Source organism: Akebia trifoliata, chromosome 13 (genome assembly GCF_017979445.1).
Source record: "Akebia trifoliata isolate Shusen 1 chromosome 13, ASM1797944v1, whole genome shotgun sequence".
Classification (NCBI taxonomy): Eukaryota; Viridiplantae; Streptophyta; class Magnoliopsida; order Ranunculales; family Lardizabalaceae; genus Akebia; species Akebia trifoliata.
This window is the reverse complement of record NC_141387.1, coordinates 12,317,441-12,461,619: the sequence shown is the minus strand read 5'-3', so window position 1 is coordinate 12,461,619 and position 144,179 is coordinate 12,317,441. Positions and strand designations below refer to the sequence as shown.

The window sequence follows — 144,179 nt, the reverse complement described above, 5'->3', positions numbered from 1 at the left end:
TTTATTTTGATGGCCCAAACTAATAAAACTTTTTATAAGGATTGAAATAGTTTCTCAAAAGGGAGAAAAGTTGACATTGGAAATTTGATTTGCAATCTAATTGAGTTTTCAAATACGACGGTTTAAGTGGTTTCCGTATTGACTGGAGAAGATATCTCTTTAATTCTATGATGGATCAAATTAAGGGGTGGATTTTTATTTAAGTGGAGTCGTCCCCACCTTACACACAATCGACGAATATTCTCTCTAAAAATCCCTATCTAAAGGATCCTGTAGAAGTGTGGGTAGTGCACTACTATTTTTTTCCCAGATTTGATCTTCACCATTAAAAAATAAGATTTATTGGAGCCATAAAGGATTCGAGTTCAGGCTTATATCTGAATCCTAGTTGCTAGATTTATCTTTGTTGATCTTATTTCGAACTTCATTAAAGGTATGTGATTTAAACTCATTAATATTTCGATTATTTGCATCGATTGTTAAGTGTGAAAATTTAAGATCATTGTTCTATATAGGGTAAAATATTCAACAATTGGTATCAGAGCCACATTGTAACTCTTGCATTTAACTTTTGATTCAATCTCTGATGAAAATAAATCAATTTTCGTTTCACCATTAGAGGGTTTTAGAAATCATTTTCGATTTTAGTTTTGATATTGATTTCTTTATAAAACTCATTGAGGTTTTTTGTTTTGTATTGCTGGTAGTCGGAGATGAGATCATCAATCTCATCTCCATAGATTTCCACCTTGGCCACCTGTCGTTGAACCCGTGGTAACCTCATAGTGGCGTCGATTTTATCATGCTCTAAGTTTTCTTCTTAAATATATATAGTAAGGTGACTTGGAGAAGATGGAGTTTATTCTTTAGACTAAAATTTGATTGACTATATGGTTATTGTTTCTTCTTTAAACTATTCATTGAAAGAATAGGGTCGGACCCAATCCATGGACTGGACCATTTATTGACCCGATCCACTAACTCATTTGAACTCGGTCAAATTGATTTAACTCGACATCTTAACTAGGTTTACTCAGCTGTGTTGGTTACCTTATTTATGTCACTATTCACAGCATATGTAATTTTAATGTTAAGGCTTGCTTATTCAAATACATGAGAATTTATTTTTGATTCAATTTCCATTTAACTTTTCTTAAGGAAATGTTTGTTTACAAAATGCATTAATTTTTGTTAAGGGACCGTTTGATTAAAAAATTAAAGAACTTATTTATTTATTTTTATTGAGATAAAATGCTTATTCGTACCTTGGACTATAATTGAACTTTGGGAGTCGTTTTAAGTTAGATTGAGGCCAATAACTATTACACTCAAATTAGAATTGCACGGTTGCATGTTAGAACTATTAGGTCAAAGTATCTTGACTACTTACATAAAGGAATTACTCTCAAGTTTCCGACTTTATTACAAGGTCGATTAGCCCATGAGCAGTTGATTCGAAGATGTTTTCGAGACCCATTGTTCTAAGTGTGTTTCAAGTCCATTAGAACACATTAAGTTGCTGAATCTTCTTGAAGTTTTACATGTATTGAAATGATTTAGTATGTTTATTCGTTCATGTTAGGTGAGATTATTAGTAGGAGTTGTTTGTAGACTTATTGGGTAACCATTGTTACTTACCCTTTACTTCATATTTTTTTAGCTTCAAAGCTTATAGTCGAATAGATAGTTGTAGAGCCGTAGAGCGAGGATCATTTGGTGGGTCATATCGACGATCAGAATCCGTTACTCGGTGAACATTGAGACTACTTCCATTAGGAGTTTGTTCATCCCATGAGGTGCATATAGTTTTTAGATTGAGTGATATGTCCATGTTAGTAAGAGGGTAAATTTTTGTAATCCTGTATATTTCACTCCTTGTGTACTCTAATCTAACTCTTTGATATTCGTAATTTACCATCTTCCGTATCTTATATATTTTGGTACATTGTTATATATAAGATTTGTTGGATATTGACTTATTAGATTTTTCGAGTTCCGTGGAATGTTAACATAAACGGAGGAAACCATGTCTAGACTTTGAGGTTTGACCTTGGGATTTGTGTTAGTATTTGGCGGGGCATCACAGATGGTATCAGAGCATAGTATTAGATCCATATGAGATACAAATCTGCTATGTTTTAGAGAATGGGCTGATATCACAGACATTAGAGATAACCATAGAGTATCACTAGGAATCCGATATCTGAGCTCATTAGTAATTCTGTATTGGGATTGCGAGCTCTTCTATGTCTAGAAGTCCATAGAGCTTGGTATGCCTAAGATAAGATTCTAGGTTCATTCTGTCAATAATGAAAATTGTATTCATTATTAAATTCCTAGTTATAATAGTAGTTAATGCTTCCATAATAATGATGTTGGCGTGACTCTGAGAAGTGTCTTTCTTATGATAAATAATAGATTACTGAACTTACAGATTAGGAAAGATGCAAGGAAATAAAGGTGCAACTGGACCTGTGTTGATTCAAATTGGTAAGGAGGATTTACCTGGGTATAGTAAACTTACTAAAATAGAATGGTTGATAAAAGCAGTCTCTGAGTTATCCTAGAGTCCAGCTCGCATGGAAATAAGACAATCGAAGATGTTTGAGGCTTAAATGATCATGGTGAGTCAATTGACAAAAAGATTAGAAAGGATAAAAGAAAATAAAGGATAGAAGGAAATAAAGGTGCAACTGGACCTGTGTCGAGTCAAATTGGTAAGGAGAATCTACCTAGGTATAGTAAACTTACTAAAATAGAACGGTTGATAGAAGCAGTCTGTGAGTTATCTTAGAGTCTGGCTCACATAGAAATGAGACAATCGGAGATGTTTGAGGCTTAAATGATCATGGTGGGTCAACTGGCAAAAAAATTAAAAATGATAGAAGAAAAGCTCGACCACCATCTTGAGGATAAATCCTAAAAAGAACAAAGAGTAAATATCTCACCACATGGAGGACTATGAGAAGAAATAGGGATAGTACAATTATCGCCTCAAAGCTTGGTAGAAAAAAGGTAGTTAGGACCCAATAAGAGGTAAACAATTACGAAACTAGCAAAGTTGCAGGAAAAACAATCATATATAAGAAGCGAAACTATAGAAATACCTGCTCAAGAGATGGAAGAATTCAGCATATGCTACTATATCAATCGAAAGAAAAAGTAGTGAAATGCTATGAATGTGGTAAGTTGGGACATAAAGGAGAGCAATGTTCAAGTCGACGACAACAGATTAAAAATGTGTGGCTTAAAAAGATGTTAGATGGGCTAATTCAAGGAACAATAAGGCCATCAAATCTTAACAAGGTTGATAACATACATATACCACCGCAAATCGATCAAACTAGCTATCAAAAATGAGAGGGAATGGAATTACAGATGTTTAAGGGACAAATCAGTCAACCCTAGATCTCTCTTCCTTCCAGATCAGACCCGGCCTAGAGGTCGATGTATTTGAGGCCAATCACCCCTGGATCAGTGTACTCATAGTATAGAGCTACTCTACTACCGAGTTGTAGAGTTTTCCCATTATCTAGTTATAGAACAATTAGAGTACCAATGATGCCATCAGGGCCAAGAGAACCAACGTAGCAGGTCCAGAGATTACAGGCTCCAATATCAACTACCCACTTCACAGAAACTTACGAAAATAAGATCATTGACATATTACACGTGTGGTTAGGTGGGACATATCAGGAGAGAGTGCCCTCTATCACAATCGCAAGCAGGGGTTGTGACCCAAGAAAAAATACCTGTCTCCGACGAAGTTTTGGAAGGTACGATTTCTAATTATAATGTTAGAAATTAGAGTTTTATTCAATACTGATTCTTTTAGATCATATACTTCTGATAAGATTTTGCACACTTACTAGAACTAGAAATTATCGAGATGGGTCGAGTAATAAAACTATCTACACCATTGTCAAAAAGTTGTTGAGTACTATAGGGCAAAAAATATTGATGAGATAAACACAGTAAGGTAGGGTAGAAAGGAGTATTATGAGTGGAAATGTGTGTTATGGGGATGAGTGTATTTATCACATGATAATAATATGGTGTTGAGTTTGTGTGAGTAAAGGCTAAATGTATTTGTTGGTAAATGATGTTCAGAATGATATCTTGCGAAGAAAGAATGAGGTTCTTGAAAGATTAAGTAGGAACCTACAGAATATAGGTGTGCAATCTAAAATTGAAATTTTTGTATGTGACAAAAATGAATGAGTATTTGGAAGTAAACTTGATGTGTGATAGATGTGTTTCATTAAGAGAGGTAAGAAATAAATTTATGAATAGTGGAGCATGTTAGATCTGATGATTGTATAAGTTAAAAATATTGTGAAAAAGATAGAATTACAGTAGGTAAGTGTTAGATAGAGAAAGTAATTTTGAAAGTAAGGTAGGTATGAAAGGGGGTGGATAGTAACATGTGTTTTGTTAATTAATGGTATGTTTTAGGTGTTAGAAGGATTGAAGAGTGTGAGAAAATGAGGACTATTTGTAAAGTTAGTAATGTGGCTATATAGCATGTGAAAGTACGTGCAATAATTGATATTATATATGATTAAGTTGAATAACTGATGAAATTTGAAAAAAGATAGCGTACAATTTTGAAAAAGCATGTAGTATGCAAAAGAAAAGAGACTTAGTAGAGTATAAGTTAGGAAGTAGGTTAATGTAAGATACGAAAAAGAATAATTATGTGACAATGTTGCTTTAATGGTGACTTAATGGAATTGTGAGAAAATAGATGAAGAAGGTAAGATAGCAATATTGCTTATGAGTTGAAATTCACGAAAGATAGTTGTGAGATTTGTAAAGATTAATTATGGTAATATCAGTATTTGATGATAAGTGAAAATATGTGTGATTTGGGCAAGATAAAATTTCATGAATAATGATTAATTGATATTACAATGATTTTTAAATAGTAATTAGTCAATGCTATGATTTTAGGAGTAGAGAAAGAAAGTGTGTGGCTTGTAACTTATGAAACCGTTTGAAGTAGTTAAACGGAGAGGCCCAGCGGCTTATAGATTGATTCTACCACCGCAAGTCGAATAGATTCACGACATGTCTCACGTGTCCATGCTAAGAAGTATTTACCAGACCCTTCACACGTGGTTAATTTGCGAAATAATTTATTTGATGTAGGATTTACCCTATTGGTTAAGGTTTTAAATCATGAAGATTATGACAAAGGTCTTGACAAGATATCACGGTAAACAGAACATGGAATATTGAGTCGAAGGTAGAGATATCAGTATATGGGGAATAAAGGTTTTAATACGGTTTGTGAAGTCAGTGTTAGTGAATTCTTGTATTACAGTAGTAGTGTGTTTGTAGTAAGACTGTGTATTGAAGAGTAAGTTTCATTGTAAGTATGAGTACGCATAATAAACGATGTAATTGGTGGGAAAAGCAAAGATAAATGATAGAGAAGATATGAAATGATTGGTGAAAGCGCCCTCGATCCGCGGGGTGCGCGGATCCGCTTTTGACCCTTGAGGTTTGGGAGTCACCACTTAGTTATTATGGTCTAGGAACCAAACTGACTCTAAAACGGATAAACACTAATCTACCACATAAAATCTGAATCCGGGGACTATGTTACGGGGTTGGAAGGTGTTAGGCACCAACCCCGCCCGGCCAATGCCGGTCTCTACTTATTCCAAATATAACTACATCGCTAATGACAAAACCTAGATTAAAAAATAATGAAAAACCTTACCTTCGATATGCAAAAGTACTATTCCCTCAGATCTGGTGAAAACAACTCCTTGTACCATACTCCTTACTTTGTTCTGTCTTCGGATCTGATTTCTGATCTCCGAGGCAAGGTATCTCCTTCTTCGATCTGGATGCTTTGAATTTTTTGTGGATTTTTGGGGTGTTTTGAAAGGTTTCTAGGTATTTTTTAGGCTAAAATTGGAGTAGGGGTGTTAGGGAAGGAGTTGGGACTCCAAAATTAGGATTTTGGGGAGGTTGTGGAGGTTTCTTCACCTACTTTTACTAGGATTTTTTCTTTGATACGAAAATAGGGTGTGGAGACTCTTATTTATAAAGTTTTTAGAAGCATTAGGGTTTGATTAGGGTTTCTTTTAGAGTTTTAATTAGGGTTTTGACTTTGGTCTCATGAGATGGACTTAGTCTTTAGGGCTTTGACTTAGGGTTTTGACTTTAGTCTTATCAGATTGACTTGATTAGTTTAGATTAGGATTTTGATTTAGGATTTTGACCTTAGTCTTATGAGATTGACTTGATTAGTTTAAATTAGGGTTTTGATTTAGGGTTTTGACTTTAGTCTTATGAGATTGACTTTAATACTTGACTCTAGTCTTACTTAATTGACTTTAATTTTGACTTTAGTCTTATTTGATTGACTTTAATATCTTGACTTTAGTCTTGCTTGATTGACTTTAAATTTTTGGAGAACCCCCCTCTATTATATCTTTGATTCTTTGGACCCCCAAATGGAGGGGTCATTAAAGAAATATCTTGCAAACCATCAACAATTTTTCTTAAAAGCCTGATTGATCAATTTTTTTGTTTAAATTTTATAATTAATTTTATTAATATTTCACTTTACATTATTTAATGATTTATTTATTAATCTCGAAATTTTTAATTATTAAAATTATGAAATTACCATTTTACCCTCGGAGAGGATTTTTTTACGTTTTAAGTCATTTTTAATGTTTCAGGATGTTTTGAAATCAGTTTTTTGTAAGGAATTCAATAGGAATGTTGGTTTTTGTCATTTAAGAAATTTTTTGTGTGAAATGGTCGTGAATTTTATGAGGGGTATTTTCATAATTTTGTCAAATTTTGTGAAAATTGACGAAATGATTTATTTGGTTTCGATTTGTCATTTTATGTATTTGAACGGATTTTCCTAAGCGTAATGTAGGCTCTAAGGTTGTTTTGATGTTAGGGGTATTTTGGTAATTTGGTCATTTTTAGTGATTTTTATCGTAAAGCTTCTTTTTGATTTGCAGGATGATGATTTCTATGTTTCTAGGGTAGTATTTTCCTAGCGTAGCGTGGTTTCTAAGTTTTGTAAATTCGAGATACCTCATCCGGATTTCTGAAACATATCTGGTTACAAAATAAAGCATTGGAATAGACATCCATCATTTGGAACCTTTGCGATCTGGTTGACGACTTGATTAATCAGGCGGATGCAAAAATGGGGTGTCTACAGATGCCCCTCTTTGGCAGAGGGTTGAAGCAAACTAGATAGTAAATCTATTTCGGTAGATAGTGCGATATCCGAATGCCAAAGCTAGTGACAGTTCATTTTGCAGCCTGATTTAGTAATTCGTCTGGGCGTTCGGATCCTTGAGCGTAAACTCTCCCCGAACTAAAAGGTTGTCAGGTCCTTGAGCGCGAGCTCTCACTGGCAACCACAGATCCTTGAATTTTTAAAAAATTCTCCTTGACTGATGTAACAACTGTGCAAGTGTGTGGGCTCAAAATCTGAGATAGATTTCAATGAGTTTGAATTGGAAATGAGTCAAAAATGAAGTAAATTTAAACTAAGCATAAACTGAGCATAATTCCAAGAAAACCCTTGGCGGCATCTGAGCATAGTTCCGAGAAAACCCTCGGCGACATCTGAGCATAATTCCAAGAAAACCCTTGGCGGCATCTGAGCATAGTTCCGAGAAAACCCTCGGCGGCATCTGAGCATAGTTCCGAGAAAACCCTCGGCGGCATCTGAGCATAATTCCAAGAAACCCTTGGCGGCATCTGAGCATAGTTCCAAGAAAACCCTCGGCAGCATCTGAGCATAGTTCCAAGAAAACCCTCGGCAGCATCTGAGCATAGTTCCGAGAAAACCCTCGGCGGCATCTGAGCATAATTCCAAGAAAACCCTTGGCGGCATCTGAGCATAGTTCCGAGAAAACCCTCGGCAGCATCTGAGCATAATTCCAAGAAAACCCTTGGCGGCATCTGAGCATAGTTCCGAGAAAACCCTCGGCGGCATCTCAGCATAATTCCAAGAAAACCCTTGGCGGCATCTGAGCATAGTTCCGAGAAAACCCTCGGCGGCATCTGAGCATAATTCCAAGAAAGCCCTTGGCGTCATCTGAGCATAGTTCCGAGAAAACCCTCGGCGGCATCTGAGCATAATTCCAAGAAAGCCCTTGGCGGCAGCTGAGCATAATTCCAAGAAAACCCTTGGCGGCATCTGAGCATAGTTCCAAGAAAACCCTCGGCGGCATCTGAGCATAATTCCAAGAAAACCCTTGGCGGCATCTGAGCATAGTTCCGAGAAAAACCCTCGACGGCATCTGAGCATAATTCCAAGAAAACCCTTGACGGCATCTGAGCATAGTTCCGAGAAAACCCTCGGCGGCATCTGAGCATAATTCCAAGAAAACCCTTGGCGGCATCTGAGCATAATTCCGAGAAAACCCTCGGCGGCATCTGAGCATAATTCCAAGAAAACCCTTAGCGGCATCTGAGCATAGTTCAGAGAAAACCCTCGGCGGCATCTGAGCATAATTCCAAGGAAACCCTTAGCGGCATCTGAGCATAGTTTCGAGAAAACCCTCGGTGGCATCTGAGCATAATTCCAAGAAAACCCTTGGCGGCATCTGAGCATAGTTCCAAGAAAACCCTTGACGGCATCTGAGCATAGTTCCGAGAAAACCCTCGGCGGCATCTGAGCATAATTCCAAGAAAACCCTTGGCGGCATCTGAGCATAATTCCGAGAAAACCCTCGGCGGCATCTGAGCATAATTCCAAGGAAACCCTTAGCGGCATCTGAGCATAATTCCAAGGAAACCCTTAGCGGCATCTGAGCATAGTTTCGAGAAAACCCTCGGTGGCATCTGAGCATAATTCCAAGAAAACCCTTGGCGGCATCTGAGCATAGTTCCAAGAAAATCCTCGGCGGCATCTGAGCATAATTCCAAGAAAACCCTTGGCGGCATCTGAGCAGAATTCCAAGAAAACCCTTGGCGGCATCTGAGCATAGTTTCGAAAAAACCCTCGGCGGTATCTGAGTATAATTCTAAGAAAACCCTTGGCGGCATCTGAAAAAAATCCAAGATAACCCTTGGCGGCATCTGAGCAAAATTGGCGAAGGAATGAAGGACTTTTGGGAAAGAATGAATGAATTTGAAAAAGACTGATCAGAGTGAATTGAATAAATCTGGAAGATACTGAATCTGGAAGAGAAATGATCGAATCCAAGAATGATTGGATCTAGGAATGAAAAAATACCATATTAGTTAATCTCTGGGCACAGTCAAATGTGAGATCCGAAGTGCTTTTGTTTGAACCTCAAGGATTTATCCAAAAGTTTTATGAATTTAAAACCTGAGTTTGAATCTCAAGAGTTTTTTCGAAAAACTGCTATCAAGAGGGTAACCTTAAATTTGAAGTTCTCATTATTTTTTTTAGGATTAACATTGCTCAAAAACAAAATGTCCCTAGTTTGACAATGGCATTGAAAATAATTGAACACATCATTAAAAAATGCCCCTGGTATAAGGGGGGAAATTACATATCTAGAGGAAAAAGAAAAAATGCCCCTTGTATGAAGGTTTGAAATATTTGATTAACACAAGCGCAATAAAGATCCAACTTTTAATTTTGATTAATTTTATTAAAAAATTTGAGTCAAGCTCAAGAGAACAAAATATTTCCTTTTGAGACTCATCATAGAATTCACCATTCTCTCCATTGGTTCACTTGGGGAAGTAAGAATTTTCAGATCGATCGTAGACAAGATACTTGTAACTTCTTAATCTATACCTGGTTTAAGCTGAGTATTGAACTTGATTATTCGGATTTCTGATGTTTCAGCTCGAACTACTCTCAGCTTGGGATTTTCTTCTGTTTTTTTTTGTATTGCTCTAACTTTTGCCTAGATCGCCTTTCCAAGTTTTCAATCTATCGAGCTTACTCTAACTTTTGCGTATATCGCCTTTTCAGGTTTTCGATCTAGCGAGTTTTTTCTTTTTTCTTGGCTCTGATTGTTGCCAAAGTTGCCCTTTCAGTTTTTCAACTTTGCGAGCTTGCCTTAATTTTTGCCTAAGTCGCCCTTTTTGGGTTTTCAACTTAGTAGGCTTCATCATTTTTTTTTATCTTTTTCTTCTCTTCTGAAGTTCTAGAATTACTGTCTGATCATGCTTCGCTACCCTCCTTGACTTTTTCACACGGTACTTAGGAGGACTTTTATAGGTAGGCTTGGGACTAGGCATAAAAAGAAAGGAATTTTGAGGCTCAAAAACCCAAATGCCCCTTGTGTGGCATTTCATTTAAAAAAAATTTCTTGAACTTTCTTTCCCATTTTGGATGATATTTCTTTTTTTTTTTGAATTTTTTTCTTTTTAGATTTTTCCTTTGTCGGGGAATCTATATATATTTTTTTATTTTGATGTAGTCGGGCCTGAAGTAACTTCTCAGGTTGCCTACGTACCCAAAATTTTTAGGATCAGACCAAAACGTAGTTCAGATATTCCCTCCCCTAGGTTAGGTGATCGGGCTAAGAAATAAAAGGCACAATTTTTCTCTTTTTGAACAGGCTGCAAAAGGGGTTGAGAAAGGAGAATAAAGAACTAGGTAATAGGAAAATTGATTCGGCCAAAAATGGCCTCCTTAAATGTAGTACCGTTTGATTTGGTCAAGGTTAGTTGGTTCTGGTAACTCGATTCCATCATGATCTTGAAGTCTGACAGCTTTTCTTGACAGTATTTCCTTAATTAATGAATTTCTCCAATTGGGTTCAGACTTTCTCCTATAGTCGAGGAGGAGTGTTCAATTTTCTTTGAAGTCTGATAGTTAAATCCTTGACTTGTAAATGATGAGCTTTGACCTTTTTGTCAAATGCACGGGTGACTCTTCTTAGATAAGCTTGCACATGGTACAAGGCTTTAACTCGTTTTCTTCGATCAAGTTTAATTCTTCATACTGTTGACGAACCCAATCTGTTTCTAGCAAATGATTTTCCAACAAGACCTTGAGAGACGAAATTTCCATTTCAACTGGCAAGACTGCTTCCATGCCATACACTAAGGAGTAGGGAGTAGCTCCAGTAGAGGATCGAATTGAAGTTCGATATGTCTATAGCGTGAATGATAATTTTTCTAACCAATCTCGATGTGATTGACACATTTTCCTGATGATAGTCTTGAGACTCTTACTAACTGCTTCAACCGTTCCATTGATCTGAGGACGGTAAGGGGATGATTTGTGCTTCCGGATCTTCAACTTTAAACATAGAGTAATGATTTATGCTTTGAAGTACGACCCATTATCAGAGATCAGTTCAAAAGGTACTCCCATATCGACTGATAATATGTGATTTGAAACTCAAGATGTAGTCAGGATAGTGCTGATACATTTTATAACATCTTCTTTGATTCCATCGATATAGACGAGTATCTATTCCGTGTTGAACAATACCCAAGCTTGTACCTAACATACCCTCATATGATCACATGAACAAGTCTTTTGAAATTTCTGAGTAAATTCATTATCCCCTGGTGTTCCTTTAGGGATAAGATGGTTTCTATTTGAATCTCTTTAAGAATTTTTTTTTGTTTCAAGGTCAAAAACCTTTCCTTTCTCGATTAAAGGTTGAGCCCGATTCTTATCTTCTTGTTTAGAAATGAAATCTATCAAATTATTAGTTAATTCGTTAATGCGCTCGAGGTATTCAAAAATTTCCTTTATCCGATCAATTTCAGATGGGACAACAGACACCTCTATAGACTCGATGAACTAACTTGACTCAATAGGAAATAGTAGACTCAATCTAAGGAAGACATGACCTTGCTGGAAAAAGGGACTCGAGCTAACCAAAATGACTCATGAAAACTCAAGATAAGTACTCACACGAGTTTGGTTAGGACTGAGGAATGAGATATTGCTTATAACCGGTAGGATTGAAGCACTATGATCTTTAAAGAACAACTGGACGATGTTGAGAAATTTTAGGTCATTTCTGACTGTTTGACTTGATATTGACGTTTACTCTAACTGACCGGATTTACAGCCCTAGTTAGACGATGGACGATTGAGCTTACATACAATGATAACCCTTAAAACCTCTTTGAAGGTGAAATTAACCAATTTAAGTGTCACCCCCTTGATAACATTTTAAATGAACCCTGAGATTTTATTGAATTTTGTGCACCAATCCATTAAACAATTCATCCATTCAATGATTATTCAGAAGGAAAATAATTTTATTGCACTCTTGAAAATAATGTTTTTATTGAATAACAATTTTCACAATTCTGATTATTTTTTGCAATCATTTTCTTTTTAGAAAAACATATTTCGATAATTTTACAAGGTCCATGCAAAAAATAGATTTTTGGTAAAAAACATATTTCAAAAATTTTCCACGCAAAAATAGATCTTTTGTAAATCATTTTTCCTTCATCTTCTTTTCTTTCGAAAAATATTTTCTTCTGAAAAATAGTTTGTTATTTGGAAAGCATTTTCTCTTGGAAAATCTTGTTCTTCTGGAAAATACTTTTTCTTAGAAAATACTTTTTTTAGAAAACACTTATTTTGGAAAATACTTATTTTGGAAAACACTTTTTCTAGAAAATACTTTCCCTTCGTAAACCATTTTTCTTCTTTGAAAATTTGATTTCTATTTAAATTTAAATGGTCCAACCCACCATGATTATTGGATCGGGATGGACTAGGTCATTATTTTAAAAGAATGGATTCTTTACTGGGTCGGTGCACCCATTTTAATTTTCGAAACAAATTTTTGATCCTTGAGGACAACCATATACTTTGATCTCATCATTCACAACACTCACATACATTCATCAATCAACAGGTTCCAATCAATAAACAACCCGGGAACACCCACGATAAGTTCGAGTCGTGACCTACTAGGAAGGTTTATAGACTCTAAGCTTACTACGTGCAATGCATATTTATCTGGCCACCATTGCCCAAGCACACCTATATACCTTTCGATACGTGGTGACTTGGTTTGATATACCGTATAGGTGATAATCTAAAACCTCAATTCACTTTTCTGAAGCCTAAAACAGCCAGTTTGATCTCCAGTTGAGAGGTGGCGCACAATGCTGAGTAAGGGCCCACTTAAATACCTCTCGTCTAGAATAGACGTAGTCTATCCCCCTCGCACAGTAGGGTATAGCGGGGCAAGATCTTTCTTAGGCACCGATTTTGACCAAGAAGTACAATTGATATACTTAGATTATCTTTTATACCTACGGGTACGAGTCAAGAGTTGTAGCTTTCATAAATGGTTTGGCATCCCACGAGGGGACCGACCACGTACTAGTACTACGTTGGCAATCGGGACATGTGACTATGTGGCTTACAATAGGTCAAAGGCTCAGGTCACTCCAACTTGGGTGCATCAATACATCTCTCAGAATCACCTGATTAGATGGTATTGATGCCCCAGTTTGATATACCCTAAGGTACGTGACTGGAGTTGTGGTTTTATGAATGACGTCGCATCTCCGAAGAGATCGGGCCACGCACTAGTGCCACGTTGGCTATATGGGACGTGTAAGTTGGTAAAACAGTAAACGTGCTTGTGGTGTATGCAAAATAGGGTGGGGTGTGGGTCTTTTTCAAACACGTGGGCCCATGGGCCCGATTATGTCATCACATATGGATATCAAATGAATATTGATCAAGAAAATAATCCCAAACCCATCACATCGAAATTAAGATGAAATCAAACCCATCACAAATATATCTGTCAAGATCATGGCAAATCAATTACTGAGCAAGGCATATAATAATTCATCAAACAAACATTGCAATAGGCATAATTTTTATAATTTTTAAGGTCCAATCAATGATCACTTTTGGGTGATCCAAAATAAATCGAGATTCTAATAGGTGTTACATTGATGATAGAATGACAATGGTTGAGATGAGCTCACTCTCAAGAACATTAATTGTGCCAACATTAGATAAATTCAGATTTTCTGTGAATTAGGAAAATACAATCTGAACTTACATCGATGATATCTAAGACTCCCGATAACGAAATCGAGTAAACTCAAGTTCTAAATTAATCTACTCGATGAGATTTACATTTTATTAATAGGTGTCCAGACTTAGTTCTCACCAGAATGTTCTGTAAAAACGTTTTAACGTTGCTGTCCCAACCTTCATTCAGAAACAATTCCAGATTTACAGATTGAACTTGCTTCGATGATATCTAAGGCTTCTGATAACGAAATTGAGTGAACTCAAGTTCTAAATTAATCTACTCGATGAGATCTACGTTTTATTAAAGGTTCTCAGACTTAATTCTCACTAGAATGTTCTGTAAAAAAGTTTTAACGTTGCTGTCCCAACTTTCATTCAGAAATAATTCCAGATTTACAGATTGAACTTGCATCGATGATATCTAAGGCTTCCGATAATGAAATTGAGTGAACTTAGATTCTAATTAATCTATTCAATGAGATCTATGTTTTATTAACAGGTTCCCAGACTTAATTCTTACTAGAATGTTTTGTAAAAAAGTTTTAACATTGCTGTCCCAACTTTCATTCAACAACAATTCCAGATTTACAGATTGAACTTGCATCGATGATATCTAAGGCTTCCGATAACGAAATTGAGTGAACTCAAGTTCTAAATTAATCTACTCGATGAGATCTACATTTTATTAATAGGTTCTCAGACTTAATTCTCACTAAAATATTTTGTAAAAACGTTTTAACATTACTGTCCCAACCTTTATCATTCCATCATTTTATATGTCAATTTGAATCTTTCATTATTTAGGGGTCATCAAAAAGTGATCCTTAATTGGAAAAAAAAATGCAATACCCAAAATCATCTACAATCAAGATAAAAATAAATAAATAAACAGAAAAAATAAATAAAATAAATCCAACTAAATAAAAAAAAATTAGGTCATCTTGGCAATGCTCCCATACTTGGGGTTTTTCAAGTTTGATCCTCAATAATCCCCAGTGGAGTCGCCACTGAAAGCGCCCTTGATCAGCGGGGTGCGCGGATCCGCTTTTGACCCTTGAGGTTTGGGAGTCGCCACCTAGTTATTATGGTTTAGGAACCAAACTGACTCTAAAACGGATAAACACTAATCTACCACAGAAAATCTGAATCCGGGGATCATGTTACGGGGTTGGAAGGTGTTCGGCACCAACCCCGCCCGGCCAATGCCGGTCTCTACTTATTTCAAATATAACTACATCGCTAATGACAAAACCTAAATTAAAAAATAATGAAAAACCTTACCTTCGATATGCAAAAGTACTATTCCCTCAGATCTGGTGAAAACAGCTCCTTGTACCGTACTTCTTACTTTGTTCTGTCTCCGGATCTGATTTCTAATCTCCGAGACAAGGTATCTCCTTCTTGGATCTGGATGCTTTGAATTTTTTATGGATTTTTGGGGTGTTTTTGAAAGGTTTATATGTATTGTTTAGGCTAAAATCGGAGTAGGGGTGTTAGGAAAGGAGTTGTGGAGGCTTCTTCACCTACTTTTACTAGGATTTTTTCTTTGATACGAAAATAGGGTGTGGAGACTCTTATTTATAAAGTTTTTAGAAGCATTAGGGTTTGATTAGGGTTTCTTTTAGAGTTTTAATTAGGGTTTTGACTTTGGTCTCATGAGATGGACTTAGTCTTTAGGGCTTTGACTTAGGGTTTTGACTTTAGTCTTATCAGATTGACTTGATTAGTTTAGATTAGGATTTTGATTTAGGATTTTGACCTTAGTCTTATGAGATTGACTTGATTAGTTTAAATTAGGGTTTTGATTTAGGGTTTTGACTTTAGTCTTATGAGATTGACTTTAATACTTGACTCTAGTCTTACTTAATTGACTTTAATTTTGACTTTAGTCTTATTTGATTGACTTTAATATCTTGACTTTAGTCTTGCTTGATTGACTTTAAATTTTTGGAGAACCCCCCTCTATTATATCTTTGATTCTTTGGACCCCCAAATGGAGGGGTCATTAAAGAAATATCTTGCGAACCATCAACAATTTTTCTTGAAAACCTGATTGATCAATTTTTTTGTTTAAATTTTATAATTAATTTTATTAATATCTCACTTTACATTATTTAATGATTTATTTATTAATTTCAAAATTTTTAATTATTAAAATTATGAAATTACCATTTTACCCTCGGAAAGGATTTTTTACGTTTTAAGTCGTTTTTAATGTTTCAGGATGTTTTGAAATCAGTTTTTTGTAAGGAATTCAATGGGAATATTGGTTTTTGTCATTTATAAAAATTTTTATGTGAAATGGTCGTGAATTTTATGAGGGGTATTTTCGTAATTTTGTCAAATTTTGTGAAAATTGGCGAAATGATTTATTTGGTTTCGATTTGTCATTTTATGTATTTGAACGGATTTTCCTAAGCGTAATGTAGGCTCTAAGGTTGTTTTGATGTTAGGGGTATTTTGGTAATTTGGTCATTTTTAGTGATTTTTATCGTAAAACTTCTTTTTAGTTTGCAGGATGATGATTTCTATGTTTCTGGGGTAGTATTTTCCTAGCGTAGCGTGGTTTCTAAGTTTTGTCAGTTCGAGATACCTCATCCGGATTTCTGAAACATATCTGGTAACAAAATAAAGCATTGGAATAGACATCCATCATTTGGAACATTTGCGATCGGGTTGACGACTTGATTAATCAGGCGGATGCAAAAATGGGGTGTCTACAATTGGTAATAGAGATTGGTGGGAAATTTGTATAATGTGAGTTGATGGTTGTCTTAGGGTTATACAAATAATGGATTAGTTAGAGTATAAGTTTGAATTAGAGTGATTAATTAATGAAGGTATTGGGTTGACACAATATAGGTAACAAAAGGTTTATGAGTTATAAATGAAATTGACTTGGGATCAAGAATAAATGATAATTGCATATAGGTGTTGTTTGTTATACATGTCGTGTTAGTGGAATTACGACAAAGTTTGATAAGGTATGATTTCAATTTTGATGATGAAATTTTTATTAATGGGGGGGAGAATGTAATACCCTGAATTTTTAATTTGTATCTCGAGAAAATCTAATAGTGATATTTTAATAAAATACTAAAAGAAAGAATTAGGATAAAATACTCGGATATTGTTATATTCATTTTCAATTAAAATCGCTTTCGCCATTGGATTTAAAAAGGTCGAAACATATACTTTAGCCTATAAGCAAGCTCAAATTCAAGTTCGGATGAAAAAATTATAAAATCTTCGAATTTCGTGTTGAGTAGGACATAAAAGAGTGAAAGTTTGCTAGAACGAGAATTAGGAAAATTCGACGTCACCATTAAGTCCATAATAAAAAATTATTCGAAGTGGAATACTCATTTGTCATTTTTCGAGTCCAAATGGTCAAGTTATCGTCGCAAATAAAAACAAAGGGAAAATAATAAAATTCCTCTTCAGTCTTTATAAAAAGAACTAAGTTTCACTTTTATTTCATTTTCTTCTCTCCAACTCACAAAGAACCAGCACATTTTTCCTTCCAAGGGTTTCAACCCATTTTCATCGAGATCCATTGCAATCAAGTCTGTGCTAGTCGTTGACGAAGAAGAAAAAGTCGTCAACATCAACTAGCTCCACATCTTCACGTCATTCAATCTCTACTTTATTTTTTTTATCTTGGTCTCTCACCAAAAAGTAGTGAGAGGGTTCGATACTACCAACTTGGAGTCTTATCCATTTAGAAGAAGGGTCGTTCATCGTCATAGAAGGAGAAAGAATACCTTCACTGAGGATCTTGCAATCAACCTGATCGTTGCCACCCAAGTTCGCCAAATTCTGAGCTTCGCACCACCGATCCTTGACTTCTGAGCTAGCTCATTATCTCCGACAACCACGATTGAGTAGGATACTTTGGTAACCATAGTTTTCGAAATATGCATTTAAGAAAATTTTATCGAATGTGTTGTATTTATAAATCGTAGAAATCCTTTGTTTGATTTCCAATTCATGTTAGAATTAGAGATTTGATGTGTTTTTATCAAGTTTAAACATTAAATTCATGGGTGGGTCAATAGATTAAGATAACAGAGAAGAAAATTCAAAAAATGGATCAAAAAATCAAAAGTTTGAGCAAGCTGAAGCTTGCTGACGACGCCGTCGTCAGGAGCTAATGGTGCCACTGTCAGCCAAAGTCAATATTGACGGTGCCGCCGTTAGATCAAAAAAGTTGGCCAAACTGCAATATGATTTTTGTTCTAATTTCCCACAACTTATACATGTTTGAGCACCCTTTATTTCATTAAAAACATTTAAGTAAATGTCAAGTTCTTTAATGAAATTAAGATTTGACCCCCCATTTCGGAACAATGAGAATGGTTTCAAGATCCAAATCTCAAATAATCAAAATTCAAATTTTTGTTTGAAGAACAAAATGTAAATTTCAACATTTTCGTTAGATTTTCAAAAGTAAATATCATTTGCATTACTTTGAATTAGGCAATAAAAATTCCATGGTATCGAATATCGTGGTCGAGGCTTTCATTTTCAAAAATCCATTTTCAGTTTCAAGAACTTTGAAAATTTGAGTTTCATTTCATCAGCTTTCACCTTTTTGATAGTTTGGTTTCGTATATCACCAGGTCCTCGTTTTGAGTCAACTTGGGTAGTTTTTCGATTAAATAATAAAAAAGGGATGTTGTGTTTTGAAAAAAAAAGAAAATGAAAATACAAAAAAAAAAAAATGGAATGCCATACCCTGTGCATGTACCGAACTGGGTCCATAATCAACTGAGATGGCAGTGTAGTAGTAGTACTACACATGGCAGGCTCCATGAGCTGACACGTGGCTACAGATAGGAAATACGATTAAGGGATGATGTCTGCATTTTACGTTGCTGTGTTGTGTGTAGGTAGGTGAAAGGATATCCAGAGATAATGGCATTGGTTACATGTTTATTTAAATTTTGTTAGCGCAAGGCGCTAAGTTATATTTCTGTTTTGTTATTTATTTTAGGTCGTATAGCCACAATTGCATAGTAGGAAACTAGATATCTATTTTCAATTTTGTATTGTTAATTTTTCTTTTATTTTCAAAGAAAATGATATATATATGGGAAATGTTCAGCACCCTAAGTTTTATCACACATTTTAACAAATGTTTTTTGTCTTACATGGGTTAGAAGTTTTGGAATGGGCTGATTTTTGGTGAGGATGATCTCTATGATTAGAAGATCATCCTCCCCAAAAATCAGCCCATTCCGAAATGTTTAGCCCCATGTTTACACGTTGAAAAATCGTGGACCGTCCTTTTTTTGTAAACCATTTTTGATGGGGTTAGAAGTTTTGGAATGAGCTGATTTTTGGTGAGGATGATCTCCTCACCATAGAGATCATCCTCACCAAACATCAGCCCATTTCAAAACTTCTAACCCATGTAAGACAAAACACGTTTGTTAAAGTGTGTGGTAAAGCTTAGGGTGCTAAACGGGACCCTATATATATATATATAGTTATTTTGTGAACTGTTAAAGAGTCTGTGAATGCCTGAAGGGATAGTATATCATATCATCCAGAGTGGTGTACTATTCTAGGATGTACGGTAGAGACAACCAAGCTCATATGTGATATGAGACATGTATGAGAGTGGAGTCACAACTGGAATCCGAGTCCATTCCTCTCTATCTTTACCAGTGAACTTATATTGTAAAGGTGGTTGTATACGAATAGAATTTTATATTTTGGGGATCACATGTACGTCTGATAGGCATAGATGAAGATGATTAGTCAGTGATCACTAACAATTTAGAATAATCGAATATTCTGACACATCGAAAAGAGACTCATTGCTTACGATCATGTTAACGACCAGCCTGAGCCAGATAAATGGTCAACTAGTGTGATAAGCGCGGCGACTGACCCCAAAATCAGGAACTAAAAGTCAAAAAAATATTGTAAGATCATGTCCCAATTGGGAACGATCTAGTCGTGAATCCTAACTCTCTAATTCCACTACTTCACTATTGTGTAATATGTATCTGTTGTTATATTTTGAATTATGAACTGAAAAGCATGCCTCTCATTTCATTGTTGTCAATTATATTTACATAAAAATGAAAATGTATAGTGAGTACTAATGATGGATGTTTTGTGGACTTTTAAACTATTTAGTTGCTCATCTCTGGCTATATGTACCAGTTAATCGTAGTTTAAATGGTAAAGTTTTACGTATATTGAAATGATTCAGTATACTTATTCGTTCATGTTAGGTGAGGTTATTAGTAGGAGTTGTTTGTGGACCTACTAGATGACTATTGTTACTCACCATTTACTTTATACTTTTTAGCTTTAGAGCCTGCAGTCGGATAGGTAGTCGTAGAGCCGTCGAGCGAGGATCATTTGGTCGGTCATACCGACGACCAAAGTTCATTACTTGGTGAGCATTGAGACTACTTCCACTAGGAGTCTGTTCGTCCCATGAGGTGTATATAGTTTTTGGGTTAAGTGATAGGTCTATGTAATGAGTGGGTAAATTTTTGTAATCATTTACATTTCACTCCTTGCGTACTTTTATTTAACTCTTTGATGTTTGCAATTTACCGTCTTCCGCATCTTGTATATTTTGGTACATTATTATATACAAGATTTGTTGGATATTGGCTTATCAGGATTTTCAAGTTCCATGGAACACTAACATAAACGGAGGATACCATGTCTAAACTTCGAAGTTTGACCTTGGGATTTGCGTTAGTGTTTAGCGGGGCGCCACATACTCGATTCACACTAATGGTATGAAGATGTAAAAGGATATTCAGAGATATTTTTTGTGGCCAAGGATGAAAAAAGACATTGTAGATTTTGAGAGTAGGTGTTTCACTTGTCAACAAGTCAAAACGGAGCATCAACAACCATCAGGTCTCTCCAACCATTGCAGATAATGGAATGAAAGTGGGAACACCTAACCATGGACTTTGTTGTCGGATTACCAAGGACTAATGATGGTCTTGACACGATTTTGGTGATTGTAAACAAATTGATGAAGACGACTCACTTCATACTAATCAAGATTACATATATGGTTGATAGACTAAATAAGATCTATATCTCATAGATAGTTAGACTTCACGGAGTACCAACGTCCATAGTATCCGGTAGGGACCCTTGATTTACTTTACACTCTGGAAAAGCTTTCACACAACTCTTGGTACTCAGTTGAGTTTCAGTACGATTTTTCATCTTCAATCAGATGGACAGTTAGAGAAGGTAATTTAGATACTAGAAAACATGCTTCAAGCATGTGTTTTTGACTTCAAAGGCTGTTGGAAGATGCACTTACCTTTGGAAGAATTCTCTTACAACAATAATTATCAAGCTAACGTAGGCATGGTTTCATTCGAAGCATTGTATAGTAGGTCATGTAGATCACCGATAGGTTGGATAGAAGTTGGGGATGCAGTTTTTGTTAGACTAAATCCTATGATCTGAAGTATAAATCAAATAAGAACACAAGAATCTCACATGACACAATATATACGTGGTTCGGTCAAAGAATCGACTTACTTTCACGGGCAAAAAACTACGATTTCACTATATTTCCCAAAGAAGAACTAGGTTACAATTTCTTTCTCTCTTGTATATCTCACACCACCCTTTCGGGTTTCATCTCTTACCCTTTATATACTTAGGGTTACAAAGAGCTTAAATGGGTCGGATCCAAAACCAAACCAAATGGGCCCAATATTTTGACCAAGGGCTTCGTCCCCGGACCCCCGATAATGGTGGGGAAATCCCACACATTACCAATTAAACGGGTCATGCGGGTCGTTAATGGATCATCAAAAAATCCGGTTTGAATCCACGACAATCCCATATACAAGAATAGAAGACATAACCCAACAAATCTCCACCTTGGCTTCAATTCTGCAAAAAAGAAACTGTTTTCGCCTTGCCCCATTAGGACCTCAAGAACTGCAAACACCTATCAAGTTCAGGCTGCCCATAAACTTGATACTTGGGATGACCTTAGTCATTAAATTTGCTGGATTCTTCACTGTATCAATTTTTTCACTACAATAGCACCTTGAGCAACCACATCTTGAATGAAATGCAATCTAACATCCATATGCTTGGTCTTCTCATGATACATCTGATTTTTGATTAAATGTATGGCACTTTGGCTGTCACAAAATGCTGTAGTAACACCTTGTTCCAAACCCAAATCAGTAACCAAGCCTTGCAACCATATTGCCTCATTCACTGCCTCTATAGCTGCCATATACTCTGCCTCTGTGGTAGATAATGCGACTGTTGACTACAAAGTTGCCTTCCAACTGATGGTACTACCGCAAATAGTGAAAACCTAGCCCGTCAAAGATCTCCTCCTGTCTAAATCACCAACATAATCAGAATCGACATACCCAACAACACTATCAGAAGTGTCACTGCTTTTATCATATATCAAACCAACGCCTGCAGTACCCTTTAAGTACCTAAGTATCCATTTAACTGCTTGTCAATGGATCTTCCCAGGTTTATCTATGTATCTGCTGACTACATTAAATGCATGTGAAATGTCAGGCCTAGTACAAACCATGGCATATATAAGACTGCCAACAGCACTAGCATAAGGAACATGAGACATGTGCTCCACCTCCTCCTTTGTCTGCGGGGACATCTGAGCTGAGAGTCTAAAGTGAGCTGCTAGAGGAGTACTCACAGATTTAGATTCTTGCATCCCAAAGTGATCCAACACCCTCTCAATGTATTTCCTTTGTGATACATACAATCTACCTACTCTTCTATCCCTATGAATCTCCATACCCAAAATCTTCTTTGCAGCCCCTAAGTCTTTCATCTCAAACTCACTACTGAGTTGAGCTTTCAGCCTCCTAATCTCAGATGTATCTTTGCATGCAATCAACATATCATCTACATATAATAGTAAGTACATAAACGAACCATCTGTGAGCCTCCAATGATAAATACAACTGTCATCCTTATTCCTGGTATAGTTATTTTCTACCATAAAAGTATCAAACCTCTTATAGCAATTGAAAGCGCCCTCGATCCGCGGGGTGCGCGGATCCGCTTTTGACCCTTGAGGTTTGGGAGTCACCACCTAGTTATTGTGGTCTAAGAACCAAACTGACTCTAACATGGATAAAAAGAACTAATTTACCACAAAAAATCTGAATCCGGGGATCATGTTACGGGGTTGGAAAGTGTTAGGCACCAACCCCGCCCGGCCAAAGTCGGTCTCTACTAACTTCTCAAATATATCACATTGCTAAAAACCTAGATAAAAATAAAAAAAATTACATACATTTCCGATAGAAAGGATTTTGTTCCATCAGATCCGACAAAAAGAGCTCCTTGTACTGTACTCCCTTGCTTCGTTCTGTCTCCGAATTTGACTTCGGATCTCCTAGATCAAGGTATCTCCTTATTTTTGGATCTGAGCTCTTCAAGTTTGTTGTGGATTTGTGGGTGTTTTTGGAGGGATTTTAGGTGTTTTCTATACTAAAATTTAAGGAGGGATGTTAGGTAAGGAGTTGGGGCTCCAAAACTAGGGTTTATGGGGGGCTAGGGGAGCTTCTAGACCTACTTCTCTTAGGGTTTATGATTTGATACGAAAATAGGGTGTGAGTACCTCTATTTATAGAATTTTTTTAAGATTGATTTGGATAGAGTTAGTGTTTAATTAGAGATCTTTTAATTAGAGTTGTGTTTTAGTTAAAATTGTTTTAGGTAGAATTGTGTTTTAATTAGAATTGTTTTAGGTAGAATTATTTTTAAGTTAGAACTCTATTAGATTGAATTATTATTTAATTAGAACTCTATTATGACTTTTGGTCTTATTTGATTGACTTTTAATGTTTTGACTTTAGTCTTAATTGATTGACTTTCAATATCTTGACTTCAGTCTTGCTTAATTGACTTTAATTTTGACTTTAGTCTCACTTGATTGACTTTAATACTTTGACTACAGTCTTGCTTGATTGACTTTAAATTTTTGGAGAACCCCCTTCCATTATTTCTTTAATTCTTTGGACTCCCAAATGAAGGGGTCCTTAAAGAAATATCCCACGAACCCTCAACAATTTTACCCGAAAGTCCAATTCATCGATTTTTTAGGTTCAAAATTTTAAATTAATTTCATCAATGTTTCACTTTAATTATTTAATATTTTATTTATTAATTTCGAATTTTTTAATTATGAAAATTGTGAAATTACCATTTTACCCCCAGAGAGGACTTTTCACGTTTCAAGTCGGTTTTTAATGTTCTAGGATGTTTTAGAATCGGTTTCTCGTAAGGAATTCAATGAGAATGTTGGTTTGTGTCAAAAAAATTTATGTGAAATGATTGTGAACTTTATGAGGGGCATTTTCATAATTTTGTCGAATTTTGTTAAAATTGGTGAAATGATTTATTTGGTTCCGATTTGTTATTTTATGTGTTCGAGAGAGTTTTCCTAAGCGTAACGTAGGCTTTAGGGTTGTTTTGAGGTTAGGGGTATTTTGGTAATTTGATAATTTTTTAGTGATTTTTATCGTGAAACTTCTTTTTGGTCTGCAATATGATGATTTCTATGTTTCTAGGGTCGTATTTTCCTAGCGTAGCGTGGTTTCTAAGGTTTTGTCAATTCGAGATACCTCATCCGGATTTCTGAAACACATCTGGTAACAAAATAAAGCAATGGAATACACATCCATCATTGGGAATCATTGCAATCGGATTGACGAGTTGATTAATCAGGCGAGTACAAAAATGGGGTGTCTACAGATGCCCCTCTTTGGCAGAGGGTTGAAGCAACTAGATAGCAAATCTATTTTGGTAGATAGTGCGATATCTGAATGCCAAAGCTAGTGACAGTTCATTTTGCAGCCTGATTTAGCAATTCGTCGGGGTGTTCGGATCCTTGAGGGTAAAGCTCTCCCCGAACTAAAAGGTTGTCAGGGCCTTGAGCGAGAGCTCTTACTGACGATGTCAGATCCTCGAATTTTAGAATATTCTCCCTGACTAATACAAAAGTGTACGTGTGTGCAATGGTGTGATGTTGTGTGAAACTGAGTAAAAATGTGCCAGGTCCTAGAGATCTTCTATCACTGACAATAATGATTCAAAATTGAAATGCACTTATACAACGAAAACAATCATAGCAAGGTTTAACAAAGGTAATTGGAGTTATAACATTGTAAGAACTTCGTTAAATCCTATTTGAAATTCTTCTTTAGAGTTCGAAAAGTTTGAGTCTCATTTATCGGACTGGAGCCTATTGTGCCAAGCTTCTCAGGCTAAGGAACTTAAACAATCCTATTAATTCAATATGATTTCAAACAAAGCTGGAGTCTCGTTTCTCAGACTCTGGCTAAGGTTTACAGGAACTTAAACAATCCTATTAAACATGGAGTCTCGTTTCTCGGACTCGAACTAAGGTTAATAGGCACTTCAAAAAGCTTACTCATTCTATGATTCAAAAAGTTGGAGTCTCGTTTCTCGGACTCGAACTTAGGTTTATAGGTACTTCAAAAAGCCTATTCATTCTATGATTCAAAAAGTTGGAGTCTCATTTCTCGGACTCGAACTTAGGTTTGTAGGCACTTCAAAAAGCCTATTCATTCTATGACTCAAAAAGTTGGAGTCTCGTTTCTCGGACTCGAACTTAGGTTTATAGGCACTTCAAAAAGCCTATTCATTCTATGATTCAAAAAGTTTGAGTCTCGTTTCGTGGACTCGAACTTAGGTTTGTAGGCACTTCAAAAAGCCCACTCATTCTATGATTCAAAAAGTTGGAATCTCGTTTCTCGGACTCGAACTTTGGTTTGTAGGCACTTCAAAAAACCTACTCCTTCTATGATTTAAAAAGTTGGAGTCTCGTTTCTCGGACTCGAACTTAAGTTTGTAGGCACTTCAAAAAGCCTATTCATTCTATGATTCAAGAAATTGGAGTCTCGTTTCTCAGACTCGAACTTAGATTTATCATATGTGCAATAAGGGATTGATCATTATTTTTGAGAAAAATGCTTGAGCTAGACTTAAAAAATCTTGATAAATATTAGAATAGAAGATCTTTCTCTTCAAAGCGGTTGATGATTCTACATCTTCCCTTAACAAACACTTGAACAAGTAAACATACTTTTGAAAATCCTACAATGTTCAAGATGACTTCTGATTTTTTTGACTTTTATATTGTCTTCGTCGGATATGAGCTCTTGATTGAAAAACGAATATTGTGGCTTAAATGATTCTAGTTTCTGCACAAGCTTCCTTTTGAATTTTTCTTCTTGATGGGACCTTTCCTCCCATTTGATGATGTCCTAATTTTTGCCTAGATCGCCTCTTTAGATTTTCAATGTAGCGGGCTTTATTTTTCTTTTTCTGATGATGCCTTGATTTTTGCCTAGGTCGCCTTTTCAGGTTTTCAACCTATCAGGCTTTCTTTTTTTATGGTTATGCCCTAAATTTTGCCTAAGTCGTCTTTCCTGGTTTTTCGACTTAGCGGGCTTCTCTTTTTTTCTTGATGATCTTGAATAACTAACTCGACAACTTCTTAGTTCCTTGCACCTTAACTGAATCAATTAACATTCATGAGGACTTAATAGGTAGGCTTAGGACATGGTTTAGAAAGAAAGGGTAAAAGGCTCAACTTTCCAAAATACCCCTAGTCTAATATTCTCTTTTTTTTGTCATTATTTTCTGTAAATTCTTTTGACTCTTTTTTTTATGCCCCTAGTTTGGCATTCTTTTTCTTTTTTTTTTGCTAATGCCCCTAGTTTGACATTATCTTCTTTTGAACATTTTAATAGGGGATTTTCCTTTTGGATGATACTTTCCTTAAGAGAATATATTTTTTTTCATGACCGGACCTGAAGTAACTTTTCAGGTTGCCTACGTACCCCAAATATATTTATTTTTTCTTTTGGGATCAGGTTAAAACGTAGTTCATACTAAGATTCCCTCCCAAGGTTGGTCGGTATGGTTTAGAAAGAAGAGGCTATTTTATTTTTCTTTTAAAAGGCTGTGAGGGGCTAAAGAAGGTTTTTTTTTTCTTTTTTTATAAGACAGGATAATTGTTTGACCAAAGAAGGTCTCTTTTGGTGAATGCTGCTTGACTTGGTCAAAGTTTCAGGAATTCGATATTTGGATTGCTCTGTCGAGTAAGGTTTCCTTTTGAAGAATGAATATTCTTTAGTCTTCTTCTGTGAAATCGAATATGATCGAGTTTTCTGATTATTCAACTCTTCTAGAACTTCAAGAAAATCTTTTATTCTTTTGTGAAAGAGAACTCTCTTCTTTTGAGTGAGAAACATGGTAAATCCACTTGTAAATCTAATCATCTTTGTTGATGCTTTCAGCTATATCATCTTTTACCGATAATCTTTGACTTTGAAATCACTCTTGACTTTGTCTATGTTTTTGTGTAATTCATCCATATATCTTTATGAGACCATGCAAGAACATTGTTTTAATTTCTCAAGTAAGTTTACTATTCTCTCATGTTCTTCTTAGGATAACATATTACCAATTTGCACTTCTTGAGTATACTCTTTAATTCCAATATTTATCAAATTTGGTTAGTGAGCTTTAAATCATTTCTCATGTTAGATTTTATATTCACATCATTATTACACACATGATAATCAAAAGCTTCTTTATTTATTGGAATTGAAAAGAACATAGACTGACAAACCTTACTAAAATCCAAAAATAAAAATGAAGAACTGAATTCAAAGACTAACGCAACTAAAGCTAAAAGAAACTAAAAAGACTTAAAAGATGACATCATTCTGAATGGAGGGACACAATTCTAGAGTCTATGCCACTTCGATTATCTTCGATGGTGAAAGCGCCCTCGATCCGCGGGGTGCGCGGATCCGCTTTTGACCCTTGAGGTTTGGGAGTCGCCACCTAGTTATTGTGGTCTAGGAACCAAAATGACTCTAAAATGGATAAAAACTAATCTACTATAGAAATCTGAATCCGGGGATCATGTTACGGGGTTGGAAGGTGCTAGGCACCAACCCCGCCCGGCTAATGCCGGTCTTTACTTATCCCAAATAAATCTACATCGCTAATGACAAACCTAGATTAAAAAATAATAAAAAAACTTACCTTTGATCTGCAAAAGTGTTATTCCCTCAGATCTGGTGAAAATGACTCCTTGTATCGTATTTCTTACTTCGTTCTATCTCCGGATCTGATTTCTGATCTCCGAGGTAAGGTATCTCCTTCTTGGATCTGGGTGCTTCAAATTTATTGTGGATTTTTGAGATGTTTTTTAGAGGTTTTTGGGTGTTTTTTAGGCTAAAATCGGAGTAGGGGTGTTAAGGAAGGAGCTGGGACTCCAAAATTAGGGTTTTGGGGAGGTTATGGAGGCTTCTTCACCTACTTTTTCTAAGGTTTTTTCTTTGATACGAAAATAGGGTGTGGAGGCTCCTATTTATAAAATTTTTAGAAGCATTAGGGTTTGATTAGGGTTTCTTTTTAGGGTTTCAATTAGGGTTTAGACTTTGGTCTCATGAGATGGACTTAGTCATTAGGGTTTTGACTTAGGGTTTTGACTTTAGTCTTATGAGATTGACTTGATTAGATTAGGGTTTTGATTTAGGATTTGACTTTAGTCTTATGAGATTGACTTGATTAGTTGAGATTAAGGTTTTGATTTAGGGTTTTGACTTTAGTCTTATGAGATTGACTTTAATACTTGACTTTTAGTCTTACTTAATTAACTTTAATTTTGACTTTAGTCTTATTTGATTGACTTTAATATCTTGACTTTAGTCTTGCTTGATTGACTTTAAATTTTTGGAGAACCCCTCTCTATTATATCTTTAATTCTTTGGACCCCCAAATGGAAAGGTCCTTAAAGAAATATCTTACGAACCCTCAACAATTTTGCCTGAAAGCCTGATTTATCGATTTTTTTGTTCATATTTTAAAATTAATTTTATTAATGTTTCACTTTAATTATTTAATGTTTTATTTATTAATTTCGAATTTTTTAATTATAAAAATTATGAAATTACTATTTTGCCCCCGGAGAGGACTTTTCACGTTTTAAGTCGGTTTTTAATGTTTTAGAATCGATTTTTTGTAAGAAATTCAATGGAAATATTAGTTTGTGTCATTTATGAAATTTTTTGTGTGAAATGGTTGTGAACTTTATGAGGGGCATTTTCGTAATTTTGTCGAATTCTGTGAAAATTGGCTAAACGATTTATTTGGTTTCGATTTATTATTTTATGTGTTTGAATGGGTTTTCCTAAGCGTAATGTAGGCTCTAGGGTTGTTTTGATGTTAGGGGTATTTTGGTAATTTGATAGTTTTTTAGTGATTTTTATCGTGAAACTTCTTTTTGTCTGAAAAATGATGATTTCTATGTTTCTGGAGTCGTATTTTCCTAGCGTAGCGTGGTTTCTAAGGTTTTGTTAGTTTGAAATACCTCATCCGGATTTCTGAAACACATCTAGTAACAAAATAAAGCAACGGAATACACATCCATCATTGGGAATCAATGCGATCGGGTTGACGAGTTGATTAATCAGGCAGATACAAAAATGGGGTGTCTACAGATGGATGACTTGAACTTGCCTGCTTTTACTATCTCTTCATATTCTGATTCAAATCTGTCAGATGGGGGACAACCCGTTGCTTTAATAATTTCTCTGTTCTTCAGTTTTACCACTACCTTATGGTAGTTGAGTTCATTCTGGCATGGAGCGAATGCACTGTTTAGACCGATTGGGTGAATGAAGGAAACTGGGTCAACTGATTCGGGTTTGGACATTGATATTAGGTTCTGTGAGTAGGAGGGGGTTGATTTTGAAAAGTAGGCAAAGGGTTAGTCTTAACATTGGGAGTAGTAGGAGTGGGTATGGTGACTTTTCCTTGCTCAATAAGGTCTTGGATAGCATGTCGGAGAGTAATACACCTGTCAAGAATATGACCAGGCATCTGGTGGAATTCACAGAATTGCCCATTATCCATGTTTGGGGGAAGAGGATTAGGTAAAGGCTTAGGTTGTAAAGGTGTCAGCAGTCCCCTTTTCATCAATTTTTGATAAGCAACACTAAGGGACATTCCAAGATTGGCAAACTGTCTCCTAGGCTTAGCTTGTGAAGGCTGAGTAGCTTGTGGAGATAGTGCGAAGGAAGTGTTGGCTACTTGTAAGGAATTGACATTAGGTTTGAAATGTTTGGGTTTTGACTCAGACGAGTTACCAAAAAGTCCCGAAGAGTAAGCATCTTCAACTTTATTTCCAGCCTCTAGGAGGGATTGAAAAGTAGGCAAGTATTGAGGCATCAAGTACTTGGCATAATTTGGAGTGAGATTCCTGAGGATAATCTTGACTTGTTCCTTCTCTTGAGGTCGGTCCCACAGTTGAGCGACTTTAGCTCTCCATCGAGCAATGAACTCAGTGAAAGTTTCTCCGGGTTTCTATTTAGTAGTTTCTAGGTCTCTTCTTGTAAGTTCAATATCTGTGTTGAATGAGTACCAACCAATAAACTCCTTCATCAATTCATGCCATGTTCTTACCTGAGATGAGTCCAATGACATTAACCAGCGTAGTGCAGGACCTGTTAGAGTTCTTTGAAAAAGTTGAGCCATCTGTTCTTCACTTAAACCCTGAGATTGCATTATGCTGACATATACTTTTAAGTGAGTCCTAGGGCATCCAATACCATCAAACTTCTCCATATCTGGCATTGTGAACTTTTCTGGTAGACGGACCATGGGAAACAAGGTCATTGACCCTAATCCAAGAGTAAGATCATAAGGGTCTTTGATGTTCTTCAAAGCAGTTTCAACTTGACTTATTTGATGAGCTAAGACAGGGTCGATATGTAACTGATCATCTTCTTGGTTTTCAACGAAGTCAAACACATCCTGAGGTTCTATAGCTTTATCTTTTCCCTTTTCAATTTTCAGGGATTCAATTTGTGTTTGAACAGATGCAATAATCTGGGCTTGAAAAGGTTCTAAAATCTGACGGAGCGCAGCTTCATACATGGTACTCGTTTTTTCTTGTGGCAATGACTGACTACTTGGCAATGGTACTCTAGAAAGATGACTCTTTTCACGGACCCAAAGTGCTACAGATGGAGGTTTAGAATGTTTATGACCAATTATCACCTGATTGGAAGTAAACCAAGATTAACCATTGACTCTAAAGGTTTGACTCTTAACCACATGATTAAAGTTTTAACATAAAATAGTCCAAGTCTGACGGAAAATCGAATCCAAATGCACCATAAGTCTATAGTGACCAAGAAAGTGAGAAAGGTTAGATGCGGGTCTACCCCTGATTGGGATTGAACCTTTGATCAGATAAATTAATTTGATCTTAAGATCGAATCTTTCTAGATAAAGTGGTCTGGATCTTTAAAAGTGAAACCAATTAGTCCAACTGATTTGGTATCGATCAGTTTGATCCATTTGTCCATTGGGTCAACTGGTTTAAGTGGTTCAAATTAATCGGTACATTTCATCGATTGGGTCGGACCGATGTTGCGGGTTTTGTTTGATTATTCTGGATCGGTCTGCCCACCTACCTGTTAGTTGGATTGAATAAAGCAACCCGGGAACACCCATAGTCAGTTCGGGTCGTGACCTATAGGAAGGCTTCTAGACTTTAGGTTTACTACGTGCAATGCATTTTTATCTAGCCACCCTTGCCCAAACACACCTATATACCTTTCGATACGTGGTGATTTGGTTTGATATACCGTATAGGTGATAATCTAAAACCTCAATTCACTTCTCTAAAGCCAAAAACAGCTAGTTTGATCTCCAGTTGAGAGGTGGCGCACAATGCTGAGCAATGGCCCACTTAAATACCTCTCGTCTAGAATAGACGTAGTCTATCCCCCTCGTACAGTAGGGTACAGCGGGGCAAGATCTTGCTTAGGCACCGGTTTTGACCAAGAAGTGCAATTTATATACTTAGATTATATTTTATACCTATAGGTACGAGTCAAGAGTTGTAGCTTTCATAAATGGTTTGGCATCCCACGAGGGGATCGACCACGTACTAGTACTACGTTGGCAATCAGGACATGTAACTGTGTGGCTTACAATAGGACAAAGGCTTAGGTTGCCCCAGCCTGGGTGCATCAATATATCTCTCAGAATCACCTGATCAGACGATATTAATGCCCCCAGTTTGATATACCCTAAGGTACGTGATTGGAGTTGTGGGTTTCATGAATGACGTCGCATCTCCGAAGAGACCGGGCCACGCACTAGTGCCACGTTAGCTAAATGGGACGTGTAAGTGCTCAAAACAGTAAACGTGCATGTGGTGTGTGCAAAACAGGGTGGGGTGTGCCTGGGGCTTTTTTTTCAAACAAATGGGCCAATGGCCCAGATTATGTCATCACATATGGATATCAAATGAATATTGATCAAGAAAATAATCCAAAACCCATCACATCGAAATTAAGATGAAATCAAACACATCTCAAATATATCTGTCAAGATCATGGCAAATCAATTAATGAGCATGACATATAATAATTGATCAAACAAGCATTGCAATAGGCATAATTTTTATAAGTTTTAAGATCCAATCAATGATCACTTTTGGGTGATCCAAAATAAATCGAGATTCCAATTGATGATAGAATGACAATGGTTGAGATGAGCTCACTCTCAAGAACATTAATTGTGCCAACATTAGATAAATTCAGATTTTCTGTAAATTAGGAAAATACAATCTGAACTTGCATCGATGATATCTAAGGCTCCCGATAACGAAATCGAGTGAACTCAAGTTCTAAATTAATCTACTCGATGAGATCTACATTTTATGAATAGGTGCCTAGACTTAATTCTCACCAGAATGTTCTGTAAAAAACTTTTAACGTTGCTGTCCCAACTTTCATTCAGAAATAATTCCAGATTTATATATTGAACTTCCATCGATGATATCTAAGGCTTCTGATAACGAAATTGAGTGAACTCAGATTCTAAATTAATCTAATCGACGAGATCTACATTTTATTCATAGGTTCCCAGACTTAATTCTTACTAAACTATTCTGTAAAAAAGTTTTAACGTTGCTGTCCCAACTTTCATTCAAAAATAATTCCAGATTTACAGATTGAACTTGAATCGATGATATCTAAGGCTTTCGATAACGAAATTGAGTGAACTCAGATTCTAAATTAATCTACTCGACGAGATATACGTTTTATTAACAGGTTCCCAGACTTAATTCTCACTAGAATATTCTGTAAAAAAGTTTTAACGTTGCTGTCCCAACTTTCATTCAGAAATAATTCCAGATTTACAGATTGAACTTGCATCAATGATATCTAAGACTTCCGATAACGAAATTGAGTGAACTCAGATTCTAAATTAATCTACTCGACGAGATCTATATTTTATTAAGAGGCTCCCATACCTAATTCTAGTTAGAATATTCTCTAAAAACGTTTTAATATTTCTGTCCAACCTCCATCATTCCATCATTTTCATAGGTTAATTTGAATCTTTCATTATTTAGGAGTCATCAAAAAGTGATCCTTAATTGAAAAAAATGCAATACCCAAAATCATATACAATCAAGATAAAAAAATAAATAAAGAGAAAAAATAAATAAAATAAATCCAACTAAATAAAAAAAAAACTAGGTCATTTTGGCAATGCTCCCATACTTGGGATTTCTCAAGTTTGATCCTCAATAGTTCCCAGTGGAGTCGCCACTGAAATCGCCCTCGATCCGCGGGGTGCGCGGATCCGCTTTTGACCCTTGAGGTTTGGGAGTCGCCACCTAGTTATTGTGGTCTAGGAACCAAACTGACTATAACATGGATAAAAAGAACTAATTTACCACAAAAAATCTGAATTCGGGGATCATGTTAAGGGTTGGAAGGTGTTAGGCACCAACCTCGCCCGGCCAAAGCCGGTCTCTACTAACTTCTCAAATATATAACATGTTAAAAACCTAGATAAAAATAAAAAAATTACATACCTTTCCGATAGCAAGGATTTTGTTCCATCAGATCTGACAAAAAGAGCTCATTGTACTGAACTCCCTTGCTTCGTTCTGTCTCCGGATTTGACTTCGGATCTCCTAGATCAAGGTATCTCCTTATTTTTGGATCTGAGCTCTTCAAATTTGTTGTGGATTTGGGGGTGTTTTTGGAGGGATTTTAGGTGTTTTCTAGACTAAAATTGATGGAGGGATGTTAGGTAAGGAATTGGGACTCCAAAACTAAGGTTTATGGGGGGCTAGGGGAGCTTCTAGACCTACTTCTCTTAGGGTTTATGATTTGATACGAAAATAGGGTGTGAGCACCTCTATTTATAGAATTTTTTTAAGGTTGATTTGGATAGAGTTAGTGTTTAATTAGAGATCTTTTAATTAGAGTTGTGTTTTAGTTAAAATTGTTTTAGGTAGAATTGTGTTTTAATTAGAATTGTTTTAGGTAGAATTGTTTTTAAGTTAGAACTCTATTAGATTGAATTATTATTTAATTAGAACTCTATTATGACTTTTGGTCTTATTTGATTGATTTTTAATGTTTTGACTTTAGTCTTAATTGATTGACTTTTAATATCTTGACTTCAGTCTTGCTTAATTGACTTTAATTTTGACTTTAGTCTCACTTGATTGACTTTAATACTTTGAATACAGTCTTGCTTGATTGACTTTAAATTTTTGGAGAACCCCCTTCCATTATTTCTTTAATTCTTTAGACTCCCAAATGAAGGGGTCCTTAAAGAAATATCCCACGAACCCTCAACAATTTTATCCGAAAGTCCGATTGATCGATTTTTTAGGTTCAAAATTTTAAATTAATTTCATCAATGTTTCACTTTAATTATTTAATATTTTATTTATTAATTTCGAATTTTTTAATTATGAAAATTGTGAAATTACCATTTTACCCCCAGAGAGGACTTTTCACGTTTCAAGTCGGTTTTTAATGTTCTAGGATGTTTTAGAATCTGTTTTTCGTAAGGAATTCAATGAGAATGTTGGTTTGTGTCAAAAAATTTTATGTGAAATGATTGTGAACTTTATGAGGGGTATTTTTATAATTTTGTCAAATTTTGTTAAAATTGGTGAAATGATTTATTTGGTTCCGATTTGTTATTTTATATGTTCGAGAGAGTTTTCCTAAGCGTAACGTAGGCTTTAGGGTTGTTTTGAGGTTAGGGGTATTTTGGTAATTTGATAATTTTTTAGTGATTTTTATCGTTAAATTTTTTTTTGGTCTGCAATATGATGATTTCTATGTTTCTAGGGTCGTATTTTCCTAGCGTAGCGTGGTTTCTAAGGTTTTGTCAATTCGAGATACCTCATCCGGATTTCTGAAACACATCTGGTAACAAAATAAAGCAATGGAATACACATCCATCATTGAGAATCATTGCAATCGGATTGACGAGTTGATTAATCTGGCGAGTACAAAAATGGGGTGTCTACACCACTATCTAGGAGATTGCTTCAGGCCATATAAAGATTTTTTCAGCAAATACACACGATCTTCCTTCCCCTGAATAATGAATCCCTCTGGTTGATGCATATAAATATGTTCTTCTAACTTACCATATAAAAAATAGTCTTTACATCAAGTTGTTCAAGCTCTAAATTGTATAAGGCAACCATGGCAAGGAGTACCTTGATAGAAGTATGTTTCACCACAGGCGAGAAAACCTCGGTAAAATCCACACCTTCTCACTGCGTATACCCCTTTGCTACCAATCTTGCTTTTAACCTAGCATCTTCAATACCTGGAATTCCTTCATTTTTCTTGAAGACCTATTTGTATCTCAGAATCTTCTGACCCTTTGGCTTCTCAACAATCTCCCATGTTTGGTTCTTGTGAAGAGACTCGATCTCCTCACTCATGGCAACACACCATTGTGTTGACTTCTCACATATAATGACCTCCTGATAGATACATGGCTCCTCATCATCCATAGTTTCTGCCACACTAAGTGCATAAGTCACCAAATCTGCATGAGCAAATCTCTGAGGTGGCCTAACCTGCCTCCTTTGTCTGTCTCTAGCCAAGCTGTACTGTTGTAACTGAACCTCATCCCCGATAATAGGATCCTATCGTGGTTCTTCATCCTCTTGATCTAAATCATCTGTACCATTATTTTTCAAAACAGAAGTCTCTAGCTCCACCTGTTCAATGACACCACGAGGTCTCTCAGTATCGAGTATCTCCTTCGCACTGAATATGACAGACTTATCGAATGTCACATCCCTATTGATAAGAAACTTTTTCCCTATCGCATCTAGACACCACAATTTGTAACCTTTCACTCTAGCCTGATATCTAAGAAAAATGTATTTTTTTGCCCTCGGTTCAAGCTTACCATCGTTTACGTGAGTATATGCTGGACACCCAAATATCCTCAACCCAAAATATGTAGCAGGAGACCCCGACCACACCTCCTCTAGAGTTTTGAACTCAATAGCACTGTTAGGAGACCTGTTCACCAGATAACAAGCTGTGTTAACAGCTTAAGCCCAAAACTGCTTTAGTAAACCAGACTTTAATTGCATGCACCGTGCCTTTCTAATAAAGTCTTGTTCATTCGTTCTGCAATCTCATTCTGTTGTGGTGTCTTCCATACTGTGTGATGCCACACAATACTTTCATTTTTACAGAACTCATCGAACTCTCCAGAGCAAAATTCCAAACCATTATCAGTCCTTAATCTCTTGATCTATTTTCTAGTTTGTTTTTCTATCAATGTCTTCCATTACTTGAATTTGACAAAAACTTCATCTTTGCTCTTCAAAATAAATATCCAGACTTTCCTCGAAATATCATCTATGAACGTCAATATGTATCTGCTTCCATCATGTGATGCAACCGGAGATGGACCCCATAAATCAAAATGGATATAATCCACAATACCCTTAGTTCTGTGAATACCTGTACTGAACTTTACTCTGCACTGCTTCAAAAAAAATGCTCACAAAAGTCCAAATTTTCAATTTTCTTTCCATCAGGCAAACCCTGTTTGCTCAATACTGTCATCCATTTCTCACTCATATGCCCGAGGCGCATATGCCACAATCTGGTGGTATCTAAATTTGCTGCAGATACTGATGTCGTACCTGTAATTGTCTGTCCTTGCAATGCATACAACCCATTCTTCTTCAGCCCTTTCATTACCACAAGAGCACCCTTAGAAACCCGAATTACTTCATCCCCTGGCTTGTAACAACAACCATTTGAGTCTAGCATACCCAAGAAAATCAAATTTTTCTTCAAATCTGGAACGTGCGTGACATCTAATAATGACCTCACAATACCATTAAACATCTTCACCCGAACTGTGCCTATAACCACTACCTTACAAGCAGCATTATTTCCCATAAGAACTTCACCCCCATCAAAAGGCTGATAGGTTGTGAACCAGTCCTTATTGGGACATTTATGATAAGTGCATGCCGAATCAAGAATCCACTCCTCATCGAAAAAATTGGTAGAAACTGAGAGTACATCATCGTTATCACAATTTCAATTTGTCACTGCTGCATCGCCAGCATCATGGTCATTATAATTTTGTTTTCCCTTCCCTTTACGCTCCAGACAATCTTTTTTAAAGTGTCCTTCTTAATTACAATTGAAACACTTTAACTTTCTAGTCTTTGATTTTGATCTAAACCGTCCTTTTCCATTATGGTTCCCTTTATGATTTGATCTCCCCCTAACAAACAAACCTTCGCCTGAGCTTTCTGTAATTCCATCTACTTTCTTCTTCAATTCCTAAGAATTTAAAGTAGATTTAATTTCCTCAACCAAAATAATAGTTTTTCCATACATTAGGGTATCAACAAAATTTTCATATGAGGGTGGTAGAGAACAAACCAAAAGTATAGTCTGATCTTCTTAATCAATTTTAACACCAACATTCTTTAAATCCACAAGAATACTATTATATTCATCAAGATGATCAGGGATAAAAATATTTTCTTGCATCCACAAGGTATAAAACCATTTCTTTAGATACCATCGATTTGTGAGAGATTTTGTTATGTATCGAGTTTCCAACTTTGTGCATAGCAGATCTGCCGTGTCTGAATCACCGACTTTTCGCATGACCCCATTCCCCAAAGATTACAGAATCGCACTGTGTGTTTTCTCCATGATCTCCTCTTTCTATTCTGGTTTCAACGATTCTGGTAAATTATCGCTTCCCAACAGCGCCTTCGATAAACCTTGCTGAACAAGCACAGCTTTCATCCGAACCCGCCATAGATTAAAATCGTTCCTTCCATCAAATTTCTCGACACATACTTCGTAGCCATAGCTCTGATATCAGTTTACTAGACTAAACCCTATGATCTGAAGTATAAATCAAATAAGAACACAAGAATCTCACACGACACAAGATATACGTGGTTCAGTCAAAGAATCGACTTACGTCCACGGGCGAAAAACGACGATTTCACTATATTTTCCAAAGAAGAACTAGGTTACAATTTCTTTCTCTCTCTCTCTCTCGTATATCTCACACCACCCTTTCGGGTTTCATCTCTTACCCTTTATATACTTAGGGTTATAAAGAGGTTAAACGGGTCTGATCCAAAATCAAACCAAATGGGCCTAATATTTTGCCCAGGGGCTTCGCCTCCGGACCCCCAGTAATGTTGGGGAAACCCCACACATTACCAATTAAACGGATCGTTAACCGATCATCAAAAAATCCGGTTTGAATCCACGACAATCCCATATACAAGAATAGAAGACATAACCTAACAGTTTTGATTATCTATAATTGATTGAAGAGACAATAAAAAAAGGTCATGATAATCAAGGAAAGATTGAAGACAACCCAGAACAGAAAAGAAAACTATGTAGGTAAAATACGTGAACCTTTGGAATTCGAAGTAGGAGACATGGTTTTTTTGAAGATATCACACAGAAAGGAAATATCTAGATTTGATATAAAGGAAAAGCTTAAATTACGATAAGTAGGGCCATTTGAGATTTCTGAGAAAATTGGACCAGTAACGCACATATTGGTACTACCCCCACAATTGGAGCAGATTCATAACATCTTCCATGTGTCCATGTTGAGGAAATACGAATTAGATTCTTCACATATGGTCGACTTACAGTCATTGGAAGTTTAGAAGGATAATAATATGAGTCCAAACCAATTCAGATTTTAGATAGACGAAAGAAGAAGCTTAGATCTCACATCATTCCCTTAGTCAAGGTATTGTAAAGATACCACCATATAGAAGAAATGACGTGGGAAAATGAGTTAGACAAAATTTTTGTTAAGGTGGGAAAATGTAATTCTCTAGATTTTATGCATATTTCGAGTTAATTTGTAAGTCATGTAGACACCCCATTTTTGTACTCGCCTGATTAATCAACTCGTCAACCCGCTTGCAACGGTTTCCAATGATAGATGTTTATTCCAATGCTTTATTTTGTTACCAGATATGTTTCAGAAATCCGGATGAGGTATCTCGAACTAACAAAACTGTAGAAATTACACTACGTTAGGAAAATATAACTCCAAAAACGTAGAAATCATCATCTTGTAGACCAAAACAAATTTTACGAAAAAAATCACTAAAAAATGATCAAATTACAAAAATACCCTTAACCTCAAAACATCCCTAGAGCCTACATTACGGTTAGGAAAACCCTTTCAAATAAATAAAACAACAAATCAAAATCAAATAAATCATTTCGCCAATTTTCACCAAATTTGATAAAATTACGAAAATGCCCCTCATAAAGTTCACGACAATTTCACACAAAAATTTCATAAATGACACAAACCAATTTTCCCATTAAATTATTTATGAAAAATTAATTTCAAAACATCTTAGAACATCAAAAACCGACTTAAAACGCAAAAAGTCATCTCCGAGGGCGAAATAGTAATTTTATAATTTTAATAATTAAAAATTCTGAAATTAATAATTAAAACATTAATTAATGTATAGTGAAATCCTAATTAAAATTAAAGTCAATCAAGTAAAACTAAAGTCAATTAAGTAAGACTAAAGTCAATTAAGTAAGACTAAAGTCAAGATCTTAAGGTCAATCAAGTAAGACCAAAATCAAGATATTAAAGTCAATCAAATAAGACTAAAAGTCAAAACTTTAATAGAATTCTAATTAAATAATAACTCTATTTCAAATAATCATAATTAGATAATAACTCCATCTAAAACAATTCTAATTAAAATATAACTCCACCTAAAGCAATTATAATTAAACAATAACTCTTTCCAAAACAATTATAATTAAACACTAACTTTATCAAAACAATTACTTAAAAAATTTATAAATAGGGGTCCTTACAATCTATTTTCGTATCAAATAATAAACCCTAAGAGAAGTAGGTCAAAAAGATTCCCTAACGTCCCATAAACCCTAATTTTGAAGCTCCAACTCCTTACCTAACACCCATACTTCGATTTTAGCTTGAAAAAACACTTAGAAGCCCTTGAAAAACACCCAGAAATCCGTAAACAAATTTGATGAATCCAGATCTAAGAAAAAGATACCTTGTCTCGGAGATCAGAAATCAGATCTGGAAACAGAACGAAATGAAGAGTAATGTACAAGGAGCGATTTTATCAGATCTGAGCAAGGTCATATTTTCTTTAGATTGAGTCAACTCTTTTCTGTTGAGTCAGGTTAATTTGTCAAGTTTATAATGGTGTCTATCGCCCCATTTGAATAAATGAAATTTTTGAATAACTCAAGCGCGTTAACAAATTAACCAATAATCTAACTTCAAGGATAGATTTCTTTCGTGAACAAGAAGATAAGGGTCGGGTTCAACAACTTTCAATCAGAAAACAAAGGTCATTAACCTTGGAACAGAAAATAATTCCTAAAGAGATTCAAATAGAAACCATCTTATCCATTGAGGAACATGAAGGGACAATGAATTTACTCAGAAATTCCAAAAGACTTGCTTGCGTGGTCTGATGAGGATATGTTAGGTGCAAGCTTGAGAGTCGTCCGACATGGAATAAATACTCGCTCAATGAAATGAAAACATCAACAAGATCAAAGAAGATATTACAAAACATTTCAATGTTGTCCTCACTGCATCTATCATAAGTCAATACAGGGTACCTTTTGAACTGATCTCGGATAATTAGTCGTACTTCAAAGCTTAAGTCATTATTCTGTGTTCAAAGTTGAAGATTCGGCATCACAAATCATCCTCCTACCATCCTCAGATTAATGGAACGGTTGAAACAGTTAGTAAGACTCTCAAAATAATCATCAAGAAAATGTGTTAATCACACCGGGATTAGTTAGAGAAGTTACCTCGAAACAAAAAATAATTCCTAAAGAGATTCAAATAGAAACTATCTTATCCCGAAAGGAATACGAGGGGATAATGAATTTACTCAGAAATTTCAAAAGACTTGTTCGTGTGATCATATGAGGGTATGTTAGGTACAAGCTTGGGTGTTGTTCAACACGGAATAGATACTCGTCTATATCGATGGAATCAAAGAAGATGTTATAAAATGTATGAGCACTATCCTTACTACATCTTGAGTTTCAAATCCCATATTATCAGTCGATATGGGGGTACCTTTTGAACTGATCTCTGATAATGGGTCGTACTTCAAAGTATAAATCATTACTCTATGTTTAAAGTTGAAGATCCGGAACCACAAATCATTTCCTTACCGCCCTCAGACTAATGGAGCAGTCGAAGCAGCTAATAAGAATCTTAAGACTATCATTAGGAAAATGTGTCAATCACATCGAGAGTGGTCTAAAAAACTATCATTTGCACTATGGGCATATCGAACTTCAATTCGATCCTCTACTGGAGCTACTCCCTACTCCTTAGTATATGGCATGGAAGCAGTCTTGCCAGTTGAAATGGAAATTTCATCTCTGAGGGTCTTGTTGGAAAATCAGTTGTCAGAAACAGATTGGGTTTGTCAGCGGTATGAAGAATTGAATTTGATTGAAGAAAAACGACTGAGAGCTTTGTATCACGTGCAAGCTTATCAAAGAAGAGTTGCCCGTGCATTTGATAAAAAGATCAAGGTTCGTCACTTATAAGTCGGGGATTTAGTACTTAAAGAGAATCGGGCACCTATCTTTGACCCTAGAGGGAAGTTCAAACCAAATTGGGGAGGTCCGTACATCATCAAAGAGATATTACCAGGAAAAACTGTCAGGCTTCAAGATTATAATGGAATCGAGTTACCAGAACCAACCAACCTTGACCAAATCAAACGGTACTACATTTAAGAAGGTCATTTTTGACCGAATCACTTTTCCTATTACCTAGTTCTTTATCCTCCTTTCTCAACCCCTTTGCAGCCCGTTCAAAAAGAGAAAAATTGTATCTTTTATTTCTTAGCCTGATTACCTAACTTAGGGGAGGGAAAAATCTGAACTACGTTTTAGTCTGATCCCAAAAATTTGGGATACGTAGGCAACCTGAGAAGTTACTTCAGGCCCGACCACATCAAAAAAAAAAATAGATTCCCTGACAAGAAAAAAATCTAAAAAGGAAAAAATTCAAAAGAAAAAGAAATATCTTCAAAATAGGGAAGAAAATTTAAAGCAAAATAAAAGAAATGCTACATAAGGGGCATTTGGGTTTTGAGCCTCAAAATCCCTTTCACTTTATGCCTAGTCCCAAGCCTACCTATAAAAGTCCTCTTAAGTACCGTGTGAAAAGGTCAAGGAGGGTAGTAGAACATGATCAGACAGCGATTCTAGAATGTCAAATGAAAAGAAAAAGATAAAAAAATGATGAAGCCTACTAAGTTGAAAACTCGAAAAGGGCGACTTAGGCAAAAATTAAGGCAAGCTCGCAAAGTTGAAAATCTGAAAGGACAACTTTGGCAACAATCAGAGCCAAGAAAAAAGAAAAAGCTCGCTAGATCGAAAACCTGAAAAGGCGATCTAGGCAAAAGTTAGAGCAAGCTCGATAGATTGAAAACCTGAAAAGGCGATCTAGGCAAAAGTTAGAGCGACAAAGAAAAACAAAAGAAAATCTCAAGTTGACAGTGGTTCGAGCTGAAACATCAGAAGTCTGAATAATCAAGTTCAATACTCAAGTTAAACCAGGCATAGATTCAGAAGCCACAAGTATCTTATCTACGATCGATATGAAAATTCTTACTTCCCCAAGTGAACCAATGGAGAGAAGGGTGAATTCTAGGATGAGTCTCAAAAGGAAATATTTTCTTCTCTTGAGCCTGACTCAAAATCTTCAATAAAATTAATCAAAATTAAAAGTTGGATCTTTATTGCGCTTGTGGTAATCAAATATTTCAAACCTTATTACAAGGGGCATTTTTCTTTTTCCTCTAAATTATGTAATTTCCCTCCTTATACCAGGGGCATTTTTTAATGATGTGTTCAATTATTTTCAATGCCATGTTTATTGTCAAACTAGGGACATTTTGTTTTTGGAGTAATGTTAATCCTAAAAACCTCAAACTTAAGGTTACCCTTTTGATAACAGTTCTTCAAAAAACTCTTGAGGTTCAAAAGAAATAAAAACTCAGGTTTTAAATTCATAAAACTTTTGGATAAATCCTTGAGGTTCAAACAAAAGCACTTCGGATCTCACATTTGACTGTGTCAAGAGATCAACTAATATGGTATTCCCAGATCCAATCATTCCTGGATTCGATCATTTCTCTTCCAGATTCAGTATCTTCCAGATTTATTCAATTCACTCTGATCAGTCTTTTCCGAATTCATTCATTCTTTCCCAAAAGTCCTTCATTCCTTCGCCAATTTTGCTCAGTTGCCGCCAAGGGTTATCTTGGATTTTGCTCAGTTGCAGTCAAGGGTTATCTTGGATATTGCTCAGTTGCCGCCAAGGGTTATCTCTGATTTTGCTCAGTTGTCGATTTTGCTCAGTTGCCGCCAAGGGTTAACTTGGATTTTGCTCAGTTGCCGCCAAGGGTTATCTTGGATTTTGCTCAGTTTCCGGCAAGGGTTATCTTGGATTTTGCTCAGTTGCCGCCAAGGGTTATCTTGGATTTTGCTCAGTTGCCGTCAAGGGTTAACTTGGATTTTGCTCAGTTTCCGCCAAGGGTTATCTTGGATTTTGCTCAATTGCCGCCAAGGGTTAACTTGGATTTTACTCAATTGCCGCCAAGGGTTACCTTGGATTTTGCTCAGTTTCCGCCAAGGGTTATCTTGGATTTTGCTCAGTTGTCGCCAAGGGTTATCTTGGATTTTGCTTAATTTCCGCTAAGAGTTATCTTGGATTTTGCCCAGTTGCCGCCAAGGGTTATCTTGGATTTTGCTCAGTTTCCGCCAAGGGTTATCTTGGATTTTGCTCAGTTGCCGCCAAGGGTTATCTTGGATTTTGCTTAGTTTTCGCCAAGGGTTATCTTGGATTTTGCTCAGTTGCCGCCAAGGGGTTATCTTGGATTTTGCTCAGTTACCGACGAGGGTTTACTCGAAATTATGATCAATTTATGCTCAGTTTATGTCTAATTTATATTCACTTTGCGCTTAGATTTTACTCAAATTTACCTTAGATTTTTGAGTCCACACACTTGCACAGTTGTTACATCAGTCAAGGAGAATTTTTTTTATAAAAAAAAAATTCAAGGATCTGACGTTGCCAGTGAGAGCTCGCGCTCAAGGACCTGACAACCTTTTAGTTCGGGGAGAGTTTATACTCAAGGATCCAAACGCCCAGACGAATTGCTAAATCAGGCTGCAAAATGAACTGTCACTAGCTTTGGCATTCGGATATCGCACTATCTACCGAAATAGATTTGCTATCTAGTTTGCTTCAACCCTCTGCCAAAGAGGGGCATCTGTAGACACCCCATTTTTGCACTCTCCTGATTAATCAACTCGTCAACCTGATCGCAAAGGTTCCCAATGATGGATTCCAATGCTTCATTTTGTTACCAGATATATTTTAGAAATCCGGATGAGGTATCTCGAACTGACAAAACTTAGAAACCACTCTACGCTAGGTAAATACGACCCCAGAAACATAGAAATCATCATCTTGCAAATCAAAAAGAAGCTTCACGATAAAAATCACTAAAAATGACCAAATTACCAAAATACACCTAACATCCAAACAACCCTAGAGCCTACATTACGCTTAGGAAAACCCATTCAAACACATAAAACAACAAATCAAAACCAAATAAATCATTTCACCAATTTTCACAAAATTCGATAAAATTACGAAAATATCCCTCATAAAATTCACGATCATTTCACACAAAAAATTTCATAAATGATAAAAATCAACTTTCCCATTGAATTCCTTACGAAAAACTGATTTCAAAACATCCTGGAACATTGAAAAATGACTTAAAACGTAAAAAATCCTCTCCGAGGGCAAAACGATAATTTCACAATTTTAATAATTAAAATTTTCGAAATTAATAAATAAATCATTAAATAATGTAAAGTGAAACATTAATAAAATTAATTATAAAATTTAAACAAAAAAATTTATCAATCAGGCTTTCAAGAAAAATTGTTGATGGTTCGCAAGATATTTCTTTAATAACCCCTCCATTTGGGGGTCCAAAGAATCAAAGATATAATAGAGGGGGGTTCTCCAAAAAGTTAAAGTCAATCAAGCAAGACTAAAGTCAAGATATTAAAGTCAATCAAATAAGGCTAAAGTCAAAATTAAAGTCAATTAAGTAAGACTAGAGTCAAGTATTAAAGTCAATCTCATAAGACTAAGGACAAAATCCTAAATCAAAACCCTAATCTAAACTAATCAAGTCAATCTCATAAGACTAAGGTCAAAACCTTAAATCAAAATCCTAATCTAAACTAATCAAGTCAATCTCATAAGACTAAAGTCAAAACCCTAAATTAAAACCCTAAAGACTAAGTCAAAACCCTAATTGAAACCCTAATCAAACCCTAATGCTTTTAAAAACTTTATAAATAGGAGCCTCCACACCCTATTTTCGGTATCAAAGAAAAAACCTTAGGAAAAGTAGGTGAAGAAGCCTCCACAACCTCTCCAAAACCCTAATTTTGGAGCCTCAACTCCTTACCTAACACCCCTGCTATGATTTTAGCCTAAAAAATATCCAAAAACCTCTTAAAAACATCCCAAAAATTCACAACAAATTCCAAGCACCCAAATCCAAGAAGGAGATACCTTACCTCGGAGATCAGAAATCAGATCCAAAGATAGAACGAAATAAGGAATACGGTACAAGGAGTCGTTTTCACCAGATCTGATGGAATAACACTTTTGCAGATCAAATGTATGCTTTTTTTTAATTATTTTTTAATCTAGGTTTGTCATTAGCGATGTAGATTTATTTGGGATAAGTAGAGACCGACAATGGCCGGGCGGGGTTGGTGCCTAACACCTTCCAACCCCGTAACATGATCCCCGGATTCAGATTTTCTGTAGTAGATTAGTTTTTATCCATTTTAGAGTCAGTTTTGTTCCTAGACCACAATAACTAGGTGGCGACTCCCAAACCTCAAGGGTCAAAAGCGGATCCGCGCACCACGCGGATCGAGGGCGCTTTCAGTTGCCGCCAAGGGTTAACTTGAATTTTGCTCAGTTGCCGCCAAGGGTTATCTTGGATTTTGCTCAGATGCCGCCTAGGGTTTTCTTGGAACTATGCTCAGTTACCGCCGAGGATTTTCTCGAAATTATGCTCAGTGACCACCGAGGGTTTCTCAGAATTATGCTTAGATGCCGTTGAGGGTTTTCTTGAAACTATGCTCAGTTACCGCCGAAGGTTTATCAGAATTATGTTCAGTTACCGCCGAGGGTTTTCTTGGAATTATGCTCAGTTACCGTCGAGGATTTCTCAGAATTATGTTCAGTTACCGCCGAGGGTTTTCTCGGAATTATGCTCAGTTTATGCTTAGTTTATACTCAGTCTATGCTCAGATTATGCTCAGTTTATGCACAGTTTATGCTCAGATCATGCTCAAATTATGCTCAGTTTATGCTCAATTTATATTCACTTTGTACTTAGATTTTACTCAAACTCTTTGAAATTTATCTCAGATTTTAAGTCCACACACTTGCACAGTTGTTACATTAGTCAAGGAGAATTTTCTAAAATTCAAGGATCTGACACTATCAGTGAGAATTCTCGCTCGATGACCTGACAACCTTTCAATTCAGGGAGAGTTTTACCCTCAAGGATCCGAACATCCCGACGAATTGTTAAATCAAGCTGTAAAATGAACTGTCACTAGCTTTGGCATTCGGATATCGCACTATCTACCAAAATAGATTTGCTATCTAGTTTTCTTCAACCCTCAGCCAAAGAGGGGCATCTGTGACACCTCATTTTTGCACTCGCCTGATTAATCAACTCGTCAACCCGATTGCAACGGTTCCTAATGATGGATGTTTATTTCAATGCTTTATTTTGTTACCAGATATGTTTCAGAAATCCGGATGAGGTATCTCGAACTAACAAAACTGTAGAAATTACACTACACTAGGAAAATATAACTCTAAAAACGTAGAAATCATCATCTTGCAGATAAAAATAAACTTTACGATAAAAATCACTAAAAAATGACCAAATAACAAAAATACCCTTAACCTCAAAACATCCCTAGAGACTACATTACGGTTAGGAATACCCTTTCAAACACATAAAACAACAAATCAAAACCAAATAAATCATTTCGCCACCTTTCACCAAATTTGACAAAATTACGAAAATGCCCCTCATAAAGTTCATGACCATTTCACACAAAAATTTCATAAATGACACAAACCAATATTCTCATTGAATTCCTTATGAAAAATCAATTCCAAAACATCCTAGAACATCAAAAATCAACTTAAAACGCAAAAAGTCATCTCCGAAGGTAAAATTGTAATTTTACATTTTAATAATTAAAAATTCTGAAATTAATAATTAAAAAATTAATTAATTTATAGTGAAATCCTAATTAAAATTAAAGTCAATCAAGTAAGACTAAAGTCAAGAAATTAAAGTCAATCAAGTAAGACTAAAGTCAAGATCTTAAGGTCAATCAAGTAAGACCAAAGTCTAGATATTAAAGTCAATCAAGTGAGACTAAAAGTCAAAACCTTAATAGAATTCTAATTAAATAATAACTCTATTTAAAACAATCTTAATTAGATAATAACTCCATCTAAAACAATTCTAATTAAAATATAACTCTACCTAAAGCAATTATAATTAAACAATAACTCTTTCCAAAACAATTATAATTAAACACTAACTCTATCAAAACAATCACTTAAAAAAATCTATAAATAGGGGTTCTTACAACTTATTTTCGTATCAAATAATAAATCCTAAGAGAAGTAGGTCAAAAAGATTCCCTAGCCTTCTATAAACCCTAATTTTGAAGCCCAAACTCCTTACCTAACACCCATACTTCGATTTTAACTTGAAAAATACTTAGAAATCCTTAAAAAATACCCAGAAATTCGTAAAAAAATCCAAAGAATCCAGATCTAAGAAAAAGATACATTGTCTCAGAGATCAGAAATCAGATCTGGAGAAGAACGAAGCGATGAATACTGGACAAGGAACGATTTTATCAGATCTAAGGAAATATAATCGTTTGCGTTCGAAGGTAAAATTCTTTTTTTTTTTATCTGGGTTTTTTTAGTAATGTAATTTTTATTTGGGATAAGTAGAGACCGACATTGGCCGGGCAGGGTTGGTGCTAACACCTTCCAACCCCGTAACGTGATCCCCGGACCCATATTTTTTAGTAGATTAGTTGATTTATCCGTTTCGAGTCTATATTCGGTTCCTAGACCGTAATAACTAGGTGGCGACTCCCAAACCTCAAAGGTCAAAAGCAGATCCGCGTACCCCGCGGATCGAGGGCGCTTTTAGTCAAACAAATAGAAATTTTTTATAGAATCTGATTATGAAAAATCCAATTACACCATTAGATTTGCACTAAAAAATTAATCAAAATAAATTATAAAATATAAAAAATCATAATTTAAGACAGATTTACCAAACAAAACTATTAATGACCATTACATCCCTGAGACTCTATAAATACTAAATCTTATAAAATTTAAGATTTTTTTATTGTTCTAACGCATTATTCTTTTTTGAAAGAAACCCTAAATAGAAATTCTAGCCTCCTCCCACCTTTCGATCCGATTTTCATTTACCTAGAGTCTTAATTAGGGTTCGTTGTAGGAGAAGAAATCGTTCGATTCGTTAAAAGTTTCGAGAAAAATTGAAAATCTAGAGCTTTCTATCACTTTCAAGAAGAAAACTTCGAATCAAATCCATTTTATGTGTTCTTCAAGGATTTGTTCAGCTTAGATCGAAAGTATGGAACTTTTAAATCTTTCTAATAATCACGATTTTCAATTAAAAACTTATATATTTTATTAAAAATTAGGAATTTATTTATTTATTTTACAAATTCATGTTTAGCATTGTTTGTTTAGTATGTTTTCTTGTTGGGTCATGATTTGAAATTGATTTTTGATGAATTGGATGAATTTGGGGCAAAATCATTAAAGGAGATAACAAAAATCCCTTTTACTCAGTCGACCCACCTTTCATCTGAATTGACCTACCATTCGCCCCATGAAGAACTTGATAGTGCACAACTCTCGGATTCAAGTTCGATTCACCCAAGAAAAGCTCGATCTACCCACCACCTCAGTCGACTAACCTATCACCCCAACAACTCTCGGGTTCAATTGACAGACCCACCTTGGTTGCACGACCATAAATTAAAAGTCTTAATTTAATTTGTTTTAAGCACATATTTTTCCCACCAACTAAGGACTTGTCATATTTAATTTGAGCTTTCCATTTACTTTAAGTTATTTAATGAAAATAAGGGAATATCCCCATTAGCAAATAATATAATTAGTTTAAAAATCTGAATTCAAAGTATCAAAATCTAACTTTTGGGTTCAAGAACAAAACGTAGATTTCAGCATTTTTTGTCAGATTTTCAATCCCTGTGTTTCTTTGATTTTTTCTTCAAATTAAAATTAAAATTAAAAAAATTCTATGATGTCAAATATCATAATTAGAACTTTCTATTCCAAAAACTCGTTTTAAGTTTGAAGAATTTTGAAAAATAACATTTTTGACATAGCATAATTTTCACCAACTTTTCATAGCTTTGATAAATCGTTGATGTCTTTGCTCTTGATTGCACACATAACTTTTTTTAGTCATTTATTATCATTTTCTTCAAACAAAATTATAAAATGAGCTTTGATATTTAAATTTTATTGAAAAAATTTACTTTTATCTCTTCAAAGAATATTCAAAGTTTTGGTTGAGCTTGAGAAATAAAATGTTTGGAACTGTTAAAAATTTGAGGGATGGTATTGTAAGTGCGATGTCCTATATTTTATAAATAAGAGTATGGATTCTCATTGAATGTGTGTGTGTGTGTGTGTGTGTGTTGGAGAGTGGATATTCAGGTTTAACATTTCTTTTCTATTATCATGAGATGATGTTGCATGTTTATTTAAATTTGGTTACCATAAGGCGATGTGCGTTTTTGTTTTTTTTTTATAGATTGGGCCATTGCATAGTAGGAAACTAGATACCCATTCCACATGTGTATGTTATTTTTCAATTTTATTTTAAAAAAGAAAAGAAAAGTATATATATGGATATATTTTGGGATATGTTAAAGAGCTTGATAATGTCGGAAAGTATAGTTTGTCATATCATGTCCAAAATGACATACTATCCTAAGATGAACAGTTGTGATGGTAAACTCCTATATATTATGAGATGCATAGGGGAGTAGCATCAAAACTAAGATCGAAGAAATTCATTTATATCTTTAACAGTGAACTATACGGTAATTGTAGAAGTGTAGAGATGTCTTTAGAAAATCATATTCTCCTGATAGGCTTAGATGAAAATGGCTAGTCAATGATCGTTAACAGTCTAGAGTAGTCGAATGTACTTACACTTCGTGAAAGGACATGTACCTTATGGTCATAGTCAATGGCCAACCTGAGCCAGATAAATAGTTATCCAATTGGGGCAAGAGCAACGACTGACTATAGAATTAGGAACTAATGATGGGATTCCATATTAGTGAAGTCTGAAATAATTCAGATCTTGGCTAGAAGGTATCCAATCATGGCTCTCAACACTCTTAACAATTACACTATTACTATTTGTATTTATTTGGTTAAATATGATTTATTTGATTCTGTTGAAATTACTTTGCAAACTGTTGAAATAATGCTCTAATTTATACTTTTAGCATGACTATGTCACTTTGTTTTTATTTATATTGAAAATTTGCATGTGTTCCAAACGTAATAGAATGATTTTTCTTCATGTTTAAGAAATTATTAGCTTGAGATAGTTGTTTCTTGTTGGGTAATTCTCCTGTTACTTACCATATCATTTTAGTTACAGATCCTCCCCCTATTAAGGAGCATCCCGAGGAATACCAATTTGTAGGTTATATTGATGATCAAAGCCCACTTCTAGGCAAGAAGTGAAATTATTTCTACTTGTCTTGTCACAGTTAGATGTTAGGATTTTTTGTTTTATTTTCTCTATTTGAGTTTGAGAGTGGGATTTTTCAAGTTAGTTCGAGATTTTGCTTTGGCGAGATTTGCGAATTCTTTCATTTTTTATTATTTGAGTTTTAGTTCTGAATATTCTTACATCATGATAATTTTGGTTAATATTTATACAATTTCCACTGTCATATTATTATTATTATTTTATCATTGTATTTATTTATTTATGACATTATCATTGTGGAGTATTGTTTTAGTGCGTTAGATCCTAACATGGAATCATGGGGTTTGTGTTAGAATTTGGGGGTCACTACACACAATCGTAGTAAAGGCATCTTGAATTTGTTTGTTTTATAAGTGCAATTCACAAGCAACACAAACTGAAAATATCTTGCTAACTGAATGGACTAAGGATGTCCCCAAAACATATCCTTCAGAACATCTATATCTTCATTCCTCTAATTCCATTCTACATACCCATACTTGTCCAAATTCTTCATCAACTACTGTAATTGCATCATTTCATCTAATTTAGTAACCGTGACTTTGTGTTGAGCATTGTATGTTTTCCTTATAGTGGATGCATTAAAATTATCCCATTCCTTCAATATGTTTAGGACTTCCCTAGGCTTTATACTATTATTGTTCATATCCTTCAAAATCTATAATTCTTCTTTTGTGAGTATTCCCATGTAAGAGTACCTTCAAAATTATTTGCCGCTGGATAGTTACGAATGCCACATTAAACTTAATTCTCTGTTGATAGTCTTTTGAAAGTTTCACTCTTTTATAAGAAAATAGACAATCACATAGTTTTATTCCAGTATGTCTACGAATAAACATCTTCTAAAAAATATTCTTCTTGTGATCTCTAAATATCCTACCTCTTTTGCAACAAAGTTGATTTTAGGGGTCCTTCCCGTGTTGTTTGATCTTTTAACGATAACGAAATTTCCCCACAGTTTTCTCAATATGTCAACACTAATCAATAAATTCATAACAAGAGTAAAAGATCTATAATCAAATAACGTAGCGTTAGTCTTACATGTAAATGATTGATTAGATTGAAAAAGAAAATGAGAATCAAATTAAAGATATATTATATCAGCGGTAAAGTGTTTTGGTACATCAAAATTTATATGTATTGGGTTGAATTCTCATATATTAGAATCCGAAATCTACAATAAAAGATGTATACCATCAATTTTAACAATAAAAATCATATAATATTTAAATGTTTGAACTCATATTTAACAAATGAAGCAAATATGCAATAATGGATTGTATCTATATGTGGTGGTTGCATTCATTTCTTTTTTTAAAAATGGATTACATCCATCTAATTTCAATGTATTGAGTTTCTAACTATCAAACACTGTAACATGCATGACATCATATTTAATTAATGATGGAAATTCAACATTGGATTGCATCCATTAGGGATGAGAAGTATGACTTAAACCAACATTTAAAAAAATAATTTAAAAATAATTTACTGGATTTCAAGGGTTTACCATTGAAGCTTCACCGATATTTTTCATATTTATGAAGAATATTAAATTTTTCGATAAAATTTCATAATGATTATTGATGTTGAGTCTTGAAATAAATTTTTTGATATGGTGGTTTATTGAAGAAGACAATGCATTATAAATGGAGGAAAAGAAATGTAGAAGGGTTAATTTGTGGGGGTACCCTTCAAATAAAAAACTTTTAGGCCCCATTTGATTCAGCTGCCTGAATCTACTGTTAGCTTCTGCTGTTAGAATCTGCTGTCAGAAGCTGAAACACTGAAAACTTGTTCGATAGAGTTTTGTAAAAATGCTATGCTGTTGACCAGAATTTAGTAATTATTGTTTGATACAGCTTCTAGAATCTGCTGTATTAGGATAAAATAACCAGAATACCCTTAAGGTTGAGAGAGCACCCAAAACTGCATCAAAAATTACAAGAATACCCTTATAAATATATAATTACACTAAATATATATAAATATAATAAAATTATATAAAAAATTTAAAAAATAATTATATTAATTTTAAAATATTTATAATTCTAAAAATAATTATAGAAAAATTTATAATTCTATAGAAATTTCGGTAGCATCTCCTCTTAAAATGGACATATGAAATTTACTGATAAACAAAATACCTGCATAATACGTAATCCAACATTCACATTACATCGTATATACAAAACACATCCATATCACATCGTATATACATAACACATCTACATAATATCTAATTTACATTCTGACTCATTTAAACATAATAATATAGTTAATGTAATAAGTAAAATTGAAATAAATAAAAATATGAAAAATATACATCCAAACAGAAACATCAAACAAACATGATTCAGTTCAAACTTAAAAAAAAACCATCATAGTTCTAGAACATCCAACAAACATAATTCAAATATTCAAACTTTAAAACTTAGTAAGACTGCCACTGAGGACTCTTTTGCTCAAAGCTGAAATCCAGTCCTTACTCGAGCAAACCTTACATTATGAATCATGCTACCATTATGAATCTAGTCCTTAGTGGAATTTGAGAAACTCTTGAAGCTGACCATTGTAATGCATGAGTATTTAATTCAACCATGAATATGTAAATAATAAACACACTCAAAGATATTAGGTTGCACCACAATCTAGATATTCTCCCCATTATCTAAACGGTGGATTTTTAACTTTTATATCAAATTGGGTACACCATTTTTGAAAAATCTTAAAGATGGAAAATACTTTGGTTTGCATAAAATATTCCCAAGTGTATTCATTTGTAATCATCAACCAATGTTACAATCTAGGAAAGACCAAACATAGAGGTAATTGGGGATGGTCCCCAAACATGTAAAGAAAATGGGTTTCCCAAAAATATGATTTCCCTTAAGAAACCCAAACCCTACAAAAAATTAAATAAAATTGAGAAAAAAAATTCTGAAATTTGCTTAAATAAAAAACTATAATCACGTAGACCCTAAAATTGATAAAAAAAATTCTGAAATTTCCATGTTTATAAGGTTAGAAAAATCAAACCAAATTAAATAAAATTGACAAATTTTTTTTTTAATTTGCTTAAATAACAAAACTATAATCAAGTAAACCCTAAATTGATAAAAAAAATTCTAAACTTTCCATGTTTATAGGGTTAGACAAATCAAACCAAATTAAATAAAATTGATAAAAAATAATTCTGAAATTTGCTTAAATAACAAAACTATAATCAAGTAGACCCTAAAATTGATAAAAATATTCTGAAATTTCTATGTTTATAGGGTTAGAAAAATCGAACTAAATTAAATAAAATTGCTAAAAAATAATTCTGAAATTTGCTTAAATAACAAAATTATAATCAAGTAGACCCTCAAATTGATAAATTTTTTTTTGAAATTTTCATGTTTATAGGGTTAGAAAAATCGAACCAAATTAAATAAAATTGATAAAAAAAAATTCTTAAATTTGCTTAACTAACAAAACTATAATCAAGTAGACCCTAAAATTGATAAAAATTTTTTATGAAATTTCCATGTTTATAGGGTTAGAAAAATCGAACCAAAAAACCCGTTTGATTTAGTTGTTTGTTGAGAGAGAAGATATTAAATAACAAAACCACAATCAACAAAACTATAATCAAGTAGACCTAAAATTTATAAAAAAAATTCAAAAATTTTCATGTTTATAGGGTTAGAAAAATCGAACCAAAAATCGAGTTTGATTTAACTGTTTGTTGAGAGAAAAGAGACGAAGTCGAACTCCTTCGTTCACGGAGATCTGTGCGAGGCTCGACAGAGAGAGAGAGCTTTGCGACAGAGAGATCTGTGGTTCACGCAGATCTGTGCAAGCTATGTGAGATGCTCCTCGACAGAGAAGAGAAGTAAATAAGCAGAGAGAGATCGAGATGTGTGCGAGAGAGAGAGAGGTGAGATCGATAGCTTCTATCGATGAAGGGTTATGTCGAAGAGAATAGAGAGAAAGGGTATAGGTAAAATAGTATTTACACACGAACCATTTATTTGGTGATGAATTCCCTCGCAAACGCGAATAAAAAAGCGCCTCTATTGGACTTTTCAAATTTGTGTTTTAAAACGCAATTTCACAAAGCAATTTTGTAACGCTGTTTTTACCAAATGGTAATTAGACGGTAAACCGCAGTTTTTCACTGCAAACGCAGTGAACTCCGCGTTTTGAAACGGTAACAAACACCACCTTAATATTTTTTAAAATCTTTAAGAACCCTTAAAATATTGTGGCGTGTCAATATAACTTCCTGGTTCCTTGTCGAATCCATTACTCTTTCCCTATTTTAACTTACTCTCAGGTTTCAATGAGTTGTGCTAAATTGACCTCATTTCACACTTTTTGATATTTGATGAAAAGCATTTACAGTTATGTGCTCACCACCACGTCGGAAAAGTTCTTTTCATCCACCGTTTTATGCTCACTCCACGTGAGAAAAGTGTGAAATGATGTCAATCTTGAAGTCACTTAAGTATTGTTGTTTTCATTTTGCGGTCAGCCCTCACTAAAACTGTCATCCAAGGTGTATACCGTACATATTTCTCGACATTCAATCAAGAACTCAAAACACATTCAGTCCCTCGGATTGTACATTATCATTTCCTTCCCAATACTTCACTCTTGTCAAGTCTCTCATCCTAACGAACCAAGGGTCACCATTTACAGAACAAGATGAGCGCCTTCTGCTGCACATTGGCAGCAGCAAGAACACCTACACCAACAAAATCAAAGAGAAACCCTAGAAAAATCCCCAATTCTTCCTCTGAAAACTCCATCAAATGGCCTCAGCAACTATTACTTCATGCCCTAACAGGAACTCTCTCCTTCACTCTCCTCATCTCCTCTCCATCTCCTCCTTCAATTGCAACAACACTGGTCTCTCCTCCTTCTCCTTCGCAGTCGGATTATTGCAAAGAGGAAAAATTACAAGAACAAGAAACATCAGAATCTGTTCCTGAGTTAGTTACTAATGAAGGAATTGTAGAGGAAGCTTGGGAGATTGTCAATGATAGCTTCCTTGATTCCTCTGATCGACATCGTTGGTCTCCCCAAAATTGGATGGTAACTTTATCCCACTTTTTTCCCCCCAATTTAGTATCCATGTGTTTTATTTGTGTATTTGTGAACCCTTGAGAGTAATCATCATTTTTTATGTGTTTTGATGCAACGATAAGATGTTATTTATAATGGGTAGTTGTGTTGGTGGGTTAATTATACGCATTTTATTGGTAAATGAATTGGATTGGTAGCAAGTAAAGGAAAGGGCATGTTAATTCAATAGTTGAACCATTCGAGTTTGATAAAAAAAATTCTGTAATCATTTTATTGAATATTAAATTAATCACTATTATAGTGATTCTTATGGAAACAAATAAAATGGAACCATTCGAACCAAGACTTTCTGCAATTGATTTACAATTTATGATTCAATCACCCAGTTTTCTTTGCGGCTTTGTACAACTTCAGGAGCTGTGATTATTGGCAGATCATTAGTAACAGTGATATTATGGCCAAATGAATAGACTCATTGGAGATATGAAATATTATAGACATACATATATGCATCTGTCGAGGCTAGGCTCCATCTTTGTAATTTTGTTATTGGAAGTCAAGCACCCAAACTACAGTAAATTAATTTTGCTGCCCTCGAAATCAATAGATTCGAAAGGAATTAAGAGATTGTGTTCAATAGAACACACAAAATCAATTTGAATCAATAGATTCAATAGCTTGAAGAAGATAAAGCAGAGAGCTAGATAAGTAACTAAGAGATAAAAGATAATTTAATTGATATGTTTGAATTATTCATTGAATTTCGTTTTTGAAGCTCCTCATATAGATAACTTCATTATAACAACTTAGAAACCTTCTAAAATACTAAAAAGTAACTTTCTAGTCTATCTATAACATATTACTAATTTTTTAAATTTATTATAACTCAATTTGGACACTTATAAGCACTTTTAATTATATCTTAAAGAATAAAAAGGAAATTAGAACAAAATAGAAACCTAAAAAAAAAAATTAGAGACGAAACAATTAGAAACTAGACAAAATAGAAACTTCCTAAAGTTGAAATAGAAAATAACTAAACAACTTCTAAATTGCTTAAAACGGAAATAGACTAAACACATAGGATTGAAATCCAAATTGGGTTGAGTATGGACTCAATTGGGTCAACCTGAACCAGGTTGGTCAAACCCAAGTTGACCAGGTTTGATTGAGTCAACTCAATATGAAAATTTTGTCTTCCTCATGTAGATGTCCTACATTAGGATTGCATGCAAATGGAAGTAAAGAAATCCAGGGAAAATAAACTAAATGCAATCGTACAAGCAACACAAAAATGTACATGGTGTTGGATTATTATTATTATTTATAATAATTATTTTAATTAAAATTATTTGTGGCCTTTTCACATATACTGTTTTATAAAAAATATTGGATTGTAATTGTTCAAAACAATGAGGGTAATATTGGAAATCGTGTACGTAGTCTAGTATTAACTCCAACATCAAATTTGATGGGTTAATAAACATTCTATCCAAATTATGTGATATTCACCTAATAGTAGGACTCCTATGATAGGTAGAAATCTAATATCACTATTTATAAATAGGTGTTCGTCTCTCCTTCTTTAGACTCCCATCACCAAGGTGTAGGAAGAGTCGAGGTAGTACATCGAGACATTGCTTACAAACTATTGGGAAAATGAATCCAAGTATTTTATGTTTATTATTTTAATTCAATTATTGTTTTTATTCTAGTTAAAATCTTAGATCCATAGGTATTTTACAGATCTCTTTTTTAAACTCATGTTACAATCGAACCGGTTCAGTCAGTTCAAGTGTGAACCAACCCTTTAAAACCAATTTTTGGATCAAACTTTGAAAGGTCATAAAATATTCATTTTTAACTTTGATAATTATAGGTTAGTGGTTTGAATGGTGAAGTTCGGTTCAAGGGGATTTGAACCTAGGACGGGGGAATACCTTTCCGCACGTCTTACCAACTCAACTTAGCTAAGTTTGCACTTCCCAGTTTTAACTTTGATTTGGACAATACAAGAATCCATTTTGGGTATTTTTTCGAGATCTATTCAATGAAATGGTTAAATTAACATTTTTGACAACAACATATATCATGAAAAATCAAATCAAGCATTTGCTCTTTATTTGGATAATATATCTAAAATTGCTTTTTTTACTTCATGTCAAATGCTATTATTGTGTCTTATAATTATTTTTTAGATCTTTATATACACACATGTAATTCTCTAATTGCTTTCAGTTCATTAGAATGCATTTTTTTTTGCTACCTAGCAAACTTTAAAGACTAACATGAGTGTTTGTATCTATATCCAAAGAAAGAACAATTAAAAGCAAAATTAGATATATTAGGGTATAAGTATTGCCTATAGGGGTTTAGGAAGCCCAAGTGAGTGATTGTGCAGGGAATGTGATGGAAGTAGGATGGTAATCTGCCTAAAGGTGACCGTTCTGTGGAAGTTACGGGTTCTTGAATTTTGGGACTTGGATTTCATTAAGATCTCTTTGTGACACTCTTTTGCATGGAATCACTAACTTCTGCTTAAATGTGATAGATAGAGTGAGTAGAATAACCACAAGTATAAAGGGGAGGGGATGATAATTTTCTTGCCTAAAGGTGTGGATAGTGTCTGTACCAAGTTGGAGCATGAGTGACTATGTTTATGCGTGTTCTCTAACGCAATATTAAGGAGCATGCATCATATCAAGAACTCGGCCCAAAGGTGAGTCTTGATGATGCGACTTGTCTGTACCTAGAGAGTGGAAATTTTCACTCTTAATAAACACTTTGAAATGAATTCGACCAAAACCCTTGATACGAATTGAAAGAATTAAATCCCAAAATAACTATAGTAATGTTCAACCTTATTGGAAAATAGGAGATAATAGTAGTCTAATTCTGTTATTTTTATGTTATTTCTGTGTAAGGACATTTATGTCCATTCACTTATGTAAGGGTATATTTGTCCATTCACCTTTTTTATTATTATATATATCTACCAAGCTCTTAATTAGAGACTTGACAATTCTACAATTCTTCTTGGTATTAGAGCCATTAGATTTCTTCTTTGGTTCTCCTTCGATCTCCTTCATCCTTTTTTTTTTTCTCCTCCATTTTATAGAAAACCAACTAATCTAAAACAACCTCGTCAAGTAGTCTCCCCTTCGAGGGTTATTTTTCCCCTTTTTTTGCTTGGGTTTTGATCACATGCTGCGATAACTCTCTACGTTGTATTTCATGTCCTATTTTGTTCATCGTTAGGCTATTGGGTCCCTGTTTTTTGTCTGCGATAGCAGCATTGCAGCCTGTGGAGGCGTGCAACAGCACCTAGGGTGCCTTTAGGGACCTACGATAGTAGCTACAAAGCTTTTTTTGTGATCTGCGACAGCAAAAGGGCTGTTTTGCAACTTGCGGCAGCAAAAGAGAATATTTGTTTTAGGTCTATAGACCTTGCAACAGAAACCGTAGGCCTATTTGGTGATTTGCGATGACAACAACAACTATCTGGGTGTTGTTTAGTACTTTCGACAGTAGGGAGACCTATTTGGGGGCCTACAACAACACCTAGGGTGCCTTAGAGACCAACGACAGTGAGTAAAGGGTTGTTTGTGATCTCTAACGTCAGCAACTACTATTTGGTTGCTATTTAGCAACTTACAACAGCATAGAAATCTCTTTGGGAGACCTACGACAGCACTTAGGGTGCCTTAGAGACCCACGACAGTGAGTAAAGGGCTGTCTGTGATCTCTAACGTCAACAACAACTATTTGGTTGCTATTTAGCAACTTACGACAGTAGGGAAATCTCTTTGGAGGTCTACGACAACACCTAGGGTGCCTTAGCGATCTACGACAGTGAGTAAAGGGTTGTCTGTGATCTTTAACGACAATATCATCTATTTTGGGACTGTTTAGCAACCCACGACAATGAGGAAACCTCTTTGGGAGGCCTACACCACTTGTGACAACAGCTATAGTGTTGTGTGGGATCAACGACAGCAACTACGACTTCCTGGCTTTGATTCTCGATAGTTAAGTCTGTTACTTTGGTGACCCTCCTTATTTTCAATGAGATCTACCTTCAATCCACAAATACCGTCACTCATTGTTTAGCGTAAGCCATGACATCTACTCACGAGGTAAAGGACTCCCACACTGCTCTTGGGGGAAATTCTTCTGCACAATGGATTACTATTGCTCTAGATAGTCGTAACTTTCAATCCTGGTCTCGGTTTGTGCGACTTTGTTTGGGTAGTAGAGGTAAATCTGGTTGGTTATTGGGCACCATCCCTAAGCCACCCCCCACTGATCCCAAATTTGAACAATGGGAAATTAATAACTGTACCATTCTCGGATGGTTATTTAACTCTATGAAACAGTGCATCTATATCATGTTCATATACCGTGAGACTGTCTCTTCTTTGTGGTCAGTCTTTACTCAGACATATGCGCATGCTATAAATGACTCGAGGATTTATGAGCTGTATCGGGATATTGCTCAAACTACCCAAGGCACTCAGAGCGTGGTGGATTACTTTGGTTTCTTTCAGTCCCGTTGGGAGGAGCTCTTGCACTATGAGTTTATGGCTGAGTTGTCTGCAGAAGCAGCTGGGTATGTGGTGAAGCGGATTGGTAAACATCAGACATACTAGTTCCTCATGGATCTACGTCCTGAGTTTGAAGTACTTCGAACACAGATTCTTAACACAACTCCTTTACCATATTTATTTGAGACATTGGCGGCCATTGATAGTGATGAGCGTCGTCGCCGTATTGTTTCTTCTCAGACTTAGGTCCTTAGAATTATCTCTGCCCCAGCTACAGATCAGATGGCTCTAGCAGTCAATTCAAGGTTCTTTGACTCTCGTACTCAAGGACATGGCAGTCGAGCCCGTGGAGGCCGTGGACGTGGTAAAGGGATTGCAGCCATTGTGAGAAGGTTGGACATGAGAAGACCCATTGCTTTCAGCTTTATCCCCACCTTTTGAGATCTTTTGTGGGACAACCTTCTCCCGTGCTGCTAATGTAGAGTCTACATCAGTTTCTCAAGCGACTCTTGGCTCCATCGATTTGCAATATCTCCAGACTCAGATTGCAGCCATTGTACAGGATCAGATCCAGGCTCACACTCCCTCATCCTCGACTGTTGCGTCAGTTATTACACCTCAAGGTACATCCTCTGCACTTCATGCTACTCAGTCTGGCTCTACTCCTCTGACATGCGTAATTAATTCTGGCGCCTCTGATCACATGACTGGTGAGTCTAGTCATTTTACATCCTCTATTTTTCCTACTGCTCATAGGGAGGTTCGTCTTGCTGGTAGGTCTCGTTCGTCTTGCTGGTAGGTCTCTTACACCTATTCACAACAAGGGTATTATCTCGTTATCCCCTAATTTTTCTCTTGATTCTATGCTTCATGTCCTTTACTTATCTCTTAACCTTCTATCTGTGAGTAGCATTACTAAATCTTTAAACTGTTCTGTAACTTTTTTTCCTACTCACTGTATTTTTTAGAACCCGACTTCGAGGAAGATTTTTGACGAGGGGTATGAGAAGGATGGGTTGAACATGTTTGGATCTCAAACGATAGCGGCTCCAGCTTCTGTGCTTCCATCTTCTGGGAACCACACCTTTTCATCTCAGTCTTTAGATTTATGGCATGCTCGCTTAGGACATGCCAATTTTCAGCACTTGTGTTCTTTATTTTCTGCCTTAAAAACTTCTTCTAGTGGCCACAAATTTTAGTGCTCTGTGTGTGAACTCTCTAAACACACTCGTACCTCGTATATTCCTCGTGTGCATCAGTTTAATGCAATATTTGATTTAGTTCATTCTGATGTTTGGAGCCTTCCCCAGTTATTGCATTTAATGGTCATAGATACTATGTTACATTTATTAAATGATTATTCTCGTTGCACTTGGGTTTATTTGATGCGTTCTCGTTCTGAGATGCTTCCTATTTTTGTTAATTTTCTTAAGATGATTCAAACTCAGTACAACATCACTGTTAAATCTCTCAGATCAGATAATGGGGGGGAATATATCTCGAATTGGATTCGTTCCCATCTTCATGCGAATGGTATGCTCCATTAATTGACATGTCCATACACTCTTGAGTAGAATGGGGTGGTGGAATGTAAGAATTGCCATCTTATGAATGCAATCTGGTGTCTTCTTCGAGGAATGCATGTTCTTAAGGCATATTGGAATATGGCAGTTCTAACTGTGGCTTTTCTTATTAACCGCGTTTCGAGTCTCACCTTAAGGGGACAGGTACCTCTTCATGTTCTTCAACCCGACCGCACTCTCTTCCCCATTACTCCTAGAGTCTTTGGGTGCACATGCTTTGTTCAAGATAGGACTCCCACTCGTACTAAATTAGATGATAAAGCCATTCGATACGTCTTCTTGGGTTATTCCATTATGTCTAAGGGGTATCGGTGTTATGATCCGGTTTCTCACCGTATCATACATTCTCTTGATGTTACATTCTTTGAAAATATTCCATATTTTCGTACTACTTCTATTTTGCAGAAACCTTTTTCTTCGCAGGAACCATCACCTATAGTGCTACTCTCTCAAATATTTCCTTTACCTTCATCGGAGCTTCAAGTCTACACTCGTCGCCCTCGTCCATCTCCACCCTTACCAACCTTCTCCTTGGACTCAGGTATATTATCTCCTCCTCTTACACCTATACCTGCTCTTATTCCTTTTGTTTCTAACTCTCACTTGCCTATTGCTCTTCGCAAAGGTAAGCGGGGGTGTGTTACTGATCATCCCATTGCCCAGTTTGTTTCCTATCAGGGTCTTTTTCCTTCTTATCAGGCCTACCTTGCTCTCATTGATTCTATTCGAGTTCCTTGGTCTGTATCAGAGGCTTTGCAAGATCCTCAGTGGACTAGAGGTATGACTGTTGAGATGGATGCTTTGCAGAAAAATAATGTTTGGGAACTTGTTACCCTTCCATTTGGGGAGCGGACTGTTGGTTGTAAATGGGTCTTTACGGTGAAATACCTCGCAGATGACACTATTGACCGGTATAAGACGCGACTAGTTGCTAAGGGATATACGCAGACTTCAGGGAAGGATTTTGGTGCGACTTTTACTCCTATCGCCAAACTTTCCACTGTTCGTCTTCTTATCTCTTTAGGTGCTTGTCACTCATGGTCCCTTTATCAATTCGATGTGAAGAACGCTTTTTGAACGGTAATTTGACTGAAGTTATATATATGGACCCACCTCCTGGGTTTCGTCTTCAGGGGGAGTATCGTGGGAAGGTATGCTGCCTTCTCAAATCTCTATATGGTTTGAAACAGTCCCCACGAGCTTGGTTTCAATGTTTTTCAGAAGTTATTTTGTTTATGGAGTTTACTAGATGCCACTCAAATCATATTTGCTTTGTTCATCGATGATTGGATGGTCAATGTGCCATTGTTCTAGTGTATGTAGATGATATTATCCTGACAGGAAATGATGCACTGTGGATTGATAGGGTGAAGATGATATTGGGTCGTGCCTTTGAGGTTAAGGACTTGGGTCTTCTCAAGTACTTCTTGGGGATAGAAGTAGCTCGCTCCCGACGTGGTATTTCGCTATCTCAGCGCAAATACATATTGGACCTTCTTCAGGATACTAGCATACTTGGTTATCGTCCTGCTTCTTCTCCTATGGATCAGAATCATCGACTTCATATCGAATATGGTGATCTATTATCTGATTCGGCTTCTTATTAGAAACTTGTAGGTCGTCTGATTTATTTGACTAACACTAGACCAGATTTGACCTTTGCGGTTAGTGTAGTCAGTCAGTTTATGCATGCTCCGCCTACATCTCATCTTGAGGCCATTCATCGTTTTGGCCTTGGACTTTTCTACTCATCCACTGCTCAACCACATTTGTCGTGTTTCACTGATGCTGACTATGTGGGCTCTCTTACAGATAGGAGATTTACCTCTGGTTTCTGTATATTCCATGGAGGTAACCTTATCTCATGGAAAAGTAAGAAGCAGAGTGTGACATCTTGTTCTTCTGCTGAAGCTGAGTATCGTGCTATGACTTTTGGGACATGTGAGCTTTTCTGGCTTCGATCTTTACTAATAGAAATGGGATTTCCTCCTTGTGGTTCTTCCTCGTTGTTCTGCGATAATAAGTCTGCTATCATGCTTGCTTCTGACTCAGTTCTTTATGAACGAACTAAGTATATAGAGGATGTTCACTTTCTCAGGGAGAAAGTTCGATCTGGTGCCCTTCAGACTGTCTTTGTATCTTTTTCAGATTAGCTCGCCGACATGTTTACAAAGTCTGTTGGTCCTTCTATCTCTAACTCTCATCTTATCAAGTTGGGTTTAGTTGATATATTTGCTCCAACTTGAGGGGGAGTATTGGAAAATAATAGATAGTAGTAGTCTAATTCTGTTATTTCTATGTTATTTCTGTTTAAGGACATTTATGTCCATTCACTTATGTAAGGGCATATTTGTCCATTCACCTTTTTTATTATTATATATATCTGTTAAGCTCTTAATTAGAGATTTGACAATTCTACTATTCTTCTTTATCTTATTGTAGCTATGGGCTGGTCATTGATTTAAAAGAGTTTGGCAGGAATTGAGTTTCTTAATGGTTCTAATTACTCATCCTGGAGGATGAACATTGACCTCTTGCTAAGATGTATAGACTTTGATTTTGTCTTATTTTTTGGACAAACCACCAACTCTGCTTCCAGATTCTTTGGAGTTGATGAGGACCCAATTTCCAAAATGGGGAAAGGTTAGCAGATTGTTTAAAATGATTATTCGAGCTTTTATCAGTCAGGCTTTTCGAGATGGCATTGAGACCACAAACACAACTAAATAATTGTTACAGATTGTCAAGAAACAATTTGTGAGATCCAGGAAATCTCTTCAGTATGACCAATATGAATATTTGGGTCAGTTAGAACTTGAAATATGATGGTAACAGAAATATGAGAGAGCACATTCTTAAGATGTCCAAGTTGGTTATTGGTCTTCGTGAGCATGGGATTACTTTTGATGATGATCTTTTGGTTCACATGACAGTTCTATCTTTGCCAAAGTCTTATGACACCTTCAAAGTCAACTATTGCAGATGATTATGAGGTGTACTTGCAGGAAGGAGATGTTATGAATTGCGACTCAGATGATTATTTAACATTTAATGATGTTAGGGACTCAAATGAATTTCAATTCTAGCAGGAAGTGTTGAAATAAGAATTGCGATTTGTGGAAAAGAATTAAGTATGAGAACTTATGACACTTTTAGCAGGTCGTAAGACGTTATAATGTAATTGAGTATTCAAAACTTCATGTATATATAACAAAATAGCCAATGAATTTAATATTTGATCTTGAAAAAAAAATTAAATTAAAATAATAAACATAAAATACTTGGAGTTGCTTTTCCAATAATCCGTAAGCAATGCCTTAATCTTGATCTGCGAATAATAGGTGTACTACCCCGACTCTTCTTACACCTTGGTGATAAAAACTTCTATCTGAAGAATATAATAGTGTGTAGAGAAGAAGGGACGACTACCTATTTATAATGAGGGATACTCGATTTCTACCTATTGTAGAAATCCTAGTATTCGGTGGATACCACATAATTTGGATAGGTTGTTCACTAACCCATCAAATTTGATATTGAGAGCCAATACCAAAATATATGATTCCTAATTTTACCTTCATTGTTTTGAACAATTACAATCCAATATTTTTTGCATGGCACGGCTTGATAGTTTTAAAATTCATAAAAAGGAGCATCTTGTTTGCAAGTTGAAAATGTCCATTTATGGTTTGAAATAAGCATCAAGACAATAGTACTTAAACTTTGACCAACTGGTGACTGGATAAGATTTTAAAAAATGTCTAAGTATCTCAAGATGAGTGGGAATCGTTTCATCATTCTTGTGCTCTATGCTGATGATATATTTCTAGCGAGCAGCAATGTTCATCTCTTGTATGACACAAATAATTTATTGTCAAGAAGTTTCGACATGAAGGATATGGGGAACGTTCATATGTTTTAGGGATCAAAATTCACAAAGAGCATACATTGAAAAGGTGCTCAAGAGATTTAGTATGGAAAAATGTGCCCCCTAATGAAGCTCTTGTGGTTAAAGGAGATGTATTCAATCAAGATTAGTGTCCTAAGAATAAGATTTAGAAGATGAAGGTAGGTACATTAGTGTATGCCTCAGTAGTTGGAAGTCTTATGTATGCAATGATTTGCATCTGACCTGATATTAATTCTATCGTGGGTATGCGTGGAAGATATTAGCAGAGCCCCAGTATTGCTCTTTGGAGAGCAGTAAAAAAATACTTTGATATTTGCAAAGAACAGAAGACTTCATGGTAGTTTATAGAAAATCGAGCAAGTTTTAGGTTGTTGGTTATTCTAATGCAAATCATACTGGATGTCGTGATAGCTTAAAGTCTACTTCGGGTTATATTTTCATGCTTACTCGTGGAGTTGTCTTATGGAAAAGCTTAAAACAAACTACTTTGACATATTCAACTATCTATTTATAGTTCATTGGGTGCTATGAAGTTACCCGTCAAGCAGTTTGGGTAAAGAATTTTATTGGAGAATTGGGGGTTGTAGATTCCATTCACGGACCCATTGTTATTTACTGTGATAACACGGCTACTACTGATTATGCAAAGAATGAAAGAGTGACCAGAGGTAACAAAAACACATAGAAATAAAGCACCTTCTAGTATGTGAAAAAGTTTGTGAAGAGTTGATTGACATCTCCAAGATAGATTCAAGCAATATGATAACTGACCCTCCCACAAAAGGCCTTCTGCCGACTGTTTTCAAAGAACATGTGACTCATATGGGAGTTATTGAGGCATTTCATTATATTATTTAAGTATTGAGTTTTCTTTATGCCTGTTTATTGCTTCATTTATACTCCCAACATTATTTATTGTTGCTTAAAGCAATTGATGATGACTAGTCATTGTTTACGCATTATTGTGTAAACATTATTATTGCTTGTGAGCAGATGTATTCGTAAAGTATTGAAACGTTTGGGCTAGATGTGACTTGGCATTACATTGATGAAGCCTTCATTCTAGATAGAAATATGACGAAATATCACATGGCAGTTGTTAGTAAAATTTTAAGATGACATACGACGAGTATGAAGCTGGACACCTAGGGAATGTTCATATAGACTACATTGAGGGATGTATATTGTCCTAATAATCACAAAAGAAAAATCACGCAAAGGTAAACTCTTGAATTAATTGATGGTACTAGTTTTGAGATCATGAAACTGTCTTAGGGCCGACAAGTGACGACTTCGGTACATCCATGATCCATTATTAGTGGACACCTTTGAATAAGAGGACGGTTAAAGGTTATCTGAATTGTTTTGAACAATTGGTTTTTAACATAGTACACTCAATTATTTAAAATGTTACAATCCAGAGAGTCGTTTGCTAACCTTTTAAGTATGTTTCAAGGTCAAGTGGGAGATTGTTGGATTATTATTATGATTTATAATAATTATTTGTGGGCTTTTCACATATATGATTTTATAAAAAATACGGGATTATAAATGTTCAAAACACTGAAGGTAAAATTGAGAATCATATATGTAGTCTGATATTGATTCCCAACATCAAATTTGATGGGTTAGTGAACATCCTATCCAAATTATGTGGCATCTATTTAATATTAAGATTCTTACAATAGGTTGAAATCGAATATCCCTCTTTATAAATAGGTAGTCGTCCCCTCCTCTCTACACAATATTCTATTCTTGAGATAGAGGCTTCCATCACCAAGGTGTAAGAAGAGTAAGGGTAGGCATACCTATTATTCGCAGATCGAGATCAAGGCATTCCCGCAACGGATTATTAAAAAAGCCAAGTATTTTACGTTTATTATTTTAATTTGATTTTTTTTTCTTTTTCAAGATCAAATCCTAGATCCATTGGTTATTTTGTTGTATATACATGAAGTTTTACAACACATGGTTCACCCTCAAAAGGCCTAATCCTCAAGCAACGTACAAAAGAATACAATTTCACTAATGATTTATCGAATTTACAAGGAAATTAAAAGCTCAACTCCAAGTCCGGTGAGACTTATCAAATCCTCTCTACCCCAACTTCATCGATATTCCAAACACCGTCCTACATGGAAATAACACCATCGCTCTTGTCGTGACAAATTCAAACAACACTATGATGGAACCCCGAACACCTTGGGCCTCTATGGTCTTAGTAGGAGGAGACCAACAATTTTTTGTTATTATAGAATCTTTCTAAACTTCTGAACCTTTCTCTATTGGTCCCTGCCGGCTCAATTTATCCCTTTAATACAACTTAAATAATCTTAGTCATACCTAAAATATTCATAATAAAGTGGACAATACCAAAATGGCAATTTTATATGGCAAGACCCAATTTTTTTTTATGAGATTGAAAACATGGAAGAGTGGATGTTTTCTTTATCATGAACAACTTAAGTTTGTAAAATATTCATCGAATCTTTTAAAAAAATACAATGTGGTTGAGGGTAGCATAGAAAGAACTTCAAGGTTCCTCAAAGCACTCAGTATTTTCTTCAAGAGTAGATAATTATGTTAGGTACATCATAACATGCTTTAGTGTGGTGCTTGTGGGTTTGGCATTTTGTTTCATTCTCTAGCCTTTTTTGGTATATGAAGATAAGGAACAATAGTTGAAGCAGGTAGATGTAGATATCCTTGAAGGAGTCATTTAAGATGAGTGGTGAAAAGCAATTTTGGCCCCTTCTCGGTCCAAGAGCCACTTCAAACTTAATTAGTTTGGAAACAAGTTCAAGTACAAGGTCCAAGTGATTGAGGGATCAACTCAAATATATTATTTTGAACTTCAATCTTAGAAGAAATCAAGGGTCTTTATTTATCATAATTTCACGTCTATTCGGACTGTTCTCATAATGGGATTCTTAAACTAGATGTTTTCGAACAATATTTTTGGATTTCTTTTCATGTTTTCTGATAGATGTAAAAAATTTCATTGCTAGGAACATGACCAAGAAAGCTAATACAACAAGTTCCTTATTGGTTGAGATTTGAGAAGACTTACCAAAGTAAAAGATCATAAAGAAAAGAAAACAAAAAACTAGACAAAGCTTGTTAGTCTGCTTTGACAACAATGTCCCATTTGAAAACAAGATCTTCGAAGACATTTCCCTGAAGTCCTCGAAAACATATGACCAAGAAAACATTTGAGCTTTACTACTAAGGATCGAATTATGAAAATCATCTTCTGTGCCTTTAAGAGTCCTTCATTTTCTTTCCTTCCAAATGCCCCAGAATATGAAAAAAGGAAGCATATTCCTGAAGATGTGAACACTCGAGGAAAAAAGTATAAATATGTCAGCCTTGTCAAACTTCATGGCAGGCTTGAGTAATTTCCAAGCCACATCAAACTGTAAAAGAAAAATCACCAGATAATGGAGTATATGGTTAGCTAATTCCACAATATACTCACACAAAATGTAGAAATCTAGTACAATGAAATTTCTTGATTTGATATGATCTATCGTTAGGATTTTATCGAGAGATGCAGTCCAAAAAAAGAATGTTACCTTGGATAGGATTCTAGATCCCCAAATAAAAAAAATTGACGGAAGTTTTTGAATTGGTTTCTTCTGATTGCCTTGTAAAAAGAACTGACAGAGGAAACACCTTTTCAATCCCCAACCGGGGATCTCTTTTCCAAAATGTAAGTACTAATGGGAATATTTGCAAGATTCGTAAGGAAAATAGAAGTCACATCCACATTAATCTCCCTTCACCATATTTGCGAAGTTGGAGTACAGGTTTAAAGCAGCCAGGGAAAACTTCGGAAAAAACGGGAAAAAAAGGATGAAAATATATTAAAAATTATGAAAAATGTATATATCTAATAATACATAAGAAAGTATTTTTAGTTTATTCAAGCATAATTATACGTGTTGTGATGCCAAAAAAAAGTTTACTCATAAACATATCTTTTGTTCAGAATGATACATTATTCAAAAATGAAAAACCATAACGTTAAAATATTATCATCAAATGCCATATTTTTACATTTATGAACCACCAAATTCTATTATGTTTTAAATCCCACATTAAATAAAGAAAGTGTTTAGTTTTTTTATTTTTGAAAAAAAACTTGTTTAAAACATAAAAAAATGCGTTTAAAATGAAAAAAAAACTTGACTTATTATTATTATTATTATTATTATTTATAATTTTGTTTTTATACAGAGATACAAGATGAGTTTTAAACACGTTTTTTTATATATAGAAAAAAAAAACCGCTGTTTTTTGTTACCATGCCCATCACTAAGCCTTCTTTTAAAATCGAAGTCCCAAGATGAATCATCTTAATTCGATACCGTAAGATCCCTCTAACCTTGCGATTACAAAAATGGAAAAGAAGAGAAGAATAAACTTGTTTTATGTCTCAAAATATTTCCCCTACATGGCTGAGTGCCTCTGTTTGGTCCATGTTGAAACAGACATCCTGCGGACAAAAAATTCCTTCCAAAAGTCACTTGTGAATACAACATGTTGAATTGTTGATCCATGACAATGGATGAAGGTTTCCAGTGTGGCCTAAGACATAATCAACAAATACTTGTTCCACTTGGGTTTCTATGTAGCGAAGCCACAATCACAGTGGACTGCAATGCAATCTTGGAGAAGGGGGCATATCAATAGATTTATACTTCATTTGTCTTCTTTGAAGTTTTGTTATTTAATATCTGCACAAAAGCATTAGGGTGCAGAAGATTAGGGAAACAATTGGAAAGTTGGACATAATGTATATTTATGAGACGATTATACATGCAGTATTATGAGTTGGTGGACTCGGGGCAATAATTTTGTCCTTGAAATTAACTTGAGTCATTTGCACAAATAAGGTTCAGAATGAATCATGTGTTTTATGAACTGCTGTGTTATCTTTCTGCTCCTGTGTTATCTTTAACTAATCCAATATCACAAAATATAGGCAACCATAGGTGGCCGAGACACTTAACAAGTACTAATATGTAGCCTGCAAAAGAATAATCGGAAATAAGCTCTTCCTCTTCTGATCTATCTGAGTTACAAGCTTTGAAACAGATTTAAGAATCTGAAGAGTGAGTGCATGTCCTATTAGTCTTGCTTCGGGAACTTGATTCCAATGCTATACAGATTTTCTTTTGACCATTATTATATTATTATTTCTTTTTAATGAGGATAACTATTATTTAGTTTATAGACATTCCCTCACTGCTTTAGATGTGACCTTCAATAGGGTTCATTCAGCCAACCCCAAATTTTGGGATAAGGCTTTGATGATGATGGTACAGTCCCCTATTGCTTCTTATTATTGGTTCCTGTTTGTTTGTTGTATTCTCATAGTGTGGCGTTTGTGATTTTCCAGAGATGGTCTGAAGTATTTATCTTTTCCATTCCAGCAAAAGAAGGAAGATATAACTGGTAGGTCCATTCAGACTAGATCTAAAGCTCATGGTATCATCCAACGGATGTTGGCTAGTTTGGGTGACCCTTACACGCGGTTCCTTTCTCCCTCAGAGGTAATTATTTCCTCAATATTTATGTAATCATCTATTTTTGTGATAGATGGTTTGCCCTTTTACATGGTTCAAGAATTGTATATGCACTTTTTACAATTTTTCCATCTTCTACCAGTTTCTGCTTCAAATTGTAGCGAAGAATATTCCATTCCTTGTCATCTTGGTGATCTTTCATAAGAAATAGAAATAGTAGGGCTGTCAACGGATGCTTATTGGTTCGGATACAGCAATATCCGAATCCGAATCTGAATTTTTTTATCTCATATCCGAATTCGAATTCAAATCTGACGGATGTTCTAAAACTCTATCCGAATTCGAATTAGATTATCCTATCGGATATCCGATTAGAATTGGAATAATTTGTATATTAAAAAAAAACATAATTTTTCCTTATCCAACTGATTTTTTATTATTTTAAAAACCTATTATATATTATACTATGTATATAATAAATAAATCAAATAAAATAATATATATTATATTATTTATATAAAAAAAGAAATAAAATAAAATAATATATATTATATATTATTTCGAATCGGATACTATCGGATTCAAAATGTTAATATTCGTAAGGATTCGAATATATAAAACTATCCGAATTTGAATCCGATATCTGATTTTTGGAATTCGAATTTTCGACTATCCATTGACACCCCTAACGAATAGACCCAATGTGGTGCTGTCAGCTATCAAGTGGAAGGTGAGCTAGTTCAAAAATAATAGACCATTTTGAAGAATCACATTTACTTGAATTATTTAAATCAAAAGAACAGAGCTCTGTTCATACTTGAATAGGGATGCCTGGAAATCTTTAGAGAAAGAAGCCCACAAGCTGAAGAAACACATACATTTTTATTTCATATTGATTCACTGACCTGTATTGGCTTTTCCTGACACAGCTGCCTCTTGAACTTTGGCAATATGGAATTCCTTTCAAATGTACCAACAAATCGTGAAAGGAAGCATCCTTTAATTCAACCGACCATGGCTTTAAGCTTCCTAATTGTCCATCCACTTATCATATGAATAACCTTCTTTGGCATGATCCATTGAACTCTGGAATTCAGACTCACGGATAAATCCATTCAATACCCACTGGTTGAAAAAATGACAATGAAATTGTAGATGATCAGCATGATCTCACTTTTTATGAAGAATGCACATATTTGGGATATGCATATGTCGGTTGATAAGGTGGTATACTTTAAGAATCTTAGGCATAGCCACGGTGGCGAAAAGAGGCCTATTTCGAAGGAGCTGAACTTTTCCATACATTTTTACCAAGGAAATAACTAGGGGCGGAACCAAAAAGGGGCCGGGGGGCAGTTCCCCCCCCCCCCCCCCCCCGGCTCTTTCAAAATTTTGGATGATTTAGAAACCCCCTGCATTTTGATGAATAACTTTGATACCCGTGTTTCCAAGCTGATGACATGCCCTCTTTGTCCATGCTGACCCCCAATCCTACCCCTTCAATAATTTGCCCCCCCCCCCCAAACTAACAAAGCATAACCTAAATACCCTCATTTTAAATATGTAACCAACCCTCATTTTAAATATGTAACCAAAAACCCTTAATATTTCTTTCTAAAAACGGTCATCTTCAAACTCTTCAACCTTTATAGTAAATAAAATTTAATCTATTTAACTTCATCTGCAATCCATAGTCTTGAACGTTGCCTTAATCCCTTCTAGAAAACCCTATAATTTTTTTTATCTTCTACTTCAAAATCCTATCTTGTTCTTTAGATTTGAAAGTTTAAGTAGATTAATGATGAGGTGTAAAAAGATCATTTTTGAATTAGTCTATTAGAGAAGGCTGAGGTGAAGGGGGCAAACAGTGTTTTGATGAATATTTGAGATACCCTATGTTTTTTAAAGCTAATGATATTACTTGTTGACTTGGGTCTTCTTTCACAGATTATTGAAAAATGACCTAAATTCCATTTTCTTCACCCTCTAATAAAAAATGCTTAAATTTTCTCCTCAAAACAAGTTTTCTTCAGGTTCTTCAACTTGCCTTAACCGAAAGTTTGTGTTCCCTAGATAAAAATCTTGGGTCCGCCTCTGCAAATAACGACTACCAAATTTTATCAATTCATAAGAAAAAGGATTTAATAGAGAATCTTTCATTATTTCCCAACCTCCCCCTTTTTTCTCTACCCATTTTGGATTGATATCCACATTTTTTTATATGACCTAGAAATCAATACTATCTCCAACTCCCATTTGTTAAAATTCCTTCTAAAATATGGAGACTACGCAATGTTATTACCCATTTACCTTACTCCTAATAACAATAATGCGGAACACAAATCAAGTCAACAGTCAAGGGTTCTGACGAAAAATTTGTAATTATTTAGGTTTTGACTTAAATTAGGTCTAGATTTATTATTGAGATTATTTTAGATTAGTTGTTTTTTTAGTTTTGAGTTGTTTTAGGGCTTTATTTTTATGTTTTATTGGTCCATGGTCTTAGTATAATATTTAGGGGTAGTTTGGTAACTTTAGGATGTGTTTTATTTAAGTTTATTAGGGTTGAAAATTTAGGAGAGAGAAAGTTAAAAAAATTATGTATTTTAGTTTTATTAGGACTCTTAGTTGATTTTCCTTATTTATAGATTATATCAAGGTTTACTGACGGAGAATGAATGAACTAAACAAAATTATAGAAAGTCTCTGTTTTCTTTTGAATGTTGGTGTATTCAATGTGGTTGATGCCATAGAAATCATTAGGGTGATTCCAAGGTAAATATCATTTTTCTTTCTTTAATTTTCTTCTTATCCTCTATCTCCTCTTTAATCCATCTTTTCTACTTTTTTATTATTTGTGAGAGATCAAAAAACCTTTAATCCTTTCAAGAAACCAATACATGAACTATGTTTTCTTGATTCTTGAAATCTACAAACCCCATTTTATTTTACTCTTAATCCTTCCCCACTTTCTTTTTCCCCTTACTTCATTAATCTTTTTTCCAAATCTAATCCAAATACCTTAAACCTTCTTCCCCTTATCGTAATTTCATAATGTTGTGATTAGAAAACTTTGTGTTTTAATTTCAACATATAGCCAATTGGATTGTGGAAACCATTTTCCTATTCTCACCCAAATCCGAAACCCAATCCCCAACCATATATCCCTAAACCCCTTTACTTTTTGTTCTTCCCTCATTGTCTTGCATCAAACAATCTTGGACAAGAACATTCTTGTTTGAAGAAATTCACAGAGAGAAGGGTTAACTTTGCATAGAGGTTGATCAACACATCATGTATCATCCCAAAACCTCGTCTTATCTCTACCCATCCTGAAATTGTTGCCTTTTCAAAGTCATTGAATGCCTTTGAAATGCCTCTCCACTCTTACAGGAGGGAGGAAGTACATTGCTTTCCCAACTCAAGGAGTTTAACTTCAAACTTGAGTGTGCTAAATTCCTCCCCTAGATCCTCAAAATGCTAATGCCACTTCCCCAACAAGCTTTGTTGATGACCTAAGAGGTCTTAATTCAAGTCCTCCATTCTTGAAAGGCTTGCAAACTAACTTCCAATCCACAAGATGAAACTTATGTGAATTTCTCAACAAGGCTTTGTTTATGACCCTAAGAGGTCTTAATTTAAGTCGTCCATCCTTGATAAATCTCTTTTTTCGTTTCCCAAGGATCAACTTCAATTATCGGGATCGAGAATTGATTATGGCTTGAAACCACTTCGAGACACCTCTACATACATATAAGATACCCTAACTCTGAAAAAGATGCTGAGTACATAGGTGTAGTTTGCAAATTGAAGTTCAAAGATGATTGGGCTGTTTACTCTACCCCTCCATGGGAGCTAGAGATAATACCACACTTAGTTGCTCGAGCTGTGAGATGCTTAAGTGCCTCAACCTCAATGATGAAAATAATGGGGTCACCTTAATCTAATAGGGGTGTTCTAGAATCCCAATTCATTTTTCTTTGCCTTTTCCCTCGATCTCATCAATCCTTATTAGGGCTTAAAACGGGTTGGGTCTGGGCCGGATATGAGTGTGTCCATATCCATATCCGGATCCGAATCTGACTTGGATCATATTTGAACCATTTTACTTTCATTAAAACCACATATGGATTCGATCCTACTGAATTAATTGATTCGGGTTGGATAATATTATACCGTTTAAGATTATTTCAAATAAAATTGCTGAAATGTGACTAAATGGTGACTTGAACTCAAGACCTCTCCATTTTGAAAAGAATCCTTGACCACTACACCCAACCGTTGTTAGTTGATGAAAGATGACTTAAAAAATATAACAATACAACTTGCAAATTAATATATCATTCGGATCTTGGTGGATATAGGGAGGGAACCGTATCCGACTCAAGTCAAGGGAATCAACCCATATCCGAACCATATTTTAATTCGGATATACTTGATGAAACCAAACCCGCTAAATTCAGATTCGGATCGCTCGGATTTCGGAATAAATCCTTACCAGCTTAAGCCCTAATCCTTATCCTTGACTATCACATTAATTATCTATCTTGGTTCTTGTTCACACCTCCCCCTTTTGTCGAGATTTGGTTTTGTAGCTCTTATTCAATTTCAACTATGGGGGTTTTAGATTTTCATTTCATGAAAGAGTTCCCCCCACCCCCTCCAAAAAAAATAAATAAATAAAAACATAGAAAAAAAAACAATTTTTTAAATTATTTTTTGAATCAAGAGGGTTTTATAAGTGATTTGTTGTCGTCAATGCTTTCCCCTTGTAGACTCCAAATCTCATTCTGCTTAACATATAATCCAAGAGTCCCAATTAATGTCATCATAAACCTCTTTATGTTAATCTTGCTCAAAACTCCCAGAAAACCGGATTGGGTCTTCAATAGTTCAATCCATGCATTCGTCCTCTATCATCATGATGTCCAAAATTTACCTGTCCTTCCACAAAAGCCCTTTTAGTACAGGAAAATAAAATCTAGGACTGCTTTCCATCCATTCGCCAATGTTTTCTCCAAAATTTTATAATCACATCCTACCAAACTAATGGGCGTAAAATCTTTTTCATCATCTTTGTTTTACAAGTGCTTTACATCATTTTCCCTCTTTCTTAGGAATTAAAACAGTGAATATACTATTTAAAGCTCCATCAAGGTATGCCTCCACTTAAAATCTTTATCACTTCCATAAAGTCACCTTTCAGGATGTGCCAACATGAGCTTCATGCTTCTGGAATGTAAGATAAATTTTTAGATGCTTTTTTATGTTCGTGAAGAACTCCCATGGTCCTTAAAGTATATAACTACAGGAAAACTCACACTTAAAAGCTCAGATATGAGTGACATTGTTGCTAGTCATTTCACAAAAATACAGAGTGCACTTTGTTGAATACACAAATTACTGGGATTTTATATAGGAAACTTAAATGTATCCATCCACAGTCAATTCTTTATGTGTCCAGCAGTTCAAGAAGTGTAAACCTGATCTGCACCAACACTATCCCTGTTAACCAACCGCGATACGTTCTTTATGCTGTATTTCTGCTGTTCGTGTTGAAAGGTAATAAAGATAATAAAGAAAGTCTCACACATCTAACTCTTAGGACTTCTATTTCCAAGCATCTTTAAAATTACCTCTACTACTTACTTGTTAGAAGAAGAATGTCTTTCCATGCCTTTTTTCCAAGCTACATCTTTTTTTCCTTCTGATAACCTAAAAAAAAAAAACTTCTTAGCTAAATAATTCAACTCTGATCATAGAGAAACATGTGCTCTACATCCCTAAATTTTTCTTACTTACATAATTTTTTTCTTCTTTTTGTCGTCCAATCTTCTCATTAATTCTTGTTTTCTTGATAAAAATCTTCTCTACTTTATTTTACTTAAAACTTTCTTTACTTTGAACCTGTTACTAGTTATGTCAAATCTTACTACCATTGTGTGCATGTTTGATCCTTTAAGACTCTTCCATTTTCATCTGACTGTAATGGTTGCATCAATGTGTAGCATGTACTTACTAGCATTGCAGTTTTCTTATTCCATATCATATGTTACTTTCATCGTTGATAAAAGTTCTCGAAGATGGCTCGCTATGATATGACTGGGATTGGAATAAACCTTAGGGAAGTTCCCGATAACAATGGGAATATCAAATTGAAGGTACTAGGGCTGATATTGGATGGCCCTGCCCATACAGCTGGTGTGAGACAGGTATTGATAACATTACTACATATCTGATGTTTCCTTTGGATTTGTGGCCATTGTTTCTACAATATGATAATAATATACCATGTTTGGAGTCTTAAATATCTATATTTTTGTGTACTATTGGTACTTGGTAATACTATACATAGTCAGCTCCTGTTAACTTGCTCTTACCTATATGTTTTTTTTTAACCTTCTGGTGCATTGTTAGTTCCTTTCTTCTGTTATTTGACTGCTTAGCATGTCCATGTGGTCTATATATTATTTTGACTAGGAATCTTTTGACATTTTTTTTATCCTGAGATGGGGATCTGATGATATGTTGATGACTGCTCTATTGTATGATTTGTGCTCATCTTAATCTGTATCTTGATTTGAGGTTTGGCTATCAAATAATTGTAGCTTAAGTAGCACTAAAATCAAATGATATGGACTGCTGGTTTTATAGGTTAATGTTGTATTGAACTAATAAATCAAGGTTAGGGCTGTATTGTTTTGACATTCAGGAGAAATTCTGGGATCAATTCCATTATTGCTCTTCTCACTAGCAGCTCTGAATCCATTAGCATCCCTCCATCTAATGATAGAAGATTATGGGTCTAGAGTCTAAATGAAACTTTCTCGGTAAGATTTGATCTATCCTCCTTTTGTATGGAGTTCTGGAAAGTTTCAAGTCTCCTTTTGGTCTGCAATACTAGATAGAATCTTTTTTTTTTCTTGATAGGCAATACTAGATAGATTCTTATGGTCAGTTACTTGAGAACCAAAAGGAAAATCATTGTTGATTTTTGTTCCATCAACGTGCTTATCCATTATTATCCTATTGCTTATGCTGGAAAATGGATAAGCAACATTCCTTGCATCGCACAGTTATAGTACTTCAACATATTTCCACAAAATATTCTCATTTCCACAAGGCTCAACAGGAAATTTAACAAACAACTTATTTTTGTATACTTGGAAAAACTATACATTTTGTAAAATGTTTCAATGAACAATGAATTTCACCCGAAATAATCAAATTTTAGATATAGAAGGCAAGATTTTGATGGAAGTATTTTGATAAACAGTAAAGTTCAACTGAAGTGTCATTTTTATTGAAAAAATATTAAGAAAGTTATTAAAATAACTAAAAATATAAATTGCTAATGTTCATACAATCACTCGTGTTTTAATTAGTTGGATATATTAGTAATTTATCCATCTATATAATAAAACATAACGGTGGATCCACTTAACTATAGTCTTGTGGGGGTATAAAGATTGAGACAAAGGAGTGTGATCCACACAACCCCACTATATTGCCTTTCCTCTTCTCCCCCCTTCAACTTTATTGTCTTTCCTTTTCTTTCCCCTTTTCAATAATACCATCTAACTTTACCATCTTTCCTCTAGTTAGAAATAATGAAGAGAAAGAATTGATTTACTGATTTGCCCTAATTAGGCTTTAAAGAGAATTACAAGTCTAATAAAAAAGGAAAAGACTAAAAAGGACAAGGACTAAAAGTCTACTAGAAATAGAATTATTCAACACTTCCCCTCAAGTTGGTGCATGGATATCAACAATGCCCAACTTGGACAAGACACCTTCAAAGGCGGTTTTGCTAACACCCTTAGTAAGAATATCAGCGAGTTGCTGAGATGTAGAAACAAATGGAGTACAAATCTGCCCAGAAACAATCTTCTCTCTAATGAAATGTCGATCAACTTCGATATGCTTCGTTCTGTCATGCTGAACCGGATTTGCTGCTATGTTAATACTGATTTATTATCACAATATAGTGAAAAATGGGTTGTTACGGAAAGACACAAGTTAGCTAGTAATGTCTTAAGCCACAACAACTCACACATTCCAAGTGCCATAGCTCTATACTCTGACTCAGCACTGGACTGAGAAACTACATCTTGCTTCTTACTACGCCAAGTTACCAAGTTGCCGCAAACTTTAGTACAATATCCTGAAGTGGATCGTCTATCAGTTACTGACCCTTCATAATCTGCATCTGTCCATGCCTCGATGCGAAGATGACCATGATTACTTAACAAAATACCTCGACCAGGACAACCCTTAAGATATCTTAGAATGCGATAGACAGCGGTAAGATGAGATGATCGAGGCGAGTGCATAAATTGGCTTACGACACTAACAGCATAGGCAATGTCGGGGCGAGTCCTAGACAAGTATATCAATTTTCCCACAAGACGTTGATACTGGCCAATATCTAACAAACACTCCCCCTCAGAATCAGCCAACCTGTGATTCTGCTCAATAGGAGTATCAACGGGACGAGAACCAAGCTGACCGGAGTCACGGAGTAAATCAATGACATATTTACGTTGGGAGATAAATATACCAAAGTGAGATCGCGCAACCTCAATACCCAAAAAATAACAAAGATGGCCAAGGTCCTTAATCTCAAATTGGTGGCCTAAGTAAGATTTGACCTCGGTAATGCCAGCACCATCATCTCCAGTAAGGACAATATCATCCACATAAACAATGAGAGTAACAGTTTTGCCCTTGGAGTGCCGCAAGAAAAGAGTGTGATCAACAGAACTCTGATGGAAACCAAACTGATGCATTGTCCTAGTAAAGCGCTCAGACCATGCACGAGGAGACTGCTTCAATCCATAGAGAGAGCGACGAAGACGACAGACATGTGTACGAAAAACAGGTGTGAGAAAACCAGGAGGTTGGACCATATAGACTTTTTCCTGAAGATCACCATTGAGAAAGGCATTCTTGACATCTAACTGAAAAAGAGGCCACCCTCTAATTGCGGCAATCGAAAAAAAAACCCGAATGGTGGTCATTTTGGCAACCGGAGCAAATGTCTCCTGATAATCAATCCTATAAGTCTGAGCATAACCCTTTGCCATTAAACAGGCCTTATAACGAGCAATAGAACCATCGGTATTATACTTAAGCGTGAAAACCCAACGACATCCCATAGCCTTCCTCCCAGGTGGAAGAGGAACAAGTTCCCAAGTCTTTCATCAATCATAGCTGCTCGCCACTCAGGATGGGCAATAACATCTGCAACAGTATTAAGAGGAGAAATAGTGGAAACAGAAGCAAGAAAGCTCCGATAGGAGGGTGAGAAAGCAGAATCCGATATATAATTAGAAATAGGATAAGTACGAGTGCGCTTACCCTTGCGAGTGGTAATAAGATGATCATCACAAGGGATAGTAGGAAACGGAGCTGGAGGTGAGGAAGCACGTTGATCTGGCATAGAAGTGATGGTCGTATTACGTGGTCGTCGAGAGTAAACCTGCAATAAAGGAGGTGATGGGTTGACAAGAGGTGGAGACAGAGGAACAGGCGTGGGAAGAGGAAATAACAAGGAAGAAAGGTCATCATTAGGAGAATCGAGAGGAAACCACTCGGACTGAATGGTAACTGACCCATTGTAGTATGAGGTGTGCTCAAAAAAAGAAACATCCCGAGAAATGAAACGCCTTCGAGAAGGAGGATGATAACAGCGGTATCCTTTTTGGGTAGAGGAATAACCCAAAAATATACATTTTATGGCTTTGGGATCAAGTTTAGTACGAGTTTGGTCAAAGATTTGAACAAAACAGACGCATCCAAACACGCGTGGAGGGAGTGGAAACAAAGGACGATCTGGATGGAGCTGAGAAAGGGGCGTAGCAAACTGAAGAACTTGAGAGGGGGTCCGATTAATGATGTAAACAGCAGTAAGAACTGCATCGGCTCAATAGGATTGTGGCACGTTCATGCCAATAGAAATGGCACGGGTTAATTCTAGGATATGACGATTTTTCCTTTCAAATCGACCATGTTGCTGAGGAGTCTTGACATTGGACATTTGGTGCTCAATATCAAACTCTAAATAAAGTTTCAAAACCTCACTATAGGTATACTCAGTACCATGATCAGAACGGAATGTCTTGACAGTACGACCAAACTAGGTATGAACCATAGCAAGAAATTGCTTAAAGATCCCATATACTTCACTCTTGTGTTTCATAAGATAGACCCAAGTGACGTGACTGTGGTCATCGATAAACAAGATAAAATAGCGAAAACCATGGGTAGAAGAAACGGGGGAAGGTCCCCATACATCGGAGTGAATTAAGTCAAACATAGCAGGTGCAGTATTATGTATACTAATAGGATAATGAGAACGCACATGTTTAGCTAATTGACAAGTTTCACATGAAAATCAAGTAAATTGTTATTATGAAATAAATCAGGGAACATGTGTTTCAAATATCCAAAAGTAATATGGCCAAAGCGTAAATGCCAACGCATTACAAGTGTCTTATTAGACTAACTACTACCACTACCAAGCTAAGAAACAGAATGAATGATAGGTAGAACAGGTGTGTCCAAGAGATAAAAGCCGTTCACTTCATGTCCAGTACCAATCGTCCTCTTCGACTCCAGATCCTGAAAAACACAATGAGAAGGATAGAAGGTTACACTGCAATTCAAATGTTTGGTAATGCTACTAACCGAGATAAAATTAGTAGTAAGTTGAGGAACATGCAGTGTATTAGTGAAGGATAAAAACGGTGTAACAAAAAAATGACCTTGACCAGCAATAGAGGATAAAGAACCATCGGCAAGGCGAACCTTGCGATGGCCAGAGCAAACACTATAAGTTTGGAATAGGGAAGACATATCAATCATATTATCGGAGGCACCAGAATCAATGATCCATGGTGAGGAAGTGGTAGATACACTGTGTGCAGATGCAAAGGTACCTGAGTGAGCGAAAGTAGAGACCGGCTGAGATGAAGTCTCCATCTGATTGAAATATTTTTTGAACTTGTCAAGCTCAGCCTGAGATAGGGATACCGAATCCGAGGAGGAGGAAGGAACTGAAGAAGATGCTGGATCAGTAGATGGCTGAGAGATTACATGAGCTGAAGATCGTTGAGTCTGTTGGTGTTGTTGATTTGGACGACCATGAAGTGTATAACAACGAGCCTTCACATGACCCAACTTTCCACAATGATCACACTTATGATGCTGACGGGTAGGCAGAGACCCACTAGGTGGTTATGGAGAAGATAGGCTAGTAAGCATGGCAGAGTGATCTCCTGAAGAATGAGGTAGGATAACTGCGCGACGACTCTCATCAGCCAAGACATAAGAATATGCAGTCTGTAGAGACGGAAAGGGATCCATACCCAATAAATGAACTCTTGCATACTCAAATTCATCCCGGAGCCCGACTAGAAGCTGAAAAACTCGATTCTTATCCAGAATTGATGCATATAGTGCCTCATCAACAGAGTCCTTCCAAGCATAGGACGAGGAGTAGAAGGTCAACTCTTCCCATCGAGCACGTAGCTGAGATACATAGGAGGTGACTGAAGAGTCACCTTGCGAAAGGCGGGAAATCTCACGCTCCAAGTTAAAGATCCGGACATTGTTTTGACGTTGGGAGTAGATATTATTTGCGGAATCCCATATCTGTTTTGCAGTCTTGGAGAACATAAACCCAGCTGCAATGTGTGGTTGCATAGATGTAACTAGCCAAGAACGGACCATAGAGTCATTAGCAAACCATTGGGGATAAGCAGTGTCAGTCGGTGCCGGTTGTTGTTCTGCCCCTGTGAGGTATCCGATCTTCCCTTTTCTACCAATAAACATTTCAACCAATCGAGCCCAAAGGAGGTAATTAGGACCATCTAATTTCACGGTAGTAATTTGGATGCCTGGAAAGTCATTCGAATGAGAGGGAAGACCTCTCGATCCATCACTATTACTGGTGATTGAAGAAGAAGACTCGGAGGCCATCACGAGAATCTATGTGCTTTGGTTTGAAGGGAGATCAAATAAAACAAAAAAAAAAGTCTGCTATGATTGCAGCCACCCAACTACACGTCTGTAGTGATCACAGGTCTCACAGCCACCAAAAAACAGTTTCTAGAGTGTCGCAAACTGCAAATAAAAGGGCTGCTATGATTGTAGCAACTCAACTGCACCTCTGCAGTGATTGTAGGCACCAATTGAGAAAAAAAGAGAAGAAAAAAAACTGCGACTGGTGTAACCTTCAACCAGTGAATCTGCTGTGATTGTAGCAGCCTAACTGCACCTGTGCAGTGGTCGTAGTTAACAAACGAGGGCTCTGCTATGATTGCAAGCCTCAAACAACACTTATGTTGTTATCAAATAAATCTAAACAACACCTCTGCTGTTGTTGATGAGTCCAAACAGCCTTCTGCTGTTGTCGTTGAGTCCAAACAGCCCCCTGCTGTTGTCGTTGGGTCCAAACAGCCAAAGAACTGTTGCCGCAGGTTGCTGAGGCTCTGATACCAAGTTAGAAATAGTGAAGAGAAAGAATTGATTTACTGATTAGCCCTAATTAGGCTTTAAAGAGAATTACAACTCTAATAAAAAAGAAAAAGACTAGAAAGGACAAGGACTAAAAGTCTACTAGAAACAAAATTATTCAACACCTCTTTTACCCCTTTAATCCCAAAGAAGATGCTTGTGTCGTAGGCACTGACAAACTCTAGTATGTATTTTAAACATGAGTATATATGGGTTAGGTTCGGCAGCCAACGTTGGGAGCCAAAATTTATCCCATATGGGTCAAAAGTTTTGGATTGGGTTGATTTTTTGTGAGAATGTTCTCTATGGTGAGGAGATCATCCTCACAAAAAATCAACCCATTCTGAAACTTTTAACCCCATCAAAAGTGTTTTACAAATTAACGGTAAAAATCAACAGTTCACAATTCTTCAACTTGTAAACTACTTTTGATGGGGTTAGAGTTTAGAAGTTTTAGATTGGGCTGATTTTTCATGAGGATGATCTCCTAACCATAGAGATCATCCTCACAAAAATCAGTTGAATCCAAAACTTTTAACCCATGTAGGATATATATATATATATATATGGGAAATGTTCGGCACCCTGCGCTTTACCCTACACTTTACCCTACGTGTTTTGTCCTACATGGGTAGAAGTTTTGGAATGGGCTGATTTTTTGTGAGGATGATCTCTACGGTTAGAAGATCCTTCTCACCAAAAATCAGCCCATTCCGAAATTTTTGGCCCCATGTTTACAAGTTGAAAAATCATGGACCGTCCATTTTTTGTAAACCATTTTTGATGGAGTTAGAAGTTTTGGAATGGGCCGATTTTTGGTGAGGATGATCTCCTCACGATAGAGATCATCCTCATAAAAAATCAGCCTATTCCAAAACTTCTAACCCATGTAGGACAAAACACGTAGGGTAAAGTGTAGGGTGCCGAACGGGACCTTATATATATAAAATAAAGCACAACATGTATCTTGAGGATGGTTGTCCCTCCACTTACCCACAACTTTATTGTCTTTTCTCTTCTACCGCTTTCGAAACACCCCTACAACTTTCTATATTACTTTTCCTCTTTCACCCCCTGCACGGGCAAACTCTAGTATATATATAATTTGTGAATGTAGTGCTTAATAGTTTATTCCTTGAAGCAAATGTGCTACATGTTAAGGTCTTTGTATTTAATATAACACTATTAGTCTCATTTCGACATAATATAGTGGTTCTTAATTTTTCAAGCTCCCAAATACTTGTGCCAACTTGTAACGGAGTGCTACTGATCTATAGTTCTACACAAATGGTTGTTTATATATATATGGGTGGTGTCCGGGACCCAACACGTTTGTCCTATGCGGCTCAAAAGTTTTAGATTGAGCTAGCTGAACCTGAAACTTCTAAGTCCATCAAAAGTGGCTTAGAATTGTGAACCGTCGATTTTTTACTGAAAATTTGTAAACCACTTTTGATGGACTTAGAAATTTCAGATTCGGCTGATTTTTGGTAGGGTGATCTCCTCACCATTGAGATCATCCTCACAAAAAATCAGCTCTATCAGAAACTTTTAAGCCACATAGGACAAACGTATTGGCTCCTGAACTTGACCTTATAAATATATATATCACAAGGATTCTCTTCCCACTATTTATCTCCTACATAAGTAGGGGTTGGGATTTAATCTCGAGATAACTTCTGTCATTTCTCTTGTCTCTCTCCCTTTCTAAGGATGCCCCTCCTAATTCATTACCTTTCTTCTTCTAACCCTTTCCAATAATACCCATCCAACTTTATTTTCTTTCGTCTCCTACCCCTTGTCCAAAAATAGCCCCACCAACTTTATTGCACTACCTCTTTTAGCCCTTAACCTCAGAAAAGATTCCCCTACCCAATGTTTATCCCTCATAAAGAGCAATTCAGATTCAATCTCGCATTCATCTCAAGGAACAATTTCAACTTTATTCCTTTTCTCTCCTCCCTTTCCAAGAACCCCTTCAACATTATTGCCTTTTCTCTTCTACCCTTTCTAATAGTACCCCTCCAACTTTATTCTCTTTTCTATTCTCCCCCTTTGCCAATAATAGCCCTCCAACTTTCGTGCCTTTACCTACAATCCCTTTTCCATTAATACCCCCTACAACTTTATTGTCTTTCCTCCTTTACCCCCTTAACCCCAAAAAGGAGGACTGTGTCGTAGGCACAAGCAAACTCTAGTGTATATATACATATATATTGTTCCCTCACTTTTTCTCAATCTTTTTCGTCCATAAAGAATGTATCTCGAGCTCAACTTTATTTTCTTTTCTCTTCCATACATCCAAGAATACCCCCTACTTTATTGCCTTTCCTCTTCTACCCCCTTTCCAAGAATACCCCTTCAACTTTATATATTGCCTTTCCTCTTCTCCCTTTTTCCAATAATACACCTCCAACTTTGTTGTCGTCCTTCTTCTCATTTTTTCAATAATACCCCTCCAACTTTACCATCTTTCCTCTTTTACCCCCTAATACTTTATTCCTTGAAGTAAATGTGCTACATATTAAGGTCTTTGTAGTTAATATAACACTCTTAGTCTCATTTCCACATAGTATTTTCTTGTTTTTTCAAGCTCCCAAATACTTGTGCCAACTTGTAACGGAGTGCTACTGGTCTATAGGTATAATGTGTGAATGTTGTGCTTAATAGTTTATTCCTTGAAGCAAATGTGCTACATGTTAAGGTCTTTGTAGTTAATATAATACTATTAGTCTCATTTCCCCATTATATAGTGGTTTTTGGTTGTCAAGCTCCCAAATGCTTGCGCCAACTTGTGACAAAGTGCCACTGATCTATATTTCTACACATATGGTTGTTTATTATAACTTGATAACTTACTAATATGTTTTCATGATTGTTTCATCTATCCCTATAGTTCAAATGAAAATTTCTTCAACATTTCCTTGAAATTATATTAGTTTACCCACTGATCAAATATTTCTATGAAGACCATCAAAAAAATAATAATATTTCTATGAATAATTCTATTTCCATCGTGAAATGGACATCGTGATTGAATCTTAATACTTTGCCTGTACCAAAATATATTTCAATATATACGAATTTGTGATTGTGAATCTCCAATTTATTGAGTTCTTGTTACTTTTATATAATATATATATCCAAACTTTTGGAATAAGGCTTTGATGTTCATGCTTTTATATTTATGTATGGTTTTTAAGTTATCTTCGTACTTAATTGAGTTAAGTACTTGAGTGGTCCAATGGTTTTAATTTTTTGTTTTCTTGTATTCTATAATCTCTTGGCAGGGCGATGAAATTTTATCTGTTAATGGAGTGGATGTTATAGGAAAATCATCCTTTGAAGTATCATCTTTGCTGCAAGGTCCTACTGAAACATTTGTTACTATTGAGGTTGCGATCTTTAAATCATGGTACATGTGGAGAATTGAAGTGCTAAATTTTTGTTCAAATTGCTTGAGTGGATGTTGCTGCTTGTAGGTTAAGCATGGAAATTGTGGACCTGTCAAATCTATTGAAATCCAGAGGCAACTTGTTGCCCGAACCCCTGTATTCTATCGTTTGGAACAAATGGAGAATGGAACTGCATCTGTTGGATATATACGCCTAAAAGAGTTCAATGCTTTGGCAAGAAAAGATTTGGTCACTGGTACATGCTTATTATTTATTGTTAGTTTCTCATTAACATGTTATACAGTCCAAGTGTAAATTTAGCTGTAGTTTCATTCAGGAAACTTTAGAGGAAGCTAATAGTTTTGCTGACTTGTCTAGGCTACTAATTTTACTTCACTTTGATTTATCCAATGTATAGTGCATGTTTTATTTGATCAATGATGTAACATATAGGAAATTGAAGGTGTCAGCTTGTTAAGTTGGTAAAGTCTGAGCAGTTATACCACTATCTCACAAAATGATCAATGACTTTTTCCAATGGCCTAATTCTTTACCATCCCCCCCCCCCCCCCGATATTGCATTTGACAAATCCCTCTCTTGTTGTGGGACTCAAGACTCTTCAAATTTTTCTTTTTTTGACCAGTCAAGAACCTTTATTGAAGAAAAGAGTATGGTCGAGGTGACTTCGCAGAAAGGTAAAAATGAGGAGACAAACCCAAAAAAGAAAAGAAAAACAAGAACCCAAGGCTCTATTACAATGAAATACTACACACCCACTCCCACCTCCCTATAAAACCGCTTTTGATTCCTTGAATACTTTGCTCCAAAGGAAGATCAAGCCCAACATAGAATGATTTCATGCACTGATTCTCTCTCCTCTCGAAAATCCTGAGGTAATGTTCCAAAGATTCCTCTTGAAAGCTGAGAACCCTACACCAATCGCTAGTCAACACTCAACCGGACCGCGGTAAGGTCTTGCAGGGCACCAAGCTACACTGTAGAGACTCAAGAAGTAAAACCAGATTTCCCTAGCCACCACACAATGTAACAAAATGTGGTCCACTGGCTGCCCATCCATCTTGCATAAACACAAAAATTAGCCAACAATATACCTCTCCTCATTACATTATCTAGTGTTGGGATTTTCCCCAAAGAAGCCACCTAGAAAAAAAAAAAGGCAACTTTAGATGGAACCTTAGGCCGCCAAACCTCCACACTCAGAAACCTTGTAGTTTGCATCTCGGCTAATACGAAGTAAAAAGATTTTACTAAGAACACCCCCACTTTTACCTGGGTCCCAAATGCGATAATCCTCCTCCCCAAAATGAATAACAACAGAATTAACTACCGCAACCAAACTAGCCACCAATTTCACTACCCAATCTTTTGTAAACATTTTCAGCCCTTGTAAAATTACTTTAGTTTCCACCTTTGAGTTAGAAACACCTTTGGGTCTTTAAAAAAACTAGGAGAAAATTTACATTAGGATAAATAGAGGGGGAGGGGGAGAGGGGTCCCTCTAGCCAAGGCATGAGTTGGTTAACCATCAAATAAAACCCTTCTAACCAAAAAATAACCATGAGGATCTATTAGAGTCCCCATGACTCATGAGTGACGAAACCTTCAAATAAATCCTTTCAAACAACTTTATGGTAGAAGTTCAATAAAATAAGGAATATATATTTCTATAAATAATTGAATCTAGCATCTATCTAGTCCCTTACTCTTCTCTTAAAACACCACTGGTTCTAGTCGTACCCAATTAACTTAATATACTTCCTTTGAAGTTGAGTGTTCCAACTTCCTCCACCTAAGATGACCAACTTATTTTCTTGTTAATGATATAAATCCAACATCTATGGCAAGTAAATGAGGAAACTGATTTCATTGTTACATATTTGTTCAAACTGAGGGATCATTGAATATTGCTAATCAAATCATCCACAGTTATCATATGTGTTCACATATGTGATTAGGTCAGTGTGCATCATTATGACAGAGACGAATCAATAGAAAATGCTACCGATTCATTCCTCGAAGACAGCCGCTGCTGCTCGCCACTAAATAGACATCTACATAGACAGAGATGCAGGATGAATCTAGATTAACTTGCTATCTCAATCCCATAATTCAATCTCGTAGCGGAACGTTTCCTCCCCTGACCCCCTCGGGGAGTTGAGTCAGATGCCTCTTCTCTCTCCTTCTTTCGAGCCGTAGTTTCTTGCTTCTCGAGGAGCAGTAGCAGGAGAATCGGGAGGTGAGGAAGAAAAGAGATGCCATTGCCGGTCGAGCTCTCGTAATCGATCGCTTATATGTCCATTCCGTTCTGGCTAGCGAAGTAGGGGCTGAGCTTTCTGGTGCAGTTGCTTGCTTGGTTGCCGGGTCAAGGCGACTTGCTATTGTTATTCTTCTTTCCTAAACGCCTTTTGCTTCTTTGTTCCGATCTTCACACTCTTCTAAACGAAGAAAGAGGGGAAATCAAAGAGTGAACTCATCGGTTAGGTTCCCTGCCGCTGTCCCACTGCTGCTTGCTTCATCACATGACCCGATATCATTTCTCATCCTTGTATTCCGCTTTTCGCGCTTTTCACGAGACTTCCACCCTTTCCCAGAATCTTATGATTGAACTGACCCTCACGCTCCATTCCAGCCCTGTTTGCAGAGACTGCTTGTCACACGAATTCCATGTGCAAAAAGGTGTCTCACCTGATGGTGGGGGTTACCCCCGATATCCAGTTGAAGAATTGGGCTTTCTCTTTCTGTTTGGTCAAGTCTTCGATCTAGAAGAAAGCGGATCAAAGAAGTTTGGCAATCGTAGGCAACACACTATCGTGTCATCCCCGTCTCAATTGGTCAAGCAATGCCAACCTTCGGATCCCAGCTGGGACCAGGAAGTCAGCATCCATCACTGATGGTTTCGGGCGCCTTTGAATCCGTGATTTGGAAGTGCTTCAATACATTTACAATCTTTTTTTCGGGAAGCATTTTTTGGTTGTGCGAACGGATGTCCATCAAAAGAAGATCTTTTTCCTTATCATAATATATTGAATATTGATATAAGGCTTGATCTTGATCTGTCAAATCAAAGTCAATCAAAAGGAGATTTTGCTTGTTTTTCTCCCTAGGCTTTCTCCTCGAAACAGGAGAGGGATTTGGGCAGTGGGAAGTAAGGGACGTCGAGTCTGACAAACAGGGTGACAAAATGACTCGGACGTAGCAAGGTAAGATATAGGCAGTGGCTGGCGAGGATTATCGACAAAGGGAAAAGGGAAAGGTCTATCCAGAGGTCCCTAACCAACTAATCCCGTTGATAGCTAGCTTTATTACCCGTGCCTTTGGCATAAAAGCTTCCATCTTGAGGCATAATACCTTTTTAGATGCATGGCATTGAGAGGATCTGCTCATTCTTCTCCTTCTGAGTTAGCTATTCTATATGCATTCCCAGGGTGAACCGTGGTGACGACATATGGTCCTTCCCAGTTTGGCCCAAACTTTCCGGGTGCAGCAGAGGGAAAAATAATCTTCAGAAATAGATCTCCTACTAAAAAGCTATGTTCACATATGTGATTAGGTTAGTATGCATCACATGCATAAGTATGCAATGGAATATTTGGTTGCATATGCAATGTGTGATCGCATATTTGTCTTATGGTCAAACCGTTGGCAAAATTTTTATTTTTATTCTTATTATAAATAACCCATCACCTCCCCCTATTCCTACAACACTCTACCTATTTCTACTCTCATTTTAACTCACTTCCTCTCTCATTTTAGCTCCATTCTAAGTTATAATTTATTTATTTTTACTAACTATGTTATCAACTTCTTCTACTCCTTAAATCATATGCATCAAGCTCAAGAAGCAAGATTTAAAGATTTTTTTTTCAATATTCAAGAATCAAGAATTCAACATCCAGGGAGGAAGATTTCATTTTTTTTCCTTTTCAAAATTTTGTGTTTATGTATTCTTTCATAATTGATATTCATGCAAATATATTAAATTATAATTAAAAAATTACAAAAATATTTTTTAGAATTAATGCAAAATTTTCCTTTTTTCACGTGTTTTCTATTTTTTCTTATTTTTATTCAAAAAATACCAAATTTTTTTTTTTTTGGTGTTATTCAACTACTATGCTATTTGAAAACATTGGAAGTGTCTTCAAGAATTTATTTATTTATTGATACCTTTAGTTTTCATGCCGAACTTCAGAAAGATATTTGATTTCCAATGACCAAAAGGATTGGCAAACCAAAATAATGGTGAGAACATGTTTTCTTGGCAGACAATGTTTGCTTTTCTTTGAAGATTTTGGCATTTTCAATGAGACTTGCAACACTCCAGAGTTTTCAATTTCCTGAGCTTTCTTATGAGGAAATTGTAGAATGGGAGATATGGTTGGTCTTGGTGAAGCTGTTGTTAGCTCATTTGGTAGTGTTCTAAATGCAAAGATTTACTATATCGGCATAGGTAAAGGGGGGAGTTCTTGAATTGTAGCTTGATTGGGAGATATGTGAAATGCGAACTAGATGGAGATGCCACTAAGTGTGGTTCTAAAATATGGGGAACACCTTATTGACTTAAGTTTGAAGTCCAAGTGGTGGATGACAGTTGTACTTCTTACCATTTGAAGCACATGCTATTTGTATTCTTCATAGAGCTTGTTGTGTTATCCACCCTATTCCCAGGTGTCACGTGCTCACGGATCATGCCCCAGTTCGACCCATTGGGGTAAATGGTTTGTCAACATGGTATCAAAGCACTAGGTTCGTATAGGTCACGGGTTCGAGTCTTCTCAAGGGAATTTTCCACCCTTATGGGTGAGGGGGAGTGTTGTGTTATCCGCCTCTGCTCCCAGGTGTCATGTATCATGCCCCAGTTCAACCCATGACCCTCTTATATTCATAGTTGCGCGTTCCCTATCAGATCGGTCTTTTGGGTAAATGATTTGTCAACATGATAAATTTGGGGGTCCAACTCAAAACCAATTGGCAATAAGTGGAGAAGCCCAGGAGTTTATAGGAGAGAAACAAGGCAATTTGTGTCCGATGTGGGACTAAACTCAACACACCCCCGCACGTGTGGGCCGGACTTGGCCAAAACATGTGGAGATATGAACTAGGTGACGTGGAGGAGAGAAAGACCTGCTCTGATACCATGATAAATTTGGGGGTCCAACTCAAAACCAATTGGCAATGAGTGGAGAGGTCCAGGATCTTATAAGGAGAGAGAGCAGGCCTTTCTCTCCTCTGCGTCACCCAGTTCATATCTCCACGTGCTTTGGCCAAGTCCGGGCCACACGTGTGGGAGCTTGTTGAGTTTAGTCCCACATTGGATACAAATTGCCTTGTTTCTCTCCTTATAAGCTCCCAGGCTTCTCCACTTATTGCCAATTGATTTTGAGTTAGACCCCCAAATTTATCATGTTGACAAACCATTTACCCCAAAAGACCAATCTGATGGGGAACGCGCAACTATGAATATAAGAGGGTCATGGATCTAACTGGGGCATAATACGTGACACCTGGGAGCAAAGGTGGATAACACAACACTCCCCCTCACCCATAAGGGTGGAAAATTCCCTTGAGAAGACTCGAACCCATGACCTATACGAACCTAGTACTCTGATACCATGATAAATTTGGGGGCACAACTTAAAACCAATTGGCAATAAGTAGAGAAGCCCAGGAGCTTATAAGGAGAGAAACAAGGCAATTTGTGTTCGATGTGGGACTAAACTCAACAGAGCTATAAGAATCTTTAATGGTTTGAATATTCTCATAGATGTTTGGCAAACTATCATGGTTTCAATTAGAAGGGAAGGACATATAACGGTGGATTGAAATCTTTTGACTTTTGCTGCACACTATGAATAGAGCAAAAATTCAATTGAATAGACAGATCTAGGGTGGATTCACTTTGGAGCAAATGTTCCCTATATTTATTTCACTATTGAATCAATATGAATAAGACCTAATGTTAAAAGATATATCAATATTTAATGTTCCTCTAATACTCAACCAATCAAAAAGACGGTTGTAGCTACATGACAACGAAATGGGTTTTGGAATCTATTAACATTCTCCAGAAAGGGCACTGTTAATAATCCTGCTGGTATTGAAACCATTAAAAGAACCCCCAGTAATTTTTTCAATTAATGGTTCACTTGTTTATGACACTTCATTCCTCGAAATTTCTCATCTAAATGCTTAATTTGTATTATTATGCTTTTTCTGCACCTTGTTATGTTTTGGCATTCATTCTGCACTACATAGTTTTAGTTGGTCTTGTGATAAGACTGAATTTAGTAACACAAGATATGGAGTAGCATGCCTTGACTGAAGCATGCTTCATGATAGACTTAAATGATGACATATGGTTCATGTTGCCAACCCCGTAACTGGGACAAGTGTAGACGGCAATGATAATGATGATGATGCTTGCACTATAAAGTTTCAGTTGGTCTTTTGATAAGAATAACGTAATACCGATTCTTGCAGCAATGAAGCGTCTTCAGGACTCGGGTGCCTCTTATTTCATTCTCGATCTTAGAGATAATCTTGGTGGATTAGTGCAGGTTTGTTTGGCATATATATATGTTCTTTGAATGCTGCCCCTAACCATGATTCATTTTGTTTTCCAATCTAATTGTTTCGTGTTTATAGCATCAATTTTTTTTTTTTTTTTTCTAGATGACACTTACCCAGTTTCTGTAATATGAACGGCACTGCTTGGTGATATGTTTCTTCCAAGAAGATTTATCCTTTATATTAAATAATCATTTGATCACCTAAAATTTTTATGTTGCAACAATGAAACTTCTTTACTTAATAATAGTGTTGTGTCATATTGTTTTAAAGAGCAAGGAGACTGTTAACTACAGGGATAAACAGTCCCAAAATGTGAAAAAACAAAGAGAAAATAAAATACAACAAAAGAAATAAGGAGGGTCTTGGTGATTTCAACAATGTGATTTTACTCTTGTCCACTTATAATTTCTTCTTCAAAATCCTACAAGTAGAGTCACCTTCTACCATAGGGTGGGCAAATCATTGTGAAATTTCAAATGTATCACAATGTTTCAGTATATTTGGTATATTCCAGACCATTTCACAAAATATACCAAAAGAAACATGAAGGCACATGCAGAAAAAAACTTTTTTCTGAGATTTGAAACATTTTGTAACTTACATCCAAGATTCAATTGATCAAACAAAAAAGGACTTTTGCAACATTATATACGCATCAAATGCAATGTTTCAAAGTTCTCATGTTTGCTTTGGAATGTTACGAAGCATTTCGGAACGTTTCAATTCCCTTTTGGTTTTTGGAAAAACTGCAACAACGGAACAATACAAGATTTTTAACCTTAGTGAAGAATATTCATACTTATGGGACATGATTTCAGATCCCTTTATGTCTTAAGAACTCCACTTTTCTTACTACTGCATTCATACATCTGATCTGAATAATGGTTATGTGGTGATTTGTTTACCTCAAGGTTTATGTCAAATCTCTGTAGAGTATCGATAATATAACTTCAGAAATGGTGTGCTTCATTTTCCCATCTAATATTCCACATATGCACTGATCATATGGTTCTGCCTTCCATCCATGTGTATTTTCTAGAATATTGAAGTCTTCGTGAACTTTTTATTTATTTATCATCAATAATAAACTTTATGCTCAATTCAGCAAAAGATATACATCTTTGGGGAAGTGATTTGCTATTTCTAGGTTTCTGATTGCTCTCTCCCAATTTTAATATGATTTATGGAACTTTATGTTTCTTGTTTTCCAATCTTTTCCTTATTAATTCATGAATATGGCTTCAAAGATGTTTAAAACCCTTATTTCTTTGAGTTTATTATGGTAGGCCATTTTGAATTTGTAACTCTGATACAACCATTTTACTCATTTCAGGCTGGCATTGAAATTGCTAAACTATTTCTCAATGTAGGGGAGACGGTATGCAATTCCCAACTTTCAAGATGTATCTTTTTTTGATTTTATGTTTTTATAAACAAGTTTCATGTTTTTTTTATGTTCTTCTTCACTTCTCATCTGGGCATCTGAAGATATGTCTTATGTGTGTGTCAAGAGGGACTCAAAGATTTGAGGTTATTTCCCCTACCGCATATATAAGAGCCCAACACATGCATCAACCCTAGCTTTTGAGTCTTGAGCTACACCTTTGATTTGTTTCAATAAAAAAGTAATCTTATTGAGCTGACAATCTTATTGTAAAACTTGTAGTATAGAAAAACTTACAGCTCACAGTGACAAAAAGTTTCCATTTTGCCGGGACTATGATTATCTGATTATCCTGTCTGTATGCTTTTGGAGTAAGGTTCACAGAAGAGTTGCCCAGCAATTAAATTTCTCTTATCAACATCATTTGTTTGGTTTAGACTAGTCATATAGACTTTGGAAATTATCGATACTATCATCATCGTCGTCGTTTTCAAAGCCTTAACCCAACAATTTGTAGTCGACTGAATGAATCCTATTCCTCCCTTCAATGCTATTTATAGCCTTTTCTTTTGTTGAACCATTGCTACCGTGTTTCTGCTTCTTTTTTTAAGGCACTGACCCCAAATCTTTGGTATAAGGCTTTTTTTTTTTTCTTTTCGTTTCCAGTAAGGCTATTTTTAATGAGACCAGAACTCAGCACTGATGGGAATCAAACGGAAGCCTTTGGTATCATCACCCATAAACTTTACCAATTTAGCTGGGTGGCACCTGCTATAAGGCTTGTTGCTAGGACTTTGTTAATACCAGACTTTACCACTTCATGAAGGTGGCATCTTCCTATCTTTCCTTTTTTAATTTTATATTAAGATTCAACTATACGTTTTTGAAAAACAGATTCTGTGAAAGATTTGGTTAAAAAAATTTCACCTCATCTGCTCCTATTATTTTCTGAAATTTTAACATATTTTCACAAAATAGACTGCAACATTTCCATGCTACAAGGCTCAACATGATTTAACTTAATTTTATATGTATATATATAATCAGTGGAAATCATTATTTATTTTTGTGAAATCGGTGACCAATTAATTTGTTTTAAAAGAATCAAATTTCAGATGTACAAATGCACAATTCAGATGAAGTATTTCATTAAACAGTAAAATTCCACCGAAATATTCTTTTAAAAAAATTATTGAATTTTTTTATAAACAAAATTATAAACTGCTAGTAGGAAGGGCTTGAGGAAAAATTCATTCATTATTAGAAATAAATTATGATTATTTTATCATTATCATTTTATTGTGATGTATTCCATTCATGTTAGCATGTTCATATAAGCATATGCACAAACAATAGTTCATGTTTTAATTATTTGGATATTATATTAGTTATTTATCCATCTTACAAAATAAAATATGTAATGCAAGCGTTACATTAAGGTGTATGTAGTTACTGTGGCGTTATTATTCTCATTTCCATGTAGAATATAATTGTTTTTGGTTGTCTTTTTTTAGATACCTGCGCCAACATGTAACGGAATGCTATTGATCTTCATTTCCATACTCCATATAGTTTCTTATTGTAGTTTGATGAGTTATGACTTATGAGTATGTTTTTATGTTTCTTTATCATTTTCTACAATTTCAATGAAAAGTTTAACAATATGTCCATCTTTTGCATTTGTATGGATGTGTCAGTCGTTCCTTGTATGATGTACCCATACCAAACACCAATAACCTTGTTCGTTGCATAACTTATAACCGATTGAAATTTAGTCTAACAAGAGTGTCCATTGTGAGTATTATCAATTTAATATTGGTTAGATAACCATCATCTAGGTACATTGTATGGAAATTTACAATTGTTGGTATAGTCATATTACATTTACTAATTATTTAATCATGTGCCTTTTTTTTTCTGGTGACATATGCAGGTGATATACACTGTTGGAAGAGATCCCCAATACCAAAAAATTATTGTTGCTGAAAATGCTCCTTTGGTTACTGCTCCCGTCATAGTATGGATACCTTTCAACATTGATTTATTTTTTTATTTCATACTAAGAAGTGCTTACTTTTATTAAAAGGAGGAAGGAATGATGAACTGCACAAAAACCCATGAGATCGAGAAGACATACTTCTCCAAAAACAAAAGGAAAACAGTGAAACTACCTAAAAACTTAGCTCCCCACCCCTTCCTCTCTTGGTTCCAATGAAAATCAAGGCCTCAAAGACCAATCTCCAATATTCCTTGAAAAGGGATGAGACTTGAGCAATAAACCTTTAATAATAATTATGATAGCCCAAAGTTCTTCATTGTCAATGGACAACCTACGGTTCCTTCTTTTTAATATCTCAACAGATGGAGAATGATGACATTCTCCATTGAATGTGACATCTCATATTGAGAAAGAGGAAATGTACCAGCTTTGACAAAACTCAAAATGCTAAAAAGGAAGAATTTCCGAAATGGTTTGGACCAAGGGACTGTAATGGAATAAGTAGTTCATGGATTCTCTATTTGCTTTTAACATAGAACAAATATTAACGATGATTTACTTTCTATGATTTAAGAGACTCTATTGTTAGAATCTTATGTAAAGATGCTGTCCATATAAAGAATACCATCTTATAAGGAATCCTAGAGTCCCAAACAACAGGGGTAGGTTTGGAATTACTGGAAAATTTGTTTATTTCCTTGTTGAAGGATTTTTTTTGTGCAAGTACCATATCGCTTCCAGATCCATTGAGGGGTTGTCAAGCAAGATCTGGTAACGTTAGAAGTTAATAAACAGTATCAATCTCCCAACCCTTCAAACTCTTGAGTCCAAAGTCCGATGATAAATCATTAATTCTAAATTGCAAGGTCTTGCACCTGTTACTCCTTTTTGTGAGAAAATGCACATTAAACTTCTTTAAGAGGGAAATTGCTACACATTAGACTATTTTAAGAGTGAAATTGCTTTCTTTGTAAGCGAGTGGGAACGGATCAATCATTTACTTATCCATTATTCCTTTGCTAGAGAGATTTGGGCCAACTTTCTTTCTTTATTTATTTAGAGTTCCTTGGTGCTTCCCCATCTCTATCCTTGCTTTGTATGAGAGTTGGAATCTCAAAAATCTTCCTAAAAAAAGGAGTTTTTTAGTCATCAACCTCGTCCGTATGTTGGGAAATCTGGTTGGAGCGGAATTTTGGGTTGTTTGAAGGTAAGGAACATTCCTCACAAGAAGTGCATTTTTCAATCTTGAGGCTCTTATTCTTTTGTAGCAAGTTGTTTATCGAGTTCAGAGAATTTCTTGTTTAGATGGGAATTGTTATGCTCAGCTTGAATGTTTTGTTCTTTGTTGCCGATTGGGATTTTCTATGCTTTTTATGTTGTTTTGTTAGGTGGCCTCCTTGTCCGCTTTTCTTTTCTTTCTATTAGTATAAATATAAATCTTTACCTATCAAAAAAAGGAATGATCATTGTGTGAAAAACCATGAATATATCCCATTTGGTGAGACTGACTGTTGCCATTTGTGAGCCATAACCGATCCATTGAAGTGATCTGATGAGCATCTTTGCATAAGGGACTAAAAAGTTGATGTTCTGTGCCAGCTTGGTTGAGAGAACTTTTGAGACTTCTTTCCTAGGCCAATTACTTAATCATCAATTCTAATGCAGGTCTTAGTGAACAACAAGACTGCAAGTGCAAGTGAAATTGTGAGCAGCTTCATTCTACATTTTTTACTTGTAATTTCTGGAGGTTTTTTTATATTGGTTTTGGATGTAAAGTGGAAGTTATTTACAGGTCGCTACTGCACTACATGATAACTGCAGAGCTGTTCTTGTCGGGGAAAGGACTTTTGGCAAGGTATACATAAGTATTGTTGCTTGCTTCATTTACATATTGAATAGTGTTATTTGATGGACCTCTACACCTGATAAAAGGTAGGAAACATCAGTTAAGCTTATCATTAGCTAGTAGCCAAACTTAGGCTTAACTGACTACATTTCTCTTCAGCCCTGGTGGAACTACACTATAAAGTAGATCCCCCTATCCCCAGGTACAATAAGGGAACCTTAGCGCTTCGGCCTTGACTACACTACACTGTAAAGAAGTAGGCCCCGATTAGGGGGCTGAACTGTGAAGGTGGTTGTGCGTAGAGGGAGCCAGAGCTTGCTAATGGCATGCCACGTGACATGCCACACACACACACACACACACACACATATTGTATCATTTCATATCAACTCTTTCATTCAAACTTCTGAACTGTTCAAGTTGTAGGTAGTTAGCATAACTCGCAGATGAGTCTAACCTTTGGGTCTTAAACTTGTAATCTAGGACTTAAAAATGGGTATCATTATTAAAATTCCAAGTCTTAGGAAACAGTTCTTATGCATTTTGCAGTTAAAGTGTCAAGTCGATCTGATTTCTGGTGATGACCCATTCGAGGGATTGACCTTTAAGCATGGTTTCAAAACTCGTTTTGGCGTCTCGTCTCGTTCATGGATGAGAATGAGTTGTCTCGAACGAGATAAGTCATTTAACTCGATTTACAATTATTTATTCAAAAGATCTCTATATAATTATAATTTTTTATTATAAAAATAAGGTAGATTAGACGATGTTTTGTACTAAAATCATATTTTATTCAGATAATAAATATTTAAATTAAAAAAAAAAATTTAATTAAAATATACAAAATCCTTGTTGACTCGGACGAGTTTTACTGATTCGGCTGAGATTTTCAAAATATCATCCGAGTCATCTTGTTTGTCTCATGAGATTTTGCCCATGTGAGATGCCATGTCTATCCATCTCAGACGAGATTTAAAACCATGCCTTTAAGTGAATAGTCTCGAGTCTTGTGTCTGGTACAGATAAAAACAAGTAGGGTGCAATTCATTGTATGTATTTATATTATCTTTTGACTTTAGTACTCATAACAGGGTCTAATTCAGTCAGTGTTCGAACTTCATGATGGGTCTGGTGTGGTTGTCACTGTTGGGAAGTATGTAAGCCCAAATCACATGGACATCAATGGTAATGGAATAGAGCCTGATTTTCGAAGTATGCCTGGTAATACCCTTTTTTTCACTCGTTTTGCGATGGAAGTTAAACAGACATCAATCAAAGAGCTTATAAAACCTTCTATTTGCAGATTGGGGTGAAGTCATGAAACATCTCTCACAGTGCCATACTCAGAGAAATGGATAAACACAGGTTTCCAACGTTTTGCTTCAATAATTGCTGAGATACATATAGGCAAACCTCCTCCATGCATGACTTGAGTGGATTTACCACATTGTTACGGGTTTTCGTCCAATGGATGGTTTTCCTGTTACAGCTACCTAAGAGATGCATATTTGACGGTTCGAAGATTTCGGATGAGTTTGGATGGCCTTGATCCATAACAACCACATTGAATCCCAGCAACAGATCTCTGGCTAAGGAATTAGTAACCCAATAATACTGGATACAGTGAACGTTAGGCAAAGACACAAAAACTCTTTTGAAAAGAGAGATATGCTTTGGTTGCAGTTCAGTTAGATCCGTTGTGTTAAAAAGCAGTTAAATTGCCAGATTCCATGGAGCTCAATCCCTTGGGCACTGACATGATTTTAGCCTTGAGAATGTTTAAATGAATTGGAAGGAACAAAACAAAAAAAAATCACGTAAAAGCATTGAGTTTGTGTTAAGGTGGGGGAGGGGGGAAGTGGGACACTGCAATTATTTTTCCAATCAGGGAGATTAGGGTAATTCTTCATTTACTGTATATTGTTACCCATGTGTGAATTGTAGAGAGATACTGTCACCTTACTAAGCAATTTGGGGCTATCACATTGTATTGTAAAAAAATAATCTCTTTAAATTATATAATGTTTTCTGTTTCCATTTTGTAAGTAAGCCTCTTTTTAATGAGATTAGTTACTTATAAGTGAAGGTGTGTTTTGAACATAGGTTTATGGTATCAACCATAGTAACCAAGTTCGAATTCCACAATTATTCACAAGGGACAGGTCAGTTAATTCGGATAAATCCAGTGAAGTACTGGAAATTTTTTTTGAGAAAATTTTGAATAGAATGGAAAATTGGGCATTAAGTGATTTTATGGAAGAAAAACAAAATCGATGATTTTTTGAGTTCTCTGATTAATCACCAATATTTTTTTCAGTTGACCTCTTTTCAACCATATTTTTACAAAGTTAACATTTCTCTCAGTGGGTTCAGTAAGGCCTACTAAAACAGTTCTTCCTTGCTTATGGCTCTTGGTTGGATTCGACATGGTCAATTTGGATAAATCCAGGAAAGTTTCAGAAAAAAAAAAAACAGAAGAGACAGAAAAATGGTAGGGATTATACAAAGAATATTTTTGGTTTCTGCAAAAAAATCCCATCATCTTCAACCTCCTTGAGATTTGAAGGTTGAAGATAAAATGTTGAGATTGAAGGGTAAAATTTGTAACCTTTGTGGCATTAATTGTCAAATTGCCGATTTAGTTGGCTGGTCTCTTATTCAGTGAATTTTTCCATATCTGAGGATTTTGTAACACTTCTCGGGAATGCTAATGTGAAAGTCAAATTTTAACAATCTAAATCAAGAAAATCTATGGAACTGTACTTGACATGGCTCACTTCCTTTAACATCAAACTCAACTGATCCAACAAAGCATGGATCTCTGTGGATTGAGGATGCAACACCCCACCAACTACAAACTCATGAACTTCCCCGTTTACTTCAACTAAGCTACATCCCGGTTCCTTCTGTATTCGCCTCTTCTTCATCGAAAGCCTTGTATTCAACGCCTCCTCAAATCTACCCGAAGACGCATAAATATTCGACAAAAGTATATAGCTTCCACTGTCACTTGGATCCAATTCAATTACTCGCTTCATTACCTGTTTACCCATATCGATGTTTCCATGTTTTCTACAAGCCGAAAGTAAGGATCCCCATATAATAACATCTGAGTTTACTGGCATTTTAGTTATGAATTCTTCTGCCTCTTCAAGTAGTCCAGCCCGACCTAGAACATCAACCATGCAACCGTAGTGCTTTATCGTCGGTTTAATCTTGTATATTTCAGTCATTAGGATGAAATAATCCCTTGCTTCATCGACCATACCGGAATGACTACAAGCGGTTAGAACACCAATAAAACTAACATCATCCGGTTTCTTACCCAATGATTGAAGCTTTGAAAACAATTTGATTGCTTCTTTCCCATGTCCATTGATGGCTAGGCCAAGGATCATTGAATTCCAAGATGATAATCCTTTCTTCGAGGCTGTATCGAACACTTGAAAAGCCTTATCGATGCTTCCACACTTGCAATACATATCGATAATCGAAGTTAAAACAATGGTATTAACTTCAATATTGTTCTTCTTAATGTAAGCATGAATCCATTCCCCTTGCTTAAGAGCTCCTAAATGGGCACAAGCAGTTAATAAGCTCACCGATGTGAACTCACTAGGCTTAATCCCCTCGTTTTGCATTCGGTGAAAGAGATCGAATGCATCCTTTAACCTCCCATTCCTAACATACCCACTAATCATAGAATTCCATGAAATTGTACTTCTTGAAGGCATCATATCAAACAACCTTCTTGACTCATCAATTTGTCCATTTTTAGCATGACCAATGATCATCGAATTCCAAGCAACAACATCGAAATCTGAATTCTCATCAAATAACCTTCCAGCTTCAATCAAGTAACCGCAATTTGTATACATAAAGAGAATCGTATTTCGAATAAAGGGATCTGATTCGAGACCGAGTTTTATAATTCTTCCATGAAGTTGAGATCCATCATGGGCTAGACCAAGTTGAGCATAAGCTTTGAAGAGTGAAGGGTAAGTAAGTCTATGTGGTTGAATGGGTGAAGAATATAACATGTCAATGAAGAGAGAGATTGCAATGTGAGGTGTGGAGCTTTGAGAGAAGCCTCTTATGATAGTGTTCCATGTGAAGAGGTTTGGGTGTTGGATTTGGGAGAAAACTAAGTAGGCATAGTTGATGTCGCCGACCAGGGAGGTGGCACAGAAGGATAAGACACGGCTAGCTGCGATGGTGTCTTTGATTAGGCCAGTCTTGATGAGGTTGGCATGGAGTTTATGAAGGTCTTTCATGGTGGTGCAACTCTTCTCTAGCATGGAGAGTGATGGGTGGTTTGAGATGAATTTGGTGATGGAGGTTGATGGTGGTGGTGTTGGGAATGTCCTTCTGCAACTCGTGTTCATTTCTTTTGTAACTTTTTTCTCTTATCCTCTCTTGTGGATGGGAATGTATGGTAGTTGAAGAGATGTGAATTCTACACTCTCTTTTTTTTTTTCTGTCAAATTGAGAATTTTGGAGAAGGATTGCTGGACTGACAATGCAGGGTTCTATTCAGCACCTTATCCAAGCCTTAGTCAAGTTGAGTGCAACTAGCCTTATTTAGTAGGGTAAAAAAACCTTACCTGGCTCATCGACCATCATAATAAGGAAAAAGAAATCTCGAGGACCCCTTTTGATGGTCCATGAGCCTTAATAAGGCCTTTTCCTCACTAAGTTACTCAGGAAGGTGCTAGTCAAGTTCTTATTTGAATATTTAGGATTGTCCAAGAGTGTGAAGTTAGTTTGTGAAAAGAGTCAGTGATAATCTAACTACCCCATGTGACATATTTAATCGACACCTTTGACGCGACATTTTCACAATCGTAGATCTGCACTCCTAGGGATATAGAACTACAATTCACCATAAAAAAAAATGCAGTTTTGTATCTCAAGGAGCGTAGATCTATGGTTCCGAACATATCACGTCAGGGGTGTCGATTGAGTATGTCACGTGGGATAATCATTTTATCATCATTCTTGTGAAAATCCAACAGGTGTTAATTGGAGTCAACTCGAATGTCCATCGAGTTGAGTCAAGTCAATGAGTCCCAAAAACAAGCAAACACATTCGCCTAATCAACATAATAGTCCCAATATAAGTATCTTGTCAACTCAGTTCCAATCATGTGTTCAAACAAAATTTATAGACACTAGACGCAATTGGAAAGCATGAAAATCAAATAATAGTTATCCAACAATCAATAATTCTAGTTACAATAATCACTAAGTATGCATCACCATACATATAATGGACTTTCCTAAAGATCTATCCTAATAACATGTTTCTTATTATATACATTAATCACTCATCCCTATACTAATTAATTTGAATAAATATCATTAACTTCAAAGACTAGCTCTGATCTTTAAAAAACAGTCCACGAGCTACATTTAAGAATTTATAGACAATGATAATAATCAATATGAAATCTTTTGATTTTCTTCCATTTCGATAATCTTTGGTTCTGTTATTTTCTCATAAAATCATAGCTTGTGAGCACATTGTGTCTCATAGTTGAGTACCCATTTCATGATGTAACTATTCTTTTATTTGATATTAATTTAGGATTGGTAAGTATAGCCTTTGAATCCATTTTGCCAAAGCTTAAGAATGTTATATATATATATATATTTCTAATTTTTTAAATAGTTTTGCAATTGTCAAACTACTAGTTATGAAAAGTTTGATCTTTGGTTTATGAAAATTTTGAATGTTTTTTTTTTAAAAGAGAAATGATGGGAGGATAGCTTGAGTCCCATTATCATATGTTGATGGTAATGATAGCCCTTATTTTCTATCCAACAAAGCTATGCTTTGTTTAAATGCTCACATTTTGCTTTTTTAATTCAAAAGTAATCATTTTTAAAGACATGCAACCTCCATGTTTTGGTGAATATTTGAGATATAACTTATGTTTTATAATTAATGATATATCCCTTGACTTGAGACTTTTCTAATAGACTAATGAAAAATTATTCAAATACCTTTTTAACTTTAGTAGAAAATTGTTCATCGTGTAAAGATGTCTCTAAAAAGGACAAGAATAAAATATAAAATTTACTTTAGATTGACAAGTAATATTGTTTTACGGAAGATTAGGGATTAATATTCCAAATTATAGAAATTTAAAGGAAAAATAGTGTGATTTTGAAAACTAAATTTAAAATTAATTAAATTAACTAAAAAAATACCTAAATTAAAAAACATCAAAAGAGACTGAATCCACCTAGGATAATTAATTTAATCAATTTATTTTCAAGTTCTTTTTTGATAACTCAAATCAAGAAACTAGCAAACGTTCTTGATTCAGAAAATTTAATAATAAAAACTTTTTTTTTATAATAAATCTAAGAATTGACTAAAATTTTATTTTCTTCAAAAATTTTATCGTCCAATGATTCTGCATCACAATAAGCATCTAATATAATGGGTTCTCCCCAATAGTAACAGATCACGTCTGAAATAAGGGATAAATAGAAATAAATAACATAATTTAAAAATAAGAAGATAAATCTATTAAAAATTTTGAAAAACATACAAGAACTTAAAAATAAAAATTAATTAAATATCTTAATTTCATCAATCGTCTTAGATTGAAGATTAACTAAAACTCATTTTAGAAAATCAACAAATAAACAACTGAAAAATAACTTATCTTTTATTGATCTCTGAAGAAATAAATCTTGAACAAATACTTATATTTCAATTTGTAAAAAATAATAACTAAAACCTAATTTAAAAAAGAAGAAGAAGAGATTAGGAGAAGGATGAATCAAAGAAATAGAAAAGAAAACCCAAAAACTAAAGAGTTAAAGGTATTTTTATAAACAAAAATTAGAATTGTTTTGATAATACATTTTCGTCATTTTTTTTGTTTGATTTGATTCTTCTACGAGAAATAAAAATATGTCTCCTTTTCAATTAGAATTCTAACATCATTGACTTTGCCCCATTTTGATAATCGAGTCAAAAGTTACATTTAATTTTATCTCATTTTGATAATTGAGTTAAAAGTTATGTCCAAAATGATAAAACATGACAAACTTAAAGTCTTTGACTAGTTATATATTTTTAACCAATTCAAAGTTCGAATTAGTTTTTCTATGCGAAATACAAATTTATTTTCTTCTAAATCAATTTTGTAACCTTAAACTCTCGCATTATTTCGATAAGTGAGTCAAAAGTTATAGGCAAAACGACATGACATGGCAAATTCAAAACTAGATTCTCTCAATCCGGAAGTATCGAATTTCTTGAAACGTGTTTTGACTTTAACTTTGACCTTGATAATTTTCTCACTCTTTGATCTTTTAATTTTCATATATTTTTCCTTTAAGAAATGGATATGTAATTAAATCTTTGAAATTCATGAAAATACATACAATTTAATCAATAAAATGTAAATTATGATAAATTAACTATTATATATAATTTTATAAAGAGATCGTAGCTCTAGGTTAAAAAGTATGGTTAAGTGCTCTATAACACAATGAAAAAATACATATTTTTAGGCACTTAAAAAAGACCTTTGATTTTTTTTCTCAAAATCATTTATCTTCAACAATTTTAATATCGTAAAAAATTTTATCGGTATCTTCAACCTTAAGATTCTATCTACTTCAACCTTCAAATAAGATTGGATTTTTGAAAAAATATAAAATGATGGAATTTGGTATAGAAAAATCTAAGATTTTCTACAATGGGTTAAGACAAGATTGAAAACAATAGATTAAAAATAATTTTTCATAGAGCTTAAGGTTAAAGATGAGTAGCAGCGGAGCCAAGATTTTCTTGTAGTGAGGGCAAATTATAATTGATGTTACACTTGAAGAGCTTGAATATGAATGGTTTTAAAGAGAAATTTAGAGGTTTTTGGTTGGGAATTGAAGAAAAGTATATTTAGGTCATTTTCTATTAGTCTATAAGAGAAGTCCCAATCAAAAGACAATGTCATCTTCCAAAAATTGAAAGGAAGGGGGTGTTGCAAAATTAGAGGGAGATGAGGGAGTGGAGGGTAAATGGGATATGTAATTAGTTGAAAATATAAGGTTATCTCAAAATTATGTGGGGACAACTGCCCCACTATTGGCTCCATCCCTGAAGATGAGGGCATTTAGTCAAAGGTCATGTCATCAACTTGAAAAAAAGATTGTTGTATTACCACTCTAATATATTATAATTTTTTGTTGTTGAGATTTTTATGATGAATAATAATAATAATAATAATGGAAATAGCAAAAGTACAAATTTGTTGCTAACAAAGAGCAGTAATGAGCTAATCAATCAATGAAATGATGTCACATGTATAAAGAAAAATAAAATTATTACTTAGACGGAGAAAAAAAGAAAACTCTAACAAGAGTAAGTTAATCAAGGTAGCCTAACTCTAGAGAAAATTGTGAGAGAACATGGGTTAAAAGTGGTTTAAGTGTTTAGATATACTCTTTTCTCCATACTAGATATCATCACATTGATTCATCGATTCGTCATGTTTATTGTTAATAGTAAATTTGGACTCATACATATATAATGTGGAAGCAGAGCCGATAATCCCTAGGTACTAAAGATTTTAATGAAAATTAGGGATGCCACTTTGTGTTTTTGAACTCACAACCTATCCCTTAATTTCATTCTTGGATTAGAGATTAACATTAAAGAATCAAAATGCCCTCATCCTTAACCTTGAAACAAAAATCCTTCAATTTATTGAACCTTTATATCTAATCTTGTCTTTAGCTCATCATCTTCAACATTTAGTAAAAATCCCCCATTTTTCTTCCTAAAAGTCTATCATCTCCATCAAAATCCTATCATATTCTTTAGGTTTAATGGTTAATTGAGAGAATCTTTAGGTTGAAGTTGAGGGTAAGAATATTTATCTTAGAAGTTGACGACGATGATTTTTCTTCTTTAGTGTGGGATGTTTGTGGGGGGCATTTGATCATGTTAATCTCTATTCAAGGACTAAAATCAAGTGATATGTCACTTTGAAAATACATTAAAATCGAGGGATGTTTTCTAAGTTTGGCTAAACTTTGGTTGGTTTCTTCTACATTACACAACTTAAGTGGGGTGGCTATATAATAATCTTTAAAATAATTATTCCATTATAGTGCGATTTTAGCTTTACCTTCCATATTATAAGTTTGGTATAGTTATTTTTAATGGAATTGTGATGTCACATTTTTTTTTATAAATATTGGGAGATATAGTATGGCATAGTTCTAAAACTCCATGAATCACCTCAAAACTCCCATGGATGGAATTTCCTAGTTGACACAATTAGTCGTTCGTCATGCGGAATTGAAACTTTGCTAAATTATTTGTATTATTGTAATGTTCTAGTTTCTAAACTAATTTTTTTAATAGTTTATTTAAAAAAAATTATTGTGAATTGTGATTAAACCTAATTATTGGAGAATTGCACGAACAAGAAAACTTGTTAGAACTATAAAGACTAATTATATGATTGGACTTTGGACTTAGACCCATGACTCAGTTGGTTTGATGCATTGCAAAACAAATTTGAGGTCGTGGGTTCAAGTCCAACTTACCTATCTGTAAAGGGTAAAATCGGTATTGGACACGTGGCATAAATAAGGCAAATATCGATGATCGATCACACGATAATTAATGCATATCTCGAGACATTGATATATCCTTGATTAACTTTTTGGTTAAAATTATAATCTTATCCAGAAATATAAAGTCTCCTAAATTAACTAGAAAATATCTATTTCCAAATAATGATAGATTTTGTAGAGAATCCTGATTTATTTTACCTTTTTTTTAGGGTTTGTCTTTCTATCTATATAAGGAGAATGAATAGATAGAAAAGAGGAGGGCTCTTAGGAGAAAAGAAATAGGAGAGGAGGTTAGGATTTGTAAATCTTATAATAGTTTGAAAAATAATAGAATGATTATTCGGAGCTTGGGGACATAGTTCGATTTTTGGATGAATTCTGTAATCAAATCTTACTTCTTGTCTTCTCTTTCTTTCCCTTCTCTTTGATTATTTTTATGTATGATTTTTATCATTTGAGTACATCAAGAACCATGAAGATCGATTGTTAGGGGAAAATCTCGAGGAATTGACGGCATCCGAGATTTCACTTCCATACCATCCAAAAAAAATTATAAGATTGGACTCTTTGTAGTGATATTAATCATCAAAGTATGTAAGCTCCTTAGGAAGATTAGGTCAAGAATTCGAAACCCCATAAAGCAATGAATTCCTTGGGGCCACCCTCCAGGGTCAAGTTGAACATACGACTTTCTAAGAGAGTGGTGTGTGTGACTAGTCTCACCTGAATACCCTTGAAAGCAAAAAAAAAAAAAAAAAAAAGTCCAATCTAACCCAACTATTCTTTCCAAATAGGAAGTAAAATAGACTAAGTCTTTCTTAGATGAGAATGCACAAACTAGTACTTTGAGAAGTATATAATCGATGATCCAAACGTTGTTTCACTGGATGGTTACCAAGTAGGATTGTTAATGGATCAGGTCTGGATTGGATTAGGTTCGATTTGAGACCAATCGATAAAGTTTGGATCGAATCCTTACTGGATTGGTTTTTTGTCAGATCTCAATATTAGGATTCAATATAATTTACATAGCTCCTCACATTTCATTTGATCGGCCCCTATTAGATCAGAGCATGATAGTTTATCAAATTGAATCCTTAACCATACCCAAAGTTACGACCCAAAATCTAAAGTAATCAGCATGGATCGGTTTTCGGATCTAATCCGACCCATTAATATCCCTATTGCCAATGCAAAGAGGGAACATTGATATTTGAATTTATGAATTTTCTAAAAGTAGCTTGAAAGAGAAATGATGAGAAGACAGCTTTCTATTATTATATGCTTAGGTTAATAATAACGCCTAGTCCCCATCAAGCCTTGTAAATAGGCCATTCATAAAGCCTAAAAGATACATGGAAAAATTTTCACCCAAGAATCCCCTATCTGGAACTGCACTCCAGATTTTTTCCCAGCAGTGTTGGACTTTTATTTACAAGTAGCAGATTATGTGTGGGCCCAAATAAGGCATTAAACATTGCTCAAAATATTTAGGCACAATTGTACTCCACTATGTGCAAAAAGAGGCCTATTTTGTTTGCTAATTTTCCATTTGAAAATTTTTCAAAGAGTAATGCTGGGGTGACATAGGGAGTTACTATGGTTCTCACATTTATGACGTGGAGGTGGCCACATAACAGTAAATGTTTTTTACTTGTATCTCGATGAAAGACATTTATGACTATCCCATCAATGCAGTGAGAATCACAATGAAAAACAAAGTCCTCCAACGATTTTCCTTTCTCAAAACTTTTCAGTTCAATTAATTCTGAAAAGTTTTCTCAATAATTCAAATTTGTTATAGGAATTATACAAAGGTGTTTTTGGGTTGACTAATAATAAATCGACTCCCCTCTATCATAGATTTTCTTTGAGATGTACAAAGTCACATCCCTATAAATATATGCAATTATATATCCCGAGAAAAAAAATCTATGATTTTATGCATATGCCACGTCAGGAGAGTAAGGGAAAATATGTCAAAGGGGAGGTCGGTCAGAAAATCACGAATCTTTTGGATTTCTTCTCAAACTCATTATTTTATACCTCCCCACGAGTCCTATCTTGTTCGCAAGATTTGATGATTGAAGAATATAAAATTGTGGTTTAAAGAAAAATATTACCATGTTCATCGAGTAATCGATACATCATCAATTAATTTATTCCATTAATCTCTTACTCAAAGAATTTCATGAATTAAAAAAAAAAAAGTAATGAAAATATTGTAAGTATGGATTAGAAGGATTTGTATGCAAGATGAATGGTCTGGATTGGCAGAATCAGTTCTCTAAGTATAAAGTTGAATCTTCCACCATAGAGAAGATCTCTGGAATGCAGCTCCAGAAAAACTTCATGGTTTGTTATTTTTGATGGTGCGCCTTGGTCTTTGGAGACATTTTCAATCAACTTGTAACCTTACACGTGGCACTCATCCAAAGGGTCAGGACCTACAGATCATATCTAATTAACCCAGTTGTCCAAATCGAATCTTCAACCACTCAGTTCGGCTTGACTCGTCGGATCAAATCCCACTCAGAACAACTCAATCTTTCTCAAACCGATTGATATACATTGAAAAATATATGTATTTATTTTTTTCTTTTGATCTTGAATAATAAAGGCTACATTCATAAAATTTAAACTAATAATATTAATCATATAAAGTTGATGTCTTAAGATTCATAAATAATACTAAAAAAATATACATCAAAACGGAATAAATTTGGTTGACTCGACCAAGTTTTTGGCAATCTAGCTCATTCAATGGTTTTGTATAATTTTTTGGATGAGTCGAGGTCACGATTCACGAACAATCCACAATGGAAAACTCATTTGATGGATCCTCCAAATCCATTTTGACTCAAAAATCTCCAATTTTGAAAATGAATAACCCATGATGAATATTTTGAGATGAATAATGTTGAAGTGACATCAAGATTAGACCTCACATCGCACACCCTGAGATGAAAGTGTATGGGAATCATACATACTTTTCCTCGAGATATGAGTGAAAAAGTACTTATGATCTATCCACTTTCATGTCAATATGTGCGAAGGTCCAATCTTGAGATCGCACCAACATGACTCTTATGATCAGTTTTCAAACTAGTGACATACTCCTTTGACTTTGGTCTGCACTAAAGCTAATTACAATTACTTAAAAACCCTTATATTTTACCTTTTTGAAGGTTGAAAGAGATAGAATGTTAAGATAATTTCATCTTAGCTATTTAAATTAGCAAATTTTGTGTAAGAAAATTAAGGATTTTTTTAATTAGTGATTAAAGATAAAGGTATTTAGGTCATTTTTTATTAGTCTCTGAGAGAAAGACCAAGGTCAAGGCATATGTCTTTAGTTTGAAAACAAAAGGTACCTCAAATATTCACCAAAACTCAACTTGGAATATCTATACTGTAAAAGGTCAAGTGGTTACTCCCGAGCCAACTCAAACAAATTAACTATAAATTTGTTAAATTTATAATATAAATAAGAATCTCTTTAATATAAATAAAGTTATTTATTTTTTCGTTCCATCGAGAGTTTTGGGCCCTAGTCTTTTTTTACCTTTGGCATTTTATGTCTACACAATAGTTTCAAAACATGAAATCTCGACTTGGAATATGGATCGAGTCAAGTAAAGTCATCAAAAAATCATAAGTTAACTTAGATGAGTCAAATAAAATATGTTAAATTTATAACATTTAAAAATAGTTTATAAAATGAATAAAATTATTTAATATTTTGATTCCCTCATGTTTTAGGCCGAGTCATCTCAAAATTGAAGAGAGACGAATTGACTCACCGAGTTTCAAGTTGGCTCCACAAACCATAAAACATAAGAATCTGTCTCTCTCTCTCTTCACCTTTTCCCACCTTTAGCATTTGACTTTAGTCCATAAAAACAGTAAAAGAGAAGCAAATAAGAGAAAGAAAAATGCTTCCCTCATCATCATCATCATTACAAGCCCACAAACACACTCACTTAACAAACTAATCTCAAACAAATCTCTCTTTCACCTTCTTTTTTTTTTGTTTTTTTTGTTTTTCATTCTAGTTCTTCTCTTCCCTACCACTTTTTCTTCTTTTCTCCACCTATACCCCTTGCTTACACCTTCCAACTCCCCAGTCCCCCCCATGCCTCCTTTCTCAAGTTTTCTTATATTCCTTCCACTCTCTTTCTCTCTCTTTTTCTTCAATCCAACACATCTCTTCTTCTTCTTCAAAGTATATTTAATATAATAATTAACAAAGTTAACAAAGCTTATCTCTCTTTTTTCAACTTCATTAATGCTTGTCTCTAGTTAGTGAGATCTTAACTCTATCTTTGTTTCAAACTAACAAGTTTGGAGTTATGGGTACAAGGGTTCCTCTCTGTCTCATCTTCTTCCTTTTGGGTCTTCTCCTCTGTTCAGGTGAGTTTTTTTGTTTCTTCAAAATCCCATCTTAGTTTATGACTTGATGTTTGAATTTTGTTGTTTTTTTTTTTCTTTTTCACATGTGGGTATTTGGTTCTCTCTTTTGATTTCTAATCATAGTGTTCTTTTTGGTTTGAAAATTAACTCTAATGATTTGCTTTATGGGTATTTCATTTTCTCTTGTGATGAGGTTGTAAGGATCCAGGTATCTGCATTACAAACCTTTTGAACTCAATTTGGATTTTTTTTTATTTTTTTTTTCAATTTTCAGTTTTGGGATTTTTCTAGACCTTGGATACAATCAATCTTTCTGAATAAAAAATTCTAAGGGGTTTATACAATTTCATGAACTCAACTAAAATCTAACTACCATTTTTTGATGTTTTCCTGAAATTGGTTTCAATTTCTATTGGCACACATTTCATTCTTGGTACTCTAACTCTGATTTCAATAAACAAATCTCATTCTAGTCTTTTTTTACTTTGATTTTGATTCAATTACAAGGTTAAATGTTACACATTTCATCCTTAGTTTTCTTCGATTTCAATCTCGATTACAAGGTTAAATGTGACTAGTTGAAACACATTTTATTCTTAGTTTTCTTACTTTGATTTTGATTTCAATTACAATGTTTAGTGTTACTTACAGAGACACATTTCATTTGTAGTCTTCTTACTTAGATTTTGATTTCACAAGGTTAAGTGTTACTGAGTACTGACACACATATTTCACTCTTAATCTCCTTAGTTTGATTTCGATTTCAATTAAAGGTTAAGTTTTACTGAGGAGCACACATTTCATTCTTCGTAGACCAAGTGTTACATAGAAGCACACATTTTGTTCTCAATGTTCTTACTTCGATTTTGATTTCAATTATAAAGTTAAGTGTTTCTGTCAGACACATTTCATTCATAGTTTTCTTATTTTGATTTCAATTTCAATTACAAGGTTAAGTTTACAGACAAAAACACATTTCATTCCAAGTGTTTTTACTCTGATTTTGAAACTACAAGGTTAAATGTTACTGAGAAACAGATTCATTCAAGTCTTCTTTGATTTCAACAATTTTAAGGTCAAAGTGTTATAGACAAACATACATTTCACTCTTAGTAGTCTGTCTTCAATTTTGATTTTGATTTCAAGGCCAAGTGTTACATAGAAGCACACATTTCATTCCTTTCGTTCTTACTTTGATTTATATTTCATTTAAAAGGTCTAGTGTTATAGAATAGCAAACATTTCATTCCTATTAGTCTTACTTCGATTTCGATTTCAATTACAGGTTCTAGTGTTACACAAAAGTCATTGGATCATGAAGAGAAACAAATACTTCTCTCAAAATCATCTCGAAGAGAGCTCGTTAGGGATGAAACAAAATCCGAAAGAGATGTAACAACTCCAATAACAACAGTTCCCCTAATCAACCCAATGAATCCAACCACAACCACAACAACTCCCGAAGTGAACCCATTTGCAACACCATCAGCCCCGACCATAACAAACCCGATAACAAGTCCGATGGTGCAGACTCCGCTATCATCGGGAGCTAGCTGGTGTGTTGCAAGCCAGACTGCATCACAAACCGCTTTGCAAGTCGCTCTTGATTATGCTTGTGGGTACGGTGGTGCGGATTGTTCGGCAATTCAACAGAGTGGAAGTTGCTACAACCCTAATACGCTTCGTGACCATGCATCGTATGCATTCAATAATTACTACCAAAAGAACCCAGTTCCGACTAGCTGCAACTTTGGAGGATCCGCTATTACGACCAACTCCAATCCAAGTAAGACTATGTTTTCTTCACTTTACATGTTTGTTTGCTAGAATTGAATTTGTTGATGAGACATAAAAAATAATTGCTAAAAACAATAATAATCTTAAGCTCATGAAAGCTCAAGCTCTGACTGATCATTGGAAGGAATGAGTAGTTTAGCGGGTGTAGTGGGTGGAGTGGACCCCCATGGGACAAGGTTAGGATCATACCGGCGGAAGGAAACCTTCGCCTATTAAACTATGGACCTATCGTCAAAAAGATTTTTTTTCAAAACCTACCCAAGCTCAAGCCTAGGGTAAGGTAACCCAACATTCACAAGAGGAAAGAATTCCTAAGAAAGCTGTTGACAACCCTCAAACCTATGTGATTCAACCAATGTGGGACACATTGATGGTGATTCAAGCGGTTCACTATAATTGGAAACATGGAACAAAAACTTGAGAAAGAGAGGAACAGAACCTCCTATTCATTTTCTACAAGAAAAATATGTTTCTGCTCTCTTCTTCTTATAGTTTTTCCTCTGTTCTTCCATTTTTCTTTCTCCAAATCCTAAAATAGAAATTTCATATGGTACTAGGTAGTTTATAGAATAAATATTAGTTGTGGAATCTGACCTTATAACGAACGGCCCAGATGACTTACAAAGGCATTATTCTTTCTCGGATAAAACCTCTCATAAAAAAAAATATTTCTTTTAAGGTCTGTATGATTGCGAATGGAAAATGGTGGGGTAAATGATTTCCCTTGGAAAATGCAAATTTCAAGTGTATTTTCCCTGGAATTCAATTTCACCATTCCCAAAGAGATTTTCCACAATGGGAGGGAAAATGTTTTCCCATCCTATCCCCTGGGAAAATGATTTTCCCACCTCCAAATGTTCTCGTATGATTACCTCCACAACCAAAACTAAAAACCAACTCTATTTTTGATATTTTCCTAAGTGCAACTAAATGGTGGAATTCATTTTCCCATGACCTTTTTTCCAATGAATTATATTCAGTTGAAAATGAATTCTCTGTAATCATACAATCCTTTAGGGAAGTTGGCCGACACAACACGGATTGGCTCCATGGAGTTTGACAATATTTTTCACTCAAGATTATAAATTTTTATTTCAATTTATAATTCGGTCAGCTTTAAAAATCAGTGTGGAAATGCAACAACAACAACAAACCCTTATCCCAAAGATTTGGGGTCAGCTAAACGAATACTGTCCCTCTATTCCACATTGTCTAAAGCCAAGTCTTCTGTTATTAAGAGTGAGTTCATATATACTTCCACTGTCTCCATCCTCCTTTTCAGTCTTTCTCTCTCTTTTAGGGATTTTTTATCTATTGCTTGTGTATATTAATGCATATTGAGTTATAAATTCCCATGCTTGTGTGTGCTTATGTATGTAAATGTATGTGTATATGTATACTTAAACACTGCAATTAGGAGCTAATTTTTTTATTCATGGGTGTTATTTCAGGTTCCGGGACATGTCAGTTCCCGTCAACTAGGTAAACTTTGCTCGATCATTTCTAATTTTTCATTCTTCTTTCCCTTTTAACAAAGTAAATGTACTTATTAACATCTTATGAATACAGCACAAGTTCATCGCTTTTGAACACTACCAACCCAACTGGATCAACAGTTTTTGGGTCACACCCTACTGGATCAAGCAACTTGGCAGCATCAATGTCGCATAGCTTGCCTCTCCTCCTCACCACCTCAAGAACATGTCTTCTATTAGCTCTTTTTGCATTAAATCTCTAAAAGAAATCGAAGATATGGGCATGCAAAGGAACACATTTTCTCTAGGCCTTGTTCCTTCTCGCATTAAATCCGCGGTGTTTGGCAGTTAATATAGGAATGGGTTTTGGTTAAACAAAGTCGTAGATAAGAAAAAGATGAATCATATATAGCTTTCTTCTTTGTAGTATTAAAAGAAATAAGTTTTAGAGAAGTCCATTTGGTTTTGGACTGCCTTTGTTTTGATAAAGGTTAATTTAAAGACTTAAAAACAGTAAACAAAAGTATAGTTCCTCTTACTCTCTCATTTTGTGATGAAGAAGATTGGTTTTCAGTTATAATATTATGGCAAGAAAACTACCCACCGAATTTTACCATGTTTGTCAATCTCTGTCTTCCGTCCTATTTTTCCCTTGAAGCCTTATGTTTAAAGTTTTGGTTCGACTAAACAAATCATGTTCCTTTGTTCAATTATATCTAAATTTTCTTAGTCTACTGGAATTATCGCATATCGAATATGTGAGTTGGTTGCCATGGCTTCATGTATCTGTTGGGCCACTCCACTTGGTACCAATTGGTTTTGAGCTGGAATCTGACATAGTATGAGAGTGGGTTGCCTTACCTTGTTGTGCAAGTTGAGGGCCATGGCTTCATATAGAAAGAGGGGTAACATGTTGTCAGGTTCTAAGGTTTCCTCAAATAATTATGACAAGTTAGCTGTAAAATGATTTTTGAGATAGGGTTTGTATGATTAGTTGATTACATATGGAAAATGGGGGGGAAAATAATATTTCTTGAAAACTACAATTTTTAGGTATTTGAATTGAAAATTCCAATTCTCGGCTAATGTGACTTTATACAATTCTACCTAAGGAGGGAAAATGGATTCTCTTTCTCTCAAGATTACCCTCTCCCTTGAAACTAAAAACCATTGTTTTAAAATTCAAAACCTCCATTGAACTTGGACTCACAAATTGAATGAGTCAAAAATATTTCAAAATTCATATTAAAGCCTGAAATATTTAATTTTTGTTTACCACAAAAACATTATATTATATGCTTAGCTGACTTGGCGAGTTGGATCTACTCCACTCAATTGAGTTTGAAGTTGACTCGATAAATTTTAAAATTATGTTAAAAATCATCTCCTTCTAATATTTTCCTAGGTGCACTTAAATGGTGGAAAATGAATTTCAATGGTCATTTTCTCATAACTAATTTTCCAAGGAATATGATATCCTCTAAAAAAACGAATGTCTTCGTAACAGTTTTTTTTAGAAATCTCTTCCCATGATCCCGTCTCAATTGTTGGTGTGGAAATTAGGGGGTGCAACTTGGTCCGGTTTGGTTTGGTTTGAGGTCAAATTGGAACTGAACCGACATAGGTCAGTTCCACTAAATAAGAACTAAAATTGAATCAAATTCCATTTAAACCAAACCAAATCAAACTGAATTAAAGTCAGTTTGGTTTGGTTCGATTCGATGAATTGCCAATATTTTATAAATTGTAAGTAATAATTTTTAATGAAAAAACAAACATAAAATTTCATGCAATAAATCACAAATCCATCAATAAAAAGTAATTAACTTATTCATAAAAGATCACTAATCTATGTCCTAATATATATATGTATGTGTGTGTGTATATTGCATAGGGGTTCAATTCTCGATTTGATTCAATTCTTTACAAATTTGATCTGAGAATCGAACCAAATTGATCAGTTCTTTATTTTTATAACCCGGAGCCAAGCTGCAACTTGTTCTAAACCAAACCAAATCATCTCAAAACTATCAGTTTGAACCGGACCAAATTGTACCCTTAGGAAAAACTAATTTTCATCGATAAGAAACCTAGGTTATGTAACATGTGTTACAATCTTATTAGTCAAACCCTCTATAGAAAAGTTATACTTTTCTTTTCTTTTTCTTTCTTATCAAGTAAACCGGTTGAGTGTCGACATCGACATCCCCCTCCACATGGGAGTAATTAGAACTTAGCTGTAATTAAAGAGTCGTGATTGACCTCGTTTGACACTTTCGTGACGTAAGGGTGTGTACAGGATCATTGATGTTTACATTTGTATCTCGATGAAAAAGATTTATGATTCATACACACCACCACGTAAGGAAAATGCGAAATGAGGTCACTTTAGCATTATTCCTAATTAAATCTTAGTTTTTTTTTTTTTGTTTTTTTGTTTTTGTTTAGAAGAGCTGATATATAATGGATCAAGTGCGGATCGGATCGTTACTAAATTGATACCGATCCAATAAGAAATTTATTTATTAGATCGATCCAATTTGTTATTTTAAGATCTGACCTAATCCAATACCCATGCATTGTTCCATTCCTGATCCAATCCGAAAAATAAAATCCAAAATTTTCAAATGGATCCTAACCTAATCTGACCTGAATTGGTGCCCAAATACTTGATCTGAATCGGATTTATTGGATCAAAATGGATTGGGTTTCAGGTCTGATCCATACCATTGACAGTCCTATTGAAAAGAATCCAATTTAAGAATATACCAAACTTATTTATATTTTGCATTAAAAAAATCTTTAATCCCATCCGATTGTTATCCAATCAGAATTGTATCCTAATATTGAGATCCAACAAAAAAACCCAGTCCAATCCAAACCCAAACCTGATCCAGACCCAATCCATAAATAGCACTATCAATCATGGTTTTTAAACTCGGTATCTCGTCTCGTTTCGTTCAACTCTGATATCGAGTTGACTCAGACGATACATCTTGTCTCATTCGACATTGTTACAATGATTTTTAACAATTTTAAAAATTCAGAAAAAATTCAAAAATGATTCCTATTAAAAAATAAACCCAAAAAAATATATAATTAAAAAAAAATCGATTTAGGGGTGAAAGAATAGAAGATTGAGGCATAACTCGTTTGTCTCAATTAACTCGGATGAAATTTTGAAAATCTCATTTGAGACATCTCGTTTAATTTGCGAGTTAAACACTTTACTACATTGTCTCGTCCATATTGTTCGTATCGTCCGAGATAATCGAAAATATCGTCTAAGATGACTCGCTTATCTTATGATATGCAGTCATCTCATAACACTTTGTGAGTTGGTCCCATTGGATTTCGATACCGAGTTAACTTGGACAATACGCCTCGGTCTCGGACGAGTTTAAAAACCATGCTATCAATTAATGTGGGGCCCACTGCCCATCATTCATTGCCCTTTTATCATCTCTTGACAATGTTGGCATCATCAATCAATTACACTTTCCATGGAGGACCACCACCACCACCTCCTCCAACCTCTCATCACCACCACCACCACCATTACAACCACCACCACAACCACAAACAATACTGAGACCACCTTACCGACCTCTCGCATCGTAATCCGTCTCATAACGATCTTCGTCATCACCATCATCTCTATCTGGGCCAATCATGAAGCGTCGAAAGGCTTCGAAATAATCATCAACTACGAGGCCCACCACACTCCATCGGGACGTCGGTTCGCCCTCTTATTCGTATCAAATGGAAAAGTCGAAAGAATCGTCCTCAACACAACTGAATTTGCCGAAAAGATTCTCTATCCGGATGACAAACTTCCCAAAAAACCAATCAACCGTGTTACAGTTAGGCTATCCGGTCGGAATCTGACACATCCGGTGGTTGTCACCACTAAAGACAAAAAAGAGTTCGTTATTTTGATTAGTTCTTCGGTTATGGAGGACACTAATGTTGAGAACGCAATGGTATCAGCAGTGCAACAAAGTATGACAAGTGTATTGCTTTGGGATGGGGAGGACGATGCACCCAAGTCGCTTATAGACGGTATAGTGGAGTACGTTAACATAGTTGCAGGGTTCGGACAATTTTCGAATTCCGGCGAAAGGGTGTGGTCGGAATCTGACGACATGTGCTGGAAAGATAAAGACCGTATGAAAGTGGCAAACTTCTTGAATTATTGTGAAGGGTTGACGACTGGGTTCATCGGACGGTTAAATCAAGCCTTGAAGAATCCTTGGGATGCGCGTATGGTGGATCATGCACTTGGTCTGCCAGCTCAGCAACTCTGCACGTCCTATCATCATTGAATGAGGGAGCTGGTATTTGATTAGTTGAAACCATATTAAATTGGTGCATTCGCCACATGGGATCAATTATTCCTGAAAATTCAAGTGGGCCCTACCTAAAGAGATAAGGTTTCGTTTAGGCTCACATACACCTGACGAGGATGACCACTCATAAATAAATTGTCCTTTTATAATAAAGTTTGAAATATCAATATTTGGTGATTGTAATTTGAATCAATGTAATTAGATGATAATGCATTACTAAAAGGCCCTCATATTTGTATTAATTTTGCTTAAATCCTATATCTTTATAAGTCGTTTTATTGCGATTTGGATTTCTCAGCTTTTGTTTTGTTGATGTTATTATGGTCTTGTCGATTTACTTCATGTTGTGGATCTCAGTCATATTATCGACTCTAACCAACTAATGACATATCAAATCATGCTTCTCAATTTTTCCTTGTTGCATTTATTAATGGAAAGTCGCGAAGTAACATTGAAATTGACATTGTTTGGGAGATTATTGTCATGGATGTGTCTATAGAATTATTGATGCTTTTCATTGAGATACAAATGAAAAGCATCTATGGTTCTGTGCATACTATTGTCCCAAAACAATGTCAATTTCAATGTTACTCCAGCACACCGGAAACAAAAGGTAGTTGAATATTTCTTAGTACTTTGGTGAGAGTATCTGAGAAGTGCTTCTCTATAAATTTTGGTAATTATAACAAGGGACTGACTTGTTGCATACCACCAATGGTTGGTTGTACTCTAACATTATAAAATAAAATAAAAATAAAAATCTCCATTTTAATCTACTAATTGCACTTCACTATTGTAATCATATGATTCATGGGGAATATTAATCTTTGATCCTCCCATGGCTTCTTCTATATTCATACTCTATTTTTCTTATGATTGATTTTACTCATGTTCTCTTCGGCACCAATTGAAGTTATTGGTTTTCGAATCTCTATTTAGGTTTTATTTAGAAATTAATAAAAGCATGGGCTTAAATCTTTTCTCTTGGCATTTTATGATCACTGATTGGCCCGAAGTGTCAACATGGATTCTAACAAGTTTCTTAAGTCTCACAATGGCTTTAAAATCATCAAAACCAGCCCTTCCTTAGTTTATAAACCTGGATACATGATGATTACAATTAGGGATTTGTGATATTTGTAAAAAGACTAGACAATAAATATAAAAAAATGATTGAACAAAGAATAAGTAATGTGGGCATGATTGGGGAAGAAAAAAGAAAATAAATGTAATTTTTTTCCATTATTTTTGGAGTGTAATCATCCCATGGAGTGTAAAGGGGAATTTTTTTTTATGATGGAGTGCAACTTGTAATGGGTGGTGTGTAATTAGTCTGTCCTTTATATTAAGAATGGTGAATTTTTTTTTATCATTTCATCATCATAATACTTTAAGGGATATTTTAGTCATTGAAGATTGAGAATTCAAAGAGGGGGGAGAAGTGGTAGCATTTTCTTAGGTAGAATTCATAAGAAAACGATGATAATTATAGTTAATTTCATGATATGCATATGGTGTAAAATGATTGCTTAAAATTTTATATCATGATCATGTCTAAATGATTCATTTCAATGCATTCATGAGTTTTTTGTATGTGTTCAATTTCAAAAAAATTTATGTATGTGTTCCACCATCAAATTTAGTGAGTCATGATGAGTTGCACACAACTCATCCATAGTGTGAACCACTAAGTAGCACATGTAATGTCTTAGAAATTCATTATGTATCTCGAGGAATTCTGATTAATGATTAAGTTTGGTCATTTATAAATAATTTTTTTTAGAGAATGATTCTTGAAAATCCGAGAATACCATTAGGTTCATATCAAAAAATTATTCAAAAACGACTATAAATTTGTAAAAAAAGAAACTTGGGACATAGACTTTCTAAGAAAAATAGAAAAAATTTGTAAATGAACTTTATGTCCTTGAGACAGTATATATGCTATAGTTAGAGAAAATTTTACAAAATTTTTCTTTTAATCTCTTTTCTATACTACAACCCCAACCTTAGCCTCCCAAAAATTTTAAACTTAAATCCAGAGACATAGAGCAAGATCCAAGACTCAACACAAGAGAGGGAAAGTTTCGTCTCATCAAAGGCTTCGCGTAGATCCAGGAAAAACATGATTTTGTTGGAGAAGAAGAAAAATGAAAAGTAAACGAAGGAGAATATTGGGAATTGATTTCGAAGCTATTGCATGTAGAAAACGTTAAAAAAAGGTAGGATCTCCTCCATTCTACCTTCTAGTTATAAGAATTTTCTGTAGAAATCCATGATAATAATTTGGTAAATTTCCTTTAAAGTTCATGCATAATTTGATGATTAGTTGATTTAAATTCATAGATTTCGTTTTGAAATCGGTAGGTCATGTGTTAGATTATAGAAATCAAGTAGAGCCAAGAACTTTATAAATTAATTATGAATTTAGAAGTGAATTTGGGATAAAATTGGATCAAATTTTGAAGAAAAACCATGGTGGGTTCGCATCTGTCGGTGACACTGAACTTGCTACTGACAAAAGTTCCTTTCGCCATTGAAAAAATTATGTTCTATCTATGGAATCGAAAAATACATTTGGTGGCAACGACTCATGTTGACAAGAATTATTCGGTGGCACCGAACTTGCCACTAACAACACTGCTTCAGCACTGATTTTTAAGCATAATGAATATTTTTAAGTTTTTTGAAAAACCCCCTGATTATATTTTTAATTCTTTGGGACCCCAAATGAAAGGATTTTTTATAAATATCAGGTGGGCTCCACTTAAATAAGTGGGCCACCACTTAAAATTTGATTCGTGGGCTTAATTAATTGATTTTATTTGTTTAAATTTTTAATTCAATCTATTAAGATTTCACTTTACGTTAATTAATGTTTTAATTATTAATTTCAAAATTTAAAATTTTTAGGTTGAAAAATTACTATTTTGCCCTCAAAGAGGGCTTTTGATTTGAAGGTCATTTTTCGATATTTTAAAATGTTTTGAAATCAATTTTTAATAAGAAATTCAATGAGAGTATCGGTTTGTGTCACTTATGGGTTTTTTGAGAGAAATGGCTGTGGACCCTATAAAGAACATTTTTGTAATTTTGTGATAATTGACGAAACAATTGATTTGATTTTAGTTTGTTATTTTATGTGTTCGAAAGGATTTTTCTAATCGTAATGTTTGCTCTAGGGATGTTTTGATGTCGGAGTATTTTGGTAATTTGATCATTTTTAGTAATTTTTCTTGTAAAGCTTCTTTTTTGTCTGAAGAATGATAATTTATATGTTTTTGAGTCATATTTTCTTAGCGTAGTGTGGTTTCTAAAGTTTTACTTGCTTAAGATATCTCATCCAAATTTCTGAAACATATTTAGTAACAAATAAAAAATATTGGAATATTCATCCATCATTAGGAACCGTCACAATCAGGTTGACGAGTTGATTAATCATGCAAGTGTAAAAATAGGGTGTCTACAAAAGGGATAATGATTTTTGACTTAAAGTCATGAGGATATCCATATTGAGAAAGGATCCCTTAATCCATGTCTTGTCTTGTGGATGGCATGAATGCATGTGTTCTCTTAGAAAAAATATGATGATGTTGGCTAAGAGATGAACATCTCATTGGGATAGGGATTCTTGTCATCCTGGCCTTGAGAATGCATGAAACTGTATAGGAATGCAATGTGTCAAGTAGAATTTGGCTAGAACATCATCATCATTGCCATTGGATAAATTCAGGAAAATGTAAAATATTGACTAATGGTTAGGGACATATTCTCATGGAAAGAGAGTGATCCATTTTTACCTTTGCCATTCAAATGGTGTGAGTGTGTACAAAATAAGTATGACATGCAAAGTGTTGGTCAATGGAATATTAGTAGTGCAATCCCTTAAGGGACTAAGGGCATCTCACTTGTGACATATTGTCATTGGATAGTGAGGGTTTCAACTCCCATCCTTCAACCAAGCCTCCTCATACGCCTTGCATGAGGGTTGTGCCTAATATAACGAATGTGAGAGAGAGTATTAATCACATCTTAAAGTCTTTCTAAAAAGAAAAAAAAAAAATAAATTTGAGGGGGCAAGGAAGGGATAGGGGGATTGAAGAATATAAAACTAGCTTAAAACTCACATTGACCTTGGATTGATCTTCTTCTTTTTCTTAAGTTTCAAAGGAGGTTCTTTGAGATAGGTATTATGTAAGAAAGAGAGAAAAATGGAGGTTGAAGAGAGATTTCTTGAGTAAAGATTTGAATAGATTTTTGGGTAGGGAATAGGGCTTCTTGAGAGAGTATTTGAGTAGAATTTAAGGTAAAAATGAAGGCTTAGAGTGTAATTTTTTCTCAAAGGAGAAGGGCTCTTTTTTATAAAATTTTGAAAGCATTTTTTGAATTAAAATGATCCAACCCTAAAAGCAAAAGAAAAAGGACATGGGATTTTCATGGACTTTCTTTGGGCTTTATAAGGGTAATGAGGGAAAATGTTATGGGCCTCTTCTCTCGCATCACTTGGCCAAGCCCATGTGGGTTGTGCCATATGACTTAAATTGGGCAATGGAGAAAAAAAACAAAAAGTGATTTTTCAGGAGAGTGAAGAAGAGGAAGACATGTGGGAAGTTGGTATTTGGATTTCTTGTAAGTACCTCCAAAAACAAAGGAAAATAAGAAGAGAAAAAACGATATTTTGGGAGCTTGAATGTGATGATGTCATGTATCACAAAAAACATGGGTGAAAGCTTAGGTTAAAAATGCAGCCCCCTAATAATCATGATCAAATTTGTAATTGATCATAGTTACAAACTTGTCCCCTGTAATTGTACACATTTATTAAGGTTTCATAGAAACTTTTAGTCTTCTCAGGTTGAAATTATAAAAAAATGTACTCGATGGGACTTCGATAATTATAGATTTTCTCATACATGCATGTGTATAAAAGCTAAAGGAGCCCAACACCTTAATTTCATCTAGTTTGATTGCAATAATCTAGTACAAAGAATACGTAATCAGCTTTCATTGATTATTTCAAGGAGAAGAAATACGAGAACAAACATTTTTTTTTACTCATTTCAAACTAATGAAGAATGTGAAATAAATGAGGTATGTTTGTTTTTTTTTTTTTTTTTTTTTTTGTGATGTAAAGTCAAAACGTGATCATGGTCTGTTTCATGATGTAATTTATTTTGATACAATTTTTACAATAGACAATTGTATAGTATATGCATCAATTATTGGCGTTGATAAGCATGGATAAACCATACTTTTTTTTTTATTATGTAGTTTGTTAGATGGTGAAACGATTGAGATACTCATTTCGTTGTTCAATACTTTTTTAGAAACTATGTGAGGGAAAAATCGAAGACTATATTTTTCAATAAATTTGTGACGATTACGAATGTTGTTAGTATTTTATTCCCAGAATCTCATCACATGATGTGTTTATGACACATCTATCAAAATCACTTATCTAAAGTACTCATTGATTTCAAATCACTCGCCCAACGATTCAAGAAATGTGTATTTGATAAAAATTTTTTTGAAGAAAGTTGAAACACTTTGCTTGAAGATTATGGACTAGGAGATAATGAGTGGTTGTAGGAGTTGTATGCGTTACATCGTAAATGAATTCAAGCATATTCCCACGTTTTTTTTTTACATGGATAGAACCACACCATAGAAGAGCAATATCGTCAATAAATTTGTCAAAAGATTACTTTTCTAATATTATTCTTTTTTGAGAGTTTGTGGATCAATACTAAAAAGTCATGGCTAATAGAAGGGAGAAAGACATGAAGGCTAAAAATAAGTCACGACAAACTATACATGTCTTATTTTCCCATTGGTATGTAGATTGTGAAACAGTCAAAATATAGCAAAAAAGGTATTATTTCATTTTAAGAATAATAGAAGCGAATTATTGATCATTTATTGAAATTATAAGGAGATGATGGGACAATTCGCACATATAATGTTACAGAGATGGATGGTAGAAAAAGGGTGCATAGAATTATGTATAATCAATCTAACAGATCAATAACACGCACTTGTAAAAATTTAAGTTCCAAGGAATCATATGCTCTCACATTATAAAAAAAATTCATGACTTAAATTTTATTAATTTATCATGCCATTACTATTTGAAGAGATGGACCATGCTAGCTATAGATGAAGTAATTTTTGATTTATACAGGAAAGCAATTTCATGTGATATCGATCCCATGTTCCCGACTTATTACAATGAGTTGTCATATATTTCACAAAGAATTATGGCACAAACTGCAAAGTCAAATGCAGTGATTATTTTTTAGTAAGTTAGTGTTCTTAGAATTAGAAAAAATGGGTGCATTTTCAATTTTTGAAGAAGAATGAGAGAACATTTAAGAACACATTTGGTGCGCATAAAAATGTAGTGCCAAAAAAAAATCAGGATGTACCATTGTGAGATCCAAAAATCAAACAATGTCGAGGACAACCTAAATGTTTATTAAAAGCTCGTTAGAGATTAAAGTACCGAAGAACAGGACTCCATCTAAGAAGAAGGCTCCATCTAAGCAAACGGGTTAGTATTTATATTTGTATGTATATCAAACTAGAATGCATCTTAATATTCTTTGTCTTATATATGCTTACAAGTTATGTGATAAATTTTTCAGGTGATGATGCAAAAAATGTGGTCACAATATTGTAACACCCCAAGCAAACAACAATACAATAGTCTCTACTTTAGGTTGAAGGCCGAATGACTTTAAAATGCGTTGTACCATGTAATGTATGATTTATTCTTATTGCCCAGGTTTTGAATGTTCTCTTGTTCGATGTAGGACTAATCACATTATTCACTATCATTCCACCCCTTAACGTGATAGATCCACTTCAATCCCTCATCTTTACAGTCCTTTCCACTTCTAGCTAGTGATGTACCAACGAGGCTACAACAACCTCCCAACAAACAGGAAAAGCTATCCTTGGCTCTTATACTATTTGTAATGTTGTTTTGGGTTGAAGTCCACATGATTTTAAAATGCGTTGTACCAAGAAGGACTGGTTTGTTCTTATACCCTAAGGTTTTGAAAGTTCTCCTATCTGATGTGAGACTAATCACACTCCATCTTGCCATTCCACCCCATTGTTGTCGCAAAATAACAATCATATTTTAATGGTTATTTCATGGAACTAGATGCAGTAGATTTATGCTCAAGTCAATGCTTAAACGAGTTAAGTCAACTTAATGATTGACTAATTGCATTCTAATAAAGTAAATAATTATATAAAAATCAAGGTTTATATTTTTTTTCTAAAAAATATTACTTATCTCATAATTCATGCAAAGTGTCTAATAAGATGTGGTCTATTTTTCAAGTTGTTCAGTCTTAATATTTAAGCCAACAACATGAGTTGATTACAAAGAGTTTTAGGAATGAATCAACCAAGTCGAGTGCACTCAACACTCACAAGATACAAAGGAGTAGTTTTGGAAACTTGAAAAAGGACAAAGGACAAAATAAAATCAGAGTTAATTTTGGAAACAAAAATAATAAGTGTGGGAGAGAAAATTAGTGATAGGGGTTTGCTACCTTGTCATGTTTTCGAAACTAAGTAACCTCTTGATATATGCAGTGTGAGAGAGAGATAAAGAGAATAGTGTACCATGTGGACCAATGGAGTTGGTCTTTAAAGTGTGGTTCTCCAAAATTACACTCAATGCCTCTAAATCATAGTTTTATAATTAGGTTTCACGTCTTGTCTCATCCAGGTCTGATATTGAGTCGTTTCGGATGAATTTTTCGATACGTTTGAGACATCTCATTCAAAAAATTGAACGTAAAGTATTAAATCTTGGTCAAAAAGGTGACTTGTGAGTTGGTCTCATTCAGCTTCGATAACGAGTTAACTCGGACGATACGTCTTGGTCTCGGATGAGTTTTAAAATCATGCTTTGAATCGAATTGACCTAGTCGAATAATTGCCCAAAATCCAAACTTGGTTACTTTGCTCTTGATAGCTTTAATGGGTCAGTGGGCCCAATTGATAAAAGATTTTCTTTTTTATAGAAAAAATATACTTATCAAACGGTTAATAATAGGTGATGGATTTCATGAGGATGAGCCACCGTGCATTTTCTCTATAGAAACCATTTGATTTCGCCAGAGCTCTTGCCTCTTGCTGATAAATCTCCCGCCCATTTGGGAAAGATTAGGGTTTTCGATTCCCGCGAAAATAAAAAAGAAGAAGAAGAAACTAACAAAATTAAAAGGGAGATTGATCCGAGATCAATCCAATGGATTCACCCAAGCAATCCGATCTTCTAAATGACGCAGGTTCGTCCCTTAGAAATTTTTTTCTTCTCAATTTTCATTAGTTCTTGAAGATTATGTATTATTCGTGTAGAATTCTTGAAACTACAGTTAAGATGTTTGAATTATATGTAGAGTGTTATTTCAAGCTCCATAATGGGGCCGATGATAATTTGAATTTGCAGGCATTGATTCTCTCTGATGGGTTCTTGATTTTAATTGAAGATTCATGAAGAAGAGATGAGAAGAAATTAAAAAAAGGGTTTTAACTGAAATTTTGTTTTATAGATTTTGTTGTTATATACTTCAATTACAAATTGGGATTTATTGAAAAAGTTGCAATTAAATCAGTGAAGGAAAAGGTCACAATTTAACTATGACTTTTTCAATAATTGGCTGAATTTGGTGACTATGGATCCGATATAAGATTAGAAACTAAGATATCACGAAATAGATTGGCTTCATGCCAATGAGTTCAACCATAGAGAGTGATGGATACACTATCAGTCTAGAAACCATAGTCCATAGTCACTAAATTCTGTGACTTACTGAAAAAGTCGTGATTAAATTATGATTTTTTTTCCTTCACTGATTTAATCGCACTTTTTAATTAGTCCCGACTTTTACGGACTAAGTTAGTAAATCACTAATTATATGATTAAGTAGTATATTTCACGACTAACAACCTTGATTCACTAGTAAGTGGAGCTGATCTTGATGAAGATGATGTTGACCATTTTATTAATGAAGCATCAATTAATAAGGATGACATTGGATTTGATGATTTTGACTAGTTGATTAATCCTAACTTAAACTCTGATTTTAATATTTATATATTTTGAACAATATAAATCTTGAATGTGTTGTAGAACTGTGATTACTTTTTTGTGGGTGTCTGGCTGATATCTTTATCGGGTTCGGTAGGATTTGATGATATAATATGAGAACACCACTAAATAGGAAAAATTACACAGCCTTAATCATAGCTCACTTTTTCTCGATTGTGTGTGTGTGAGAGTGAGGGAGGGACTTTGGAATTGTTTTATCGTTCATTAAGTGATGTTAGCAGCCTACAACTAAAGTGCTCAAAGCATCTAAAGGTAAGACCATCCATGAGGACGGATCACCTATTAGGTAAGCTTATAAAAAGGAGATGATTTTTATGGCACCATTTCTGAAAAAATCTAGGATTTGATCTCAATTATCCTCCTATTTTTGAAAAGTATGATGATCAAGATGGTGTAGTTTGTCCTAATTCTGAAATTAAGGATGAAATTGAGGATATTGGAGGTCAAGAAAACATGACCAAAAATATTTTTCTAGTTCAAACGGAAGAAAATGAATTTTTAGAATCACTCAAAATTATTTGCAATGACGTAGATGAAAATTCTAGTAAGAATATTGAATTTTTTGAAATCTCAAGTGAATTTAAAAATGTAAATTCTGAAGAAGACCTGTCAGAATCTTGAGAAACTCAATACTCTTCAGATGATTCCATTGATTTTGGAAACAATGCTCTAGATCTGGTTGATCTAGATTATTCAGAGTTGGTTCATATATGTTTCAAGAGCCTAGTGATTATCACCCTCCGACCACCTTGAAAATGATAATTCCAACATGGAACCCAATGAAGCAATTGGGCCTGATCTTATTTCAAGTGATTCAAGTGAAATAAGTGAAATTTCAGTAATTTTTCATCGTCTCATCACAACCAGATGTCAATAGTGCTGTGTAATTGGGTGGCCATAATATTTGGTTTATTGAAGTGATTGTAATGAAAAAGCCAGACACAAATACTGTATGGAAGAATTACATAATAAAAATACTCAGTAACTTGGGTATGTGAATTTTATCAAGAATTCTGAAGAATGTTTGGAATTGCTTGACTTGACATTCAAATTCCACTAGTTGAAAGCCCAAAAGCCGAAATCGAGTAAATTAAGCTTGAAAGTTAATCAAATGAGAAGAGTTTTAAAGTTTGTTATCAAGAGAGTTGAAGAGGCATAAAAGAACGAACCAAATAGGATCCACAATAGGGGTGGGTAGATGGAGGGCCACATTAGTTGATTTTGTGGTTTCAAGGAAATGGGAAAATGTGAGTTTTGTGGGAAGATGAAATGATTGGGTATTTTCGATGAAAATTTAAGTTTTGTTATTTTCTATTGGTGTGGGGGGATTAGAATCTAGGAGTCAATTTATGTTGGTGGTTGGGGGAGTTTAATCTATTTAGAGCTTGTTAAAAGCTATATAAAGGAGGGGGAGGGGGACGGACGGCCCAGCCATAGTAAGAGTTAGAAATTGAGTTTGTAAGAAGACTTGACGTCTTTGGTTGAATTAGAGCTCTCAAATTGATCTTCAGATCAAGTTTTGTCAACAAATTTGACTATTTTGGATGTATTTCGGTTTTTTTTTTGAGCTGAATTTTAGTGTTTTTTTTCTTGAAGGTGTAAGTGTCCTTTTTTAAAATTAAAAAAAATAAATATAGTTCTTGTTGTTGGATCCTTAGATCTTTTGATTGCCTATTTAGCTCTCTACATTAATAATCCAGTGGTCTTTCCTATGTAGTTGATTTTGATGAGGCCAAACTTAAGGCATTGCATGTTCCAAGCCCAGCAAACTTTGATGAATGGACTTCACTTATAGCAGAGGTTGAAAAGTCATCACCTGTAAGTGATGTTTTCTGCCACTATCTTTAGTCTCTGAAACTTATATTCCATGTTCTGTATTCTCTTCTTAAACAACCAGCTTGAATTTGCATCAATAATAACGTAACCAGCACCTGACATAATATACTGCTATCTGTACGATTCTTCTTGAACACTCATAAAGTACCGGCTCTTAATATATTAATTTATATTCTATAATAGATTAGTTTGGATTGCCTCGTCCAGGAAAATAATTGACTTTCTCTAATATTTAGGACTTTTCGCTTTTAAAATCAGAACAATTTAAAAACTGTGTAACTCTTGCAAGTATTACATTCTTATCAGTCATGGTATCAAAAAGTGACATTTAGTATTTCGGCCAAAATATGAAATTTAAGTGTGCTATGACACCTGTGGTATCACACTATGAAAAACTTTGTAATGTTTCAGTACTGTTGATGAAATGAGGCAAAACAGCTCTTTTTTTTGTTTGTTTTAAATGTGGGTCGATATGTGTGGGTTTATGTTGACCACATGTGTGAACCTTCATTTGAGTGCTTGAAAATCCCTCTTTCACATTGTTACAACGCAGGCTTCTTTTGAATGATTTATTCGTTAAAAACAACTAGTATAGTCCAAATTTTGAGAACAACTAGCCTTATATTCTTCCAGGATAAACAACTACTAAGGCTTTGTTGTGTTTTTAACCCTGATGAAGTACTTTAAAAAAAAAAAAAATTCTTCTTTCCTCTTTTTGTTTCTTTTCCTTCTAGATGATACTTTGCATTAGTGGAATCTGTAAAGGAAAAACACAACACACATATGTGATTTGTATTTTTTTGCTTAAAGATGTCCAATGTACTCAACCAGTTGACACCCCTGGATGTTAGATGCTTTGAGGTAGTATTATTATTATTTTTTTAATAACTTTTTTGCTTATGTTTTAATGATTACTCATCTCGGACCCATGGGATGGTGGGAGGTCATATTAGTTTTATATCAAGCACAGAATAAAAAGATAAAAAAAAAACTCGAGCTTCTGTGGATGCATAATGTTTTAACTATTATGATACAATCAACACAATTCAACCATGGATGACATGGAGTTCTCTTTCAGGTTGTTGTACCATTCAGGGTTATTGACGCCCATAATTACATCCCTTAATCACATGGGAACAACCTAATTTCCACCATAGAGTATCATAAAAATTAGATACCATTCCCTTTATTTGAAAAAGGACTTTCACTTGAACATATGCTATGCAATTAATAATTGCATGTGTTCACAGTAGTCTCTCTTGGCTAGACTTTTGATTCCCTTGATGGAATATTTATCCATGAAGGTGTCAACTAACTATTACCATTTTAGTCGGTAAAATTTTGGAATTATAATAAAGATGAGCCAAAATACAACAGAATGGAGGTCTGGGAGACCTTCCTCTGAAAATGATGCCCCCATCTAAAAAGGAATCTTTAAAGAAAAGACCTTCACATTTCTTATAAGATTTAGACCAGAATTAATTGAGAGACTTGTTACCCAAAATGAAGTGATGAAGTTCCCCTCTCTTCCTTTAAATGCCCGTCTATTACCTTCCTTCCAAAGACCCCAGCGTATTGCAAGTGAAAGTAGTATCCAAATAATCCGATCCCTGATTGAGAAATTATAAATGGACCAACTTTCTGAATTGGTGAAGTCTTTTATCTCTTGAAGATGCAATTTTGATTTGATTTCGATTCAATGAGGCGATGATATGAAAAGCTTCCCATCACTCTTTAGGCTTACTGAAAATCTGGATAGTATGTAAGGTTTTTTGTGTAATTATTGCAGGTTAACATAGAGAAGATCTGTCTAGTGTATGACTCTTTCTTGTCCGAGTTTCCTTTGTGCTATGGTTACTGGAAGAAGTATGCTGTTCACAAGGCACGCTCAAGCACCGGGGAGAAGGTTGTTGAAGTTTATGAACGAGCAGTGCAATCAGCAACCTACTCTGTTGATCTGTGGGTCGATTACTGTAGCTTTGGTATGTTGTTATTTGAAGATCCAGTGGATGTTCGAAGGTAAACAGGTGCTATGAAATTAAATGTAACTATAAATAAACTATAGGCTCTAGATATTATTCCCAATGGCGAGGTTCTATTAGCAACTCAAAACTATACTTTTAGCAGTAAGAAGAGTTTGCCCGTGCTTTCGACATGGGCATTCTCGTTGGGGTTAAAGAGGTAAAAGAGGAAAGATAATAAAGTTAGAGGGGTATTATTAAGAAAAGGGAGTAAAAGAGGAAAGATAGTAAAATTGGAGGGATATTATTGAAAAATCAGGGGCGCGGGAGGGAAGACAATAAAGTTGGAGGGGGTGAATAGGAAAGGCAATAAAGTGTGGTAGTGTGGACCCCACAATTGTAGCTGGAGTGGGACCCATCGCCGTGTTTTATTAAATAGATAATTATAAGTTAGCACTTACCAGGTTTGTGGTACTTCTGATATACTCAATTTCAGATGGAATTGACTGGCTAATAAATATCGTATGCCACATTATATTCTAGCATGTGATAGGATCAAGGACATTTATTTGTTAGATAAAAAACCCTTCTTAGAAAGGTCTTTTGAATTTCGAAAGATGTGTGTGATAGTAGTACTTAACTACCTATTTCATTTGAGCAAGTGTTTTACATATTAAAATGCATTTAGTTAATGGGACATTAGTTGCATTTCTATGCAAAATAGTTGTTTTAGGCTGTCCTTGTGTTGCACCCTCCCTCTTTTTGAGGTTGCCAAGTTAGCTAAGTTGGTAAGGCATGTAGAGTGTTGATCCCATGACCAAGGTTCAAACCTTGTTGAACCCTCCTTCGTCATGACCACTAACCCCTTTCTTGCCTGGCCCAAAATAGATTGTTGTTTTAGGTTGTCAGGCTCTTATATGCTAGCTCTACATAGTTGTTGATTGTAGTTTGATAACATATGAGTGCATTTTCCCTTTTTTTTAAAAAATTTTTATTTTTGTCATTTCTTACAATTTCAATGAAAATTTCCTCAATATTTCCATCATTTTCCCAACATTTATACCATTTCCATGAAAACTATATTAATTTGCAGACTGATCAAAATAATTCCATTGCTAGGTTGTCCGAAATCGATTTTTTTTGTGTGTGCTTATCGTGGGTATCCCCACCCTTTGGGTAAGACTAATCCCATGATCACACGCACCGCTCCCTTGGAAAGTCCTACGTACAACTGGTTGAGTCGAGGGTCAACAGGACCCTGGAGGGTGGCCCCAAGGAATTCATTGCTTCGTGGGGTTTCAATCACTTGACCTACCCTTCCTGAGGAGCTTATCAAGGCTTGGCTTGTCACTAGGCCTATCACTTGGGGCTGAAATTGAAATTTAATACCCTGGACTTATCGCACAATCCTTTTCAACTTAGACAAGTAGGAATCTACGAAATGTTTGGTTTTGTCATTGGGTATGCCTGGTTTAATGAAATCAGTAACTCAACAATGTAAACCGGTTTGAACCTAAGATCTGTTACTCAACATTACAGGACATTGCCAACTTAGTTAAGTGGGCATTTTCTGTATAATGCAAGAAAAATTCAATTAAAACCAAGATTTCCTGCACATTTTTTATCCTAGTGCATAAAGCACTATACTTTTAGTTGAAATGTATATTGAATGAAGGGGAAATACTGTTATATGTTTTGCTACAACTTATTCTACTGAGATAACAGGATGCTTCAGTAAAAGGATTCTATTTACCCTTATTTGCTGTGGTTTCTCCTCTGTTCTTGAGTCTACTAATTGTGTATGGCAGAAACTTGATGAATTCTATGACAATTTATTTCTTTCGTAAAATTGTCTTAACAGATTATTTGATAGAGGTTTATCATTTGTTGGAAAGGACTACCGGTGCAATCTCTTGTGGGATAAATATATCCAATTTGAGTATTCTCAGAAGCAGTGGAGCTCCCTGGCACATATCTACATCCGAACTCTGAAATTTCCAACGAAAAAATTACATAGCTATTATGATAGGTATGTCATAAGTCTCAAATGTGAGTTTGAAATTCAATAGAATGACCCTTGAAGTTCAACGGTAGAAAATGCTAGCTTATGCTTTAGTATGGTATAATATTCTTGTTGCCAAACTTGACCTTTGATGGTTGGGCTTCCACTGCCCATGTTTTTACTCACCATGTAATATGGAAAAATTCTATAGGTCTTGCTTTGGTTATTATATCCTAGGTTTAAAATCTTGGTTTCATGCAATGTTTTGGTCGGTAGGAAAACAGAAACAGTCTTGTCTGGCACATTCCGAGACATTCGAAACATTCCCGAAGCATTAAGTGTTTTCGAGTCAATGTTTCATTCTGGTCTTAGCTGAAACTGTAATGTTGCACTGAAACATTCCAAAACTGCATGGAACTTTGAACCATGATTAGTATTCATACAGTACTTGTACAGTTGCACATATGCATTTGACATGAGAGTATTGTTATTTTACTAGAGTTCGCCCTTGCCACGGGCATTCTCTTTGGGGTTAAGGGGGTAAAAGCGGAAAAATATTAAAGTTGGAGGAGTATTATTCTTCGAGGCTTAGGGGTTAAAAGAGGAAAAATAGCAAGTTGGAGGGGGTTGAAGAAGAAAAGCAATAAAGTGGACCTCACTCCACTGTAGTTGGAGGGGATGTTTATCCCCCGCAAATTGTAGCAAAGTGGGACATACTGTATTGGTTTTCATACGTATCTACCTTTATGTATGACTCTACTTACCGGACATTTTTTTCCACATTTTTCTTCAGCTTTAAAAATTTGTCTGCCATTTGGAAAGAAGAGATGGAATTTCAGGGTAATGATGCCATAGAAATACAATCAGAAGCTACACCAAATTCTGAAACTGCAGACACAACCACTTATGGAGACGCAGAAATATTCGGTGTAATAAGAGAGCTTCTTAATCCAACAGTGGGCTTGCATGATTCTAATCTACTACGGAAATATTTATCTACGGGTGAACAGCTCTATCAGAAAGCTAGTCTGCTGGATGCAACCATTTGTGGCTTCGAGAGCTGTATACGGAGGTCTTATTTCCATGTAAAGCCTCTCGATATCAGTCAGCTTGAAAATTGGCATCATTATCTGGACTTTGTTGAGAAGCAAGGAGATTTTGACTGGGTATAGATTTTTTCTTCTATTATGGTGTGTTTAAGTAGACTTATGGCTCTAATTAATATCTAAAACATCTCTTCTCTTTGACAGACAGTAAAACTTTATGAAAGATGCCTAATTCCATGTGCTAATTATGCTGAATTCTGGATGCGTTATGTGGAGCTCGTGGAAACCAAGGGAGGAAGAGAGATAGCAAACTTTGCACTTTCTCGAGCAGCAGAGGTTCTTCTAAAGGTATTGATTAGCATAACAGGGGTCAATGATCTTTGATCAGTTTCCAAGTTACTGCTTTTCCATTAGTCTTACCCATTGTATTATTCATGGATTTTTGTTTCAAAGGAAAGCCATTGCATCTTTTACTTTTGGTTGATGTTAGGTTGATACTGGGAGAATGACTAAAAAACTGATTTATATGAATGGTATGGCATTACCAATATTTGAAGTTATATTTGGAGAGCTTCTATTGCCACATCAAACTTTTGCTAATGCCACCTCAAGACTTGTGCTAATTCTTTGGTGATTTGCTATGAATTGGGGTGGCGGTAGCAAAATTTGGTGTGACAATAGAATCTCTCTACATTTATTGCCATGTAGCTCAGAGATCAGAAAGCTGATTTATACATGGTTGATATGTCATAACTGATACAATCCCTCATTTGGAGTTTTAAAATGTGATGTGATTTGAACAAATATTTTAATAAAATTTGGGAAAATTTCTTAAAGGACCCTGGCGGAGGGATTTATTTCTAAATAGTCCCTAAGTTTTGGGCAGTAGCTTGATAGGGAATTTAGTAAACTTTTTATTTCTTAATGATCCTTCATTATTGGTGAATTCACCGCTTTTTTATTTATTGTCAAGTTCACCACTTTTTATTTATTGTCGAACTCACTGCTTTTTATTTATTGTCAAGTTCACAACTTTTATTTGTTGAACTCACCACTATTTATTGTCGAGCTCGACAATAAATAAAATGGTGAACTCGACACTAGTAAAACCCACCAATTTTCGATTTTCGAGTTTATTTTTGACTAAAATACATGGAAAGATCAACTAAAAACTTGAGATAACAACTTGTTTAGATGATTTTAAACCAAAAGAACCATTCTTGATTGATTTTCATCCAAAAACTAAGAAGAAAAGTGAAAAAACCCTAGTTTTTTTTTTTACATACATCTTCAAAATGTTTGAAAAAATTCTTGAAAATAACTTCTTCTACCTTCTTAAATACTTTCCGACCAAATGGAGTCCCTGAAACTCGATTGAGATGCCAAAAATCCAATTTTTTTGGATGAAAACAATGAGTTTGAATGGTTAGGGTATTCAATTGTGAGAAATGTGGGAGATGAGGTCTAGGGATTATTAAGAAAACAAAAGTTTACTACATGGACTATTAAGAGACCGCCCAAAACTTAGGGACTATTTAGAAAAAAGTCCCTCCGCCGGGGTTCTTTAAGTAAATTTTCTGTAAATTTTTGTCATGATCCTAGGAGAACTCTTTAATTTTTATAGAGCTATATTTTTTTAGCAACTCAAGAAAACAAAAATCTTTTCACTGGTAGCTATTGTAGAATCTGGAAAAGATGAGGTTTTGTTGGCTATTTACGGATTTGGTGCAGATGGATACCAAACTATTAGTCTATCAAAGATGGGAGAGAAACTGTGGGAGCATAGTGTGAAATTCAATCTTCAAGAGAGATACTATCGTAACAGTTGTATTTGTAGAATGTCTAAATATTGTTTCATATTTCCCATTTCTAATAAAATGCTTGGTTGAATTTTTTTTTCTGCATTGAAATGTGTAGTAGAAACTTTCTAGGGAAACTACCATAATTACTCTAGTGTTTTTATAAAATTCTTATATTATTGATAGGGCCGGCTATTTGCACACACCAAAATGGCTCATTTCTTGCGATACGCACCTTAACTTTAAAATAACTATCTACACACACCTATTAAATGTACTTTAACCTAAATTGCTTATTTCACCCACCTAAAGGTACCAAACCATTTTTATTCCCCTTCTTCTTCTTTGCATCTAGAAAGGTCTCAATGAGAGTTTAAGCTTTGATCTTACTTATTTTTCTTATCCTAACACTTCCAATCAAGTCGAAGCTGTTCACATGAGACAGTTCTTTTTGGTAGGTACCTACCGAATCGATTTTGTAATGTTTGGTAGGTACCTATCGAATCTGTTTGGTAATATTCGGTAGGTACCTACCGAATGTACGAAAACAAGTTCGGTGTAAAACCTACTAAATAGAATTGTCAAAATCATCATTTTGAGGTTTTAAAATGGTTTTCTATCTTCCTTGATGATTATATGCAAAAAAAGTAAAAGAAATTTAAAAAAAAATAAGATTTATTTGAAAAAAAAAATCCTAAAACTTAATCTCCATTTATTCAACCTTTCACCAAACTCAGAAGGAGATGAATATGAAGAGAGGAGGAAGAGGAAGAAGAAGAAGAGGAAGGAAGGAAGAAGAAGGATGAAGGAAGGAAGGAGGAAGTGGGTTTTAGGTTTTGGATAGGTTGGTGGTTGTGGGTGCAATAAGTCAAAATGAAAAAGGGCGAAATTGTAATTTGATTTTTTTTGCAAAAGTCACTTAAATGGGTGCATTGAACCATTTCTGTGTGTGCAAATAGCCGCCCCCTTATTGATAACTTCCACATTACAGTTAGATTCCAAAAAAAATTCATGTTTGTTTAATGCTTGCATTATAGGTTTTGGGAATTATTCCACATGAGATGTTATGATCTTCTTTGAATATTTTGCAGAGAGTGCCAGCAATCCATCTTTTTTGTGCTAGGTTCAAGGAGAAAATAGGAGATGTATTAGGTACCCGTGCTGCATTTCGAAAATGTGATTCAGAAATAGACTCTGACTTGATTGAAAATATAACAAGAGAAGCTAATATGGAAAAACGTTTGGTACGTAGCTTCACCTATTAAAGATCTTGTATTTGGTGGAGGAGAAGGGTTACTCACCAAATGCTTTTTCACATTCATCAGGGCAATACTGAAGCAGCCTTCAATATCTATGAAAAAGCGCTTGAAATGGCGAAAGAGAAGCAGAAGTCACATATTCTTTCCAATCTTTATGTTCAATTTTATCGTTTTAAATACATGGTAGGCTACCAAACTCATCATTTTTTTGCACTCCTTTGCTTTCTTAGTAATGTAATGCTTATTTATTTATTTAATTATTTTCTCTAAGGTATAAAGATTGCATATTCAAAGGGAACAAACGTACAGATAGTGATAGGTAGTTGAGAAGACCATCCAAGACTCGGGCCCTTCTGGTCAAGATATACAGATTAGACCACACACAATCATCGGATGGCAAAAATGTGAAGAAACTCCCTCCTTCATCAATATCTGGTCTCATATAAATACAAAACCATAAAAAAAAAAAGAACTCTACAAAATTTCTTGACTAACTTGGGCCAAAAGTAATGCGTTCGTTAGTGCTAATTATGATCTCTTGTACTATGCTTTTCTTTATTTCAAAGGTTCTCCTATTTCTCTTCTTCCATAAATTCAACAAATCACAGATAGTATCAGCTCCAATCCACTAAATTCTCCCTCTAGAAGCAAAGGGCTATGTTTGTCAACTTTGGACAATTCATAACAAGGTAGGGTCCAATAGATGCCAAAAAGATTGGAAAAGTGAGTCTAGCTTTCCTAAGCTAGTTCACATTGGATAAGAAGATTGATTAAAATATATTATATTCAAGAATAACAAAAATGTATTACACTTGGGGAATAACCAAAATGTACTAAGTAAGGATGGATAAACATACTGAGTGAAAACATTCCCCAAAAAAGAGAAAAAAAAAGTTGCCAAAAAAGGTACATCAACTAGCCATTTGATTGGCTATAAGCTAATTCACCACGGATGACAGACCCAATTGCTAGCAAAAATCCTCCATCCTGATATCTCATAACTCTTTCTAGATGCATTCAACCATAAGGCGCCTTATAGCTTTTTGGAATGGTCTGCCTGTTCAAAGAATAGAATACCTTCCAATATCTAGAAAAAATTAATGCCAAAAATGGTCCCTTGCAAATTTAGGATGAATATAGAAGGCTTGACATTCTTCCCATGCTCTTTACTTGTAATGTACCCATTTGGAATTTCCATTGATAAATGAGGTGATCAGCAATGCCTCCACCATAATGTGATGTAGATTTTATCCCAACAGGTTAATTTTTTTGTCTCTCACAGGGTCCTAAATACTTGTAGTTGTAGAGATAGATTAGGCTCCCAGTAGAATCCAATATGAGTAATCCCAAACATACAACTCATATTGCTAGTGCAATCTGCAAAGATACCCTCATCATAACGATGGTATCTTAAAAATAATCTAAAGGCCAGATACCACCTCAAAATTGAAATATACCTCACTTTTCCATTTTCTTTATTTTTATGTTTAACTAACTTTATAGGGAAGAAACCACCTTTACATAGAGTACAAAATAACATTAGCTAGTGAGGAGGATCCTCACTCTTTACTCCCAAAATTAAAAACCAAAATGCCAAAAAAACTTGTGAAAAACCATCTATGAGTTCTTCCCATCTAAACACTTACTCAAACCTGACTACCAATTGTAAGACAAAGCTTTGATCTACATAAAGGCGTACTATAAGACCTCTGCTTTATCTTAAAAAATGTGGCAGTTCCTTTCTTTCCAGGTTGGTCAATATACTAGTAATGGAAGAAATCTGCAAAGAATAGGACCTTATTTATTTATTTTTTTTGGCCACCATAATATTGAAAATGAACATTTAAATGCCATTGAAAAGTAAGTAAATACATCCAAAACATATAAAATGTAGTTAATCTGCTGAGTAAGATCTACCCATTTAGAAGCTTGAAAAGGCTACTTAGGAGAGTCCAATTAATGCCAAAGGACTAGGAAAAACTTCCTTCTGATATTTCCTAATTCTCGCTACGAAGGAACAATTGTGCCACTGAATCTCAACTACCTTTGCACACAAATCACCTATTATGGTATTTATATCCTTATTAATTTACTTAAATCAACTGGATCAGTTGGAGTCAGTTTTGAGTTTGATATGTTGCTTGCAAATTAGACTCTGAACATACTTTGAGTGCGAACTTTGATGCTTATACTTTCCTTTTGGAATGATCATAAAAAATCTTCTCTTTCAGGAATTTCTTTGAGAAAAATGTTCTCTTTAAGTTGTGAGATGTATTTTCTTTTTGATATTTGTTTTGACTCAAATGTAGTCATTGACTCTTCTAACAGCTTGTGTTTGTTAGTAGGTTACTAGTAATGTAGATGCTGCTAGAGACATCTTAATCGAGGGTATTAAATTGTTGCCTCAGTGCAAACTTCTTTTAGAGGTATTTATCCCTCTTGATCTATTATTACCCAATGTCCATCTAGAAAAATATGATTCACATTGTGTTTCTATCATCATCATCATCTCCATTATCACTATTACTATCACTATCATTGTCACTATTCCTATTATAATTGAAGGGTGTTTTAGTGTAACACGACATCATTGAAAGTGGGTAAGTCGGTGGCAATGCCAAAAAACTTGAAGGTGAGATAGCTTTCTAATTTTTTGAAATATTAGTTATTGATTTACAGATATGGGATTAATAGCACTCTCATCCAAAGGTTTTAGATTTTGATTTATGTATATTTCAAGTTATTAGGAAATAAAAATATGCCATAGAGATATTTTGATTAGGGTGGAAATGTAAATTTTTAAAAAAATTATGGAAATATTTTGAAAACATGAACAACCATAAGAAATGTGCAATGTAATCTAGGAAAATACTAAAATGAGCATAGCAAGGGCTTAGAACTAACATTCTACAAGAGGGTGCCATCTCAGTGAGGTGGTAAAGTCTGTGTGTGGCCATATTGTAGATGTGGATTCAGAACCCCACCTTTTCACCTAAACCTATCATCATCATCAAACCCTTATCCCAAAGATTTGTGGTCAGCTAAACGAATTTTGTTTTCCATTCAATTCTTTTCAAAGCCACACATTTTTTTTTTTGGTAAGTAAAAATCATTTCATTAGGCGGTCGAGAAGACTGGCAAAGGAAACTAAACAAAGAAAAGAAGAAAGGGAAGTCAAGGGGAAACAAGACAACTTCAAAGCCACACATTCTATTATTGAAAGTGTGTTTATATCCTTTCACTATCTCAATCCACTTTCATTTGGGTCTTCCTCTCTCCCTCCCTTTTAGCAATTTGATTTCACCTTAGTAGCCTTAGTTGCCTTTGACATATTCATTGAAGGGTACACTATTCAGACAACTCCAAACCATTTGATCGATAGCCCCTATGAAAAAAATATGCAATGGCTAGCTATCGGAAATCAACATAGCTACAAATGATTTATTATTGAAATTCATCAATTTGGAGTGTTAAAATTGTTAGGTGACCTCTTGGATTAGCTACAATGCAAACCTCAAATATTTTGGACAAGCACACACATCAATTAGATCTTCTATTTGGATAGGATCCTATCTGTCCACTTCAGTGGTCAATACTCGATACTGCATTAAGAAGACCGACGTGATTGTCAGAATATTGTGTATTGTATTTTCTTTCTAATCCATGGTTAGTGTCAACATTTGGACAGTCCAGACTCCAGAGTGCATATATGCTTGAAAA

At 35.1% G+C, this 144,179-nt stretch overlaps 5 protein-coding genes and 1 long non-coding RNA gene across 8 annotated transcripts in view; 5 read left to right on the top strand and 1 right to left on the bottom strand.

Annotated features, from left to right (window-relative positions):
• The first annotated feature begins 55,935 nt into the window (after positions 1-55,935).
• On the top strand, positions 55,936-101,823 carry LOC147387889 (Peptidase S41 family protein). Of its 3 annotated transcripts, XM_086420534.1 has the most exons (12): positions 55,957-56,489; positions 71,956-72,075; positions 78,123-78,260; positions 87,858-87,962; positions 88,050-88,218; positions 94,465-94,541; positions 95,888-95,932; positions 97,872-97,955; positions 99,603-99,641; positions 99,730-99,792; positions 100,875-101,004; positions 101,087-101,823. In XM_086420534.1, the coding sequence occupies exons 1-12, from the start codon at positions 56,100-56,102 to the stop codon at positions 101,140-101,142; spliced, it is 1,416 nt and encodes a 471-aa protein (XP_086276660.1). In that variant the 5' UTR covers positions 55,957-56,099; the 3' UTR covers positions 101,143-101,823. The 3 variants fall into 3 exon arrangements, with proteins under 3 accessions (XP_086276661.1, XP_086276659.1, XP_086276660.1); XM_086420533.1 differs by lacking the exons at positions 100,875-101,004; positions 101,087-101,823 and adding an exon at positions 100,333-100,868 and having other exon boundaries at positions 55,940-56,489; XM_086420535.1 differs by lacking the exons at positions 78,123-78,260; positions 100,875-101,004; positions 101,087-101,823 and adding an exon at positions 100,333-100,868 and having other exon boundaries at positions 55,936-56,489.
• Positions 72,084-76,734, top strand: LOC147387890 (uncharacterized). Its single transcript, XR_015171223.1, has 2 exons — positions 72,084-75,570; positions 75,679-76,734. It is a non-coding gene; the product is annotated as an uncharacterized LOC147387890 (long non-coding RNA).
• Positions 101,824-102,405: 582 nt separating the features above from the next.
• On the bottom strand, positions 102,406-104,332 carry LOC147387888 (Pentatricopeptide repeat (PPR-like) superfamily protein). Its single transcript, XM_086420532.1, has one exon. It carries the CDS (start codon positions 104,166-104,168, stop codon positions 102,510-102,512), a length of 1,659 nt encoding a protein of 552 aa, XP_086276658.1. The 5' UTR covers positions 104,169-104,332; the 3' UTR covers positions 102,406-102,509.
• A 9,104-nt stretch (positions 104,333-113,436) lies between these two features.
• On the top strand, positions 113,437-117,697 carry LOC147387887 (uncharacterized). The gene is made up of 4 exons (XM_086420017.1): positions 113,437-113,802; positions 115,088-115,588; positions 117,051-117,081; positions 117,169-117,697. Exons 1-4 carry the CDS (start codon positions 113,742-113,744, stop codon positions 117,335-117,337), a joined length of 762 nt encoding a protein of 253 aa, XP_086276143.1. The 5' UTR covers positions 113,437-113,741; the 3' UTR covers positions 117,338-117,697.
• Positions 117,698-120,559: 2,862 nt separating this feature from the next.
• Positions 120,560-121,718, top strand: LOC147387886 (Plant basic secretory protein (BSP) family protein). Its single transcript, XM_086421610.1, has one exon. The coding sequence runs from the start codon at positions 120,578-120,580 to the stop codon at positions 121,397-121,399; it is 822 nt and encodes a 273-aa protein (XP_086277736.1). The 5' UTR covers positions 120,560-120,577; the 3' UTR covers positions 121,400-121,718.
• A 7,785-nt stretch (positions 121,719-129,503) lies between these two features.
• Positions 129,504-144,179, top strand: part of PRP39-2 (Tetratricopeptide repeat (TPR)-like superfamily protein) — a 17,033-nt gene continuing 2,357 nt past the window's right edge. Inside the window, exons 1-9 of the mRNA XM_086421703.1 lie at positions 129,504-129,732; positions 132,274-132,374; positions 134,182-134,411; positions 136,215-136,382; positions 137,149-137,521; positions 137,606-137,749; positions 140,292-140,444; positions 140,526-140,642; positions 142,805-142,885. Of these exons, the coding sequence (XP_086277829.1) occupies positions 129,693-129,732; positions 132,274-132,374; positions 134,182-134,411; positions 136,215-136,382; positions 137,149-137,521; positions 137,606-137,749; positions 140,292-140,444; positions 140,526-140,642; positions 142,805-142,885 (1,407 nt within the window). The 5' untranslated portion in view covers positions 129,504-129,692. The remainder of the gene's footprint in view (positions 129,733-132,273; positions 132,375-134,181; positions 134,412-136,214; positions 136,383-137,148; positions 137,522-137,605; positions 137,750-140,291; positions 140,445-140,525; positions 140,643-142,804; positions 142,886-144,179) is intronic.

Bases quoted from the DNA above. Each gene is read 5' to 3' on its own strand.
- LOC147387886 (XM_086421610.1), top strand. From the start codon at position 120,578: ATGGAGGACCACCACCACCACCTCCTCCAACCTCTCATCACCACCACC.
- LOC147387887 (XM_086420017.1), top strand. From the start codon at position 113,742: ATGGGTACAAGGGTTCCTCTCTGTCTCATCTTCTTCCTTTTGGGTCTT. The intron at 115,589-117,050 runs GTAAGACTATGT...GTGTTATTTCAG, and splicing joins TACGACCAACTCCAATCCAA to GTTCCGGGACATGTCAGTTC. The intron at 117,082-117,168 runs GTAAACTTTGCT...TTATGAATACAG, and splicing joins TGTCAGTTCCCGTCAACTAG to CACAAGTTCATCGCTTTTGA.
- LOC147387889 (XM_086420533.1), top strand. From the start codon at position 56,100: ATGAGCGCCTTCTGCTGCACATTGGCAGCAGCAAGAACACCTACACCA. The intron at 99,642-99,729 runs GTGAGCAGCTTC...AGTTATTTACAG, and splicing joins CTGCAAGTGCAAGTGAAATT to GTCGCTACTGCACTACATGA. The intron at 99,793-100,332 runs GTATACATAAGT...TGCATTTTGCAG, and splicing joins GGGAAAGGACTTTTGGCAAG to TTAAAGTGTCAAGTCGATCT.
- LOC147387888 (XM_086420532.1), bottom strand. From the start codon at position 104,168: ATGAACACGAGTTGCAGAAGGACATTCCCAACACCACCACCATCAACC.